The following is a 142,532-nucleotide window of genomic DNA, read 5'->3' as shown; positions in this document are numbered from 1 at the left end:
AAATCTATGTGTATTTAGGAGAGGTGGTCAAGAAACAGAATTTATCATATGAATGGTGATCAAATGAAGTGCAAAAAGAAGTGCAGTGGGTTTGGACTATTTTTAACATTGCATCTCTTATATTCTTGTTTTTATAAGCGGATGTGAAAGGGAAGGGTGCCTAGAGCTCTGGATGAATGTGGTTTTGTGGGGAGTTTGTATAAGACCAAAATCTCAAATAATAAAGTAAATAAAATATCTAGGGTCAGTCTGTAAAATCTTAGTTTTGAAAGCACTTATATGCAGAAATGTTGATTTTGGGGGAGGTCTTTTTACTGATTTTAGCAAGTTATTCACTCTGGATGTACTATAATGTTGCTTTAGATATTTGAGATGTCACAGTGTACTAAAGTGTTAGAGAAGTTACACATAACAGTACACATCTGCAATGTAGGGATGTTTGAAGGCCAAAATAGAGCGTGATGCACAAACAATTAGAAGGCTAAAATATCCTCAATAAAAACTTATTTGGTCTCCCGTACTGTATGACTGGAAAAGTACAGCAAGCCAGAAACTTTAAAGGGTTGAGTCCTATATTTTAACAGCACTTTTTTTCAAATAAAATGTATTTTTGTTACCATAAATGAATCACCGCAAATCCTGTAAGCTAGAGGCTTATTTTAACATAAGCTTGTTTTGGGAATTAAAACTCTCAGCAGTGTATCACCCCATCCTGCGTTCGCTCACTGTGTTGTCAGCGGACCGCTGTGTTGTTATGAAATTCTTCATAACTCAACATCACCCATGTTCAAGACTGATAATGAGGCCTTGGAAAAGGCAAGCTTTCAGAGTCAAATGGAAATTAACCATGATGATGGCAGCGGGTAGGAGAGAAATTGCATTTTCCCAAGATTAGGGAATAACAATACAGCACAATTTGGCTGAGTTGTATTTATTGTTGGCATTTCTCCTGTAAAACATACATTGACCTTGACAATCAATGCACTGACGTGGGGTAGTAATAGCTATCTGACTCTCCTGGCTGTGTGCGTTTATTCTGCAAGATGAGGATCACAGCCCACAATGTAAACTGCCAGTGATGAGAGAATGCACTGGGTTTTTGAGATGTTTAACGTGCCCTGTCAAGAAGGTGAGAAATAATGTGGCAATAATTATAGAGAACATAAGCTGCTGGGTATATACTCTGAACACTGGAGTAAGTTATTCTATACACTGTCTACAATCTTGTCTAAACTTGGATGATGAATGAAGGTGCTAAAGGAAAAGTTAAAAATAATGAACTGAGTTTGTTTTACATAAGTTAATATAAACACAGGCAAATCACATTCCATTCATTTGTATTCCTCACTAAATGGAATGATTGCCCATTACATTACATACTTTTCTGATCCAGGCCCTGCTTCAACAGAGCACTTAAGTACTAGCTTAGCTTTAAAATAAGCATTTGTTTAAATCCCTAGGAACTTAATCACATGGGTAAGTGCTTTGCTGAATTGGAGCTTCATTTCCCAAACCTCACCCTACTCCCAAACCTTCAACCCCTCCTCTTCTGCTTCCACTACATGCTGAAGCAGTACAGCAGTCTGCAGGGGGAATGAACCCTCTGCTATACCCGGTGCAGTTACTTTGCATTGCTGAGATCAAGTGAAAAAGTGAATCATCTTTTTCAGTCTGCAGATGAGGGAATTATCTTAACCACTAGCAAAGAGAATATGTCAAGTGTTGGATGCCTTTACAACTGATCATTTTGTTTCTTTCCGCAGTAGAAACATTCCAGGTGTTTTAAGGAAGGGAACCATCACTAGGGAGTTGACTTGTTCAGCAACAAAACAAAGACCAAAAAAAAATCTCTTATTTTTACCCTTTCCTGAATGTCTACTTCTAGAAGCATAAATGGTCTAAACTGTTTGATGATAGGGTTGTTTTTGTTTACAGGTCCAAATTCTGCTATCAATCCGCCCACTGAGCTTCTCCCCATCAGTGAGGTGGCAGCAATGTAAGTGAGCCCAGAATTTATGCTTACAAGAAGAAGGGAAGAATATTTTGTCCTCTGCGGTGTGTTAAATCTGGCAATTCAAAAGCTGACCCCTTTCCGAGAAGTTGCTTTCCCTCTTCTGAATTTGATTAAAATGCTCAGAGCCATAGAGATTATACCCCTTAAATCAAATACAGTGGCATCAAGTACTGCTCTGCCTCGCCAAGAAAAATACGCCTTTCTTCAGTGTTTTTTCAGCTAGACAGGTAGCAGAGTTGCAGGTATCAATTACTGACATTCCTTATTTCACTTTGTCGATCTGTTTTCAGGCCGCACTTCTCATTATTGTCTTAAATGTTGTCTATTTGCCATGTTAATTTCTGCATCAAACTTCTGTAAATTGTTTTCAAGCCTCTAAAATCAGCATTATTAACAACTACTACTACTACTAAAGTGGTCCCGTAGAGGTCTTTGACTGGAGAAAGTCTAGTTTGTGCCTCCTCCTAAAAGTGTAAGAGAAGTAATGATTTCTTCTCAGCTTTTGGCCAATTATGTTGGGCCTCTTCTGTTAGAGAAGCTAAATCTAAAATTAATTAATTAAATTAAAATGGCGTGTCCTTTCCAAGTTGAGGACTCAATAGTGGTAACAATATATGGTGTTAATTGCATTAAAAAGCACAATAGGTACAAAATGTACCCTGAAAATGGTCTTTTTCTATAGTTTTCACAAAATTAAGCTTCTTGGTACACTGTGGTAATAGAAACAGAACAGGTTATCTATCCTGCCGAGAGCTAAAATCTGGAGAACGTTGGTCTACATTAAAGTGAATTAGAGAGCATACAGGCACATAGAAACAGTAAAGGAGATTTTAAAGGTGATTTCAGTGTCATTCCCTTGGGGCAATAGAAAAGCGTGACCAGGCAATTTGTTTCTAGTGGCTGTATTGCACTAAGAAAAACTCTCACACCTGTAAACAAACAAGAAAGATTTGGATGCAAGAACTCCTTAACCTTATATAACACAAACTTCTACAGCAGTCTCTCTCAGCATTCTCACTGTGTGCTGTGGATATATGCTGAGATCAAGTGATATAGTAGCATAGTACATGATTTGAGGGTCATCTCCTGTATCATCTCCTCTTATTATTCAAGGCCCAATGCCATTCGGCCATAATTGTCACACTCTGCCTCCCTGATTTTCACATAATCTCACATACAAGTATGTGAACTTGTTACTTATCATGAAAGTCCACAGCCTATTCTCAGTTTGTATAAAGTTTACAGCCAACAAGAATGGTGGAAAGCTGCATGTAATTGGATTTAGTGATCGAGTTACAACTCTTATTTATGCAATCCTCAGTTTCTACTATAAACAAATCCTGATGGATACCTGATTTTTTGCCAGTGCCATTCTCTTTCTACCTTTGACAGCAATGGATGGTTTATACAGTTTGGACTGTGATCCTCAGTACAGTTTTGTAACAAGCACATTAGAATGAAATAGATAAACAATAGATCAACATCCACAACCAGAATCATGTAAAATCAAGCTGTTCCAGATCAATGATTTTAAGTTTGGGGTTCTTTTTATTTGCCTTCTGCTGTCTGAGCCTTTCAGGTTCATGTTTTCAAATTTTTCTCCATAACCAAGAAGGGTAGACACTTTCATTTAATAAAGATGGCATAGACGCTCAGGTAATCATTTGACTGGGGTTTAAGAAAAATGCCAAATATTACTACACCTGTAACAAAATCTCAAGAGTTGGCAACACTGCGATCAGCTTGATAATATTAACATAGTATTTAAAAAGCCCTAACATACTATTCTTCCCTTGCACGGAAGATACAAAAACGTTTTTACAACTGGCTGAAACCTGCATTGAAAAGATAAAAGTCTGAGACCTTTCCATCCACGTGAAAAATAACTGTCACCCAAATTTTTGCCACTGACATCAGAGGTATTGTTCTGGTGCTATCTTTTCAGAAAATCTATCATTTGCTAATCCTCGCTTTGTTGAATTACAGATGTTATAATCTGTATAGAAAACTAGCAGCCTTTCCTGACCTCTCAGCAAATAATTAGTAGCAGATGCTATACGTATAATTACTTAGATTTATACCAATCCCTGCCACAAACCCCATTGCCAACTCTGTCTGTATATCTATTCAAGGAACACCATCATAGGACCTAACCACATCAGCCACACCATCAGGGGCTCAATCACCAATGTGATATATGCCATCATGTGCCAGCAATGCCCCTCTGCCATGTACATTGGCCAAACTGGACCATCTCTACACAAAAGAATAAATGGACACAAATCAGACACCAAGAATTGTAACATTCAAAAACCAGTAGGAGAGCACTTCAATCTCCCTGGACACTCAATAACAGCCTTAAAAGTGGCCATTCTTCCACAAAAAAATCTTCAAAAACAGACTTCAGCGAGAAACTGCAGAACTGGAATTAATTTGCAAACTGGACACCATCAAATTAGGCCTGAATAAAGACTGGGAGTGGCTGGGTCACTACAAAAAGTAATTTTCCCTCTGTTGACACTCACACCTTCTTGTCAACTGTTGGGAATGGGCGACATCCACCCTGAGTGAATTGGCCTTGTGAGCCCTACAAAAAGTAATTTTCCCTCCGTTGATATTCACCCCTTCTTGCCAACTCTTGAGAATAGGCCACTTCCACTTTGATTGAATTGGCCTCGTTAGCACTGACCACCCCTCCCCCCACCCCTCAGTAAGGCAACTCCCATCTTTTCATGTGCTGTAATATATATACTGCCTACTGTATTTTTCACTCCATGCATCTGATGAAGTGGGTTTTAGCCCATGAAAGCTTATGCCCAAATAAATTTGTTAGTCTCTAAGGTGCCACAAGGACTCCTCATTGTTGTTTTTCAGATTTATAGATATATTACTTAGATTCTATTTTTATATAAAATATACAAAATATGTATTAACATACTGTATTATATAGTATCAATAATTCAAATTATGACTGGCAAAATAAATGAACAAAGTGCAATTTGTGATAAATTAATTGTATATAAGAGCTCGGTATTATTATTAGGTTTATAGTCATTCATTTACTTGCTAGTTCAGAAAATTCAGCCACCAAAAACAAAGCAAAATGTGTAGGCAATCATGGACAAATCTCACTAGGTGGAGGACAGGTCAAGGTGAGAAAAGGCAAACATTTTTTGTGCCAAATGAACCTATGCTATGACTTGGTTGATGAAATCAGGGCTGTGACAAACATACAGCTTTACTCATACTACAATGATATATTTAGCACGTGGTATAAAAGTTTGGAAATCTCCTTCCATGTTACATCTTTGTATATTTCATCTCCGCAGCCAGATGGAGTTATTTTGGGGGTGGTTTTGTTGTTGTTGTTGTTTTTAAAGGCCCCCAAATTGCTCTTGGAAGCCCTTCATGCAGAGAAATTACCCATCCCAGCTCTCACAACATGCTTGTTGGCTACCATAAACATTACTTCTGATCATATGGAAGCACTGTTGTCTAAGGGCTGGGGTGCACTACGTAGCAGTTTAGTTTATTTTTTAAATTTTTTTACCAACTGTCTGGTGGTGTAGACTACTTGCTGCTTTCATCTAGTGGGAACCTAGACTGGCCTGTGTGGGTAGATAGAAAATGTTTGTGTGCACACTCGTGCGTGTGTGCATATGCATATTTGTGGGAGATAAATCTTTCTCTCATCTATATTAGTGGTATTATCTTCATTTTACCGATGAGGCACAGAGAGACTGAGTGACTTGCCCAACGATGGTTGTGATGGAGCAAAGAATGGATCCATGTCTTCAAAGTCCCAGAGTAGGATCCTAACAACTGAGCCACCACGTTACACCATATAATAAGGACCAAGAGAATACTGGCCAGACAGTCACAACTCTTCCTTTACGGGACTTCGCACACTGCTATCAACTTATATTCAGCTCTTGACAAAACAAGTGAAAATTCCTTTCTTTTCTGCATTTTCTTCTTCCATTTGATAGAGATTGGCAACTTCTGTATTTCATTTTTTTATTTTTCATTTTCCTGCACTTTTCCATGCACTAGAACCAGAAGTGCTGAGATACTATAAGCAAGCCTCCACCCTGACGTCAATTACTAGGCAATAAGTAACTGCTCATCATCCCACAAGGTAAAAGGAGACACAGAGCAGTTTATCTCCTGTTGTTAATAAGATGCACAACAACAACAAAAACTAGTAACAGGCGACAAATAATGGAAAGGAATCCAAGGTGATGAATGAAGATATTATTGATAAAAATCTACATATCAGATGGGAATGCAAAAGCTAGAAGCATTGTAAGAGTTAGAAAGGCACAAGTCTGTCTAAGGGCCTGATTCAAAGCCCATTAAAGCCAATGGAAAGATTCTATTAACTTCAGTGGGGTTTAGCTCAGGCTCCGAGTCCTCCTGACAGGAGTATGCATTTAAAGTAGCCTCCTCTGAGCAGGATATAATTTACAACTGTCACGTTAGTTAAGGAGTTTAAGAATTCAGTGAATTTCTGCCATTATTACAAATGGAACACCAAGAACAACCAGACACACCAGCAGCTGATCAATGCATTATTGCAGTCGCTGTTTGATAGAGGCAGCAGGCCTCAATGTAGAACCCAATGCGGCAAGGTGTCTGCCATGACTGTGTGGAATTAATTTGTACCATATTCAATCACAGAAGGAGGGTTGTTAAGAACCTTTTAGTGAAGCTGCCACCTTTCTCCGAGGAGATGTAGTAATAGTCTTCCTCTTCCTATAAATGACAGCTAGCAAAGAGCAAACGCTCAGCCAAGCACATCTCTCCACAGGAAAACAAGTATTCCATAACTATAGCTAGACACAGCTTTTATTGAATCTATTTTTACTGGGCTGAATGTCATGCAAACACTTGTGTACTTATCCTAATCCTGATACCAATAAAAAGAGATGCACATATGGATTATAGAAATTAATCACAATGCTATGGAGAAGATGAACATGCAGTAAGTCATTACCCCTACAGAAACCACATTCAAGAAATGTTAACGTTGATGGTTAATGTTGATGCTGACCCTGCAGGAGGGGGATCTGTAACATACACTCATTGGGCACTGACACTTTCTCTTATGATCCTAGTGGCAAATGAAAAGATGTGCAAAACGGAATGGAACTTCCACCACACCTACATACCCACCATCCTTACCGTAACATTTTGGAACCTTAAAACAACAGATTCGGTTGAATTTGGATCTGTAAATGGACAAAGATTTGGGGATGTGTTTGCCTCATTTTTTTCTGAACCTGCTTGCCAATTTCCTAGCTTATCTCAGATATAATAACCGTATTGCTTACATGTTTTTCCAAAAACTCATCTTTGTGCTCTCAAATTGTGATGACATTAATTCTTTGGTTTGGCAACAGCAGAAAGTGTCCATTTATTTTGTTCTTATACTACTTGAAAAGCTAATGGAACACCGTATCTGAACATTACAAACTCACTTTCAGTTAAAGCTGATATGTGCATCGTCCTTCTGGCTGTAGGCATCTCTGGAATACATCAGATTACATTGTGCATTAGAATCCTGATGGACAGTACACTCAAGGATGGTGGCAAGGTTACAGTGACACAAGGCAGGGAACTGACCTTTCAGTCTCACAAAAAAAAAAAAAAGAGCATTATACTAAAGCAATCTCAGACAGCACTTGAAATCTGGATTAAACTTGGGTCCCACAACAGGAACAATATCATAGCAATAAATATGCATGAAAAAGAATGGCTAAAGGGGACAATCATCATATCTTCCATTTGCAGATTCAGAACAAATTGACACATTCTGGAGCTGCATAAAGTTGATATATACCACCACCAAAACACTAGTGATGAATTTGGGATGAATCTGCTCATCTGCTTTTAACTAAAATTGGAAGACACCAGCTGTGGGCAGATGTACAAACAGAATGTGATGAGATGTAGCAGAAATGTACATGGCTGATGCCACGACTAAATAAAAAGTATTACATTAAATATATATTTATTTTCAGACTCACAAAGAATGTGATTGTTTTCCCTTGGTGAGTATAATTTAACTCTTCTTTTTCTTAGCACATTTCATTTCTTTCTCGGTTAAACACTAGAAGTTTTACATGCTTTTCTTCTAACAATAAATATACCTGAATTGGTAATATTCATACATTGCCAGGCAACCTGTCTAAAGACTTGAAGCATATAATATTTAATAAAACTTAGCCTAAAAATAAGACATGTTCCATCTTTAGAGACTAATGTACACATTGATGACTTCAAAATTTCTCTCATTAAAAAACAAAATGACTACATTTCACACCACCTATCATAGAATATCAGGGTTGGAAGGGACCTCAGGAGGTCATTCAGTCTAACCCCCTGCTCAAAGCAGGACCAACCCCAACTAAATCATCCCAGCCAGGGCTTTGTCAAGCCTGACCTTAAAAATATCTATATTTCTCAGAAGAGATGAAGAAACATTTGGAAAACTTGAATATATGCAAATCAGTTCAGAGCTGGCTGAAATTTTTCATTTGAAACTTTTTTTTTAAATTGAAGAATGGACAGTTACAAAAATCAAAAGTCTCTCAGTTTTTTTAAAAGTTTTCCTATTTCTCAATTAATAAAAATCAAAAATGTTTCCTTTTTTGCCCTCCCCCCTTTTAATTTAAAAAAAAAATAGAAAAAGAAATACAAAGGAAGGGCAAAAGAAGTAAAGTAAGCGAGAATAAAAAATACCAAAAACGGAACCACCAAAATCCAAAACATTTATATTTTTGGTTCAAAACCTGAAAAGTGTTTTGTTTTTTCTCTTTATTTCATCAAAGAGAATCACATTTTTTAAAAATTGTAAATAAAATCGAGAAAAGTAATTTTTTTGCAAAAGATATTTACCATTTTCCAACCAGCGCTAAATCAATCAATTGAGATTATACACACGCTAAAGCACTAAGGGAATAATACTGTTACACAGTGAGCTTGTGATTTTATGGGTCTCAAGACCTACCTCTGATCGGTGCCAACTTTTTCCCCAAATCATGGGACTTGGGGAACAGAGAGGGCAGCCTGCTGGCAGACAAGCCGCACTCAGTTCCCAGTAACAGAGGAAGCTAGAAGCTTCTCTTGTAACCATCATCTGGAAATGGACCAGCAGTTCTTCCTGTGCTGATGGGGAAACAGGCACTTCCTGAAAACCTCGGCATGCAGAAGCCAGAGGGGAAGGCTTAATAAATCGGGAACTGACTGACATGATGGGAAGAAGTCTGCGATACAAGCTCAGGGGATTGGAGGATTCCTGTACAAGAATTGGACGATAATCCCCATATTAAGTAGTCAGACCCAGGAGGGTAAATTTTCTGTTGAACTCTAAAGTCTGGTGAGAGAGAGAGAGAATTTGGATGTTGGCACTGGATGTTGGAAAGACAAGCCACACACTATCACAGATACTGACAATTATTTGGAAGCCAGAGAAAGGAGTAGACGAACTGAAAAAATAAGAGTAGTTTTCAAATATGGAAATATGAGTCAACCGAAGAACGACAGTCGCATCATCTAATTCATATCCCCAGCAAAATATTGAAAGAAAAGAGGATAAAAGAAACAAAACAGAACAGAAGCAGGAGAAATAAGCCACATACAACAAATCTTTCCAGACACACTTGATTGATTTGTGATTAAATACAATTACAAAAGTAGGGATAGCAATACTGCCCTTCTTTGTAAAGCATTTTGAAATCTAGGTGTAAAAAGTGCTATAAGAAAAGGTAAGTATTATGATTATCACATAGATTTGGATGGAAATATGGACAAATAGATCCAAATTCCACTTAGGACATTTAAAACTAACCTGGACAATACACTGAACCTGCTGTAGGGAAAATTCTCACACAGGGTAGGAGAGGGACTTGATGACCCTACAAATTTCCCCTCTCCTCAAAATAAATCACTAATTTATAGAATTGGTGAAGAAGAGAAAACCATAGGTTTCGAAAGTTTAGCGGCTGTACTTGAAGTGCACCTTGCAGGGGTGGGCAGAGCCAGGGTTCCATTCAATATGGCTCTGGGTCAGATAATCTTCACAGATACACAAACACAGCTTCCATTGATCTGAGTCTTCTTCAGCTACCCCTTGATGCGAGGATGATGTCTGCCAAGGGATTCATTGGTAGATTTTTAAGTGGCTGAGGAGCCCAATTCGTGCCCTGCTAATTTCCCCACAGAAGTGGCAGGTGTAATCTTGGAGGAGACATAGTTGTTGGCTGGAGTGTTATGCCCTTTCTTTCCTCCTTTGTCGCTTCTCTGTCTCATGAGCACATCTGTTCTCCTCAAAGTAAGCTGTGGCTTGGTGTACAGTGTGGCACCACTGTGTTCTGTCCCGCACCGAGTCCTCCCAGTTTGTTGGATTGATGCCTCCCTTTTTAAGGTGTACTTTCAGTATGTCTTTGAAGCGCTTCCACTGCCCTCTGCGAGCCCCTCTTCCTTGCCTTAACAGAGAGAAGAGTACTTGTTTTGGAGGACAAGTGTCAGGCATACGTACACAGTGGCCAGCCCAATGGAGTTGGTATTTTATGACCTGCGCTTCCATACTGCTGATGTTGGCTGCAGAGAGAATGCTGATGTTAGTGTGTTGTCTTCCTAGCTGATCCTGAGAATCTTCCTGAGGCAGCGTTGCTGGAACCACTCCAGCCACTTGAGATGTCGTCTGTAGGTTACCCAGGTCTCACACCCATAGTCTTGTAAAGCAAGATCTTGGTACCTGTTTGTAGGTCCCTATCATTGAAGACTCATTTGAGTAGTCTTCAAAAGGATGTGCTTGCACAGTGGATCCTGAATTCAATTTCTGTGTTAGTGCTGGCTGTTTGGGAGAGGTAGCTGCCAAGGTATGGAAAATGGTCCACTTTTTCCAGGGGTTCTCCATTTGTGGAGCACAAAGAGTAATTTGGACAGGTGAGGGCTGGTAGAGTACACTGTTTTTTCTGATGTTGAGAGAGATACCCAGAATGGTATCTGCAAAAAGGTCGGCCTCTGTGTGTGCGAGAATGATGCAGTCATCTGCATACTGAAGGTCAGTGGTGCCAGTTCTTATCATCTTAGATTTTGTTTGGCGACATTGGAGATTGAGGAGTTGACCATCCATATGATACTCAATCCCGATTCCATCAGGAAGGCAGTCATGGATGAGAATCAGGATCACGGCAAGGTAAATGGAGAAGAGTGTTGGAGCAATGAGACAGCCCTGTTGACACTGGTGCGAATGGTTCGGTCTCTGAGCTGTTAAACAGAATGGTGGCAGTCATCCCATCATGGAGTAGTCTGATGATGGAAATGAATTTCTGTGGACAGCCAAACCTACACAGCACCTTCCATAGGACATCAAGATTGACAGAGTCAAAGACCTTGATTAGACTGATGAATGCCATGAACAGTTCCTGGTGTTGCTCTCTGCACTTCTCCTGCCACAAAGATCGTGTCAGTTGTGCCTCAGGATGGCCTGAAGCCAAACTGTGATTCAGGGAGGAGTTCCTCGGCAAGGTGGAGAAGATGGTTTAGTAGGATCTGGGCAAGATCATCCCTGCAATGGAGAGGAGGGCAATACCTCTGTAGTTCCCACACAAACATTTGTCCCCTTTCTTGAATATTGTAACAATGCTGATGTTCTTAAAGTTAGGTGAAATTTCTTTGCAGGTCCAGATTTTGTCAAGGAGTTGGCAAAGTTTGTGCTGGAGCATTGTTCCACCAACTTTAGAAACCTCAGCTGGGATGCCATCTGGGCCTGGTGCCTTGTGATTTTTTGTCTGGGTGATGGCATGCCAGACTTCCTCAGAAGATGGGGGATCAGCAAGGTGTTCAGTTGCTGAGCATTGTGGAATAGACTCAATGGTGTCTTCAGAGATCATGGATTCACGGTTTAGTATGCTCTCAAAGAGCTCCTTCCTGCATTGTTTAATGGCTGCATTGTCCTTAAGGATGGTGGAGCCATCCTGAGAATATAAGGGGGCTGGGCCTTTGGAGCTTGGCCCATATATAGCTTTTGTTTCTTGAAAGAAGCTTCTCATGTCATCCTGGTCTATGAAACCCTGGATCTCAGAGGCCTTCTCTTACCACCACTTATTTTTGATGTCATGTAACCTCCTTTGGACTTCAGCTTTGAGCAGTTGATAGACCTCATGTTTTTGTTGATTAGAGGAATCATTTTGCCAGTTGCAGAATGCAGTTCTTTTCTGTTGAATTAATGCTAGGATTTTCCTCATTATTTTCGTCAAATCAAATCAAATGGTGCCAATGAGTGGAATATCCTAGCGTTTCAGCACATGCACTGTGAATGGTATTTTTAAGTTGATCCCAGTGCTCTTGAATGTCAATGATGTTATCAGGCAAGTTAGAGAGTTTCTCAGACAGGTGTTGCTGGAACATCTCACACTGCCTTGGTCTTGAACTGCTTTGACGTTGTGCCCCTTTTGCTTAGTCTTTGGGTGTTTGCGGTGTGGTGGAGCAAGCTTCAGGTACAGGACTGATCCCACTAATCAGTGGTCTGTCCAACATTCATCTGTACCTCTCATGGCTCGTGTTATACGGACACTGGAGTAATCTTGGGCTCTGACTATAAAATAGTCAAGGAGGTGCCAGTGTTTGGACAGAGGATGTTTCCAGGTGATCTTAAATTTGTTACTCTGCCTAAAGATGGTATTTGTGATGAGCAGGTCATGCTCCACACATTTTCTGAGGAGGAGAATACCATTGGGTTTACATTTCCCACCCGTTCTTTGCCAATTGTGCCTCTCCAGAGTTGAGAGTCCAGTCCGACTCTGGCACTGAAATCTCCCAGGAGAATGAGTTTCTCTGCCTTAGGTGTGGCTGTGAGGACTGCACTGAGAGTTCTATAAAACTGCTCCTTATTGTCTTCCTCATCATCGAGTGTTGGGCTGTATGCGCTGATGACCGTGGCATATTGGTTGTTGCGGAGCTTGAGCCAAAGAGTCATGAGATGCTCGTTGATCCCCCCTGGGAAGCTCCAAAAGCTGACTGGTGATCTTATTTTTGATGGCAAAGCCAATTCCGTGACTGCGTCTCTCTTCAGTGGCTTTCCTTTCCAAAAGAAGGTGTAGGCACCTCCATTCTCTTTTAATTGGCCCTCATCAGGCCAGCGGGTCTCACTAATAGCTGCAATGTCAATGTTAGTCTTGCCAGTTATGTGGCAATTTTGGCAGTTCTCCTTTCTGGGCATTCACCGTGCTGAGAGTCCATAAGGGTCTGGACAGTCCGGTGCACAGGCAGTGACCACACGAGACTTCACAGGAGGAAAACTCTGACCCAGTGGCAAGAAGATCCAAGACAACCAGGGACCTCCCTACTGCTGCAGTCCTCACCCGCCTTTACAGCCACAGTGTACTGGGAAGGTCCTCTCTATGAGCCTACTCCACCACAGGGGTCTTGTGAAGTTTGGACCACGGCTAGTCAGGAGCCTTGCTTCAGGCCGGCTTACCAAGGGGGACCCTACCAGGAGCATAAAAGCTCCAGATGATGTAGCTCTGAGGGTCTTTAGCCCATGCAAGCCTCTCCACCATGACAAGGTTGCGGTCAATCAGAGTACAGAACTGCTTGATGCTCTGGCTTTTTATTATCTGGGCCCTGAAGACCAGAAAGGGAAATTTCCCACTTTCATGCTGTGAATTTATGATTTCCAAAGAAAGAGGTTTCAGGTCAGCTCCTCCCTTTAAGGACCCATCATTTACAGCTCTTTTCACTGACAGATCCATGACGGTAGTCAAACTCTGACCTGACAAGCTAAAACAGTGGAGAAGCTGAATTTGCATGAAACAGCAACCTCATCATGGCATCCTGTGGCCATACTATAGAAGCATTGCAGAATGACACATTCACACATTCATCATTGGGCTGCTTTTAACTTATTTTAGAAGAGCAAATCCATGAGGCACTGAATTTGTTTGTCATGCTGTGTAAGCATAACTATGTGTTCCCATCAGAGTGCTGTGAGCTTGGACTGTTTACTTGATCCATCCCAGGGTAAAGTTCTCCTTTATCCTGAGCCCATTTCACATTGTGATGAGATTAACTAGACTTAGAACCAATCTTAAATATTGTTTCCTCCCCTTCCCATGCAGGGGTGGATAAAGACAATGGGCTTGATCTTCAGCACCTACTCACAAAAGGAGTCAATTGAAGTCAATGGGACTTCTTGCATGAATAAATATTACCCATAAGAATAAGGAGTACAGGTTTGTGCTCTCTATTATGCCTGGACACACCACACCTTTGCTGCCCCTACCCCCAAACATACACCAAAAAATCCTTCTAGTAGCGTATGCTGGATGAATGAGTCACTTATTGCCATTCACTGCCTGCCCACCCTACCCCGATGTCACATAGTTACACGATGTGAGATGACTGAGGAACTTTTACACCAGAATCAATCAGGTATTTGCCACAGCACCTGCTGACTGACTCACAGCTGTATTGCAGCCCCTCCAACTTGCAGCATCCAAATCCCAAGGCTCTTACCTTTAATCACCTCTTTATTCATCTATTTTTCTTGCTACTGCAATTGACAATAAAGCCATAGTGGCAAGAGTAGGCAAAGCACAGCAACAGAAAATTTGCAACCCACTAACAATTCCTCTGAGGTCCTTCACCTGAAGTTGTCATGGAGATATCTGTGTCATACACAGAAATAATGACTTATAGTGAGAGAGAACCAAGAAGAGTAGATGAACTCCAGGGAGGAAAGATCTTATTTTCATGCAGAGGTGGACTAGTAGTAAAGAACTAAGGGGACACAAGAGAGAAAATATGCTGTTGAGAAGTCAACTAGAATGTTCTTCAAAGATTTCTATTTGATCTCAGGGTGTGTTTTACAGATTTTTATGTTCAGTTATTTCCTATAGAAGTAATAATTAAGAAAAGAGAATTTCACATAAACACTGGTGTCCTCTTGAGAGGAGTACTTAACAACATGTTGATGTTTAAATCTAACTGTGATATAGCACTGATAAGAGCTGATCTACTGTAGGTTTTCAAACTGGAGAGTTTATTATCACAGCAGGTAATGATATAGTATTGGACACTATAATTTAGTACATCTTAGACGTGCTTATTATCACAACATACACATGTTCCTGTTGCATGACTGCATAAAAGATTGAACTGTATTAAAGTGTATCTTTTAAGTAACAACAGACAGAGCTAAGATATCTTCAAAAACACATAGCAAAGTAGCACCTGGTTTTCCAGTGTGAATACGTCCAATAAGTGTAGATTGTGATTTTCCCAAATTTATTTTAAGCTATTTCACTGAATAATTTCTGCAGTTTATGGAGACTATTCAATATTTAAAATTTGCAGCTGCTTTGATTGGACACAAAAGTCATATGGTATAGTTCTGTTCTCTGATTAGATGAGCCAGAGGGTTCAACGGGAAATAGTGATGAATTCAAAATTTGCTTTCTGTGAATGTTCTCCATCATTCACTTTAGAGTTGCAGCTCCTGAAGACTATCCTGCCATTACAATCATTCCCCAGGACATGAATAGGAAGCAAGCACAAAAGGGCCTCAATCAAGTCAAAGCAAATTTGTTTTAATATTGTACCTTATGTTGGAAGTTTTTGTGACAGTATTTACCCATCACAAATCAGAGATCGGTACGCTAGAGAACCTTATAATGGGGGAAATGGCTAAGCAGACTGATCAAGTAATCACACAAAAAATGCACTGTATGGAAGAGATATACAGCTGCTTGTCTGCTAATGTCTGGCTTCTATGAAAGATTGACTAGCCCATGAGTAGGCCCAACTGATGTCTTCCAAACAGATGGGCGTAAGTATAAACACCCGAGAAGATATAGTTGGTGCAGTTTTTTCATTTGAACACACAATTGCCAGGCACCAGAGACAAACATGAAAAACTACAACACACAGTCTTTCAGGAGCTCATGGGGCGGGACAGTGATGGGGAGGAGACGGTGTGGGTGCAGTCAGAGGTTTTTTTTAACAAGAGGAGAAACTTCTAAAGCTTCAGATATCTATCCAAAATGTTTAGAACTAATTGTATTAAAGGCTGTCAACTATTTATGCCTATGCTCTGTATCTTCTAGGGTGTTTATACTTATGCCCATCTGTTTGGAAGACATCATGTGGGCCTACTCATGGGCTAGTCAATCTTTCATAGAAGCCAGACATTAGTAGACAAGCAGCTGCCTATCTCTTCCATACAATGCATCTCCTCTGTGACTACCATATTGGCATCATATTTTGCCAAGTCTTCCTATCACTAGGCACTTTAAACCTGATGACTTATTTGACTTTAAAAATGTGAGAGTCAATTAGATGAACATGAAAACCAGATTACAATATTATTGGCTCTAGAAATTAAGCTCATGAAAGAACTTTAGCCCTGACAACCAACACTACCCTTGCCATTCCAGGGCTGGGCTCCTCCTAATCTTACTTCCATTAATCACTCTGCATTGTACCAAGCTGGGTGACAACTTTATCTCGTGCCTGATCTGGAACTGGATGAGACCACCAAAACCAACCCAACCATATTTTTAATTATGACTTACTCCAATTTCACTCAAGTGTCTCCATCTGAAGGACTAGTGCTCCAACAATGGCCTCACATCCTCTGTTAAACCTATGCCACCAGGCCACACAATCTCCATGAAAAGTATATCTGACTGGAGAGGGTGGAAGACACGCAGCATGAGACTGCGAACAATAGACTCAGTCCAAAACACACACACCTGAAGTATAGAGGCTAGTGATGAATCTTTTGCACCCCATGTCCATCTCTACCCATGACTGATTTCAAGGAAAGCATATTTCTACCCATACAAATGCCGTCTCAGCTTTATATTTCCATTCGTTTAAGACTATGGTAAATGACAATTAAAGTCAAGCAAACTATTTAAGGTCAAAGACAAGCTAATCCCTGTCGATCATTTTGATATTAAAAATCAGATTCAGATTAATTACTGCATATATCATTTTTAATGCTAGAAGCTGTCATAGGTGTGCACTGATATTTTACATAAGGGTGAAACAGATTAGAGAGAGAAATTGACTCTTTGCTTTTTGAATGAATGCGCACAATATATGATAAAATGATTTGCATTGCTCAGGAATACAGTAGGTTAGCATAAAGGACCACCAAAGCCTGAAAGGAAAGAGAATTTGCAGCTGCCTCTGAGAATTTTGCCTTATGAGTTACTGTAAGACGGGTAGTTTAGTCATCTATAAATTCATATCTGTTTAATGTCTTGGCTTAGAAAGAGCTATAAAATCCATTGTTGCTTCAGGCCACATATATACCTTGAGAATTGATTTGTATTTAAATAAATACTTAGTTTCATAACTGAATGGAAAAAAATCAGTTCTAAACAAGATATTTGATGTTGTGTACATTTTCAGTGGGTGCCAGTATCTGACTTCACATTACGGACTGAGCCATGGAGAAAGGACAAGAAACCTAATTTAAAAGGTACAGTATCTAAACAAAAACATTTAAAAAACTTTTAATGTTATTAACATATTAAAACTGAAATAAATTTTTATAATCCACGTTTCTTTTAATCATTTTTGTCATTTCTTTCCCTAGAGCTGGACAAAGTCATTATTTTGTCAATTTTTTATTCAATTAATTTCTGTTCTTTTCATTCCTGTTCACAAATTGTCCACACACCGCTGGCAAGTCAATACTTGAAATTCTTGGTTAATTTTCGTTGCTTCTGTTGAGTGCATGAGAGCAACTCTCAGAATCAGGTTTACAATATGAATTTTAATCTCAAAATGTGAGCATTCACTTTCCTCAAATATTCACTTAAAACTCAGTGCTTCTGCAGATATTTCTGCTGGTGACTGTGTTTGCTATAATATTAACAAATGTGAACATGAAGGCTTGGAAATACAGCCAAGTGAATCTGACATTTGGGTTCAAGTGAATATTCATGAACAGTTTTTTGCAGTGTTTGCTCAGCTGTACTTTTTGTCGTTCATTCAGCTTAGAATGTAAAACTAGACCCATCAGTTTCATTGTCTGTTTTTATGGTTCATTTTTTGTTCCTCGTGTTCTAATGCAGTGCTAGTGAGTTTGGATTTCCAGCAATGCAGAAAAGTGTTCAATTAAAATGTTCAAGTGTTCCACGTTGATAAATTGGAGTGGGTTCAGAGAAGAGCCATGAGAATGATTAAAGGATTAGAAAACCTGCCTTGCAGTGATAGACTGAAGAAGCTCAGTCTATTTAGATTAATAAATAGAAGGTTAAGAGGTGCCCTACACAGCTGCGTGCTTTGCGTATGGGTAAGGATGGCCCTGCGTTGAACATAACAAATCATACTTTTACTACAAAAAGCATGTTACACCTAAGTACTCATTTTAGTGAGTGAATACACTGTTGTTGCTGCTGCTGCTGCTAAAAAAATCTCTGCTCTGACCATGTTTGTTGGCCGTTCCTAATTGCTCATGTTATAGATCCGAGGAATAAATGGCTTTTCATCGACCTATTCACTAGCAGTCTATTAAACAATTTTGAGATCACCGTTGCTAGAAACCATGTACCATGCACTTGTGGCTGCAACAAATTCTTTTTAAAGCTGTGCTGCAGCACGTGCATTAGAAAAATTCCAAATTCGATTATAAACTATTTTCCAAATGAAAAGACAATTTTTTAAATATTTTTTGTTCGACCCCTGAAGGAGCCTGGATTCTCAGCATACGTCCTATGGATCCTTTTCAGTTTGAATGGACAAACATGTCTACAAAATAGGATGAAACTGTATTCTAATCCTATAGCATCCACAGGAGTGAATGACCAGAAATGCTCAAACTTCAACCTGAAAGGGAACCAATGAACCAGGATATCCCCTTCTCCCTCTTTATGTTTTCTTTAGCACTGGACTAACTGGCAACCATAATTTAATTAAGGGGATTGCAGGAATTAAGGGGACCAAGATAATAAAATCAGTGTGTAATGTCTCCCTGAGTTCATCCACATAGACCTGACCCAGATGACATTTAAGTCCCTCCTCAAAGATCCACGTCTGCCATAATGCTTACAGTGAACTGAGCTGACTTGTATGTAAATTGATTGCTGTTGTTCTCTTTCTCATAACCTTTCCCTGTGTCTATTTGTTTCTCCACCCATAGTGTGTGAGCTCTTCGGAGCAAGGATTGTCCAGAAAGCACATCATGGACACTACTATAAATCAAATAAATCAATAATAGCATAGATGACATTGTCTGGTGGTCACTTATATCTCACTTCCCCAAACATTACATACTATAAAGGTGGTTGGGATGGGGCAACAGAGATTTGTTCCCCAAACACCCCACCCCATACTGAAGATTTGCTTTAATTAGCAAAGAATGTATATGTGCTAACCTAGTAAAAATAAACAATAAGCTATGGGGGGGGGCGTGGGGGTTATGGATGCTTGCGTCAAGATACATAGTGCCTTTAACCATCTGAAACATGTGCATGTAGCCTACTAGTGCACACGCTGTTGGGGCTCATTGCTATCCGACAATGGTTTAAGTTTACATTTTATTCTATTTTTTTAATGGGGGGGAGTTACACAATACTTCCTTCCCCTGTCTTAGTAAAATAGTAAGAGAAAATATTAGGAAGCAGGTTATAAATATCTTCAGCCTGCTATTCAGAATAAATTGATTGTTCATTTTTTTCTAAATCTCTCTCTATTTTTTGCAGGTTTTCCTGGACTCTTTAGACCACTTCCCTCTGAAAAGCCCAATTGCCCTTTCGGTCTCAGTTTCTGGTCCACCAGACATCTTCAGCTCCCTTTCTTTTAAAAAATAAATGACCCTAAATTTGAAGTATTGACTAGCTTCCAGTGTAGCCTTCACCCCAGAAAATGGGTTAAAAGTGGCTAAAAGGGCCACAAAAGTGTCTCTCTCTTCATCAGTCCTATCCCTTGATGTCTTTGTCTAGTACCATCAAAATTTCACATTCATTTAACTCAATGGCACAAGAATTTTGCACAGCTGATTTAGGGTGTCTCTTCACAGCACAGTTATTGCACGTTATAACTTGAGTGTGAACTCCTAACTCAACTCCTGTCCACACACAGAAATCTATACTGTAACTCGAATTAAATGGTGCTTTAATTGTGTGTTGGAAAAGTTGCAACTAACTCTCCTTCTGCCTTCTAACAATAGCTAAGGGGAGTGACTGGTTCTCGTGCTCTTCCAGGACAGGGTTCCCCTCCCTAAGGAGTGCTGTTCAGTCTGCATCCCTCCTGTACAGACACCATTAGCGTCTTGTTCAGCGTTTATCCAGGGTGAGAACGTTCCATTTATCTTGAGGGGGCCTAACTATATGGGACAAAATTCATGGTGCTGGATCTGCCCTGATCTTCTCAGGTTTTCTACTCACACATACAGCTTTGCACACACACCCCTTAAATCTCTTCTATCCTACATGCCTACTACTGACACTGGTCAGATTAAAGTTGTCAGCCTCATGAAAGATCACTTTCAAATGTGCTACTACCCCTCCAGCCCAACTTTTACTTCTAGGCAGAACATCCATTAGGATCCTATTTAATGGTATTCTAAACATACCAATATAACTATAATTCCACAGTCATTTATACTAGTACTGAGAATGGAATCTCATTCTACCAAGCCGCAACTTTTCATACTGACAAAAGTGTGCTAGATGCTTACTAACGAGTGAATTTAACATGTTGCTACTGCAAAAGGAAGCTTATTTTGCAATATAAAAAGACTCATAATACTATTTATCATGGATAAATATTTCATCTGCATATTTACTATGAATACTACTCTTAGGCTCAGTGCTGAGGATATACTAATGTGAAAAGTGATGCAAACGCACATTAGGCACTAGTCCAGAGAGATTAAAGCAACATGTACACCCTTCTGCTTTCCAGTGGTAGTGGTTGTTGTAATTATTAAAGATATTCAGCCCACTAGTGTTATAAAATAATACATAATAGCGTTATTGTACTAGATGCTAACACTTGTTTCTGAAAAGTCAGCTATTTCTCTTAGCTATTCCAACTAGCAGCCACCGTTTCCCCCCTAACTGTGCATCATGGGTGCAATGTAAATGTTGATTTTATTATGCAGCTTCTTTGCCTTCAAAGAAGGTGAATGTCAGGGAAGTTTTAATAATAAAAAAGGCAAAACGAAACACATGTTGGCATTACCTTTACATAGGCCTGCAGCAGCTTAGCACCACAGGCAAAACTCTCGGTGTACTGCTGACCATCCTCATAAGATAAATTACCCATTACTCACTGTTTACTGCTTATGAAACCTCTCTGCTTGAGCGACTGAAGCTTCTAATTTGCAGAGATTGATCTCAGTGCCCACAGCATTTTGTTTTATTGCCAAGTAGGTTTCTTTTCCCAGTGGCAGTTGCAGTTTCCTACAGTGGTCTCCTTAAACACTTGCTTCTTTTATCTTAGATGAATAGAAAAGAGTTCCTCCATTTTTACAACATTTCTTAAACTTATTGATACCATGGTAATCATTGTCTAGTTATCAACATCCTGCCTGCTAAATAGATTGCAAAGGATTGTCTTCCACTCTATGTACAGCATCAAGCATGATAAGGCCTTGATTCTGATGGGAAGTGTCTGAAGGCTACAATAATATGACTTTTTAAGTGTAACCACTGTACTTATTCTCTGTTTCCTAGTCTAGTTGCTTCACCCCTTTCAAAGTGGTGGGTTTTTTTTATTTGGAGGACAATGAAAGATACCTCTTGCAGAAGGCATTCTAAGACAATGGGATGAAAGATGAAGATCCTAACAATAAAATATAGCTGAAAAACATACCCTTCTTTGTTCTGTACACTTACAGGTTAAAAAAAATTCCAAACATGATTGCCAATAGATCAAAAGGCATCGGTATGGCCATTAAATATTCTCAGGAGTCAGCTGTTGGTTAAGGAAACTAACTATTAGAGATCTGTATGACACCTTGCCTCAAACTCAGGCTGACAAGAGTCAAGGAAATCAGATGCTTATGCCAACAAAGCTGGTCCCTCAAACCTTCTCAGTCAACTTACCCATAAAGAGAAGATTTGAAGCTGGATGTTAATTGGTTTAAACTGTCTATGGACTGGCATCCAGCAACCACAAGTTTAGGAGAATCTGGCCTACTCTTGCAGGAGGGATCTGAGAATCCACTCTTTAAAGGACCAAACCCTACTTCCCACTTCTGTCTCTACCAGCCATGAGGACATAGGCTGCTAGTCACAGATCTCCCAGCTCCCCCAAAATTTTCATAGATGGTGAATGCAGAAGAGAGAATATTTAGGACAGTTCTAGGAATTAGATGATTCCTCCATCCCATCCTATCCTTCCCTCCACCCCCAACACACACAATAAAACACTCAATCTGTGCAGCATTTCATATACCAAGAAGAGCCAGTTAATCAGTTGGGTATTTTCATGAAGGTCGATGAGTACTTCACCGGACTGGGTATTTTAAGTGCATCTGGCTTAATTATAAAGATTTATCTATTTCCTCCAAGTATTTTATGAGGATGAAATAGAGAACCTGTTGAGTAGCTAATTAGCTAAAGCTAATTCAGGAAAGTATCTAAGCACTTGCATAAATCCCTTAACATTAATGCATGCTGTCCTGAATAGAAATACCATCTTGAATCATAGCCCAAAGCAGGTGGGGTGACCTGCTAAAACCACTGCAAACTAAACGTATACCCATGTAAACTATTTCCTGAACACATATCATGAGAATCACAAGGTTAGAATGTTGAGCCTGTGGTGAGAAAGGAAAGGGATCATGTCACATTTTTAGTTCCTGATTGATTTTTGAGCTTTACTGTGTCCTAATTACAAATTTTGTCATGAGAGTTTGAGAACACTAATGGCTTTTGTGTTCTGCTAATGAGGCACTGACAAACCCTTAAGACTCCTGTTTTCAAACTTTGAGATTAACTAAACCTTATAGTGATCTAATTGATCTAATTTTAATGGTGAATTTTAATTCTGCTGCAGTCAGGCTTCCAATCTTTGAGAGAACTTCTAAAGGAGACCAAGTCAGACATACAGACAGGGGGTGCATGTTCTGAGCCTTGAAAGCAAGGACAAGAAGTATGAACTTGATACACTCTGCAAATGAAAGCCAGTGAAACGATTTAAGGTGCACATGATGCAACATGGACAAAGTAAAAGGCAAAAAAAGAAAAAAAAACAAGATGATTTTAGAAGCAGCGTTTTGGATAGACTGGAGCAGGGGTAAGATTGGTATCAAAAATACCTAAAAGACAATCAAAGGAAGAAGACCAGGCTATGTGTGAAGGATGTGTGGGGTTGGTTTATAAAACATTATGAATGATATAAATTACCTGGGTTATTAGGATAGTTATTGAATGGCTATAATGGGTTACTGGAATGTTTACTGTGTGCATATATTTGCTTAGTTTAATAGCCGGGCTAAACAAAAACAAAAAACTTTCAAAATGTCCTGTGAAACAAATTCATTTTGAGTCAATAGAAAAATTTTGTTTCAATGAAATCAAAAACTTTTGTTCTGATTATGAACAGCTAAAACTTGTAAAGATGGCTCTTTATATGCAATTAATTTTATTCTGAAAGTCATCTTGAAGTGAAAAATGAACTTTCTATTCCAAAAATGTCAAAACGTGACTTTTGACATTACCAAAACACTTTGTTTCACTGTTTAAAATGAAATTTTATGAGAATCAACATTTTTTGAAACATTGATTTCAACAAAAATGGCATTTTTCATCAAAAACATTTCTGACCAGCTCTAATGGTAAGACATAGGGAAGATGGATATACATATAGATTATTTTACTATTTTAAAATCCTATTTCCTTTTGCTGTGCTGTATTCCTACTGTTAAGATTAAACAAATACTTTTCTTTAGGAAAGTTGTCTAGTCACTATATTAACCACAGGTCACAGGGTTCGAAAGGGAAGACTTTGCAGGTGTCAAACCCTGTCAGGCCTGCTGAGTAATCACTACTGGTACAGAGGGGGCTGTAGCCCAGTCTAAGAGTGGAGGAATCATGGGGTTACACTCCTGAAAAGATAAGGTCAAGAAGTCTAACATCTGAGTGGGTGCACTCAGAAAGAAAAGAGAAAGGGTCAAGAAGTATAGCTAGTCTGTAACCATGAGAATGTGACCCAGTGACTCAGCCACCAGGATGGAGAAGGAGGACTGACTGGATTTTGGAGATCTTGCAAAGTAAAAAGTGACAGGATTCGGTCACAGCCTGGATGCAGAACAGAAAGGAGAAGGCGGAGTCAGAGACAACCCGAATGGTGTGTGTTTGGGTGACAGGGTGATGTTACTCACAGCAAATGAAAAGAGAATAGTGGAGAGGGGTTGAGGAGTTTAGTTTTAGCCATGCTGAGATTTCAGATGCAGTGAGATTATCCAATACAAAAGGTCAGAAAGACAGTGAGAGATGAGAGATTAACACACACATAGGCAGGTAGACCTGAGAGTCATCAGCATAGAGATGATAGGTGAACCCAAGTAAATGGGGAATGTCATTCAGCGAGAAGATACCGATGGAAAAAAGAAGACCAAGAACAGAGCCCTGAGGGACTGCCACAAAGAAGGAAATGTCAAAGGAGCGGTCAGGGAGGAGAAAGGGGAACTAGGTGTGGACAGTGTTGGGAAAAGACTATTAAGGAAGTGGGAGGGATCACCAGCATCAAAGACAGCAGAAAGGACAAGGAGTTGGAGCAGAAATCATGAGACTTCACTGGAGATTCTGAAGGCAGTTTCACTGGTGAATAAAAAACAAATAAAAATAATTCACTTGTGGTGTGAATATTAGTATGAACATGCATTCGTGATCAAATTCATGAAGTTTTCAGAAATTGTTAATATTTTCCCAAGGGGTTGCAATTGTTCAAATATGCAACAATTCATGAGTAACGTAGCAGTGTGAATCAAGTTCATCACTGCTAGTTGTAAAAAATATTGGTGACTTTTCATTATTAGTATTCTTTTAAAACTATTAATCTAACTCTCAAGTGGTGATAAGTAAATTTTCAGATCTCTTTCTTCATGGGCATGCATAAAAATACATGGTCTCACAGCTGGCAAGTGCAGGCATCTGCTCACACTCTTTATGCAGTTTATCACATGTACTTATACTCGCCAAACCCATTGTAACACTGGCAAAGCCTGTAAGCTCCCCAAGCCAGTTATTTCTGGGTTTCTCTTCCCACTCCTTTTTTCCCCCTCCCATATAATAGCCAAGGAACTATTTGATGGGATATACCTGCCCTTTGCTGATCCCCACAGAAGGCCCTGCAGTCCTGCTACACCCTGCCCCAGGAAGCAGTGATATGGGAGGAACAGGGCAGTTAAGGTAGGTCCTCCAGACCTGGCTAGAGAAGCCACCTTGAAGAAGCCATTTTAGAAACTACAGAAACCTGGTCCTCCGAGGGCTAGGGGGGCTAGCAACAGACAATCGGGTTCCTTTTGGGCCAGCTAAAAGGAGCTGCAGGGCCCTATTTGGTCAGTTCCTGGCTGGGACCAAAGAAGTGAAGAACGGCGCTCCTCTATGGCTGAAGGAGCCTGACGGTCAGAAAGAGCTTATGGCTACCTGAACTTACATAGCTGGGATTGTGGAGAGAGAAGAACATGAGATAGGGCTGGAGATAAAAGGGTCCAGCAGGATGAGGCCCAGGGAAAAGCAGCAAAGGATTGAAGTGAACAGTGTGTAGCTCCTGTGTAGAGGGTCCGTAGGCTGGAACCCGGAGTAGTGGGCAGACCCGGGTTCCCCAGGTAAAGTGGCATAAACCCCAAGAGAAGGACAGTTCTTATTTGGGAGCCCGAATTAAGGGCTGAATTTAAAGGGCCTAGAGCCAGGGTGAAGACCATAGAGAGGGCAGACAGACTGTTTATTTGTTGGACTCTTAAATACCCTGGAAGGGGTTCATTAGGACATTGTGATTTGGCTGGAGGGCCAAGCCACTGAAGACCTCTCCCATGATCAGCCAGCAGCCTGCAAGGGACAACAGGGTCGAGAAAAAAACTGCAATACTGCACCCTACCACCCAGAGGGTGCAAGAAATGAGTGCTCCTTTACAAACCAAAAAGCAAAAAAGATGGCATGAATGCAGTGTTAAGGTCAACATCTCTCACTGTAACCGGCTAAATCTTAAAATACTCCAAAATCTAGTAAAGCTCAGATATAGATCTGCACTACAAATCCCCATGTTTGGGAACTTTGGCTTCAGATCTAGGGTTTGGCCTCATGCTCATGCCTGATAGAGCGTTCCATGAGGTAAAGTTAAGGATATAAAATCATTCCCTACCTTCTGGATTTTCTTGCATGGGTTGTTAGTTTCTCCAATTAAAGCAACGGGCACCCAAAATATCCAAAAGCTATGAGGGGGGAAAAGAACTATACAGGTGCAGGAATCATTTGGCAAAGAAACTGATGTACTGGCTACCTCCCTTCTCCCCAGTGTGGGGAGAAAAATGGGTAGCCATAGACATCATAACACACTGGCTCTTCAATACATAAAAAGAGCAGCCTGGATTTGGGTTTCTAATGTCTCATCCAAAAGACCTACAAGGGACACTAAACTGATTAGAAGTCAATGCATCTACTTCAGAAGGTCGAAAGCTCAATCAACCTCGCTAAAGTTTGGAATTAAGTTTAAAGGAAGTCGAGGAATTTATGCTTAAACAACAAAGCCATCCTCTCAGGCAATTTTGTTCTTTTTTCCTTGTTAAAGATGTTATGGAACAAATAATTAAATGTACCTACTGAAGTGACCCTGAATTCCTTGAACTGTTTTGTTCTTTGCTTTTTAACCTATTTATTTAAAAATCAAATCTGAAATATGAATGTTCCTGCCAGGCATGTATAGTGCAGTATTCTTTGTTATCTAGGAACAGAATAAGCTGTTTTCTATTCACTGATGTGATGGCTTTTGTCCTCACAATATGTCAGTTCAGTAGTTCACATATTCCACTGGCTCTTCAATGCTTCCTGAAGCCCAGAATGACATTATCTTTTAAGTACATGAGTCTACTGTCATTAAGAAAGAGGTAGCACAGAAAAGTCACCGTACACTAAGCTAAGCTATTTATTAGTTACCTATTTGTAACTGTGATCAACAAATTCTGCTCCCATTCTCTCTGTTTATTGAGACATATTGGAGAAACATATGGTCTGACATTCATAAGAATAAGAATAGGGTAGCAGGACAAGTCAGGTCAAAAAGAGTTCATTTCAGCCTGTATTCTGTTCTCTTCCAAAGACATTTGAAAAAGTCCCTTGGTAACACTTACACACAAAAAAGCAAAACAAAACAAAAACACCTCTTGCAGCTGTGTTATTTGTAAGAAGTAGGGTTTAAAACTTCTTTTTAGCAATTCATCTAGGACCGAAGCCAGGTACTTCAGTTTATCCATTTACTTCAATGGTCTTTGGATCACATACTTATTTCATTTTTTTGTTTCTGAGGCAGAGCCCACAACTGATCAAATCTAGATGATTTCTAACAGTGACCGAAAGATACCTAGTGCTTTGTTCCTCTTCCTCTCGTCTGTCATTAAAATCAGTGTAATTTCCAGGAATATTGCAGACCCACAGGCAGATTCTATAGCTACACCAACAATAAGGCCATATGTTATTTTCTTATTTGAAAATTAACTTTTGTTTTTATTGGTGTCAATTATAGAGCTGGTCAAAAAAATTTCATCATAATTTCTTTTTTGTCAAAAAATGGCTTTTTCTAAAAAAAAAAAAATCCATTTTCATTTTAAAAAATCCATTTTCAATAAAAAAGTTCAGATTTTTCTTTAAAAAGACAAAGCTAGCCAAATATTTCACTTTTTGTTTGCCGGACAATGAGGGGGGTTTGGCCTCGGGCTTTTCAATAAATATTTTTTATAACAATGAAGGATTTTCATTGTCATCAAAACTTTTTTGCTGGGAGAATAAAGTAAGGTTCCTGAACAGGTCCAAATTCAACTTCTCAACATTCTTGAGAGAAGAAAAAATCCCTTGAAATGGAGCGAAGGTATATTAAAAAGAGCTTATCTTGTTAGTTTGAGAGATGAAAAATGTAATTTTGTTGTGGCTCGTAGTTGTCACTGCAATCACATGGTGTTATTTCATGATTTTTGCACGATTGGGAGAGAAGGTTTTTACTTCACTTGTTTTTGTAAATTATTTAAATTACTTTTTATTAATACATGTTTCTCTAAACCATTTTCAACAACAAAAATAGCTTTTTACAGTAGACAAAAGGAAAACAGGTTAATAGTTGTACTAAAGGGCAGTTTTTATCTTTTATCTGCAAAAAACAAAGATCTTTGAGACAAATACTAACCATTCCTTACCAATTGTAATGAAACATGTTTTTTAACAGTTTTTACAGCCACAAGAAGTTTTTTCACACATTTCTATTGAGAGGTACAGTAACAGTTATTTCACTATTCACAGACAGAAACTGAGAGATGATATACTGCAGCTCAATCCTTCAGGGCCACAAGACTGCAAATCTTGTGCCATGAATAGCACACACTGAACCACAGAATCTAGCCTGTTGTTCTATGGTACCTAAGGTGCTGGTCCTCTGATATAAGTTCTGCATTGCTTCACTCCCTTCATGGGGTGTTTATATCAATGGAGTTCCAGAGACATGTTTTTGACAGCTGCCAAGGGATCGTATAAATAAAACAAAAATTGTCTCAGTTTTTTACCTGAAACCCAAACTGATCCCAAACTGATTCTTTCAGGTAGTCTGAAAACCACCCGGGCAACTCCCTCCCTCCCTCCCTTCACACTCACATATCCATATACAGTCTTTTAACTTTTCCTGAGCTTCCAGTTGCTTCTAGTCCCTGTAGCACTCAGGATTCATAAAGTATCTACCTACTATCTAGAACAGGGTCACTCTTCCTCCCATTCCTACCCTAACCTGAAGTATCAAGTAGAAGAACTGTCCAAAGAAAGCCCAGGCTTTGCAAAATTTCCAGCCCAATTTTGCAAACCCAAGAGGTCTGGAGAGCAGTGAGATGAGCATCCGAACTTGGAGGTGTTTCTCCAGAATAAACCTAATCACAAAACCTTTTGAAGATTCCCCATTCTCCAACACATTCTCTGTCCCCAGAGATTCCATTCCCACCCTGCACAAATGAAGTAATGTTTGATGTGCTCTGTCCGCAAATCTGATTCTGCACATTTGACTCATTCTGGGAGCTCCTTTATTTTGTAATCTATTCAATGATCCAAAAATATCTATGGAAAGCTTTAATAGAATGAAGAATTTGGGGGGCAAACATCAAATCCATAGTGTAATAGAAGAGTTGCAATGAGCTGCATAGCTCTTATAATCTTTGTAACTAACCTGGCCTAATGCATGTAACAAGAGGGAAAAGTATCACACCATGGAAATACACAAGTAGTACCGTACACGGTGATGAGGGAAAGAGGGGATTGTACCAGAACAAAAGAGATTGTTATACAGATATCTGGAGCAACATCAAAAGTGATTCAAGATCATTGGAAAGGAGCATGGACATTAATAGCAGCATGTCCAGGCATTCCACACATGCATAGTATGAAAACAATAACAGTGAGCAAGAAGGTCCTAAGAAAAACCACAGAAACACTCACCCTACAGGATCCTTCTGGGCCTAAATGAAATTCTGACATAAAATGGATTTCTATTGCACTGGATGTGCATATTATGCTGGTGCAGATATGGACATAGGGTCATATAGCTATGAATGTCTACCACTGAAGCCAATGAGAATAGGCATGGGGCCTTAGGGACCTTGCTACTACTGAAGTCAATTAGGGTTTTGTCTTTGACTCATTTGGGACCAGGTCTAGACCCATTCTCAATAGTTAGGTGTCCATGATAATAATTTAAATCTCTCTGTATATGATGTAATTGATGAGTTTCCATCGTAAGTCATGGTATGGCTAATATCTGTAATAGTGCCAAATGTAGTCATACATTTATTTGCCATAAACCATTTGTATATTCCTTCTATAAGGCTATTTTTGGAGTACTCTGTTTAGGAATTAACTCTGTTTGTACAAAACCAGATGTTACCTTGTTAGAAAAGAGTCTGGTGGAGTAAAACATGTAGACTAATAAATACCAATAATCCCAGTGAACAAAACTGATTTTAAGTAAATACTTATTAGAAAAATAAGGAAATAGCCCTACAATAATGACAAATGCATCAAATATTTTAAAAATCTTCTGCAGTTTGAATATAATCCGTTTTTATAGTCGATGATAATATGCATGGGAGAGTCTGACATTTCCATATTTCTTTATCTTGCTGGTTTTCTTCCAACCTCCTGTTGCTATATAATGATACAAAAGGTCAAACTCACAAAATTCCTCAAAATTTGTTTAAATAATAAAAGCAGCAAACTGGTTACAAACCCCAGCATAATTGCTGTGACTATAACAGTTTTAATCCAATTCAGGAGAAGAAAGGATTTTTTGGTTTGCCGTCTGGTAGCAAAAACTCATTCAGACCATTTCAACTCTAATCTAATTGGGAAAACATTAATCTGTCTGATTCGTGATCTAAAAACTACCATTCTCAAAAACTTGCATCTAATCTAATTTGAATATTTTCAGACTGTATAACAACAATCCCAAAACACAACTTCTGCTGAGAATAACTACAATTATCCACAGTGGGCATGTCCAAATATACTCCTACATACTAAAAGTTCCTATCCTGTACAGTTTCCATAGTACATTCTGTTTCTGATTTATAATTATTAGAAGCTTCAGGGTACAATACAAAATCTTAAGAGGAATCTCACGAATAGAATATTTACTCAAACTAGGTTTTTTAAAGTACATTATAAATATGAAATACAACAGAAGGCTTTGATGTAGAACATTACAATAAGTTACATTCAAGAAGAGTACTATACTCCGCTTCTTGCCAGAAAATCTGCACAAAGCAAGGGGAACTTGCAGTGAAAGTTTTCCACTGGCTTTCTCCAAAACCCACAGAGAATAGCATATTCCATCTTTTTAGTTGTTATGAGCTGAATATGTTGAGTTCATGATTTTCTATTATTTGTTGTGGTTTGGATGATTTCAACCAGGGTGAAATATGTTTATTGCAAGAGAAATATGTTTATTGCTTGTGTTAGGCATGGCTGGTAGACTGTAAATTCAAAACCAGAGAAAATATTTAGTGAAATCCCTATGGATGGGTTTCATTATTTTCTAAAACTTCCACAGCTGTAAGACTCACAAAGCTTTTTTGTGGTGAAAACAAAAAAATCAGTTTTTCAACTCAGAAGTGTACTCAAACACAGCTGTGTGAGCATACCCAAATCTGCCTAGTGGAAGCTGTCCAGAAGATCTTCAGGATCAGCTTGGTCAATCACTATATTGATAATCTGCTTTGAAATATCTACATGCACAAAATATAAAGCTGATTGAATAGTGAAAAATATCATCCATTTTACTGCCAACATGAGTGCTCAAGCTGCCAATCTGTATGCTTCGAAGTCCTCCTTAAGACTGCCCTCTCTTGTGATGCATAAGAAACCCTGCAACAGGCTGGCTGATGAGTAGGTTGAGTATAAGTCATCAATAGCTGATATTATTTATTTGTAAAAGGGGATAAGGATAGAGAAAAGTTTCATACAATTCAGAACCCCAAAGCTGTGCAGACACCTAATCCATATAACTTTGCATGAAACTTTATGACTATTATGTGTACCTCTGTTTGTTTGATTATGGTATAGTCTTGCCATATGGTGACACAGAGATTAATTCCTGCAAAAGTCAAACAGATCATGTTCCCAGGAAATGCGTACAATAGCCAACCATCTACCAACACTTACAAGACAATAACTGTACTGTTCTCTTTGATGGTCTACCTCTACCTCCTGGTGTGTTCACCAGATGAGTTTGGTAAGGAGTGGGAGGCCCCAACTTGTGGACACAGAACAAAGGCACCTGCCTGGTTTTAAAAAGACACACTCCCAGAAGCTCAGGGAAGACAGGAGACACAGAGGCAGTGCCTACAGGGAAGCAGACTGAAATGCAATTCCCAGAAGGGAAGGTACCTGAGGTAAGGTGGGCCTGCCTAAGTTTTGAGAGAATGTTAAGCTTTAGGTACCACACTATGCAGGCAGACTCTTTGTTACCTTAACCTTTTTCTCTCTGAATGTGATGTTCCTATGGCTGAATAAATAACACTTTATTCTAAAACTGTTCTGAGTCACTGTATTTACCCTGCTGATCATAGCTTCCAAAAGAAAGTCCCTTGCTGAGGAATCACAGGTGGTAACAAGGAGTGCTATTGCCCAGGGATCTGGTCTGTGAGTGGGAGAATTGTGGGATTCTACCCTAAGAGGAGTGGAGGCACAGCATTTGTCCCTTGAAAGGGTGCAATCCATGAGTAGAGCTGGGCAGGAAACTGTTTTCCCATCCCAGGAAAGTGTTCAGGATTTCAGAATTTTTCCCATTCCACACTGGGACAAAACTGAGACTTGTTAAAGCATTCTGCAAAAAAAGAGAGAAAGACCCTACCGCAACAACCAGGTGGCTAAGGCACACTCCTCTGGGGTGTGCGACACCCAGATTCAAAGCCTGGACTGGAACCCGAGTCTCCCACATACCAAGTGAGTGCCCTAACCACTAGGCTATTGGCTCTGCTGGGGTGGGGGGGGTCTCTTGTTCTCTCTCTCCCTCCCGAGCTAAGAGGCCTTTCCTGATGAACATCAAGTCAAAACTGGTACCTTCCCACAAAAACTTTCAGCTTCAAATCAACATTTTCCAGTAAAAATCCATTTAATCACACCAACTTCTACTTGTGAGATACTCAGGAAGGGCCAATGGGTGGGTTACCCTGTAACTGCGACAATTTACAATATTATTGTTACCCTCAGCCTCTCTTGCTCCCTCCCATTTTGTTACCTTCACTTCCTGAGCCGTATTTTGAGTTAAACTGTAATCTCTCCTAGTGTGTTTGTACAGCACTGAGGATAATGTTTAGTACTTTAGTACCTGATGCTGTTTAGTACTTTGGGTGCTACTGCAGTATGATTAATAAATAATAGCAGGTTTACTTTCAACACGATTGTTTTTAGCTTGGATTCTTGCAGGACACAAGTAACCCCCTCTGCTAGTCTGAGTGGATGGAATGGCACCCCCTACTGATTCACTAATACCACGTCCTAATGTGCACAGTTGACATCATGGTGGTAATGCCTGTGAGCAGAAAAACTAAAGCTGGATGGATGGGGCAGGCATTGTATCCTGACTATTACTTACAGTCATGCAACTAGAGAATATAAGCACAATATAGTGACTAATAAACTGCACATTCTGAATATTTGCAATGAGGCATTTACAAAGGGATCTAGAGACAAAGAATTATTTGATGAATGCATTTGTGAACAATTTCAAAACCAAAAATACACTCAAGGACAATTTCTGAAAAGGAAAAGAGGCAAAATTCAACAAACAAATTTTATTTTGTGAATCATTCTATCAGCTCTACAAGAAACCCTGATTTGACGCTTTTGGGGACTGATTTGAAGCCTGGGAAGCGTGGTATTTGTTAAAGCAAATAAGCTCCAATAGCCCATACCTCCATCTAAAGGTTAATATAATTTTAAGGCAGTGGTCTTCTGCCAGACTAAATTAAAAAAATCTAAATTAAACAAAATTATTTTAAGTCTTCTTGGTATTAAATTACATATATATTCCCAACAACTTCACTAGGAATACAACTTCACAATGCAAATGTTTAAATAAGTTCATTCTTGTACTGTTAGTTTTCATTTTCTATCACTTTAGACTACGTGTATGTATACTTCCTACTTCGTGGTGGTTTCAAATATGCATTGCAAACTTACATTGGTAGCTTGCCAGTTGAGGTCCTAATACAATAATTTGCTTCATGATGCAGTCATCTATAACACAGGTCCCTCTAGAACTAGCATGTGAACAATCTTTAAAGAACTGTGCAACTTTTCTTACCTTTTCTGAAGGAAATCTAACTTTGCTCCTAATTTAGCTTGAGAGGAAGGGTATACTACTTCCATGACGACTTCTCAGATGAAGTGAAGAAAAATTGCATGTGGGCCCTTAAAGGGAGTAATTAAATATTCAGCAACAAAATGAGCACTAAGTTATTGGGGTTTAATATGGAACCTGAAGAAAAAATTATGAGACTAATGTTGTAGCAACCAGGCAAGGTACTAACAAACTTCAACAGGACTTTATTTTTAAAGTGGAAACCTCTTTACCAAGCTGCTGCTGCACCCTCGGTAGCTCTCACTCTGCCTCCTCAACTTCCCTCCCCCTCCTTCCCGTTTCCTGTCCTTTCAGACTCCCAAAAGTCAGTGCTCCCAGTTCTAATAATTACAAGCAGCATCTATCCACCACATTCCCTCCTCTCTTAAGAAACTCCCAATTAAAATAAACATTGTTGTTCTAACCACAGGAACAAATATGAAACAAGACACTATATTACTGGCAGAAATATTACACTGAAAACACTGTAGATACTACATAACATAGTCTCTAGTCCAGACAGGTGGTCGTCTGGGTCTGACGGGCCGTCTCTCAAGCCCCGGTCCCAGTGCAATGTCTTGTTGTGTTGGTACTACGGTGAAGTCATCCAATGCAGACTGGGTGTTGGCATAATCTCCTCTTGGTGCATAGGTAGGTGCAAGGTAAGAAGCATTCTGTACCCGTCCATCAGAAAGTCGATAGGTGTAAGGTCCCTTCTTCTCTATGATTTTAAGAAGAGCTGTGAATTTATGGTCCCCTTTGCGTAAAATTCCAGATTTTCGTATTCTAACGAAGGAACCACACTCAAACTTTGGTTCCTTAGCACCCCGCCGCTTGTCTGTGAAAGACTTAGACTTTGCTTGGTTCTGTTCAACTGTTTTTCTCACATCATCCTCGTTTGGGGCATCAGGTCGTGCCTTTAACAATCCAGCAATGTTCAGTTTAGTATTCATCTGTTTCCCATGCAGTAACTCTGTGGGTCATCTCTGTGTTGTGGCATGTCGTGTAGCCCAGTATGCTTGCAAAAAATCAGTAATGAAGGTTTTCCACAATCACCCTTCCAGTTTAGCCGTTTGCAAACTCTCTTTCAAACTTCTGTTAAACCGTTCAATTTCCCCATTGGCTTGAGGGTAATATAGGGATGACCTTCTGTGTAAAATGTTCCTCTCTGCTAGAAAAGTTTCAAACTCCAGGGAAGTAAATTGACTACCATTATCTGAAACCAGTTCTTTGGTGTTACCTTCCCTGCTAAAAAATGAAGAGAGGAACTTAATTACTGTAGCAGAAGAGATTTGCGATGTAAACGCTACCTCAGGCCATTTACTGAAATAGTCTATTAAAGTGATGGCATAATGGCAGTCACTTGGAGCAGTATCAAAGGGTCCTACAATGTCAATCGCCACTTCTTCCCCATGAAGATTCAGGAAGAGGAACAGGCTGTAATGGAGGGGTACATGTCACTGCTGTCTTATCATGCATTTGGCAAGTGACATGGGATTTTATTAGTGCTTCAGTTTGAGAGTCCATCCCTGGCCACCCATACAGACCCCGTAGTCATTGTTTAGTTCTGACAATTCCTTGATGAGTATCATGTGCCAGGTGTATGAGTTTTGACTGTAATTCTTCTGGCACAAATAACCGGTGTGTACCTCGTAGCACACAGCCATCAAGCAAAGAAAGTTCATCCCTAGTTCTAAAATAAGGCAGCAAAACTGGAGCAAGGTTTTAGGGTTACTGGGCCATCTCTTTGTCTGAAATTCCCATAGCTTTTGTTGAATTGGACTCGCTGAACAAGCAGCTTGAAATTGTTCTTTTGTAACTGCAGTAATAAGTGCAACCACTATATCCTCATCCTCCGGTGGACCATCTGGTGAAGGCAAAGGCAGGCGAGAAAGGCAATCAGCGACCACATTTTGGTTTCCAGGCTTATATTCCAGCTCATAATTGAAAGAGAGTAGTCTTGCAGACCATCTAGCAATACGATATCCTGCTCTTCCCAGTCCTTTCATAGTGAGCAACGTCATCAAAGGACTGTGGTCTGTGCGCAACTTGTACGTGTGGCTGCACAGTTAAGTTCTCCATTTTTCAGTAGCCCAGACACAAGCAAGTGCTTCTTTTTCGACTGTAGAATATTTCCTCTCAGCATTACTTTGTGTCCTTGAAGCAAATGCAACAGTCCTCTCTGTTTTGTCCTCATGAAGTTGTGTGAGGACAGCCCAAGTCCATAATCAGAAGCATCAGTAATTACAACTGTGGGCAATGCAGGAGTCAATAGTGCAAGTACTGGACTATGTACGATCAAGTCTTTCACAGTTTCAAAACTAGCTTGTGCATCCGTTGTCCACACTAAGGTTGAACTTCTCCATAGTAATTCTCATAATGGCTCAATGACAGAAGCATAACTGAGAATGAATTTTGCATGCCAGGAGGTAAGACCCAAGAAGGAACGTAAGGTTTGCGAATCTGTTGGAGGAGGAGCATTTGAAATTGCCAGGATATGATCTGGATCAGGTTTTAGTCCAGCCTGTGAAATTGTATGCCCCAGAAAGGAGAGTTCAGTTTGTCTAAATTTGCATTTGGACCTATTGAGCTTAAGGCCTGCTTTGCTAATGCAGTTTAGTACAGACTGCAGGTTATTGTCATGCTCCTCAGAAGTATTTCCAAATACGATAATATCATCCAGATATCACTGAACTCCATGTTGATTCTTCAGAATCAATGACATCATTTTTTGGAAGGCACTTGGGGCAGATGCGAGACCATATGGAACATGTTTAAAAAGAAATAGTCCCTCATGTGTAATAAATGCTGTGAGGTCTCTTCTATCTTCATGCAACATAACCTGGTAGTATGCGGTCTGCAAATCAAGAGTAGAAAACATCTATGCTACACTGAGTTCTGCAAATACTTCTTCTATGTGAGGAAGAGGATGGCTGTCAATCAAAATAGCTTTATTTGGCTCCCTTAAGTCCACACACACAAGAATGCCTCCGCCCTTCTTCTGCATCACTACTATAGGTGAAACCCATTCCAAGGAGTCACTCTCTTCCATAATGTCCTTTTGAACAAGTTTTCTACGTTCCTCTGAAATAGCTTCCCTGACTGAAAATGGTAAGCACCGTAACTTCTGTCGTACAGGCATCACATTATTCCGCATTTTAACTTTATGTAAAAACCCATAAGCACAGCCGAGTTTCTCCTTAACCTGGTGTTGGGTCCCAGCTGAAACTGGTGTGTGTACCGCAAGAGTGCTTTGCTGAGGAAGATCAATTCACCAATTAACTACTCTGAGATTTAAAGCAGCCAATAAATCTCTGCCAAGGATCAGAGTGCCTTTGTGGACAATGTAGAACTCTGCAGTTACACAGCAATCACCAGAAGTAACTATTGCTGGCAGGCAGCCATGTACTGGAATATGGTTTTTCAAACAGCACACCAAGTGAAGTTTGAGTTCAGTAAGAGGCACATCTTTAAAGTAAGGCAAATAGATGGAATCAGGTAGTATAGATATTGCTGAGCCAGTGTCCAACATTAGCTGAATAGAGAGTGGTTTGCCTGAGGATATGGCGGAAACGTTTACAGTGCACTTTATCTGTTCTGGAATATGTGCAGTAGTCTTTTTGCCCACGCTCAGCACAATAACATCTGGTATTGTAACTGCATGCACCTGTTGATTGAACTGGCTGCTGCAACATACTTTAGCAAAATGCCCAATCTTTTTGCAATGATTGCACTGAGCTACTTTTGCCGGACATCCTGTGTAGCTTGCAAGGTGTTGTGGGGATCCACAGCGAAAGCATACTTTTACTGTTTTTTTGAATTTACTGATTCAGTGGTTTTCCATTAGTTTTCCTCTTGTAATCGTTTGTCTGCAGCGATAGTGAACTTTTCTGCAAAGGAGTCACAGCCTGGACTGTGCCTCCTGTATTCATGTTCATTATTTTGGCTTTAGCTACAGCTGACTCAATCTGAGTAGCAATGGTTATTGCTTTTTCTAGTGTAAGTTGTGGTTCTAGAAGTAAGCGTTCTTTTACATGAAGCATGGTTGTTTTCTCAATGAGCTGGTCTCTAATCATCTCATCTGCCATATTCCCAAAGTCACAAGTTACAATCAGACTCCTCAGGGAAGCAATATACTGCATTATAGTCTCCCTTGTTTTCTGCTCACGCTGGCGAAATCTGTAGCGATTAGCTACTACATTCACTTTTGGCACAAAGAAGTTCTTTAATGCAGTCAGTGCAGTCTCATATTTATCATCTGCAAGGAGAAAAGTGTAAAATATACGCTGCCCTTCTGCTCCAAGGCAGTGGATTATCATAGCACGCTTTCTTACTTCAGAAATCTCTGTAGCAGTGATTGCAAGCAGATAAGTCTCAAACATATGGATCCAGGCAGTAAAAGCAATTGGAGGCTCACCTGGGCTTTGCAGAAAGGGTGCAGGTGGGTTCAGAGGCAGAAGATCCATCCTCGTCGCCAAAATGTTGTAGCAACCAGGTAAGGTACTAACAAACTTCAACAGGACTTTATTTTTAAAGTGGAAACCTCTTTACCAAGCTGCTGCTGCACCCTCGGTAGCTCCCCCTCCTTCCTGTTTCCCGTCCTTTCAGACTCCCAACAGCCAGTGCTCCCAGTTCTAATAATTACAAGCAGCATCTAAACACCACAACTAAGTAGGAGGGGACAGGATATTCTCATCTACCAGTGGAACAAGAGAACGAAGTTATCTCGAACAGCATCATTAATGTTATTTAAAAAAATCTTTCCCTTCCCCATCCTAAGATTAGATTAGATTAAGGTTTCCTGTGCTAGAAAAACCTCATCTATTTATAAATTATGTTTACAGTGGACTGTGCAATACATTCCCTACATAGAGCACTTTGCTTGTGAAATACCTACCGAATAGTATTATCTAAACATTATTAATTGTCCCTAAATCAGCAAATAAAAATGTAGATGTTTAAAAGGTTTAGAAATGCAGATAGAAACTGTACCCCTACTATACATGGGCAAGGAATTTCAGAACTCCACCACACGGCCGGCAAATGCACCAGCACAGAAAAAAACCGCAATCTGTTAAACAGAATGACCACTCTTCTTTGAATGAACAAAGAGAATCAGAATACTAAGGGACAGATTGTACCCTTTATACAGAGCCCAAAGGAGGGGGGAGTGGGGACATTGGCAGGCATTCTGCCTCAGAGGAAACATAACCAAATCTGCTGCCCCTTCTGGGGCGGTGTATATATTAATTCCTTCCCTGCTGTGCAGGTCTTACTCCATGAACTATTGCAAAGGTGGCAGGCAAGAGACTAGCAAAGGATTAGAATTTCTCTTCCTGAGTGCAGGGACTGCAATTTTGCCTGACTCTTATATAAACTACTTTGAGGTGTAAGTGGGGAAAACATGGCATGTTGTGGCTGAATAACACATTCCAGCCCTATATATATGCATAAGTGCAACTGCAAGGCAATTATACATGCTCTGTACCTTTTGATTCTCAGCCTCTAGCCATGCAATCTTCTTTCCATGGCAGGTAGATATAAGTGTGCTGTGGAGTCATATGTTGTTTTCTAGGCAATACAATTTTTGAAAGTGCAAATTCCTTTGACACCATCCCGGAGGAGTCAGGTTCCCAACAAACATAAAGAAAGCATCTTTGCTGGAGAAATTTGGGAGTAAACTCTGATAAGACAAACATTTGGTATGCAAAATAAAACTTCATCTCCATGTATTCTGGCTGACAAAAACCACCCAGTAAAAAGAAAAAAAAAAGCACCCTCATTAATTTACTTAGCAACCACTAATAATTTCCCCATATTTATAAAAACAGAGTCATTGCTCCCAGTTACAAATAATTTAAGTCTGACTCATTTTCAGGATTCCACAGCACAAGTATTTTTTTCATGACACTATCTGGCTTCAATAAAAACAACAGCAAAGAAAGTTTAAAAGTAATGATCAGAAGCAAGTCTTAACTGTGGTGGGGGGAGGGTTCAGCTAGAAACCAGCGGGATGTTAATATCTAAAAGCAGAAGAGACCCGGCTAACCTCAAAGGATTATTTTATAGACCTCAGATGCCTGCAGGTAGCACGTCTGTCTCAGCTACCCTCATTCTTTGGTGTCACTTAAGACATTTTGAGCTGCTTAGCACTATGAACTTTCTTTTTTCAGTCTGAAATAAATGCTACAGTACAGTAGGTACAAGGTGATACTGAGGGTTGGTCTACACTTAAACCATAACTGTGCTTGTCAGGGGTGTAAAACTATTCATGTGAGCAACAGAGCTATGCCAACAAACCCCCAGCAGAGACACAGCTATGCCAACAGAAGAGCATTCAGGTAATGGTGTTCCCACACTGCCAGAAAAACTCCTGCCAGGGTAGGTTGCACCTACCCTATGGGGCTTTGCCACCACGGGCTCTGCAGCATAGACCTAGCCTGAGCCTCTTGGTCACTGAGTTACATACACAGTGCTGTGTGCAGCTACCATCTTGCTCATTGTGTGACCTTCAGTAACTATGCGATATTTCAGTCTACCCCTCCACAAAATGGATATAATCATGTTTACCTGCTTCACAGGACCAGGCTTATTAATGAACTTTTATAAAACTCTCTGAGATCCCCAAATGAAAGGTAGCATTCCTGCAATGAATCACAGTAATTATGCAACCATTCATATTTTCCCCCCTTCATAATGCATGTTTAAATCTCTGAGTCTGTTGCAAACAGCTGCCTTTTTGTATTCATTTCAATTCCAGCCCATTACAAAGACGACACAGGTCATCCTTTCTCCTAGAGACTTTACTTTTGTTTTTTCTTGGTTTATTGTTTTCCTGTAAAGGCAATAATAAGGCCAAAATAAAAGGCATTCAAACTAATGACATTACCTAAATCACAGGACAAAAACGTGAACATATTCTGTAAAATCTCAAGCATTATAAATCATAATGAACTTGGTCAGTAAGATTTATCCTTGATGTAACTCCACTGAAATCAATGGGCTTAATTCTACTCTCCAACCCACTAGTGAAAATCCTGGGTCATTCCAATGATTTCAGTTGTGTTAACTCTGGATTATACCAGCAAAGCTGAGAGTAGAATTTGGCCTATTGGATTTATAAATGAGATTAATTTGGTCCATAATTTCTAAGTGGTCACATGTAGTGAGGTTTAATGTAACTTTGATAATTACATGACCCATACATATATTCTATGAGAGAAACATACAATTCTGTATGTAGCTAAAACTTATAAAGATGTTCTTAATAATTCCATTCAAAAATTCATTCTATCAAAATGGTTTATAAGTTATGCATAGGAACTTAAGAGACAAATCAGTTTATTTTTTCCTTAAGGGTTTTTTAACTATCAAAAACTTTATGTTTTAATAACTGTGGAAAGTCTATGGGGCTGTATTTAAGAAATTCCATGTGTGAATGGTTCAAGCTATACTTCATAATATCACCCCAAGTTCTGCACACTGAAAAGCTTCAAAAAATATTCAGAGTTTACAATTCATTATACCCATAAGTGCTCAGCAGAGGATGAGTGTAAATCACCCCAGGGCAGCTTTAACAAGTCTATGGCACAACATTGCTTCTTCTCCTATCCACAGCACTGAACTACTTAATAAGTCAGTATTTATGCTTGGGTTCCTGGTGGGCCAGAGGACTGCATGGAATTTGATTTATTGAAAAGACTGCAGTAAATATTATGTTTGCACACATTTGGACATATCCCTTAAGTTATAAATGAGGTTCAAGATATGTGTGTGTACAAATAAATCATTCTTATATTGAAAGTTGCCATAGAGACACACTACTTACTATTGACCAGAATGGCAGTTCCTAGAGAAGTAAACAGGGCTGAGAAGACAAGAAGATAATAGAGCTTGAGATTTAAAAACTAAGTCCCATTAATCTATCTCTTCAATAAGCCTTGTTAGTTACACTGGGAATGAATTTGGCTCTGCGTGTTCTTAGGGGCTATTGTTACCCCATTTACTTCAATGGAGTTACATCAGGGTTGAATTTGCCTTTTAGAGTTTTACTGATGCTCTCCATTCCTGATAAAGCTTATCTGCAGTGCTGAGCTGAACAGCAGGCCTGGGTCAATAACAAGCTATCTTCTAACTTATACTGTAGTAGTAACTTCCATGGCCCAAATATGACTCCGCATTACAACATGCCCAGTGGGACTTATTATCAGAGGTGTTGAAAAATACTATTGTCAGAACTCAATGAATATTATACTGAACTGATTTTAAAAACCCCTTGCAGTTCACCAGATAAATTTTAAAATATATATTATTTCACCAGTCCCAGCCCCATCCACCTTTCAAGCCCTTGTTGTGTCTCTTCTCAGCCAACTCTGCAGATTACAAAGGTATCTCTGTACACAACACAGTGTTCTCCTATCTTATCAGCCCGTTCCTCCTGTTGGATTAATTCAGAGAGCTTTGACCGCTCACGATTTGTGACAGGACTACACACCACTGGGGACATGAGGCATCTCTGTGAAAGTCAGATTGGCCCATGAACATCTTAGCTAAAGAAAAACCTGCCCTCCACTATGATACAAGAACACAAAGCACCATGAATTCCTTTTTACCGAGCTGCCCTAAGAGTTGCAGTAAAGGACCTGACCCAGAGCAGTTAAGAACCCTTAGCCTAGGAAAGGCAAACACAGAATGCTCCACCATCTAAGCTGTCATAGCAGGGGATGGTAGGGGTGTAAGCATCAGAGAGGACATACTGAGTAACTCTTGGAGCCACAAGTCTGAAAGCTGGTCAGATGGTTTCATTCTTTCTTTCATGGTATATACACTGAGTACCAGATCTTCAGCTGGTATAAGTCGATATAATTCTGTCTGGCCAGTGTTCCATTCAGTTTATACTGGGTGGGATTTGGACAGAACCTTAAAAGGTGAGATTCTGTCTGTCTGCTCCCTGTGGAGATAATATCTCATGGGACTTTTCTTCTGAGCAGGGGTTTGTCCTCCCATGTTTCTCAGTCAAACTTCACTTCTGTATGCTTGTTGAACTCTAGCTGGTTTTCAGCTGTGCTGTATGTATAGGGTTTGGAAAGTGCTTTGAGGAGGAGAATGCTAAATATGTGATTTTAGTACATATTCATCATTGGACAGGTCAAGACCTTTGCTGCATGCTCACACAGGTGAGTAAAGGGGGCATACAGTGCCATGTTCTTTTCCTTTTCTTGCTACCCATATCATGGTGGTGCATCAGTAGCCCCCTTCATGCAGGTAGGCAGGCAATAGACAAACAAGATATGAGAATGGGCAGAGCCGACACCACCTCCCATCCTTTTAAAACTGTATCTAGAGCCAAAGCTCTGCCCTCCTCAATGCATGAGCCAGCTGAGCCAGTGCAGAGGGGAAAGTAGGCTGGTACCAAGAAAAGGGTTGGGAGCAAGAGAGAATCTGAGTCCTAGTGAGGTTTCTGCTCTGCTTCTGGTGCAACACTGCCTGTTACTCAGGAAAATGTATCAGAATATTGTCTAGCCCTACAGCGGTGGGAGGGTGGTTTTTATTTTTATGATAACATGACAACATTCAGTGAGTCTTACTAGGAGCAGCTGAGATAGGGAGTTTTTAATAAATGAGAAAACAGATCAGTCAAGAAGAAACTTTTTGACATCCCAAAGACCCTACCTCTTGAAATATCTCCTGAAGATTTCTCTATTGACTTGAAGCTCTTCTTACGATAACAAGTTTGGAAAGCATGAAAAAAAAAACCAACAAACCACACTACAAGCTTTCCCACCTCCCTGTCACACAGTGAAGAGTTCCAAAGCCTCTATTACATAAATCTGTTTTTAGTTTAAGACAAGAAAGAGAGGCAGATTTAAACCTAATGGTGCCCTAATTTAAAAAGTCAAGTCCATAAAACAGTGACACAAAATGCAATAGTGATGTTACAAGGTTTACGAGAGCCAATAAAGTTTCATAATGTCAGATCACTGGAAAAGTGAATGTTCACATTATGTTCTAGATCTTTTATTTCAATCTTTGATCAAAGAAACACCTATTTAAGTTATGTCACCCTGCTTTTAATTTGTGGGTGGTTGCAAGGTTATTATCAAAACTATACAAAATGCTGGATATAAAACCCATGTTTTTAAGTACTTGAGACAAAATCAGGTGAAACTTGACAGTTTGAACACAAAACTTGCCAGGCATAAGAGATCTGAGATATTGGTTGAAACAGAAATTTCCTACATAGGTACTGGAACTAGGGGTGCTTCCACATCTCCTGGCTTGAAGTGGTTTCCATCATATCCAGGGTTTATGGTTTGGTTCAATGGCTCTCAGCATCCCCACTAAACAAATTGTTCCAGCATCCCAACCTGTGAGGCAGCCTCAGTGTTTCCCATTATTTAGTCTTGCACCCCAAAATTATGAACCCACATGAGCTGAAACTGCTACATTCCACACAGTTTGAATTATTTCAGTAACTAGTGTCTTCGCCTTTGAGAAACACTCAAAGTACCTGGCAGGAACATTGGTTAAGTTATGAAACACATGATCCTCCTGGGAAAAAATCCTCACAGGAAGGGGGAAAGGACAGCAGAGAGTTCTGCAAGTTTAAATTCATTACAGTTCTTCCCAATTCCTTACTCAGAGGATAGAGGCTGCTGAGGGAGAAAACAATTTAGGCATTCCCACCACCCTCTCCAAAGTGGTAACTTCCAAATGAATTTCTGACAGGAATGTCATTAGTTAGCCAGGGGAGCATGCCACAAAGAAGAGCTTCTCCCTTGGTCATCGCTCCCTGCCCCCAAAATTCAACTTCCAAACCTGCAGAGCCCTGATCCTCTGAAGTTGGATAGGTGTGATCTCCATGGTCTCTGAAGGTGTGTATATAGGGAGAATCCGATGGAACTACTCTTTTCCTTTGTCTTTCTGTTTAAGAGCCATGATGCCACGTTCTTCTCCCCACCACAGCAAGCAATAGTGGCAGAGCTGATGTTGGTCAATAACTCTGCAACCTAGTCTGTTTCAAACTCTCCACTCTTCTCCCTGATCAGCTGACCCAAATAAAGAGCATTGGTTGAGCCTGTGTGATCCAATCCAGAAATATTACTAAGCAATTACTCTCAGCCTTAATTCCATACCCCAAAAAATGAGATGTTCCCACAGAAGAAACATCCCTCCTTAGCTCTTATATACTGCTGAGAAATCTTTGCACTAACTATTGTCTGATCCCACAGGAAGATAATTAAATGGAAAAAAGCTGAAGAACAAATCTTATCTACCAATTCCAGTCATCTCATGACATACCAGGTCAGGTCAATTTTACATTACGTGTCTCATAACATTAATCTTAGTTCCCATGGAAGAAAAAGTGAAGCTGCTAGGAAGACCTGGTGAATCACAGTGTCCGCAGCAGTTCTTTAAATGATATTGCTGCAATACAATTACGCAGATTGTGTAGAAATGTGGTTTTTGGAAGTTATTTTTCTCCTTATTTACAACTTTATTCTCTCTGTAACTTTGTAGCAACAACCATGCTGTGATGGGCTCCAAACAAAGGGGGCACGAGGAGAAAAGTATTAACTGAGATTGCCAGGCACAGTTCCTGCTTTGAGAAATGGGTCTGAAGGATATTATTATACCCCAGATCATCCCCTCAAGCTCCAGGGACAGCGGATTACCCTCTATCCCACTGGGGTCAGCTCTTTGCTAGCACCAGTAACCCCTCCAGACTCTATAGAGGGTGTTCTGCAAGTCAAGGCTGTATGATGGAGAAGGGGACAGGTTATTGGGCTTGCCAGGAAGATAGACATCATTGCCTCTACAGCATTCTGGCTGCAGTCACAGCCAGAGTGGCGCCCCTGGTACTGCAGCTCCAGTAGAATTATGTCAGCAAGCCAAGGGCAGATAACAGGTACCAGGCTCCCTTCAGATTGCTTAGAATCTGCCAGATTTGGAAATAGGTGCCAGCATCCTTACTGCTTGGGGAGAGAGGAAGGCAAACTGTGTCCCTTTTCTTTCCCAACAGGGTGATACGGCAGGAGATCCTCATGGAGATTTCCTCCCCAGCTGTCCCCTCCTGCTGGTTTTACAATGGGTGGGAGAAGATCTTGCCTTTAGCATTTATTAATGGCAATCTTTCCTACCGAAATCCCTTCATTGTCTTTCCCTTGCATTCTGTACCCACTTTACAAAATGCAGCACATGATCCTGAGCCCATTGAAGTCAATGGCACAGCTCCCATCAGCGGACGCATGTTCAGGGCCACAAGCCATGCAAAGATGACTGACATAGGTGTGAATCTTCTAGAGGGATCTCAAACTTTTTCAGTGTGGACTAACCTGAGGACGATTTAAAATTGTGCAAACCAATCCTCTCCCATTTGCAATTTCATGACATCCTGTCATAACTACAGCAACAGTTTCTCTTGAAAAGTAACATCAAGCCAAGTATTTATTTTTAAGCTGTCTATTAATGCAATTTAGCAGCTGGAAATATGGAATCAAGCAACACATGGCCAGCAACATGGTCAAAGTTGGGAACCACTGCTCTAATATATCACAGGCTACTACGTGAAAGAGTTAAAGGTATCAGCTTTTGCAGGTGGTGTCTCTTAATGCTCTATAAAATGAGATTTGAGGCTTCTTTTGTCCCTTAGATGCGCATATATCCCCATTAATGTCAGTGGGAATTATACATGGGTGTGGAGTGTAGACAGACTTTTGAATGTCTCCTTAACCTTGAACTAAAAACATAAATATATATATATATATTTATTTAATAAAACAGATTGAAAATCTTAATGTGATTATTTAAACAGAATAGGAGAGCTGGGAATGAGATAATTCCAGAATATCATCTGATACACCCTCTCTTTGGGGACTGCAACCTGCTTTGTCAGCAGAAAAAACTCAGTGATCTAATACGGACTTTTTTTTTTCCCCAGCTCTATCTTGTATACGCAGAACAAGTTCAAAATCATTTTGTTTCTTTCTTTCCTGAGTCGTGTTGTGGTTACAACCAGACCTGAGTTAACACGTGAAAGTCTGAGTTCTGTTGAACAAAAGATACAGGGGGAAAAAAAAAAACCTCTCAGCTCCCCCCAAATCAACAAAGTGAGTTCCTTGCCTTATTTCACTGTTCCCTAACCCTTCTCCCCCATTCTATATCCCTACTTTAGTATTATTTAGGAAACTTTGATTCCAGAATTGAGAATGCCAAGGTGGATTTGGGAGTGAGCAGGACAGAATACTCACCTTCATTGCAGAAACAATATGTTCTGAAAAGAGTTATGCATCAGCTCAGAGAAGTTTATATCCTGCTCACCTTATGCAAGTAGTAATATATCTGACTAATAGAGCTGGTCAAAACATTTTTGATGAAACAGTTTTCCATGAAAAAATTCAGTTTTATCAAAACTGAAATATTTCACAGGAACATGTCAATTTCAATAACATTTTCAATTCAGCTTGACTCACTCATTTTGTTGAAGTCAAAACATTTCGATACAGCCACATTTCATTTCCGCTTTATCACTTCAATTCATTGTCTTAAGACTTTAAGATGATATTAAAATAAAAGTTGAAATGACATGTTTTCACCCTGCCAAAAGGAAACATTTAATCGTTATCCGAACAAAACGATTTGGTGACCCTGAACTGAATTTTTTTGGAATTTGTGGTTCTTAGGAAATTTCAAAATGTCAGCTTTTTGTTACGATTTGGAAGAGTTTTTTTCAAAATGTCAGAATTTCCTGCAGAATGGAATTCCGGTTTCCAAACTGTTCTCTCAGCTCAGTTAGGCTAGCAGGATTTGGCTCCTAGTGAGTTAATCATGACATGTTATGCTGTCTCACTCCGAATAATTTAATTTTTTATTGATTTTTTTTTTAATGAAGTGACTAAGTTAAGATGAATTTCACTTTCATTGCAGCAGTTAAATTAACATCCTCGATCACTACAGTCTTCTCGTTTTAGTGCACAGAGCAGGTACAGCACAAGCAGAGGTAGTGAAAGCTGCTACCCTACCAATGATCCTGAAGTGGGAGATAACTACCTCTAAGTGGAATCATAGAATCATAGATTTTAAGGTCAGAAGGGATCATTATGATCATCTTGTCTGACCTCTTGCACAATGCAGGCCACAGAATCTCACCCACCAACTCCTGTAACAAACCCCTAACTTATGCCTGAGCTATTGAAGTCCTCAAATCGTGGTTTAAAGACTTCAAGGTGCAGAGAATCTTCCAGCAAGTGACCCATGCCCCACGCTGCAGAGGAAAGCGAAAAGCCCCCATGGCCTCTGCCAATCTGCCCTGGAGGAAAATTCCTTCCCAACCCCAAATATGGCGATCAGCTAAACTCTGAGCATGTGGGAAGACTCACCAGCCAGACACCCGGGAAAGAATTCTTTGTAGTAACTCAGATCCCACCCCATCTAACATCCCATCACAGGCCATTGGGCATATCTACCGCTAATAGTCGAAGATCAATTAATTGCCAAAATTAAGCAATCGCACCATATCATCTCGTCCATAAACTTATCAAGCTTAGTCTTGAAGCCAGATATGTCTTTTGCCCCCACTGCTTCCCTTAGAACTTCCCTGTTCCATAGAACTTCACTCCTCTGATGGTTAGAAACCTTCATCTAATTTCAAGTCTAAGCTTCCTGACGGAAGAGGGTATTTCAATCTTTATGCCTATTGAAATCCTTGGCTTCTCTTTGGAGATCTGCCATCTAACCTAGAGAGAGGCTGCTATGGTAGGTTTTACACACTATTTTCAAGATTTAGTTAAAGAAATCTTGTTCAGATTTGTTTTCTCTACATATTTGCTAATAATATGATAGTCCAATGCACTTTCAATAAATGACATTTTCTCAGATAGATTGTTTCAAGTTCTCAATCAACGTTGCAAAATGTTTGCATCCCCTTAAGATCTGAATATGCATGCCACTCTCATACCAAAATCTGACTCACATTCAAGGACAACCTTGTCCCCTCACTCTTTAAAACACTTCCAGTTTTGAAGCTGCCCATTGTTATAGCTTGGACCAGGACCATTCTACATGGTCACCAGTATGTTGCAAAAACACAGGTTCTACTTCTTTCCAAGTCAACTGGGTCTGGTCAGAATCTAGTTTCTAGCTCTGGGACTCTAGGGCACAATCCCAGAATCAGACGCCTTCTCTAAAACCATTCTTTGGGATGCAGGACTCCATAGCCCAGCTGTCCGAGGCCTCCCAAGTTGCTTAATCATACTCTCCCAGAGCTCCACCTAGGCTGTGGACTTTCTGGGCTTTAGTTTAACTCTTTCAGGGACAGTAGCAGGACAGCAAGGAACACAGGCTTAGCAAAGGAATTCCTTCACTAATGTGCCTTTATCTTAAAGCACTCCAGAGTTACAGATCTCTGCAAACAACAAAAGTCTTGAGATGCATCCTCCCCTAGTCTGATCTCAACCCTTCTGTGAGTCCATAGGTCATCAGTGTTACTAGCTAGGCAGAGTCCCACTACCCTCTCTGTCCTGCTATCTTTACATACGGTAATAGTTGTCACCTCCCCCCACTCACACACACTCATAGCATCACCCCACTCTTAACTGGTGTCTCTGTAATGTGTTCCACTGGAACATTCCCAACTCTTCCCAGCCTCATGCCTGTGGGACCTTGTGTAGAAAAATTATTGTTCCATGGGAGTGGATCAGTACCTGAGAGTTATTCAAAGTCCATAGCTCCAGATGGCTATCAATGAGGGGTCAAGCACCTTTCCTGGGTAGGAATGCTGCATCCCTACCCAGGAAAGGTGCTTGACCCCTCATTGATAGCCATCTGTAGTACAATAGCCATCTGTTGTACAACAGACATGTCTTGGACAAGCTCAAGCATGTCTACAGCAAATATAAAATGAAGTTTACAATTTGATACAGACATATCCCACTCTGCCACACCCATTTCCTACACTTAAAACACTTTCCCACCCAGTACTGAAGTCAAGGGGACTACTACTGTGTCTAAGAGATCGTCAACTGTTTAAGTACCTTGCTGAATCAGGTCCCCACAGCACAGGATTTAAATTCTGTTTTTATATTCCTCTCATGCTGGAAAATAAAGTTATTTTAAGCAATGACCATGCCTTTGGTAACACAAATGCATAAACATCTTCTAACAATGTAATGACTTAACAAATGTACTTAATTTTTTTTCTTATTTTTTCTCCCTGAGGATATTGTGGGAAATTGCTTTTATTCCCTAATGAGAATTTTAAGCCTATTTCTTCAACTCCAGAAGTAAATATCTAAGCAGTAAAGCGTAAATCCACTGGTCCTTTGCTGCCTGGACTGGCACAAAGAGTAGGCTAAGAAATTATTTATTATAGAGCCACCATGAGGACTATCGACAAAAACTTGTGATGACTGCCATCAAGGGTTAAAGCAGGGATTGAACCTAAGCCTTCACCACCTAAAGCAGAGATTTCTACTACTTCGCAAATAGAGTGACTCCATTAGCTGCTAACTTTAGTAGACTCTTATCCTGTATGTGGATTAGCCAGTAGAAGGGAGACAACACATCCAGCCAGTACGCTACACATACCACCTGCCAGCGGGTGCTACTCCTGAGTATCTGAAGTCCACTAGAGTCAAGCATGAAATGAAGTCAATGGGAGTTTTGCCATTGATGTAAATGGAGCAAGGCTTTTACCCCAAACCCTTGTACAAGTCACCACTTGTAAATTATCATGCAGATATGAGCCAAGGAACTTCCATATTGAAAGCACATGGATAAATCACTTGCCAAGCTCACACAACAAATATCAGAGCATTCATGTCTTGAAGCTTAATCCTATTCTTCAACCGCTGTACTTGATGCTCCTTGCATTAAGGCCATTTGTGTTTCCAGAGAGAAATCTTCCAGTTCGACTTCTTGTCTGTCTAGGTTTTGTTACAGTTGCTCATCACCATGGTATCGGAGAGCCTGCTCCACAGCTTGTGTGTGTAGAAATTAGATTGGTGAGGCATGGTTTTGTGAGCAGCTGGTGCCACTGAATGCTGCTACTGCCCTACTGATGAAAAGTCCTTCATAAGTTATCTTTACTGCTGTGTTAGTTAAACTGGCACTTTGATGTGATGTCCCAAAGCGTGTGGCCAGCTGCAGCCTGTTATAGAGGAGTCACACATTGCAGAACAAAATTTTTCCTTTGATTTTATTGGGCTTTGGGTCAGGCCACAGTGTTTGATGGTGCTGTCCAGTGTCATTTTGGGCTCCTGAATCAAACTGCAGTCCAAAAAAGTGACTGTAAAGGGTGGACACACAGAACAAATATATGAAATAAAACAAAAAAGTAAAAGGTGTTCAAGCAAACATGAAAAACAGAATTCTAGCTATGATCATCATGTGGAAGAGAATTCAACCAACTCAACTTGTTAGGGGTGCCAGTATCTAGATTTTGACCAAAACCCAGAGAGCTTATCTAAAACGAATTTACCATTTGTTTCATACTATTAAGGGTAAAGTACATCACTGTGCAGAAGATCAACAGAAAAGGCCCATCTTGACAAAGCCCTGGCGGGGATGACTTAGTTGGGGTTGGTCCTGCCTTGAGCAGGGGGTTGGACTAGATGACCTCCTGAGGTCTCTTCCAACTCTACTCTTCTATGATTCTATGAAAAGGCCAATGTACTGTGTAAGTCCTATTGTTGAGGGCTTAAATGATAGTTAAGTGATGTATATGTCTTATGCTATACCTTTGCCCAGATGAAATCTGACATAAATCGGATATATATTGCACAGCTGGAGGGACATAGAACACGTATGTAAAGCAATTGGTCTGGTCCTGTATCATTGTCATTCTAGACAAAATCCTAGTTTCTAGTAATTAATTTTAATATAGGCAACTATTTCGTTAGAAAAACGTAACCCTGAAGTGAAACAAACATCCACAATGAACCATAATAAGAAGTGAATGCCCAAAAGCGATGCGGTACAGCTTTGCTGTAAGAGATAAGGAAAGGACATATGTAATAATACCAATATTATTTCTTGTCCATGAAAAAAAGCAAGCACCATGGGGAAAACAGTATTAGCTACAATTACTTTCCCTATTTAAAAACAATCACCACCTATATTTAGGTTAAAAATATTTATTGCTTCCAAAAGACACACTATCGCAGATTTTCCTGGACTAGGTAAGAGGTTAATTTCTATTTGCGATTTTCAAAATGAGGCACAAGATAATTAATAATAAAACAATAATACCTTTCTATAGTATCTGGTATCCAAGTATCTGAATGTGCTTTATAAATATTTATCCTCCAAACCATCATGGCTGGTTACCCTGTATTACAAATACAAAACAGACTCCCTGAGTTTAAGTAACTTGTCCAAAGTCACAAATTAAATTAGTGGCAGTATGGGGAATCAGAACCGTGATTGTTTGCCTGTCCTGTGTTTTAGCCACTAGAATATCCATCCATCCATCCATAAAATGCTGCAGTCCAGAATCAGTTATGTAGATTGGATAGTGCAGTATACTTTACTCTAGCTCCTAGCCTACCTATATTATTTTGAATAAATAGACTGAGGAAAGATCGTTTGGAAAAATTTAAGAGAGGAACTATAGAAGAAAGGAAAAATGTCCTACACCACAGGAATACATCCTGCCTCTCTGGTCTATTGGGAGCAAGATTCTGCCACACTTACTCCCACGGAATAGTACTTTACTCTGCAAAAATTCCCTCCAGTTTCAGTGGAGTTGCACATGGACTCAAAGCGCTGCTTCTCATCATGAGGGTGGCTGAATTTGGATCTTAGATTTTAAACGTTCACTATTCAAAAATTAGAACCATAGGCTAAATCCATTGTACAGTAGGTGCTGGGATTGTGCTGAAGGGCAAACAGATGATAATATAGGTTCTGTAAACACAAACTATTTCATGAATTCCATTATAAGAGTCTGAATCCCCTCTCTGCTCTGACCGGCTGCCATCTGGAACTATGCCCTTTAATTTGATTGTTGTGTCTAATTCTAGAAACGAATATGAAAAAGGAGCCATATACAAATCACATTCTATTAAGTGGTTTATTAATGCTGAAAAGCCATGATTGGAAATTGAAATGAACATAAACACTTCACACTGAAAACCCATCTAGAAGTCTTTCTGGAGACATTAAGTTTAGACTCAGGAATGGCAGTAACAGCCCTGTGGACTATGCGTGCCGATATGCACCAGATTTGGGATTCAATTAGCTCTGACTTTTATCTCCAAGCCAAGCGTCCCCAAAGTAATAAACTCAAAATAATAGTTTACAGCTTCATCAGTACAAAGGCAATTTTAAAACTGCCCGGATCAATTATGCTCCAAAACTTGGTTAACTCAAGGTAAGGCTGTTCAAGCCTATTCCCTTGTAACACAATCATTAAAAAATGAAGGAAAGCATTAGTTAATGCAACATAAGCATTAAGACCAACTGGAATGCTGCCCAAACTGAGGGTTCATAAACATAAGTCTGGGGAACACAAGGGAGCGTTCTCTTACCACCAACACCAAGAATATGATGCACATGGCTTCCCAGTTTTCAAAAGCAATCCAAACAAGGACACAATAGATAATATGCTTTTAAAAACACATTAACTTCACGATCTCCATACAACAAAGGCATTTTCTGGGGAATAATGATTGGTTGCATCTCAAGCCACTACCTCTTCCTAGCACAATGCACAGGAAATGCCTTGTACCATGGTAGTTATGCTGTACATGACAAGTAGAACTGGCCAAAAAAAGAATTTAGCAAATAATACATTTTGCAAATTTGTTTTGACTCAATTTGCAGAATGTTTTGTTTGATCCAAACTAAGTGTTCGTGTGTTTTATTGTTGTTGGTTTGGGGAGGGGGGAAAAATCAGTTTCAGTTCAAACCATCACATTTTCCACCCCCCCCCCCCCCCCGGATTTTTCAGTTCAGCCACTGAACTGAAAAATCAATTATTCACCCTATTCTAATGATGAGTCCTTGTCTTTCCAGCTTAGATGGCCCATAAATGAAAGATTGTTGCAAACTGGACCAGTACCCCACTGTATAGCCATCAGTCTGTTGCCAGTGGACCCAATTGCTGGGTCCCATGTGCTTCTAAATGAACTGGGTCTTGGTAGAGCATAATCACTGCTTCTAGCTCTGAGACTCAAGGGCATACTTTCAGGCTCAGATCTTTTGTCTGATGTCCTTCCTTGAGACATAGGGCACTGCCATGCATCCACCCACCCACCCTAGCCCCTGAACCAGTGTCTGAGATCTTTGATTCCCCAGTCACTTACTTCACCTCAACTGTGGGCACTCTGGACTTCTAGTTCAATCCCTTTGGGGACAATGAGGCAGGAAAGCAAGGGATACAGGTTTAGCAAAGAAATATCTTAACCACAGCAGCTTGACTCTTAAAGCACTTGAGAACCACCAATCTTTGAAATAATAAAAGACCTGACATGTGCCTTCCCCTAGTTTGACCTAAGCCCTTCTTTTGAGTCTGTGGTTTGGCTGTATTTCAGGCTAAGCAGAATCCCTCCTGCATGTCCTTACATAAGAATGTAAGATCATAAGAATGGCCATACAGGGACAGGCCAAAGGTCCATCTAGCCCAGTACCCTGTCTTCGACAGTGGCCAATGCCAGGTGCCCCAGGGGAAATTAACAGAACAGGTAATCATCAAGTGATCCATCCCCTGTCGCCCATTCCCAGCTTCTGGCAAACAGAGGCTAGGGACACCCTCCCTGCCCATCCTGGCTAATAGCCATTGATGGACCTATCCTTCATGACTATATCTAGTTCTTTTTTGAATCCTTGTGTAGTCTTGGCCTTCACAACATCCTCTGGCAAAGAGTTCCACAGGTTGACTATGCATTGTGTGAAGAAATACTTCCTTTTGTTTAAAACCTACTGCTATTAATTTCATTTGGTGACCCCTAGTTTTTGTGTTATGAGAAAGAGTAAACAACACTTCCTTATTGACTTTCTCCACACCAGTCATGATTTTATAGACTTCTATCGTCTCCCCCTTAGTCATCTCTTTTCCAAGCTGAAAAGTCCCCATGTTATTAATCTCTCCTCATGCAGAAGCTATTCCATTCCCCTAGTCATTTTTATTGCCCTTTTCTGAACCTTTTCCAATTCCAATATATCTTTTTTGAGATGGGGCAATCACATCTGCAAGCAGTATTCAAAATGTGGATGTACCATAGATTTATATAGAGGCAATATGATATTTTCTGTCTTATTCTCTAGCCCTTTCTTAATGATTCCCAACATTCTGTATGCTTTTTTGATTGCTGCTGCACATTGAGTGGATGTTTTCAGAGAACTATCCACAGTGACTCCAAGATCGCTTTCTTGAGTGATAACAGCTAATTTAGACCCCATCATTTTATATGTATAGTTGGGAATATGTTTTCCAATGTGCATTACTTGCATTTCTCAACATTGAATTTCATCTGCCATTTTGTTGCCCCATCACCCAGTTTTGAGAGATCCTTTTGTAGCTCTTCGCAGTCTGCCTGGGACTTAACTATCTTAAGTAGTTTTTTATCATCTGCAAATTTTGCCACCTCACTGTTTACCCCTTTTTCCAGATCATTTATGAGTATGTTGAATAGGACTGGACCCAGTACAGACCCCTGAGGGACACCACCACTTACCACTCTCCACTTTGAAAACTGACCATTTTTTCCTACCCTTTGTTTCCTATCTTTTAGCCAGTTACCAATCCATAAGAGGACCTTCCCCCTTATCCCATGACAGCTTACTTGACTGAAGAGCCTTTGGTGAGGGACCTTGTCAAAGGCTTTCTGAAAATCTAAGTACACTATATTCACTGGATCTCCCTTGTGCACATGCTTGTTGACCCTCTCAAAGAATTCTATGCGGCAATGGCTGGCTTCCTACACAGAATAAAACTTTGCTCTTAATTAGGGCCTCCATCTCTGTGACACATGATCAAACAGAGACGCTCCAGATCCACAAGTCATGATTGCACCCCCACCACCCACTGCAGGCCCCTGTGTAGAAAAACAATTGGTCCATAGGCCAGTAGCTAAGAGTCAATGACAATAGCCACAAACTGCAATCTTGAAGGCTCCCATGGTAGTCCTTAAATGAGGTGTCAAACACCTTCTCAGCCACGGTAGCTGTCTGGAGTGCAGTACAATAGGCTTCCCTGGGGCAAGGCCAGACATATTACAGCAGTACAGTGCTTATATTTCCCCACATAGTACAACTGGGAGCTGGTCTACACCAGGAACTTACATCAGCTTAGCTATCTCTCTTGGGGTGGGGGAAAAGCCACACCCCTGAGAGACGTAGCTATGCCAACTTAACTGCTGGTGTAGACAGCACTAGGGCCATGTCTACACTACCCGCCCGATCGGCGGGTAGTGATTGATCTATCAGGGATCGATTTATTGTGTCTAGTGTAGATGCGATAAATTGATCCCCGATCGCTCTGCCGTCGACTCCGGAACTCCACCACGGCCAGAGGTGGCAGCAGAGTCGACGGGGGAGTGGCAGCCGTCGATCCTGCACTGCGAGGATGCGAAGTAAGTGATTCTAAGTCGATCTAAGATATGTCGACTTCAGCTACGCTATTCTCGTAGCTGAAGTTGCGTATCTTAGATCGATCCCACCCCCCACAGTGTAGACCAGGCCTAGGTCAACTCAAGAATTCCTCCATCGACCTAGCTAGCACCTCTCAGGGAGGTGGATTACCTATGCTAACAGGTGAACCCCTCCCATTAGCATAGGAAGAGTGCACTGAAGCATTACATCGTCAGAGCTGCAGCACTGCATCTGTGCCACTGTAGCAGTTTAAGTGTTGACATACCCACAGAGTTCATAGTTTGATGCAGACATACCCCACCCTGTCACAAAGATGTCTTAATGAAACATCTGGATAAGGCAGGTGACAAAGCATGAAAACAAAGAGGCACTCTTCAAAGAGACTTTTTTTAAAAGCTTTTTTGGTGTACAGTGCAAGCCCGTGTATCAAACCAAACTCTCAACAGTGGCAGAATTTCAGTCCCTTTCCTCAGAGTTTTCTTTATTTAACAGAATAGTTCAATGTCAACCCAATGCAAAAATCTTTCATAGACTCCACAGTTACCTTCCTGAAACCAGGACCTGGTGCCTGGCCTTTCTTAAAGCTTCTCGCCATTAAAGCTTCTATCACTTCAAGTATTCCCACTAGACCTTCTACATGGCTTGTGCAGAAAGTCCCTCCTGGAGCCTTCCTCGGTGCTGCATCTCCCTCTCTGACAGAGCAGGTTGCCTCTTGTCATCTGATTCCCTATGCAGAACAGAACTTCTTTCTTTGTCTTCAAGCTATGTCATCTGGTTTACCCAGATGTTTTATTAAGACACCTTTGTGACAGTGTGGGGAATGTCTGTGTCAAATTATGTCTACACTTAAACCACTACAGTGGTGCGGATGCAGTGCCGGACGCCAATGGGAGGCCACAGCCTTAAATTGCAACAGGTCATGTGCACACAGGACCAGCGAGTTACAAACTGTAGTTTTCAAAAGGTAAAATTTTGGAGTCGCTACACACAGCACATTCCCTCACAGCACAGGATCGATCACCTCTCTGTTGTCAGGAGTTTTAAACTTCTCCTTTAGGATTCGAAAAAGGAAGCTGAGATCTCTGCTATTTCAGTGGTTTCTTTCAGGGTATTGACAGCACTGATGCAGTGAAATGGGAATGTTATGCTGGCAACGGTGCAGTAAAGACTCTGTCACACATCTTTATTTCAGGTTTCTGGTCCAATATATATCGTAGGCACAAACAAACCTCATGGAGTGTGCACTTTTGTAAGCCCCTTCAGCTGACTGAGCTGGAGGTGGCTCAGACTGGCTTTTTATGAACAGAGCTGCCCTTAAAGCCACCTGCAGGATAATTACAACTTTCACTTTATAGGAGTTTCTAGCCCTTTTCCTGAGAAGACTGAAAAACAATGAAAACCAATACCAACTGATCACTTGGCTGGAGGAACAAGCAGTTCCTTTACTTCCGGGGGTAGCTAAAGATCCCCATCACACAGAGTTTTCATGTGAAAACGTCAGTTCAGTTTGTGGTGTGATGAAGGGAAAGACTCCCATTGGCTTCAGTGGGCTCTAAATCAAACGCCAGATTCAAACAGAACAGATAACATCTGTTTGTGCCATGTCAAAATTGATACACGTCAGAAACCAAAGAAGCAGGTGGAAAGGAATAAAGAATGTCGGGAAATGGGTCAAACTAAAGATTTAGAGTTAGAACATTCCACAGGAAATCAATATTGTTGCATACTCAAAGAACTTTCAAGTGACATTGTGTTAGCTTTACCATAGTAGTTAGCTGCCATGCTAATTTTTTGGATTAAAAGACCAACAGGCGGTCTGTTTTTACTCAAGTGACACCATGGTGCTGACCCACAACAAATGATTGCAAATAGTTATTATAGTTAAAGTGTTTCATTTATGGTGAAAGCCAAGAAGAAAGACAACCAAAATCCAAAAAAACTGAATGTTCATTAAAGCTCCTAAGTACATCATTCTAAAGATAGAGATGCAACCCCAATTTTGAGATATTTCTTGTAACATATTTGTATTTCAGGAAACTACAGTACATATCAGTAACAGAAGTGAATATTTTTCCATTCCATCTTTATTGGGTCAGAGGGCAAGTCACCTAATCTTTGCTTCAGTTCCCTATCTGTAAAATGGGGTTGATACTTCCTTTCTCCTCATCCTGCAACTAGTCAGATGTGAATTTTTTGGGCAAGGACTCTTTTCCTATTTATTTATATAGTGCCTGGCTAAAATAGAGACTACCTTTATAGAAATATACAGCAATAACTAGATTAGAAGTAAATGTGGAACACTAGCAGAGCTAATAGAATAAGCCAGTGGAGTACAGATTTCCCAGAATGCACTCAATTTGTTTGGCCATGTTGTTTCTGCCAATACTTTCCTGACAGAAGTACTGATTTAGGACTGATGTCATTTCTGCACGTTTTTTCATTTGTTTTAAGTCACTCAGTTTTGGTTCCAAATTGTACTGAGCCCCAGAGCCTGCAATGAGCTCTGTGCAGGGAAACCCGTGCACCAGGATTGGAATCTCCGTTAAGATAATTTCAATAAACTCTGTACAACTCTCATAACAAATAATCATACATAGCTCTTAAATTGCACTTTTCTTCAGCAGATTTCGAAGCACTTTAACAAAGAAGTTCTGGATCACTATCCCCCCATCTTACAGCTGTGGAAACAGACACAGAAAGGATGTCTACACTGCAAAAAAAAATAAAAATCCAAAAAGTGGCAGCGAGTCTCAGAGCCTGGGTCAACTGACTTGGGTTCACAGGGCTCATGCTATGGGCCTAAAAATAGCAATGTAGACATTCTCACTCAGGCTGGAGCCCAAGCTCTGAGACCCTCCCCGCGCGCTGGGTTTCAGAGCTCAGGCTCCAGCCCAAGCCCACACATCTACACTGCTATTTTTAGTCCCGTAGCATGAACCCTACAAGCCTGAGTCAGTTGGCTGAGCTCTGAGGTTCAGTGACATGATTTTTTTTTCACTGTAGGCATACCCAGAGAGGGGAAGAGACTTGCCCAAAGTCCATCCAGCAGGCTAATAAGCAGAGCAAGGAATAGAACCCAGGTCTTTCAAGTTACAGTCCACTAGGCCACACGGCCTCCCAAAGAAAGGGTTTTCCAAAACAGCACATTTCCAGAAAGCAAATGTTTGTTTGTCGTCTCCTTGCTGTGCTTTTCCTCCTGCCATGAGCTAAATGCAAATGCCACTAGTTGGAAATAAGTGCCCAACTTTATGTGACTGACCTTATTTCAGTGACTGTAACCATCAAATTAAGAGCTCTCGCTAACTCTCTAAGACTGAAGTCCCAGAGGAGGCCACCACTTTAAAAGAAGAAAAAACTGACAATAATTTGCAAGAAGAATTTGTAAGTGGAGCACTTAAAGCAAATGAAATGTCAAAACTCTGTGGTAAATGCTGACAATTATTGACTTTTTAAATGTCGACCATTGTATGTCTTATATCGGAACATTATAGCAGAAAGTTCTTTGTAATTTAAAAGGCATTGGCCATTACTTTAAAATCTTCTTATGGTGCGTGGTGGGGGGGGGGGAGGGGAGGAGAGCATTCATTAGCTAGCACAAGCAGGTAGCCCGTGCAACTCTCATCCCCCAACACATCCAACACCAAGGTTATTTCTCCTGCCCTTCTGTGGCAGCCATATGGAAGCAACATAAAGCCCATCTGGTGACTCCGGTGTCCTTACCTATACTTCTCTAAATAAAAGCATTTACCATGCACAGGACAATTGTGTGTGTCATTGTTGAGAGCATAATGGTTTCTGCCTTAAGTCACTGCACTCTTGAGCTTTTCACAGGCACTCTTTCTAAACGCCACTCCCATTCTAGTCCCGTTGATGTAAGTGGAGCACAGGTAAACCATTATTGCTCACTTTTGAAAATCCCACCCTGAGCCTTTAATGCATTGCTTTGTAACACAGAGATTCACAGCTGGGAAGATGCTACAAGCAAGCCAACCTCTAACTTTATTTGAGATCCATTCCTGAAAGCTGCTCTCTTGGAGTGGACTGCTGGTCTTGCATGTACCCCACTAAAGACCATGGGTCTCCATGTCAGGAGAAAAGTCCACCCACCTGGAACAATTTGCAGAATTGGAGCCTTTATACCTCCAAAAAAGAAAAAAAAAGTTAACGTCTGAAAATAAAACTTACTGGGAATAAGAATTGGAATATGCAGTCAGATAAAGACGGGAGATTTGCCTCTAGAGCAAGTAGCCCTGAAGAGAAACATTTGAGAATTTTGCCTATCTGACATTAACCCTCTGGATCAGAGAATGTCTTTTCTTAGTTGTCCCCATTTCTACATTGTAATTAACCTCTTGGTATACGGTTCTTCCATGAATGACTGGTGCTGTTAGACTATGCTGAGCAATTAATGGTTTATGATCATTCTCAGAAGTAATATGCTGGTTTTGAGGTCTCAAGACAAGGAAAAGTGGTAAGTAAGCATTATAGACTGTATTTCCCTCCCATCCACTAAAGCTTAACAGATCTTTCCCCCTGCAAACAGAAACCTATGTTTTTATAAGCTTTCCCCAGAAATTAATATATTAAAAAATTATCTGAACTTCTGTACGGCCTTTATGCAAGGATCTCAAAGCAGTAATTAAGCATGACAACACTCCAGTAAAGGACACCGGTAGCTACAAAAATTATGTACAACAATAGCTTCCAAATTTCTTTGCTTTTTCTGGTTCTGTCTCAGACCATTCATCATATCTTACACTTTGGGAGAAGGGGGAAGGAGTGGCTGGGAGCATCAAGTCTGCATTCATATCCCTTTTTTTTTTTTTTTTTTTTCATTTTTGCCTTTTGGCTTGTTTGGCTTTGTATAAACCTTGTGAGAGTTGATCAAAATGTACCATACCATTTTTCATAAAAAAGAGAATGTTTTGGCTATTGATAAAACCCAATACATAAAATTTTGTTACCATTTTTCAATCAACTCTAAACCATATATTTCCTTTTGCTGCATCCATTTGTATCAAGGTCGATAAAGTTTGTGTGTCTGATTTAGTGAAGAATATTTCAACAACAGCTCAGCTTATAAAGAAGAAAGTACATTTTTAGGAATGTTTTGCAGTAGACATGGTTAATATTACCTTGCTACTTTTATGAGACACATAATAACCCATTTTTTAAACAGTAGTCAGACTAGATTTAAACCAAAGTCAAAATAATATTTTTGTGTGTATATATATATATATATATATACACACACACACACACATATACACAGACACACTTAAACCATTCCAAAGAACCTGTATAGTGCCCTTAGATGAACACTTTTTTTAAACACTTAGATTATTATATAGTACAATAAAAATGGCTGATGTCATTTGCAAAACTATGCTGGAGACAAATAGGGAAATGTATGCTGTTTTAAAACCAATGAAGGAGTCAACTGAGATGAATTACATTTTAGGTACAGAATACACAACTTTCTAAAAGCAGCTGAATGGATGTCAAATAATGTCAGAATGGATAGTTTAAAAATATTTATGTCATTTGCTGCCTGGATTGTTTGATTATTAACGAGATGCAGGTTTGGGGATCATGGATCAGATGAACTTGCAAAATGCATGCATAGTTTTTTTTCTTTCTTCCCTTGATATGGAAGAAAATTGACAGGTTCAAAATAGAGCCATAGGGGTTAATCAGACAGGATTTTCCCCCTAATATATGCCTGTAACATAATCACTGAGTGATTGGTTATAGGGTGAATGAAGTACAAATTCAAAAGCACACTAGCCTCACTGTACTAGTACCAACAATGGCTGTCTACCGTTATGCCTCTCACTTCCAAGTACCTCACTATTCTACATCATTCATTTGAATCCAAGTATCCCTCATCATCTCCATGTTAACTCACTGCTTATTACAATACAACCCAACCATCAGAAAACCTCAGTTTTAAAACGGAGTTCAAAAAGAAGCAGTACACATGATAATGAACAGAGTCCACATTCTTCATTTGTGTCCTCCAACTCCTCCGCTATTTTTAGCCCATTTCCTCTTTCTATGTTTTTCTCAAGTGTGCACACAGCTGGACTACAGGGAACTGTACTCATATCACCTTGTCCTCACTTCCCCCCGCCCCGCCCCACCTCCTAGCCATGCATTTGTTTCATCCCCCTGCTGTGTATTATCAATGAGACAGATTGAGGACAGGGATTGACTCTTACCACATTTTTGTACAATGCCCACCACAAGGAATCCGAGGTGTTACTGTAATATAAATAGTTAAAAAAGTAAATGCACCCACTGCCCTGAGCTTACCTCTACGAGCAGTACAGTATTTTCACATCCGACACATCTAATGACAAAGGGTCCCCCAATAGGACAACACATGAACTCTAAATGTTACAAAAGAAAACCAGCAATCTTTTTAACCTCTTAGACTAAACAACAGAGCCCAGTGCCTCTCCCACCTCCTTGATAAAGTCATTTGGCACTTTGTTTCTGGTCCTAGCTGGAAGCTAGAAATTAATAAACTTTCACCTGAACATTTCAGAACCCCAGAAAATGCTGGAATCCAGTTTGGAGAACCACATGAAGGTTCTGGAGCTGAAGGGGTCTGTAGGGCAGCGTCTTCCCTCTGAATCAGTTTGTCCAGCCTTTTGTCGGAACAAGTTTGTTTTGTTTTAACAAAATGTCCAGTGCAGAAGACTGTACGGTGTCTATCTAAGGGACCAACCCCCTCCGCTAAGAGGAGCAATCTGAACTTTGAGGAAAGTTTGGATCCAAACTTTGCAGCTCCAGCCTATTTCTAGTTTTCTTTCCCTCCCCCCCCCCCATTTTAAGCATGGTAATGGTCTTCTTTGCTCTCACTCACAAATCACGTGGCATAGCTTAAGAAGTAACAATACGACGTGGTAGTAATTACACTCATCCGTGCCCTCAAAAAAGGGGCTACATAGTAATTCCTGTCAACCAGCCTTCCTCCATCCTCAGTTGTGCCTGCTGCGCTGAGTAATCCTCAAAGTGTGCATTCCACAATTCTTTCAGCCGCTTAAAGGTTGGCATTTTCTAAGAATTCTGTTATTGTGAGAGCAAAGCAGTTTGGACTGGCTTAGTTACTGTTGGGCCAATATTTCCATCATCAGCCCTGTTTTCCAGGGATTTTATAACATGATTATAAAAACTGTCCCATGGCTAAACATGGGCATTTAGGATGAAATCTTGACTGCACTGAAATTAATGGCAAAACTCCCATTGACTTCAGTGGGGCTCAGTTTCATCCCTACAACTGGATGTTTTATCATTAATATTTCGCCTGTTTAAGTTTTAGTGGCACACTCAGTTGCTAGAGTCTGCTGGTTTTGCAGGTTTGAAAAATTCCTAGATTACTTGCTCTTCAGGGTCTTCCCAAAAATAGAAATGCAAACCACGCCCTGATTTGTAAAAGATATAGTGCACAAATCCATGTACATTCACGTGTATGATTACGTGACCACATGTAGAAATCATGGATTTGCATTGACCAGTGGCCACATATAAGCAGCTAGCCAATTATACAGTCCTGCATATGCTGTGTACATGCTTTCAAGGTAATCATACACAGAGACTTGGACTGTTAATGCAGAATCTTTTATTTAATTTATTTATTTATTTCAGTGCACATGGCACATGCCTGGTCTTTTGAAAATCAGGCCCATGCTTTTCAAATCACGCTAGAAAGTGCAGACGTGGTATCAGGGCTTGGCTACCCCTTGGCTACCATATGTCCCCCTTTGTGTTGCGCAACAGCAAAGGACAGCTGCTTTTACCAGCCGCCTGTGGATTTCTCTGGCCCTATGACACCCTCCCTTCATAAAGCCAGAACACAGGAGTGTATCAGGGTCATGACTACTGCAATGCTGTACTCTGGTGAAATCTGGCTCCTTGAAATCGTTCAAGGCTGTTATAGCTGAACTCATTAACTGAAACCCTGAGGTAGCTCTATGCCCTGGTCGACACTAGGAGTTGAGGTCAAATTTAGCAGCATTAAATCAATTTAACCCTGCACCTGTCCACATGACAAAGCCCTTTTTTTCGACTTAACGGGCTCTTAAAATCGATTTCCTTACTCCACTCCCGACAAGGGGATTAGCGCTGAAATCGGCCTTGCTGGGTCGAATTTGGGGTACTGTGGACACAATTAGGTGGTATTGGCCTCCGGGAGCTATCCCAGAGTGCACCATTGTGACCACTCTGGACAGCACTCTCAACTCAGATGCAGTGGCCAGGTAGACAGGAAAAGGCCAGCGAACTTTTGAATTTCAGTTTCCTCTTTGGCCAGCATGGCAAGCTGCAGGTGACCATGCAGAGCTCATCAGCAGAGGTGACCATGATGGAGTCCCAGAATCGCAAAAGAGCTCCAGCATGGACCGAACAGGAGGTACGGGATCTGATCACTGTATGGGGAGAGGAATCCATGCTATCAGAACTCCGTTCCAGTTTTCGAAATGCTAAAACATTTGTCAAAATCTCCCAGGGCAGAAGGAGAGAGGCCATAACAGGGACCTGAAGCAGTGCCACGTGAAACTTAAGGAGCTGAGGCAAGCCTACCAGAAAACCAGAGAGGCGAACGGCCGCTCCGGGTCAGAGCCCAAAACATGCAGCTTCTATGATGAGCTGCATGCCATTTTAGGGGGTTCAGCCACCACTACCCCAGCTGTGTTGTTTAACTCCTTCAATGGAGATGGAGGCAACACGGAAGCAGGTTTTGGGGACGAGGAAGATGATGATGATGAGGTTGTAGATAGCTCACAGCAAGCAAGCGGAGAAACCGGTTTTCATGACAGCCAGGAACTGTTTCTCACCCTGGACCTGGAGCCAGTACCCCCCGAACCCACCCAAGGCTGCCTCCCGGACCCGCCAGGTGGAGAAGGGACTTCTGGTGAGTGTACCTTTTAAAATACTATACATGGTTTAAAAGCAAGCATGTTTAATGATTAATTTGCCCTGGCATTCGTGGCTCTCCTAGATGTACTCCCAAAGCCTTTGCAAAAGGTTTCTGGAGAGGGCAGCCTTATTCTATCCACCATGGTAGGACACTTTACCACTCCAGGCCAGTAGCACGTACTTGGGAATCATTGTAGAACAAAGCATTGCAGTGTATGTTTGCTGGCATTCAAACAACATCCGCTCTTTAGCTCTCTGTGTTATCCTCAGGAGAGTGATATCATTCATGGTCACCTGGTTGAAATAGGGTGCTTTTCTTAAGGGGACATTCAGAGGTGCCCGTTTCTGCTGGGCTGTTTGCCTGTGGCTGAACAGAAATGTTCCCCGCTGTTAGCCACGGGGAGCGGGGAGGGGCTAGCCACGCGCTGGGGGGAGACAAAATGTGACCTTGGAACAAAAGCACATGTGCTATGTATGTAATGTTAACAGCAAGGTTTACCATGAAAGAGTGTACCCATTGTTCTATAAAATGTGTCTTTTTAAATACCACTGTCCCTTTTTTTCTCCACCAGCTGCATGTGCTTCAAGGATCACAGGATCTTCTCCTTCCCAGAGGCTAGTGAAGATTAGAAGGTGAAAAAAACACGACGAAATGTTCTCATGCTGTCCTCCCACACTGACAGAGCACAGACGAATGCATGGAGGCAGACAATGACAGAGTGCAGGAAAGCACAAAATGACCGGGAGGAGAGGTGGCGGGCTGAAGAGAATAAGTGGCGGGCTGAAGAGAGGGCTGAAGCTGAAAGGTGGCGGCAGCGTGATGAGAGGAGGCAGGATTCAACGCTGAGGCTGCTGGAGTATCAAACTAATATGCTCCAGCGTATGGTTGAGCTGCAGGAAAGGCAGCAGGAGCACAGACCGCCGCTAGAGCCCCTGTGTAACCAACCACCCTCCTCCCCGAGTTCCATAGCCTCCTCATCCAGACGCCCAAGAACGCAGTGGGGGGGCCTCCGGCCACCCAGCCACTACACCCCAGAGGATTGCCCAAGCAACAGAAGGCTGGCATTCAATAAGTTTTAAAGTTTTAAACTTTTAAAGTGCTGTGTGGCCTTGTCCTTCCCTCCTCCACCACCCCTCCTGGGCTACCTTGGTAGTTATCCCACTATTTGTGTGATGAATTAATAAAGAATGCATGAATGTGAAGCAACAATGACTTTATTGCCTCTGCAAGCGGTGATCGAAGGGAGGAGGGGAGGGTGGTTAGCTTACAGGGAAGTAGAGTGAAGCAAGGGGCGGGGGTTTTCATCAAGGAGAAACAAACAGAACTTTCACACCATAGCCTGGCCAGTCATGAAACTGGTTTTCAAAGCTTCTCCGACATGCACCGCGCCCTCCTGTGCTCTTCCAAGCGACCTGGTGTCTGGCTGTGCGTAACCAGCAGCCAGGCGATTTGCCTCAACCTCCCACCCCACCATAAATGTCTCCCCCTTACTCTCACAGATATTGTGGAGCGCACAGCAAGCAGTAATAACAGTGGGAATATTGGTTTCGCTGAGGTCTAACCAAGTCAGTAAACTGCACCAGCGCACTTTTAAACGTCCAAATGCACATTCTACCACCATTCTGCACTTGCTCAGCCTGTAGTTGAACAGCTCCTGACTACTTTCCAGGCTGCCTGTGTATGGCTTCATGAGCCATGGCATTAAGGGGTAGGCTGGGTTCCCAAGGATAACTATAGGCATTTCAACATCCACAATGGTTATTTTCTGGTCTGGGAATAAAGTCCCTTCCTGCAGCTTTTGAAACAGACCAGAGTTCCTGAAGATGTGAGTGTGGTGCACCTTTCCTGGCCATCCCACATTGATGTTGGTGAAACGTCCCTTGTGATCCACCAGTGCTTGCAGTACTATTGAAAAGTACCCCTTGCAGTTTATGTAGTCGCTGGCTTGGTGCTCCGGTGCCAAGATAGGGATATGGGTTCCATCTATGGCCCCACCACAGTTAGGGAATCCCATTGCCGCAAAGCCATCCACTATGACCTGCACATTTCCCAGGGTCACTACCCTTGATATCAGCAGATCTTTGATTGCGTTGGCTACTTGCATCACAGCAGCCCCCACCATAGATTTGCCCACTCCAAATTGATTCCCGACTGACCGGTAGTTGTCTGGCGTTGCAAGCTTCCTCAGGGCTATTGCCACTCACTTCTCAACTGTGAGGGCTGCTCTCAACTTGGTATTCATGCACTTCAGGGCAGGGGAAAGCAAGTCACAAAGTTCCATGAAAGTGCCCTTACGCATGCGAAAGTTTTGAAGCCCCTGGGAATCGTCCCAGACCTGCAACACTATGTGGTCCCACCAGTCTGTGCTTGTTTCCCGAGCCCAGAATCGGCGTTCCACCGCATGAGCCTGCCCCATTAGCACCATGATGCCCACATTGCCAGGGTCTGTGCTTTGAGAGAAGTCTGTGTCCGTGTCCTCATCACTCTCGTCACCGCGCTGACGTCGCCTACTCCCCGGTTTCGCTTTGCCAGGTTCTGGTGCTGCATATACTGCTGGATAATGCGTGTGGTGTTTAATGTGCTCCTAATTGCCAAAGTGATCTGAGTGGGCTCCATGCTTGCTGTGGTATGGCGTCTGCACAGAAAAAAGGCGCGGAATGATTGTCTGCTGTTGCTCTGACGGAGGGAGGGGCAACTGACGATATGGCTTACAGGGTTGGCTTACAGGGAATTAACAAAGGGGGTGGCTTTGCAAGAAACTGAATGGCCCCCTCAAGGATAGAACTCAAAACCTCAAGGATAGAACTCAAAACTGGGTTTAGCAGGCCATTGATTTCACAGAGGGAGGGAGGGAGGAGAAAATGAATACAAAACAAATCTGGTCTATTTCTTGTTTTGAGCCACTTCACCTATCTTTATACATCTTTCTGGCAGCAGACTGTGCAGTACGACCACTAGCCATCTTCATCTCCTGGGTGCTCGGCAGAAGACGGTGCAGTATGACTGCTGGCCATCATCTTCTGCTGGCTGCTGATTAAAAGACAGTGCACTGCTGGTAGGACTCAATCACCACGAGACAAAACTTAAAAGGGAAATGACCTGGCTGAGTCACTCCCATGTTTGCCAGGCGCCCCTGACCTCATCGAGGTCGGTCAAAAGAGCACCCAGGACTACCTCGATGACGGCTACCGGTCATACTGCACTGTCTGCTGCCAAAGGGCAATAAACTGCTGCTGTGTAGCAATGCAGTACCACGTCTGCCAGCACCCAGGAGACATACGGTGATGGTTAGCTGAGCGGGCTCCATGCTTGCCATGGTATGGCGTCTGCACAGGTAACTCAAGAAAAAAGGCGCAAAACGATTGTCTGCCCTTGCTTTCATGGAAGGAGGGAGGGAAGGGGGGGGCTGATGATATGTACCCAGAACACCCGCGACAATGTTTTAGCCCCATCAGGCACTGGGATTTCTACCCAGAATTCAAATGGGCGGCGGAGACTGCGGGAACTGTGGGATAGCTACCCACGGTGCAACGCTCCGGAAGTCAACGGTTGCCTCGGTACTGTGGACACAGTCTGCCGACTACATGCACTTACAGCATTTGTGTGGGGACACACACAATCGACTGTATAAAAACGCTTTCTACAAAACCGATTTCTATAAATTTGACCTAATTTCGTAGTGTAGACATACCCTAAGTTGCACTGCTGACCAGATTGGTCTCTTGCAAGCCCAGAAGGTGGAGTAAAGCCACCTTTGTTGCACAGAGCAGAGCTCAGCCACAGCTGAGCATTAAAGCTCAATATTTCTGTCAAAACAAAGGCCTTTCCCAAAAGAGGAGGCAAGTGGTCAAAACAACTTGTCTATTTGCCTTCATTCCAGAAAGCTAAATGAGTTTGAGCAGTCACCTACCCCCTGCTTCATGGCTGAGGGGGACCTACAGCTAGAGCAGATTAAAAAAGAAAAAACAATAATTTTGGCTCCCATGTTTTTAGCAAATTCAAACCATCAGGTCTGCTTACACAGCTCCGCATGCTGAGGGTCACGTGGCACTTAACAATTCCCACCTGTTGGCAATCAGGAACTCATATAAGGCATTGCCTGAGTCAGTAATGGCAGTAGAGTCTAGTCATCTTTTGCCATTTGATGACTAATTGCTAGGAAAGGCCCTAGGACTCAATTGTTCCTGATTAATTAAAAAACAAAAACAAAAATACTACATGTTCCAGCTGGCATCAGATCAGAGCCAACATTTAAGTTTATGTATAAGAACATACAGCATGTAACTGCAATTCCAGCCTTTTGGCTTAAATCAAGGGTGGAAAAACTTAAATCTCCCACATGTCTTCAGATGGGAGGCTGTATCCTACATTTGCAGGACGATTAACTCTGTGATCTAATATGTCTTTGTCATCTTTATCGTCTAATGACTGGGCTTTAAGGCTTCAGCTTAGCTAAATCGGCAAAAAGTCTCAAACAGAGACTAGATGTGTTTATTATGATCTCCTCTTGTATGAAACAGTAATGTCTTCAGATGTGTTCCCTCCAAGCTGCGGGTTGGTCGGCCACCCAGGAGAGATTCAGGTGCCGCCCAGTTGATTAGCAGCCATGTTGCTCCATCCTGCAGCTGCTCCCGGGACCCTCCTGCTGGCTGGGCAGAGCGGGAGTGGAGGAGGGTGCTGATGTCAGGGTGTCCCCCTCCCCCTGTACCCCATCTCCACAGAGCAGGGAAGAGAGGACAGCCTGGCTCAGGACCCAGAGCACTTAAAGAGACAGTGTACTGTTTCTGAGCCTTCCCCAGTAGCCAGCTCACAGAGTCTCTTTGGTGTCTCTTTCTCTCACCCAAACACACTCACTCTCTCCCTCCCCCCTGCCCAGGGAAGAGGCTTAGGACAGAGTAGGAGAGCTTTCAGTGTGTGTCTTAAAGAGACAGCACATAGCATCGCTCAGAAACTTCCCCAAGTGTGTGTGTCTCACACACACACACACACACACACACACACCCAACACATTATTATTGTTGTTGTTATTTCTTGGTACTTCCTGCAATGTACATATATTCTCTGTAATTTTATTCTTTCAAAGTGTGTTATTTTAGTGTTTGGACTGCTCTATGCATTTCATAATTTTTATTTCTCTTACTCCTAAATTTTAATTCTTTGAGGAGTGAGTTCTAAAATGCCAAACCCTATGCAATTAGCCCTATGGTAACTTTTTAAAAATATATAGTATATCTAGGTTTTTTCTTTCTCCTGGTGACGCACATCCGCACATACCTCGGTGCACATCAAATTTATTCCACACATGGATGGAAAAAATTAGGGAACATTGGTCCTCTGTGATGGAATTGTGCAGGTAAGGAAGGATAATTCTGTAGGGATAGCACTGAACTGGGGACTGGATTCATTTCCAAGCTCTACCACACATTCTCTCTGAGATCTTATTCAGATCATGAAGAGCCAGATTTTCAGAGAAGCCCAGCTCCCATTTAAACACCAAAACACGTGGCCAGAGCTTCAAAAGAGCTTAATCCTTTAGGTGCTGAATGTCTTTGAAAATCTGGCCCTACATCTGTGTTTCAGTTCTGTCTCTGTAAAATGGGAATACTACTACATCTCTCCCACCCCTTCTCTATCTCATCTATTTCTGTTGTAAGCTCTTTGGTACAGTGTCTGTCCCTTAGTACGCATTTATAGCTTTGCCTATTGGCTGGAAGAGCTGTGAAAAACTGCAGAACCCTCCCATACTGACCCTTGCCAAAGGAAGAAGACTTACAAGGCACCATTCAAAATGGAAGCCCACTGTACACATACCCACAGCTACATCATAGCTACATAGAGTCTCTTTTTACTTTCAAATGGCTCCTTGACCTCTCTGACTGACAACATGATCCCAAGAGTCTCCAGAAAAAAGCAGACATGCCAACTCTCGCAAACTGATCGCGAGAGTCACCATTTCTAAGCAAAATTAAGCCTTACTCCTGATCTTGCAAGAGAACTCTCAAGTGTCAGGATTTCTGCCCCCAGCCCCAACTGTGGCACAAATGCGTTTACAGTCAAACAGAAGTTACTCCCACCCTAAACAATGGAATATGGTTTCTCCACTGGATAGTTATTTCCAAAGTACTGTGAAAGACAATGAGAATTCATTTGCTATCAGAGAAGCAAAGCTATGAAGCTAACAAGAGACAGCATGGATACACCCCAACAGGGAAGAAAAACTTCATCTGAGAGAGAAAGGGGTGCGGGCCAACCTTCAAAGAAGCAATTGAATCAACTGGGGGGTGGGGGGGAATCACCAGTCAGACTCCCTGGGGATGGTGAAGAAACCTAAGGAGCAGAGGTGAGGCTGGGGGCTGCAGAATGGCTGAAGTGAGGAGGGTGGGGCTGATTTGGGTTGCGGGGCTGTAGTGATACTGGGTTCTGAGCAGATGGAGAGAGTGTGGGGAGGGTAAACTCAGGGTGGGGGGCAATGGGGAAGGGGGGCTGAACTGACGGGGTGGTGATAATGAGGGCTGGGAGACTAAACTGAGGGAGGGCAGAGTTGGGGAGGGTTGGGTGGAGAGAGAACTGATGGGGGACTGAGGAACAGGCTGTGCAGGAGGTGGGCAGATGTGGGGGTGAGAGCTTCTGTAGCAGGGGCCAAAAATCACCATATCCAGTACACACAGAAGAGGGGGCAACGTTAATTGTCACATGCACACACCCTGGGGATGGTCGGGGGGTGGGGTGATTCAAAAAAATCAAGAGATTGACTTAAAAACACAATATAATCTTTTTTTAAAATGTCATGATTTTGGGGTCAAGCTCACGATTTTTGGGAGTCCAATTCCTGATTTTTTCCTCTCTCGAAGTTGGCAGTACTGAAAAAGTTAACAGAGAAATGAGTGTAAATGCAGGGGGAAAAAAATATTTACCAAACTCTTTCAAGTCAGTAACAAGTGTCCCTCTGCTTTCATAATCCTTGCTGTGTCAAAGGCCATTCATGTTTAATTAATTCAAAGTTATGCCAAGAAAGAACAAACCGGCACAGGAAAAGAGGAAAGCTAAGGGGGCGGAAGGAAGGAGAGAAGGAACAAAATGAAGAGGTGGGAGGTATAAGCAAAATGGAGTAAATGAGAAAAAAAATAAAAGACTAACATGACTCAGCGGCACAGCTCCCAGATGGACTGAAGACCCATTTCTGGAGAGGAAGAAATATGAATGAAATCACATTAAACAAACGTTCCCCATGACATTTTTCACTCGTCCTTTCACACCTTTCTTTGAAATTTTCCATACCAGCTGTAGTTCATTCTGAAGCCAAAATCCATCAGCAACTTGAAAGATGTAAATGTTTGGGCCTATTCTGTTTTTCTAAATAGATAAAATACAGCCCTGCTGGGAGGAAGTAACTGCCTCATTTGTTAGGGAATGTTCTTCATTTGAAGTGAGTAGCAGGTCCAAATGCTGTATCTGAAATCATACAATAAGAAAACGAGCCTATAAAAAAAAGAAAAGCCTTCTGTTTCATAAAGCTGCATTTTTCAATAAGAGGTTTAGAAGGAATTTGAATTACTTCTTCAACTGAAGCATGATCGAGATTAGATAATCCATTAACTTGCCAATAGACCACATTGATATCACCCAAAGAGAGAGTGCAGGGAAAGGAGAATGCTAAAGCTGGAACACTGATTGACTCCTACAGAAAGGAATAGCGCCGCCAAGTGAAATGCTGAAAGAATGGCCAGGACAGTTTATAGCAAAGTAGGAGAATACAGAGTCACACAAAAGCCCGAGAAGTTTCTAATAGAGAGATATTCTTATAACAAATTCCACAGCAGATTTCCATAGCAGATCAGGTGAGCATTCCATCTAGTTTAATATACTCCAACAGTCTGACCATGAGCGGAATCAAAGAAAAGCCCACAATGGGTAATTATGGATCATCATTTTTCTCACTAACCATCACAATTTAGCAGCTGGCTTGTGCCTGGAAATAAAAGGCTTCATGTCATGTTTTTCTCCTGTCTAATCTGACTGAGACTTTCTCATTATCCAGATAGATATCCAGCCTTTATTTAAAACTACTAAGCTTTTGGCCTGTAAGATATCTTCTGATAGTGAGTTCCATAGGATGATTATATTCTAAATAAAAATGTTTCCTTTTGTGTGAAAAGAAAAGGAGTACTAGTGGCACCTTAGGCTCACTTCTGTAGCTCACGAAAGCTTATGCTCAAATAAATTGGTTAGTCTCTAAGGTGCCATAAGTACTCCTTTTCTTTTTGTGAATACAGACTAACACGGCTGCTACTCTGAAACCTTTCCTTTTGTGTGGAATACGTTAAGCAGAATTCAAGTCATTTCTGGGGTATAAATGTTACTTTCTTTACTGTAACTGAAGTCACAGTGAGAACAACCTTGCACACTCCCCTAACTGTACATGTAAAAAAATAATCCATCTTTAGTGCAAGCACCACTTTTTCAGTATGTTATGGCGAATTCAGGCCATAGGCACATTCACAAAATGCTTTGCTTCTATAGCGAGCAGGAGGGGGCATGGTTAGCTCAAAACAGTGCCTAGCACTGATCCGAGTTACCATGACAATGGAATGCAACTGTAAATGGCCTCCACTTATGGTCCGTATCGCTGAGTCCTAGTGGGCACGTGCCACCAATATACATGTAGCTTATTGTTTTTATTACAGTACTGTGTAGAGGGCCCAGTGACATCAGGACCCCCCCATGCTAGGCACTTTGGGGCACATAGAAAAAATGCCTGCCCCGAGGAGCTTACAATTTAAGTAAGCAAGACAAATAAGAAGCCAGGGAAAGGATACACAGAGAGAGGAAGTGACTTGCTCATGATCACAGCTGTTCGGTGGCAAAGCCAGGAATAAAAACCTGTAAGGACTGTGTTATGGCAAGTTATATTTTGCCCAGGCAATGGCAACAAAGCTTTTAAATGTTGCATTAATGCTTTCCCATTAATAAAATGCAATTGCATTCCACTAGTATAAGCTACCGCTTTGCAGTTTCTCTTTCTCCAGTTGTCTGTCATTTTGAGCAGTATGACTAGAGAAAGAGAGAGGAGGAGGGGCCTGGGGGTATAAGTGTAATGGTGCTGCAGCCCCCTTCAATTGAAGCGGAAGCTGGGATTATAGGCTAAAACTCACCAAAATATTTCATAATAGCCTTCATAACAACAACAAAGATGGCTGAGCACATCTTACCCAGCTGAGATGCTCCATCCTCCCCTCATTCTCCTGGTCAACCCACTCTGCACTTCCTAACCTAGCTCAAGGAAAAGATCTTGAGATTCAGGGCCAAGGTCCTCTCCCTCATTGGGGGTTGGGGGATGCCGTCTGTCCAGGGGGCTAGGAGGTTGTTTCCTGTTCAAGTTCCAAAACTACAGCCACTCCCGCTCCCCCAGATAAATCCATGTCGAAATGGGGTTCCATGCTTGGGGGCACAGCTCAGAACATGGTCCTGCTCATTGCAAAATGGGAACTTGTCAGAGCAGCATTAGACCTGGACTTGTTATCCTTGGCTTTCCAGTAGCTCACCTTGAGCATCTTTACCTTCTCCATGCACTGCTGTCCAGTCTCCTGGATCCCACGGTCAGCCAGCGGCTGCCAAGGTATGTCATTGTACAGAGAAGGTTCCTTTTAGAGGAGCCAAAGTTGCAGTTCTGATACGCTTCAGCCCAAGATGCACCAAGATTTTGGTGTCAGTCTCTGGCCAGATGGCTACAGGCTTATTCTTACCAGGCATTCTGCTGTATCAAACACTGGAAATGTCCAAAGCTGGAGAAACTGCAAGCACTGTGACACCAAGGACACTGAGCAAAAGCATATGAAGGTAGGTCACTTCTGGTCCAGGGTCAGACTACAGGTAGATGGCAAGACAGTACATAGGACTGGGTGTCTCAGGGGGCTTGTGGGAATGTTTCTATTGTCATTTCCTTAGGTTAGCAATATGTGCAATAAGCTAACTTGGTGTCTGCCCAATAGCTCAGGGCATGGTGTCTGATTCGCATGAGGTATGACTAGAGGCACGTTGACAATGTGAAGGTAGAACATGTTCAGGGGAAAGCTCGCAGCTGAACCCGAGTTAAATCTGCAGTGAAGACAAAGCTTTGGTCTCATGACTCTGCGTCCAGTGCCGGGCGCACTGCACCACGCTACCTTTCTAAGCTTATGTGACAACAACAACAGTGTATTTCATGGCATAGACAGGTGCTCTGCCCGGGGGACCCGCTGTGGCGTCCGGGCACCCTGCCTCGCTTACCTTCTGAATTCCCAAAATAATCCACTTACACCCAGAGTCTTTAAAACAACATTTCCCCCCTCCTGGGGATCAGACTAATCAGCTTCCAAAAAGAGCTCCCCTTTTTAGATCCAGGGTTTCACAGTCCTCCCTCTTGTGCTTCTAGCTCTGCACACCTGTAGACTCTCCCCTTGGGTTCAAGGGTTGCACAGCCCTTCTTTCTGGGGCTGTGAGCTTGCTGAGTTCTTCCCCTTAGCCGCCCTCCTGGACTGGGCTTGGTGACTCCTTTTGAGTCACCTGCCCCATCAACTAATCAGTCCCTTGATCCTCCCCAGGTGGGTCTAGTAACCCGTCTGTGCAGGCTGGGTGAGAGAAGATCCTTGTCTCACCTGCTCTACAGGGTCTTAAAGGAATAATGATGTAGGATGGCCCTATACCTTCTCTCTCCCAGATGCTAACTGTTCCCCAGGACCATCTTCCCCTTTCCCAATGACTGCTTCAATTATTTTTCCAGACTTCATCTTCTTTCCCTGGATCCCCTAAATGGGGTAATTGGCCTCCCACTTATCTCTCCTGGCCTTAAAGCACCCCCTTGCAGATGGCATAAAAACATGACATGATATATTCAAATGAAATGCAAATCATTGCAAAAGGCTTCTGTGAAATTCAAGATGCATTTGGCCACTTTGTCAATAACTGCAGAGTATCAGAGGCTGCCACCCAACCCCCAGAACTTGCTGCTTAATGTAGAGAATTGTGATAATTATGCCCTGTATATTTCCTGCAATCTCTAGTTCTTTGGTTTGCACTTTTTAAGACACACCTTGAAAACTTTTTCACTGCCTTGCTTTTACAGAGCTGGGGAACTACGCACTGGATACTTCTGGAGAGATTGCACAGCTCTAGGGTGCCACCAACAGACAAAAAAGGGACAGGATTTGATTATTACAGGCACAGGCCTTGTATGTCTCCACATGCTACAGAGTGGGTGTGTATGAGATACATATTTTCTGTTTTAATAGTGTCAGTGATCTGTTTATCATTGTCCTCACAACAATATCTCCTCGCAGCAGAGCCTGGGACTGCACTTGCTATTGAGATGCCTTGTACAGAGTTCAAAAGGAAACAAGTTCTCTTATTCTTCCTTTGGGATGTAGGGTTGGACTAAGAGGCCTTAAGTGATACCACATTCAATATGCACCTTTGGGAGGGAAGGATGACTCCCCCATTCCTCACCCAGTTTTCCTGCCTATCTGTGTATATCCCTTGACACCCTAAAAATGACATGTAATCTGGTACTAAATACAAGTGTGTTTGTGTTGGGCAAAACTTCTTTACATTGTGGACAGCAATCTTCAAAGATTTCATTAAAACAGAAATTATTTATTTTAAGGCAATGGCAAGAGTATTTCATTGTCTTATTTTGATATTTACTGATTATTTTTAACCAGTAACACTTACAGTAGAACCTCAGAGCTACAAACACCAGAGTTACAAACTGACCAGTAAGGCACACGTCTCATTTGGAACTGGACAATCAGGCAGCAGCAGAGCCAAAAAGAAAAAAAGGCAAATACGGTACAGGGCGGTGTTAAATGTGAACTACTAAAAAATAAAGGGAAAGTTTAAAAAAGAAAAAAAAAAGATTTGACAAGGTAAGGAAACTGTTTGTGCTTGTTTCATTTAAATTAAGATGGTTAAAAGCAGCGTTTTTCTTCTGCATAGTGGAGTTTCAAAGCTATATCAAGTCTATGTTCAGTTGTAAACTTTTGAAAGAACGACCATAAGGGTTTTGTTCAGAGTTACGAACAACCTCCATTCCCAAGGTGTTTGAAATTCTGAGGTTTTACTGTAAATGGCAAAGGATTAGGGCTAACAATGAGCAAACACATCCACAGAATGGCAGCTAGAGCTTTTACTTTTTGGGGGTTGTGCTATTGAAGGTGAGGCAAGAATCAGACCACTGGGCAGAATGTTCTCATTGCTCCTATTTCCCACGCTGCTCAGGATCCATTATGTCTCTCTTTTTCCTGCAGCACTAGAAGTTTGACCCTCATTCCTCTTCTTGCTTGCAGGCCTAATTCAGTGCAGCATCTTACCTCCGCCCAGAAAGGCAAGAGAGTTCTTTCTCCAAACTATCAAATCTTTCTGACATTATGTATCAGTCATCTCCTAGAGCAGTGTTTCTCAAACTGGGGGCTGGGGGTCTGCGAGGGTGCTCCTGGGGGTCTGCAAGTCATGTCCAGGGCCACTGGCCCCGCTGATTGAATCCTCCCCCTCCCTCCCAGTGCCTCCTGCACACCGTGGAACAGCTGTTCAGTGGCGTATAGGAGGCACTGGGAGGGAAGGGGAGGAGCAAGGATGGGACATGCTCAGGGGAGGGGATAGGAAGAGGAGAGGTAGGGGTGGAGTGGGGGGGATGGAATTTTTTTCTTCAAATGTAAACATACATCAGTAGGCTTGGGGGTCCGTGAAAAATTTTAAATCAAAACGTGGGTACTCAGGTTGCTAAAGTTTGAGAACTGCTGTACCTAGAGCAAAGCAGCTGTCACCCTCTCCTGCTTGAAAAGTCCACATGTATCAGAGAGAGATAGGTGATGAGTTGCATAGTAAATCTTGATGTTTCACTGCTTGGAATCAGAAAGCTAACTCTTCATGGGGCTAAAACACTGCTGCAGGTCCCCTGCTCCAACCTGATGCTCTGATATAAATCAGAGTTTTATTTCACTTAGAAAAACAGCTTGTTTCAAACTGTCTCAAATCCATATATTTTTACTTTAAAAAATTAACAGAAATAGACAGCAACTAATAGCCTTAACCAGTAACATGCCTCCAAGGAAGTATCAAATTTTACAGGATTTTCTCTCTCTGAGACACCTCCATTAGTACCATTCAGAGTTCAGGAACATTTCCAATGACTATCAATCTATTGTTACCTTAGCAAATCAGGTGTTACTGTGACTGTGAATTGGAAGAAGAGAATAGGAAAGACTCAAGATATTCAACCACGTTATTATATATGTTTTCCTCTAATAGAAACAGATTTAAACGATACATTGGGAGCATGGTAAATAGTGTGTAATGCAGCATAGAATAGGATTTGGCAACTTCAAACATCCACTACTACTGTAAAAAAGTGGAATTTTTGATGGTAAAGTCAGAGACAGCTTTCAATTTGCAATAGGTGAACTTCAAAAGGCCTGGAGGAGCAGTTAGTGTAAGTGTTTAAACTTTGACTGCTTATCTGAGCTGGGACTTCAAATCTCAGGAGAGCAGATGTTTTCATGAGATTTCTGATACTTCCAGGTGACTGGAAACTGAAACAGTCTCTCTTACAGTGTGTTAGTCCTTTGGGCTTCCAGGCAAAAGCAGAACCCAGAAAAGGAGATGAACATTGACATGAAAAATAATGGAAAAGGAAAAGTTATAAGAAGTGTCAAACTTCATTAAAGTTTGGAGGGAACGTGGAGATCAATTATACCAAAGCCAATTGCATCAGTGAGGCCTGCCAAAACATTATAAAGTTTCTCATTAAAACACTTTTCCTTTTCACCCTCTACACTCTACAGGATGGGACCTGTTTTTTCATGTCTGTAGCTCACTTGGTCCATTATATAAGAAAGAAATAATGTGTGTGTTCCTCTGGGAACTTAACAGCCCCTACGATTTCAGCCACCAACTTTTTGTTCATGACTCTGCATTCTAAAGCTCCCCCTTCATCCAGGTTGGCGTCACTGCCTGCCCTCCCAGTATCTCCTCCTAGATGTCCTGCCACTTCCTCACACTACATGTGGCAAAGGCTAAACGTCTCAGGTGTCCTCCCAACCTGTCTCACCTCCTCTTTCTCTCTTCTCCATTGACAAGTCTGCTATCCTCACAAGCTCACCACCTAGGGGGCATCTTTGTCTCCATATCAACATACTCCACACGGAGATAATCTTCGTTAAATACTATTATCATTCAAATCTACTTAAAAAAAAATTAAAGGCAACTATGTCTCTTTTAGGGCTGGTCAAAAACTTGGTCAAAACTTTGATGGAAAATGGGGCTTTCAATTAAATGAACATTAGGGATAATGCAGAGCGTCTGGTTAACTCAAAATTTTTAGTTTATTAAAAAAATCATGTTTTAATTAAAAGTCAATTTTTTCCTACTGTTGTAGTTTCCTAGTTAAACATCAATTTGCTCTGCAACATTCTGCCTACCTACAATTCTACTTAGAGTTACAATTGGACGTGGTATTCTTCTCCCCCTCCCCCCGTGTCCAGTTGTAGTGCAGCCTAGCTGTTCCCTGTTCAACTATTGCCACATTTCACCCCAAAGGCAGTTGCCCTTTGGTGTTGGGTGAAGTGATTGTATAGCTGCAGTGGAAGCTGGGACAGAAAATAAAGGTTAGGCATTTATATGGAAAAAGAAAATATCTAATTACATTAGAGGAACGAAAAAATAGAAGGGACAGAAGTCCTCATGCTTCACAACTGAAGCCAACTTCCAACAGAGTGGGGTTAGAGTAGAACTCTTCCGATGGTCTAGCTATTCCAAAAATGTCCAAAATGGGGGTTCTCTCACTGGACTGGATGACTCACACACCTGATTCATGTAGCAATTCCTGTGCTCTATATTTTCAAGCAAGTTCTAACAAAACAGAGCAGATTTCAAACCACAAAATCTGTTATGTCTTTCTCTTTTAATCACTTACATCTGTTCCTTTTCACAGATTGCATTCTGATGCAGTTTAACTACTGTGGTTGGAAACAATTTGCTTTCAAATTTCCTTGCTAAAGGAAAAATACTGTTGGCCAATTGACACATATTCCCCACGTATCCATCAGAATACACCCCTAAATATCTTTAGATAGATACTATAGAGGATTTGGTTGCTTAGGGGATAGATAATGGAACAGAGTGACAAATCCCAATCCAGGTCAACAGTAATCAATAGTTGTTACCTTCTGATGGCCTACCTGGAGTGAGTCAGAGGTGTTAATACAGTCTACGGTAGAAGAGTGTCTGTATCATACTGAGTGCCACAATTGGCAACCTTGTTGCCAGTCTCAAAAGAAATGCCCCGGACGGCGTAGACACAGATTGAACTACCTTCTCCCCGGCTGACGTAGCTGTATCAGGTCAGGTGTGAACCACGCTGCCAGCACCACATAGGGGAACTTGCAATCCAACTGCACGTGCAATACCGAACAAAAGACCAGTTCACAGGACAGTGAACCAAGCACCTTCTTGCAAAACTACCTTAAAAAATTGTAAAAACTATAATGTTGCAAAGCCAAAAATATATCTAACAAATAACAGGAAGCCAAGTGCTGCTTGTATTCATATCCACAATACTTGGTGGGAGTAGCTATTCCTTAGCAGGCAGGTAGTATGCCAGCTACTCCTATTTAGAGACAGAGGCTGCATTTGAACAGAAAACAATTATCTGTTGTGTTTGGCACAGCTCTATGGTTCTCTTTTCTTCATTTCAATAAATATTTACATTTTCTGGAAGAAAGAAAAATGTACACTGCTTTGTTCCCTCTTGTATTTTCTCCCCCTGAGAAGATTGTGTAGTTAAGCAACTTCATTGCACCTGGCTTTTTAATAAGCCACAAAGCTGTCATGGTCTCAATGTCACAACTGGCTTTTTAAGCATGGATCTCAAAGACCATTCAAACAATCAAGAAAGTGACGGTGTTAAAATTGTCAACACGACTGGAGTTAGAATCTATATTACAGCTAGTTCTTAGGTCAGGACCTTAAATAGCCATTTGTTTAAATTTATCTTCTTTTATTTAGTGAGAGAGAGAAAAAAATGTATATGAACAAAGCTAGATAGAGAAAATAGTTAAATAATTCTGAGCCGGTCAATGGCCTCTGTTCAATGGTCAGCTTGAGAAGACCTCTAACTATATCCATCTGCTAACTAAAGTCAATATACCATCTTCTTTATAGTAAACATCCCAAAGGAAATATATAGGCATTTGATTTTTCTGCCCCTTTCTAACCATTTTTATTGTTGTTTACCACAGCTTCTATTCCATGTGAGCTCTGAAATGGTTTTGTACATTAAGGCCTGGTACAAGTAACCCAAAGACTATGTAGTTTTATTTTTAAATTATAGGGAATGGCCATGCAGGAACAAACAGAAAAGGGCTAAAATCAGGCCTACAATCGGAACTATTGGATCTGTTTCTCCTCCTGCCCCCCCACCCCACCCCACCTCAGAACCACAATCAAGAACACCTATTTTCATGAGACTTTAGCAAGATGATGAAAGTCTTATTAGAAGAGTGGAGATACCAATATCTCTGCCTTTCAAGATAGTGAAAATCTCAGAGATAATAGATTTAGAAAGAGCCACCCTTTTGGGTAGAACTGTCATGAGAACAGTTACTACCAAATTAATAAGAGGAACAAAAAGTTATTCATATGCTTGCGAGACTTTCTGCTACAATCATCACCCCTTATACTCCAGCACTGGGAAAGCAAAACCCATTGCCTCAAGTCTTTGCTCCAGCAGCCTCAACCATTTGATTAGATTTATTGCTCACCTTGATGTCTTACAGAACAATGCACCATCCTCCTCCTTTGTTCTGGTACCTCAGGAACATCTCTGTATGCTCCATCTCCTCACACAGAGGCTCCTTCACGAGCTTGGCCATGTACCTCAGGCCACATCACCACAGTCAAAGTAGCAGAACTAGAAAAAAAGTACAGGAGACTAATGAAGAAGTCTTACTTTTAGGAGATTATATCCCATATAGAAGATAAGGATCTAGGTAGCAGCTATACCAAGGGTTCTCAAACTGGGGGTCAGGACCGCACAGGGGGTTGCAAGGTTATTATTACATGGGGGGTCACAAACTGTCAGCCTCCACCCCCAAACCCGCTTCGCCTCCAGCATTTATAGTGGTGTTAAATATATTTTTTAAAAGTGTTTTTAATGTATTGGGGGGGGGAGGGTGTCACACTCAGAGGCTTGCTATGTGAAAGGGGTCACCAGTATAAAAGTCTGAGAACCCCTGAGCTATACCTATAACAGAGGAACAAAAACACTTAAGGATGCATATTCATTTATACCATAAATAATATAAGTCTCCAGCCTTCCTAACCAATTTCCTGTCATTGATATTCTCCAGCAAGATTTGTTCCATAACTCCAGGATTGTTGACATTCAAGGCTGTGGGAATGGTTCTTCCTAAGAGCCCACGAGTAGTTGCCCACAAGTTTAACGTTCACAATATGCTATCAAGTGTTACACAAGTGACATTTTGTTACGTTTGATTAAAGGTTTGCAATTCTGACCCCAGCAGATATAACCGGGGGTGAGGAAGAGAACTGTTGGGGAGCTTTCATTGCAAAGCCTGAAGAGTAGGAAAAAGAACCACCCACTGTGGAACAGACAAAATCCCGTCTGCCATTGTCAGTAGCTTCATAGTCAGAGAAAACCCTTGAACCTGGGTTCTGTAGCGGCAGCTATGGCCTGACGAGCTATTACTGTCCAGCCTATGGAAATCCCTTTGTTTGGATTAGTTAGTGCTGCATATTTGGGTAGTGGATGGGAATGGATTGTGCATAGAGAAAAGGGCCAACAAAATAAAAGTGAGACAGCCAGAACAAGTCTTTACTCTCACTGCAAGTTAATAAACTCCATTTGCTAGCTACTTACACAGTGTACAGTTTCACCACCTATGAAAGTGCCCACACTATGCTGCTTATCAACCGTTCCCCACCAGCAGCTGGAACGGTTATATTATTTCACCAGGAAGCATTTGGGTTTTGTAGGAAGGCACCTGAACGGAAGCATCACTATGGCAAACACTAATCAGCCTATACAAACATGGTCATAAGACCAGCATGGACTAAAGCAAGAGATGGGGGCTGGAGAAGTGAGGATTAAGTGGCCCACACTTAGGACATTGAGCTGAGAGATTATAGTTATTAGGCATCTCAGTTTCTCTGCAGCCTGGATTGGGACACCACCATTTGTGCGTTTCCCCTCTGGCTGTGCATGCAGCTATATCGGAGAGATGGAAGGCCTGTTGCCATAGTGACACTCCACAGAGAGCAGGGTTCAGGCCAAGGCTACTATGGAGATATGCTCCTGCAGTCAGAGTAGAGCTGGTCAAGAATGTTGTTATTTTGGCAACAGTGTCCAATCTCTGTCCATATGTGGACAGGACAAGTTTGACGTACCCAGTGTTTTCTGATCATTATAGTCAAGTCACCAGGAGACAGGATGAGGAAGTGTTCCATTGTCAACTTCAGAACAGACAGCAAGAAAGCCAGGGGAATGCTGCTCTTTGGCCGGAGTTAGAGGGATTAGCACTCAAACTACCATGAAGTTTTAGACAGTACTGCATTATGCAGTCATGACATGCACTGTATCAGATGTCAGTCTTTTTGGACTTCTTAGAGCTTATAAGTAACTCCTAGGAAACTTGATTCCCCATCACCCTTCTAAAAAGGGGGAACCATTTTACAGGGTGTTGTGCAAGTGTATTTGTTTCATTTCAAGGTGGGTTTTTTTGTATGGGGAGGAGAAAGCCTGGGGAGAAAGCCCCAGGCATGAAAGTGGCTCTAAAGTAAACTGGTTCTCCCCCTCCAACCCATCCCCATCACAGTTTCAAGCAGTCAGAAAATGAAACCTGGATTAAATGTGAAAAGGTAATTTCCATCTAAAAACCATCCTGGAAGACTGACTGGCACATCTAGTTAATCTAATTAAACGTTGCACTTTGATTCCTCTTTCCCCATAAAAGAATCCCATTATTCATTAACTTCCCTCCTTCCACTCAAAATAGGGCCTAAATTTGGGAAATTTGATCAAGCCTTATATTTTACTTCAGGCTTCGTTGCCCACCATGAATCAATATGCAGAGTCCTGCTGTTTATGTACACCCACAGAAGATTTTCATTCTATTAGTGTCAAACCTTTTCTGGAGTATCCCTTGCTACCGAAGCTAAGCCATTCAGCATGGCCATCTAGTCAGTCTTAGCGCACTAGCAGCTGAGAGAAGAGACTTAGATTGGCTGGGCCTCCAGCATATCTAACTGGGCATTCCCTAAAGCATCCCCCCATGCCTCCTACTATTTGAGGAACATAACACGTTCTACGCATTTTCCCTACTGCCTAGGGGACACCACACCAAGCCTCTTTGCTTTTGTACTAGGCAACTCCTGCTGTGGCGAACAGGACCGAAAATGGTGTTGTAGCAGAGCAGACCCAAAATGTCTTTGCTCATTATATTGCCTCTTACAGTGGCCATGGCCATATGCTTTAGAGTGTATTTGTCACAACTGGACTTTTGCATGTGGGAAGTGCAGGAGGAAGAGTCAATGACACTGTTTTAGGTCCTGTAACAGCCAATTAGACTTTTCATTGTATATTAAATTTAACAATGAGGAAACCAAGTAATAGCTTGAAGCCAAATTTTATTCACCATACTGAGGGGTTAGGCAATGGATCTTTTGCTGTCTTCTAGAGGAGAGGTCCAGGGTTCTTACTGAAGGATAAAAGTAGTGAAGAGTTCAGCTGCTCTCCCCCAGGGTGTGCTTGTCAAACAGGTACTCTCCCATGCCATTCTGGGGCACTCCCAGGTGCTTCAGGTTGGTGACATGGTCTCCCAGTTGCTTGATGGCCTTCACCTGCTTCTCCAGGTACTCAGAGTCCAGGAAGTCACAGAGCTGCAGGAAAAAAGAGATGGACTCACTTCTGCTTCACATTACTGTTGGTTTAGCACATTTAACTGCCTGCTATGGTAAAGCATGACACCTACCCACGGTGTCCCTAGACCTCCAATTACCATAAGCTGGGACTGGACAACAAGGGACAGATGACACAAAGTTGCCCTGTTTTGTTCATTCCCTCTCAATCATCTGGCACACTCTGCTGTCAGAGACAGAATACTGGGGTAGATGGACCATTGGCCTAATCCACTTAGGTCATTCTTATGGTCAAATCTGATAATAGCGATGTTTCCAAGTGTTCACGGCACAAAGTTTAGAGCCTTCCTTATTTGCCACACAGACAGTGCAAGCAAGCAAGGGGACATATTACTAGGGCCCTACCAAATTCGTGGCCATGAACCCCCCCCCCCCCCACATCCTGGGCTGTGAAATCTAGTCTTGTGTGCTTTAACCAATACTATCCAGATTTCACGGGGGAAGAACAGCATTTCTCAGATTGGGGTTCCTGAACCAAAGAGCGAGTTCGGGGGGGTGGGTCACAAAAGGTTATTTTAAGGGGAAATTGCAGTATTGCCACCCTTGCTTCTGTGCTGCCTTCAAAACTGGGCAGCTGGAGACCAGCAGCTGTTGGTCAGGTGCCCAGCTCTGAAGACAGTGCTCCACCAGCAGCGGCGGCGAAGTGAGGAGGAGATTACCATGGCACCCTTACTTCTGCGCTGCTGCTGGCAGCGGCTCTGCCTTCAGAGCTGGGCTCCTGGCCAGCAGCCACCGCTCTCCAACGGCCCAGCTATGAAGGCAGAAGTAAGGGTAGCAGTACTGCAAACCCTGTGCCCCAAACACACACACCCCTACCTTTTTTGTGTTAGGACCCCTACAATTACAACACCATGAAATTTCGGCTTTAAAAAGCTGAAATCATGAAATTTATGATTTTTAAAATCCTATGACCATGAAATTGACCAAAATGGAGCGCAAATTTGGTAGGGCCCTAATCATTTTGTAAGAGTTAAAGTAGTTTTTGTATGGATTTAGGGGAAGTTTGCAGAAGACTAATATTTTCTGTTTCTTATTGGCAATTAACTAGATGCTGACTTTTGTTTTTTAGAAAGCAGCATTTTCCATTGCTGTGTAAACATGGCCAACATTTTAGGTGGGGTAACGTTGGTTCCCAGGTTTATATAGTGGTCCCGAATGGCCCCTAGTTAGCTTATTTTTTAGCTAAGTTACACCAGGGATAAGTTCAGTTCAACTACACTCTCCAGAAGCTTGTTTATTAGCTTCAGTGATTGGCTTATACACAACGGTCCCTGAATCAAAAAGGAAGTTACTGCCCTTTTACCATATCAAACCAGCGAGGTAACTAGACTATCCTCTGCAATCTACTTAAGACCCAGCAATAGCTTACTGTAGGTGCCAATTAATCCACGATAAGTAGCTTGGGGATCTAGCAAAGCTCATGCTCTCAGTTCAGTTTCTAGCAATCATGAGGGCTATTAAGGACAGGATAAGTTACAGGCACCATATGCCTAGCTTAGAAGGCACTAAGCCACTGCTATGGCTCAACATTGATTAATGTTTTTTTCCTTGTGTCCACTCAGCCAGAGAGTTAGGCCAACATGGGTTCACAAATGCCTTAACATTTCCACAAGCAGGATTTGAGGGCAGCGGCATGATTACTCACACAGCGATCACTCTTCTCCATAGCCAGCTTCTGCAGGTCCAACAGGGCCTGGTTCACAGTCTTCTCCAGCTGCAGGTCACATTGGAGGGCCTCCAGGCTGTTCCCCCACTCATCCCGCTCTGGCTTCTGCATGAGGAAAAAACAAACCAAAAATGCATTATATATATATATATATGCGCACTAGTAGACCTCACCTTCATGAGGATCATAGGGACTCTGCAGGGGGAACTCATATACTTTGCAGGAGAAATAGGTAGGCTCCAAGGAAAGTAACAAGGGGCACTTAGATTAGTCCTCTGTTCTCAGGAGGAGGGAACAGCGCTGAGAGCTCCCTTGAAGCATTCCACTCACCCACTCTCCCTTCCCCTGCCACACAAGGCAGACTGCAGAAGTAATACAAAGGAGCAGGCTGCCACCTCCTCCAGGAAAGGGGGAGTAGTGGTATGGCACAAACATAAGTGAAAAAACATAGCAGTGAGGAATGATTTAAGATGCATCAGGCAGACTGAATTTGTATTTTGAGGCTTATCTGAACAGCTATGCCTGCTGAGTCTGCCATAAGGTCCCTCAGCCCACTAGTATTGGGTGAAGTTGATCACTTTACTGCTAGCAGCCTTTCTTCAGGCAGCCCTGAGTATACAGGAGCCTTTAGAACAGAATTAACTCTATTTGTGTTTATCAATACTATTGTAGAGGAAGCAGCAAGATCACGGACTACAGCTAAGCATACTGCAGGAAAAAGATGTACAGGCTTCCCCACACAATTTTTAAATGCAGATCCACAGCACCCCTTAGTGTTCCAGTTCCAAGTTACAGAATATGTATTAACAGATGGGTCATTACATGACCCTCTAAATAGAGGTTTCTCTCCACTCACAGAAAAGGAGAAACACTAAAGTTATTGAAACTGCTCATAAATAAATCAATAATAACCTCACATTATAGATTCAGTGCTTTCAGATAAGCTCTTAATATGGTTTCAATAATCCCTTTCCTGGATACATGAATGGATTTGTTTTGTACCTTGATGTCCTTCCTGCAGGACAATGCGCCCCCCTCGCTTGTTCTAGGGTGACAAAAACCTCTCTGCATACTCCTTTGCCTCATAGGACTTCTCCTTCAGGAACTGGGTCACATACCTCAGAACCACAACAGCACTGTCAAAGTAGTAGGACTGAGGAAATACAAGAAGTGAGAGTAGTGAGATTATACATCACACCTGGGGGTGGTTAAGGAGCCACCAATAGTTGAAAGCCTCTTATATACATATATATCTCCTACAAAGTAACTAGCTCTTAACTCCTATGAGAGCACCTTCCTTCCTGCTGCTTCTGCAGCAGTGCTTCAAAATCCTCAAGTTTCTGTCCCCCACACATGGGCCTTTAGCCCAAGCCAGTCTATAGCCACAGCATCCTGAATAACTCCCCATTATTTTCATAGTAGGATTTGTACCTCCAACTTAATGCATTACTATAGTCTCTGGATAAGATATCAGCCAGTAGTTCTTCTCCCCTCCACCAAACAAACAAAAAAAACCCACAAAACAAAAACACCACGACCAAAAAATAAAAGTCCAGAAGCATTTCTAAATTAAGCCTTAGACCGCTAAGAAAAGGCTAAGAAACACACTCACCATGGACTTATGTACACAGCTGATATACAGCTCCTTGTTTACCACGCAGTTCACAGCAGCCTCACATTCAGCAAGGAAGTTCTGGCACACCTGGGACTCCATTTGGGAGACACAGCACTACAGTATCTTTAATAGTTCAGCACCCTAATGAGGTTCTGAGCAAACTTTACTAAAGCACAAACACAACTCAGAACAAAGGTAAAAATCTTGCCTCACACAGTTACTATTAATACTGCTCAGACAAGGGTGTGGCAGCTACTTCTAGCTAATAGAATTCTTCTTCCACCCCAGTTAGCCTCCTGGACAGTGTCTGACAGATATTCCACAGGTGACAGCATTATTCAGCAATGAGCGAGCCCAGTAGTTTCCATGGATAATGTATACACTTTCTTGGAACAGCCCAGGTAGGTGCCTTTTGGCTCCTTCCCTTTGTTTGACTATGAAGAGTATGATACAGTAAGTGTAAAATGAGGAGAAAATTGAGTAAAGATATACAGATTATATCAATCAACTTCTAATGTGCCTCTATATCACCAGTCACTGTAATATTTAGCTGTTGGTACCTCACAGTCACTTCTAGTAGCTCCAGTAGTGGTGTGCCTAGAGTGTACACAGTTTACCAGTGCATATTGAATGGCACCAGGAACCATCTCTAGGATCTATTAGAAGCCCAAACCTTGCCTGAGGCATACGCCTATTACAACATACAGCACTCTCTGCTCTGTAGTCTAGTACTCTGAGTGTGACATTAGAAACCAACCATTCCTGTGTTCTAATCCCACATTACACTGACTCTCTCTGCAGCTATAGGCAAATCATTTCACCTTTCTGCCTTATTTTTCCCATCTGCAAAAGATGAATAATCATGCTATTTGCCTGATTCAAAAGGGAGCTGACTGATTTAATTAGCTTTGAAGTTGGAAAATGCCATGTAAATAGTCAATATTATTTCAGCACTCTGAGATGACTCATAGCCAAGACATGGTAAGGGGTGACCTTCCCCCTTCACTATATGGGAAACTGGAAAGAACAAGCTATGCCACACTTATAATCATTGCAATTTAAATAATTAGGAAACAATATCTTCCTTTATTGGCTTTTGCTCTGCATTAGCTAAGCTGTGTGTACATGTAGTGCTAAAATGTCACAGGGCTAGTGTGGCCTACCAGAATGAACCTTGCAAGGGGAGTCATGAACTCCTGGGTTCCAACCCTGACTCATTCTAAAACAGATAATCCCTTAGACCGTGAGCGCCTCAACATAGGGACTGTGCAAATGTCCTAGCACATTGTGGGCACCGATGCAATTAAATAAAAATAATAATAGGAAGTTCATTATAGGATCAGGGCCTGATTCACTACACCCTCAATCTTGCAAACACTCAGGCTCATGCTTAACTCGCAGCACTTAAATATTTCTATTGACTTTGGCTGGACAGCTCATGTGCATAAGGTCAAACTCAGGAGTGTCTGTAGAAGTTTGGCCTTGTGCAAGGCACTCCACAGCTTGTCATCTATAAAATGGGGATAAAATGGACTGAACTCCACCAGGGGTACATCAAGGATAGTTAGGTAAAATGCTTTGAACATGCTATGCTTTGAGCATGTGAAGTTATAAGTATTACATCAATTGTGCTACAACTTTGTCATCTGTTATGAAGTAAAAGCAAATCACAGTTCCAGCTCTGGAGCAGTCCCCTTAGTGGGCTGCCCTAGAACCATAGACCCCAGAAACCCTGAGGTCCCTGACTTTGAGCCAGCCTCGCAGGCCACTGAGCTGCCAAGAAAGTGGCCTGGGTTATTTTGTACCACTGCCTGGGTTACATCAGAGCTTCACTGAAACTGAATGATCTCCACAAAACATTTCCACTTAGACAAATCAGCAAATTCAGACAAAAATATTTTGTCTGAATTTTTCTAATGAGAGCTAATATTTATATTGTCCCCCTTTATGCTGTGGGGGGAGCGGGATGGATTTTGGTATAGGACATTCACCATTTGTTACTGTAACTTACACTTGGGCTAATACCAGAAAATTGTAACCTCACATTGGGGCCCCGATAAAATGTGTCCCAATTCCAAACCCGGACTGACAAAGTTTTGCAAAAGGTAAAACACTATGGCTTTTCCCAGTGTTTGGGAATAGTGAAAGGCCAAAACTGGAAGCAGAAAGATGGGTAAATGCAGGGTAAACGCATTACTTTAGTAGACATTACCTTCAGATTATGTGATGGATATCACGGTCAGGAGTGGCTCACAACTGTGAGTGCCTAAATCCAGGCAGACACCCCAAGCTCGTGGCTTGTTCTATAATTAGATTTCACCAAGCCAGTAACAAATGTGATCACTAGAACAGTCTTTCCATAGAATCCCAGGCAGTCCCTTTAGATTCTCCAGTCTATCATAACGTCCAGTTTGTTTGGGGGGCAAGATAAAATGATTAGTTACACCAAAAATCACATCAGTTAGGTTGCTTCTAGTCCCAAGAGACCAGTCACTTACCCCAGATAAATTGGCATTCTAGATCTTACACCAAAGACAATGCTGGCAGCCAATTCTATAGTAAACTACCTAAACGTTTATTACTTAAGAAAAGGAAATGAGAGTTATTGAGAGGTTAAAGCAGGTAACCTATATGTACAGGTGAATCACAGCCTAAAATTCTAAATGGTGGCAGTGATGTAATAAACTTTCCCAAAAGTCTTTTCAGGGTACCCAGATTGTCTCTGGGGATCTGCGCTTTGCATCTAGTTCACTTCCCTGTAAGAGTCCAAACAATCCAGAGATGCAGGATCCTTCCTTGAATCCATACTTATAGCTCACAGAAAACAAGCTGACAGTGTCACTACCCTCATGGGATTTTCCTTTAATGATGGAGAGTGAGGAATGCAGTTTGAGTTTTTAACCTTCACTCCACACACACAATGACCACTTGCTTTGGAGTTCACATTTTTCTATTAAAGTTCTTCATTTGCATACCACAAGGCTTCTTTCTCACTGGATGGGTGATTAATTTACAGGGATACACAAAATGTAAATGTTTGCTACTACATGGCAACAGGATAGAGATAAATGAAAACAATACAAGTAACATCCCATTAGTTTTCATGACATTAAAACACCAAATACACTCTTGTACATTTAACAATCATCACTTTGCTCTATACTAATACACAAATGAATTGGCCTGGGGTTTCAACCTGAGTTGTCACTTACTCTGCCAGCGTCACAGTGGGCATATCATGCAGTTGTCCTTTAATTGCAATGTATTTGCTGGTCTGCTAAAAATCATCCCTTTATCCATTTTTTTCTTTGTTATTTCACCACACACAAATCATACAAAACAAAATCATCATGTTGACACTCTGCTCTCTTGGTACATGGTATTGGCTCAGATGACATCACAAAATTGATTTTCAGGAAGTTCAGGCACAGTCTGCCTTACATTTTGCTCAGGTCCTGCTCTGTTTCTTTGGGTTAATCTAAATCTCTTTTTCCAAGATCCCATGATGTCTTCACAGAAATGTCTTAGCCCACCTGCATTAAGAACAAGTATATTATACCTCTTGATTCTCTACCTACCTCATTCATACAAATGAAGACTAGGGAGACAGAAGAAAGGGTCTTGCTCAGTAGTAGTTTTCAAGAGTGGACATGTGTGGGAAAGGGAAATTCATGCAAGCAGCTGGAACAATTGGGGGACGACTGTGAAATTCATGAGGTCTTCTTACCCCCTCACTTTTTTTTTTTTAAATTTATACACACACACTCCTCTGGAGGAAAACCAGGAAGAATCCCTATATTATCCTACCGTACTTCTCAAAGCCAAGGTCACTGTTCACCTATTAGCTCTCTGTCATGAATATTCAAGTGACCCCCATGTTATAGGGCCACCTCAAGCAGGCATTTGGGAAGAGCAATTGAAGTTTTGCCTACAGTGGTTGTCACCATGCAAAGCTGAAATGATTACATTAACAATTTTCAGACACTAAGCAGTCTTAATTCCTGTTCACCACTCTCCCCACTATGATTCCCAAGCTGCCAGACAGAACTGTAGCCTGATTTCAGGGTCCCAAGCTGTACCTGTGTTCAGGAGCAAACAAATCTATATACTCCACTTGATGTACGGAGGTGGAAGGAAAAGAGGTCCACATTTACTGCCATTATGGGGGGGGGGGTGTTTTGAGAGAGACATGCTAGCCTCTCTGTTGGAAAAAGTCATTTTGTTGGAGCAACAGCCTGGTCATAGGTCATAACTTAGGCGGTAGAGGAGTTTCTACTTCTAAAATATGCTCTTGGAAATCATTAAGTAATGTGGAAAAATGACTTGGAATTAATATGATGATTCTTACCCCATCCACATGGGTTCCCCCACCCCTGTGTTATTCAAGTACTTATTACTCCAGAGTAAGTATAGGACACCAAACCACAGAGGTTGAATCAAGGGTTTTAAAGGATTGTCTCTAATCTAAAAGCAGGTTAGGCTAGGAGAGGGAGGAAATTCAAGGGCATGTGTAGTATTACTGGGCCAGCTCTTCTTGTTGCTTAGAGATACTGGAATTGGGCCTAGGGCTCTGTAGGAAGTATGTTGGAAGAGTGCCTAACATGGTTTGAATGCTGTTGCAATTTTAACTAAATGCATGAGATGGCTTTTAGAGGACCTGGTTTTGCCAATATCCGTACCAGGGCAAGTCTAGGGAGGGTTAGTTTTCTAAACCACTTCTTACATCAAGACCCAGTCTTTTCTCCTTTATACCTGCTTTACCCACTGTAGAGCATACACTACTCAAAGCACCACCCAAGTTTAGATCTACACTGCATGATTGCTAGCAAAGGGAAACAATTCCTCATCCTGCCTTTTCCATCTGAATTCCTGCATCCTCTGCTAAGGGCCAAGCCTCCCCTCCCCCCCCCATACAAATGGAGCAGATACCAGATTGCAACTGAAAGTCAAGTTTTATTCAGATTCATAACAGCCAGCATGACAAGAAGCCGTAGAAGTAGGTAGTTCAGTTGCTCTCCCCCAGGGTGAGCTTGTCAAACAGGTACTCTCCCATGCCGTTCTGGGGCACTCCCAGGCACTTCAGGTTGGTGAGGTGGTCTCCCAGCTGCTTGATGGCCTTCACTTGCTCCTCCAGGTAGTCAGACTCCAGGAAGTCACAAAGCTGCAAGGTAAATGGACATTTAGTTTCAATCTCTCAGATCAGGAACAGATCTTAGATGGTCATACATCATGATGTGTGCAGGTAACAAAGGACTGAATGCAAATATTTGAAATCCACTACCTTTAACTGGAAGAGTCCTGGGACTGGAAAGAATGGGTGTTCTTCTTTCAAGTTTCAGCCAGGAGAATGACTGCTCCACCACAATCTTTCAAGTGTAACATTTACCTACAGTCCAAATTCCCACCCACCCCTTAAATCTATAGTTACCCCCATGCATTTTGGGCTTTAGCCTAGAGAATGTTAGCTGGGAAAGAGCTTCATACTGGTGATGGTTTTTTACTTCATCCAGCAACATTCTATACTGTATGGCTAGAAATAGCCAATAGCTGATGCCATTCACCACAGGTTAAGGTCTTGTTAGCAGGCACAAGGAATAGAGACATCTAGACATCTCAGTTCTGACAGCATGTGTTTTGCTGACTCTCATTTCAATTCAATACTGCCCTTTCTGCTGGTTTTATACTGCACTAAAGTTTAACTGTTCACACCTTAGTTTAAGTTGCTTCATTTAGTTAGCAGTATCACTCTTCCAGGAAGGCTCCTTCCTCCCCCCCAAATCATTCCCTTTCTCACCCTCTTAGGTCCAGAGATTCCTATGGCCCCAGTTAATCCACTGGGGAACAAGTATGGCCCTATCAGAACATTTGGCTATAGCAGGACCTTGACCCATGATAGCTTATGGTCATTAGGATTTCCCTGCCCAGTTCAGAAGTGCCTCCTTTCAAGGCTCATCTTAGCTGAGCCAAGTACAGAGAGCGTGTGCTGCTATATAAAGCAGTGGCATGAACTAGGCCAGGGGTGGCCAACCTGAGCCTGAGAAGGAGACAGAATTTATCAGTGTACATTGCCAGAGAGCCACAGTAATAGGTCAGCAGCCCCCCCATCAGATCCCCCATCCTGCTCCCAGCACCTCCCACCCACTAACAGCCCCACACCTCCCCCTCAGCTGTTTTGTGGCATTCAGAAGGCTCTGGGGAGGAGCAAGGGCATGGCAGGCTCAAGGGAGGGGGCAGAAAGGGGTAGAGTAGTGGCAGGACCTGGGGCAGAGCCAGGGGTTGAGCAGTGAGCACCCGCGGGGACATTGGAAAGTTGTAGCTCCAGCCCTGGTGTCGATGCCTATATAAGGAGCTGCATATTAACTTCTGAAGAGCCGCATGCAGCTCTAGAGCCACAGGTTAGCCACCCCTGAACTAGGCCCTCCCTTAGAAGGGGTTGCTTTAGCTGATCAGTTCATACCTCAGTTAATTGCTCCCCAGCAACCTCTCACCTAAAGCACACCTCCAACTCCCAAACACTTCTTTTGTCACTCCTTTTTCAGAGTCAAAGAGCTTTGAAGGAGTTAGAGTATAAAAGGGGAATGCTGTCTAGGTTCCCATGCTATTGCTTCTCCCCCTCCCCTGTTTGAAGCAAGTGGGGAAAGCCAAGACAAATACAGTTAAGTTTTCACTTCAGTTGCTGATGTTTTTTCTGAAGGTTTGACAACTTAAAAAATGTTAACAAAAAAACCTAACCACCCTGTTTTTCCATCGGGAAGATTTGTTGGTCAGAATTCCCAGCTGAGAGAGGCAGCTTCCTTAAAAGACATGAGTTGACAAGGCACAAAAGTGGGAAGTAGTATACAGCAGTGGCTTCCAGACTTCTGATTCATGTACAATCTCAAAATATTGTAGTGAAGTGAATGGATGCATCATCAAGCTCATGTGACCCCAGTGGTCTACCAACCACAGTTTGCAAACATTTGCACTACAGCTCCGGTGCCTCAGAACATTTCTTCCTTTTTACAAGAAGATTGGCCTACTGGCCATTCACCAAGTTCTTTCCATGCAGTTGCCAACTTATCCCCTTTCTTCCTACTACCTTATACTCACATGGGGGTCATTCTTCTCTGTGGCCAGCTTATGCAGGTCAAGCAGGGCCTGGTTCACGGTCTTCTCCAGCTGCAAGGCACATTGCAGGGCCTCCAGGCTGTTCCCCCACTCATCCCGCTCTGGCTTCTGTTCAGCGTTGACCAAGAAACCAAGCAACATTCAGTCCAAACCAACTTCACCACTCACTGAAGGTACATGGTGACCCACTGCCTACTCACCCTGACACTTCTCCTTCCCCATGCCCTGGTATGCAAGGAAGTAGTACCCATTGAGTAGACCAAAAAGATGCTGCCTACAGAAATAGGAACTAGAGCTCTAAGTAAGGGATGTTAATATACAAAAAAGGTAAAGGACCAAGCAGGATACCAAGATCGTATAACTACATGCATCTGTATTAAGTAGATTTATGAGCGCTGTCTGTGTTATACCTTTGGGGAAAGGATTAGCATATAGATAATTAATTAGTGTTGTCTAAGAAATGACAGACCCAACCTCTGATGCCTCTAGCTGTTTTCTCCTCCCATCCCCAACCCAAATCCATAGGGCTCAGTAGTATTTGTGAATTTTTTGGAAGGAAGCCTATATTATATAGTTTCTCACCTTGATATCCTGTAGGACAATGCGTCCCCCTCGCTTGTTCTGGTATTTCAGGAACTTCTCTGCATGCTCCCTCTCCTCATGGGACTGCTCCTTCAGGAACTGGGCCATGTGCCTCAGGGCCACATCATCACGGTCAAAGTAGAAAGACTAGGGAGAAAAAACAAACCATTAGTGACAACAGTATTTTTTAAATATGGCTACACTAGACCCAACAGCAGGCAATTTAGGGATCTTGGATAGTGCCCAGACTGACACACACTCAGAGCCATGGAATTACACCAGTGCAATACACACACCCACTCTGAGATTAGAGCAACTCTGGAGAAGCCCTGTTCTTACTACTGCCAGCCTGTAGGAAGAGCAACTTCCCACTACTATGTGTTTGGTGTGGAGATCCTTGCCACTGAATCAGTTACCATCATATCTGGCCTTCAGTTTGCAGCTCAGTACACTGCAAAGGAGAGACTGCCTGGAAGAGATGCATGTAGAACCTTCATAAATACAAACGTATGTGTTTTTTTTCTGAATAGGGGAGAATTTCTGTAGCAGTAGCCATTATCCAGAGACTGGAAGTCTCTAGAGGAAAAGAAACACAATCCCTTTTGAAATATAGCTGCAGCTTACATCAGCATTTCATTGCTTTGAAAGAAGAGTAGGTCATTCAGCAGAAGCACTCAGTGTTTTCCAGACTAGGAAAACAAGTTCTACAGACATTACACCTGAGCAAGAAAGCTCTCCAGCAATGCCTGTTTGCAACCATAGGCCACGGTTACCTTCAAACAGAGAACAGCAGGAAAAATAGAAGCACTTACTATGGAGAGGTAAACATAGCTGGCATACAACTCCAAGTTCACCATGCGATTAACAGCAGCCTCACAGTCCAGGTGGAAGTTCTGGCACACCTGAGACTCCATCTTTGCCAGTCCAACAAAAGCTTAGATAAGAATGACACACAGTTCTACACAAGCTCTGTGAAAACAGAACCTCCCCCCACAAAAGAGAGAGGAACTATTCCCCTGCCCAGCACAGCTGCTCTTAATAATGGTCAGAAAGGCTGTAGGCATGATTGGCAGCTGCTGTTGGCCAGTGGAAATTCCCTTCTCCAGCAAGGAGCTAGTTAACATTGTGGGCGTGGCTATAGCAGCATTTTCACCAGGGAGAGGTTCATTTAGCAACATTTCTTTTCTTGCTCTGAGCCCAGCTAAAGGAGCTGGGGTTTGTAGATATTCTCCAAGAGCACTACAGTGAGGTCGCTCCCTGGTTCCTTTGTGTCAGATAACTGAGGCATTAGCTCTGATGTGGAGAAAACAGCCAATAAGTCAGATTTCCCCACCAAGAGCTGCTCTGAAGAGATGAAAGTTTCATCAGGAGTGTGGGGCAATGATGCCTATTGTGCACGAGTCAATGTTTTTTTGAATTCTGCCCTTGGGTGTCAGAGGCTTGGCATGATACATGTGACTTTTATGCATCTGGCAGTCCCTTCTCTGTGTAGTCAGACTTCTCTTTTGGATCCCAAGTGTAGCCCAGCACTGTAGTATGGACATGTGGGAGTCACAGGGAGAGTGGGAAACACAGGACACAGAGAGGTTGCTGGGACAGGAGCACCCGATTGATGGCAGGAGATATTTCACACTATTGCCTTTGCAGACACCAGAATTAGGGAAGCGACCGATGATCGAGGTTCCACCAGGAATTGTCATGGCATACACATTTGCAGGGGGGTGAGATGGGCAGCTCATGTGGCTCAATAGAAGCAGCAGGTGAGGTCACTTCTGTGATTTAGTATCTGAAAGAAAAAAAAATTGGCTTCTGTGACAAACACCCCTGCTGTCATGAAAAGAAGATGTAGGGGTCCAAGAAAAGGCGGCATGGCATTCTTTTTCTGCCTTTTATTGAGGACTTATTTAAATTAATACCCACTGAAAATATTAACCAAACTCTGTCCCCTAGGCACCTCACTTCTGTCTAAAAGAGCTGGGCTCAGCTGGAACATCCTGGCTTTTGGCCTCTGTCTGCTGCAGAATACAAATAATAGTTGATAAAGAAACTCTTTCAAGCAATTGTCTTGAAGTGAGAAAAAAAGATGGGCTAGTTTGCCCCTTATTTCTCCTGGGGCAGTTTGCTTCTTCTGCACCCCACCCTCCCTTTGGTTTAGTCCCTTTTAGTGTCATTGGATTACAAGATGTGCCTCCCCACTCCCCTGCTACAGCTAGTGAAACCATTCAAGTGTTGTCCATGAGGTGCCAGTGAGGAGAGACATTAGCCTTGGTACTAGGGGCACTTCTCTGCAGAAGTCATGACAGAGGAAAAAGTCCTTTTTAAAAGAGCAGGGCTGTGTCCAGCTTGGGTCATATTACATTCCATGCCTCTTAAGTTCTCCCTACTTTGTCCATTGTCACAATTATACAGCCTCTAGCCTGTCTTCAAAACTGACAGCTAGTGCTGCTGATGGGTGCCTGTTGGCTTTCACCTGCTGGAGAGCAGCATGTTAGTAGATTCATAGATATTAAGGTCAGAAAGGACCATCATGATCATCTAGTCTGACCTCCTGCACAACGCAAGCCACAGAATCTCACCCCGACCCACTCCTGCGATAAACCTCTCACCTATGTCTGAGCTACTGAAGTCCTCAAATCATGGTTTAAAGACTTCAAGGTGCAGAGAATCCTCCAGCAAGTGACTCATGCTACAGAAGAAGTCAAAAAACCCCCAGGGCATCTTCCAATCTGCCCTGGAGGAAAATTCCTTCCTGCCCCCAAATATGGTGATCAGCTTGGCACTTCTCCATAGCATGGGGAAGACCTTTAGACTTTTGCTGGCTGAATGGGGCTATCTAACCATTAATGCTCTTGCCCTACTAAATAGGACAAATCAAACAATTGGCAATGGCCAAAGAGTCTCTCCTCCCAGAATAAAATTAAAAGTGCAAACTTAACTATCTTGGGACAGAACTTCAGGAGAACTGCATTGAATTACATCTGCTGCATACCTGCCCTTTTTTGTTTGTTTACTGTTTAGGGGTAAGACTTTCCACTGCCTGTGACCTGTAGTACCACAGTCCCCATGGCATCCTGTAGCTGCTTCTTGTTTCTCCCACCCCTCTTACTACTAGAGCCGGTAAGAGATAACTAGGCGCAAAGTTGTGGGACATTGGGCACATCCAAACATGAGCAAATAAGTGAACCCAACTCCCCATGTTTAGCAATATGAAAGTAAGTCACATTAACTTGACTCAGCCCATAGCAGGCTCCCTCAGTCATTTAATTAATAATATGAGCTATTGGTTACACTAACTCTACATTTGTTTACCCCTACTCCCCCCACAGGGCAGGTTTCCACAACATTGTCTAACACTGGGCTGGGCTGAATGGCAGGAAAGTTTCCTGCCTTCTTGACTCCTGGGGAGAGTGAAGGTTGTCATGGGGTGGATTTTCCCATTCCCCTGAGAAAGAACAAACAGCCATGCAGTGTCCTTCTCCTGGCCTTTCTGGACAGCCTCTTAGCTCTAGAGGGTAGTACTAGAGTTGAAAGCTGCTACTCCAGTTGGCACATATCAATAGGGAAGGAGAGCTCTTTAGCAAAAAGTTCAGGCTGGAAGAAGGACTTACTCCCCCCCATGAAGGGTCCTCTAGGTGGGGCAAAGTCATTGACCAGCTCCCTTCATGCAATCTGAGGTTATTTAAGAGACCTAGTAAAGGAGGGAGGGGAAGTAGTGGGAGAAGAGTCCAGTGGTGCTACAAACTAGCAGGAGGCCCTCTCAGTGTGGTTTTAGACTAAAGTCAATGTTAGTACCAGCTTCAAAAGGAGACATTTCTCCTATTTGATAAAAGCCAGCAAGGGAGACTAGATTAACCTAGGGTGTGAGAAGTCACAGTTTGAGGCCCAGCTCTCACTCAGGCAAAACTGAGATTTTAACTGGGTTCCTCCCCCCGTCATTCCAGCTAAGAGCAGTAGCTACTGGGCTAGTGACATCTGTGGTAGGAGATTGTCAGAGACACCATTGTACAGCAACATGGAATATAGAACCTTTGGTAATCTCAAAATTGAGGCAGGAGAGCACATCACACCCTGCTCTTACTATCAGGAGCAGTGGTAACTAGGATTCTACTGCCATTGCCCCAAAATAGCAGTCATTCCTTCTGCACAGAGTGTGCTGAAGAGGAATGGTCATCTTGACCACATAAACGACACAGGATATTGAATGCATAGAATGTTTTATTGTCAGCACTTGACTCAAGGTTGCTAGACCTTGTCTATTTGGCTGTGAAGTGTAGAGGTCTACATGGCACTCTCAGCTGGCAGTGTGCCGTTCAGCTGCTCTCCCCCAGGGTGAGCTTGTCAAACAGGTACTCTCCCATGCCATTCTGGGGCACTCCCAGGCGCTTCAGGTTGGTGACATGGTCTCCCAGCTGCTTGATGGCCTTCACCTGCTCCTCCAGGTAGTCAGACTCCAGGAAGTCACAAAGCTGCAGCCAAGCAAGGGAAGGAAGAGGACTATTCATTCCAGTTCAACTATGTACTGTTACATTTCAGTGCAGAGTTTTAGCTGCAAGTAAGAGTCGCAATGAGCTAGGGATCAACCATCTCTCCCTGGCACACATCAGTAGGGTGTGAAACCACCACTTGTCAGGTTTATGTGAACTCCAAAATTGTTAATATTGCTTCACACCCTTGAGCAAGGAAGCTCTTTAGTCAGAGAATGGGAAGCATCATTGCCAGCATTACCAACAATCTAAGGCATAGATGCAGTAAGACAGACTTGACAACTGTAACCATAAATCCCTCTCCCTACCCAGATCTTCCAACTACTCCCCCAACCCCCAGCTCCAAGGAGAGGGGGACACAGAAGTCTGGAGGCAAAAAGAGTAGAGGGCTCTCCTGCTAGAGAAGGCCACCTCTCGGCAGATATGATGACTGAGCACAGCATCAGCCCATTTACATTTTCATCTCCCCCACATCCCAGAAAAGGGAGAGGAAGCCAAATTTCCCTAGAGGAAGGAGTGCTCCCAAACATCTACTTCAACTGTTTGGTATTTGTCTGCCATTATACTCACATGAGGGTCATTCTTCTCAGTAGCCAGCTTGTGCAGGTCCAGCAGGGCCTGGTTCAGAGTCTTCTCCAGCTGCAGGGCACACTGCAGGGCCTCCAGGCTGTTCCCCCACTCATCCCGCTCCGGCCTCTGTACAAACCCAAACAAAGCAATGCTAAGCTCACTTGTTGACTCCCACTGCAGCTAGGAGATAGTGTCTACTGCATGGAGAGTTGGCTTCCTTCATTTAAGAGGTGAAGTGGGGGCTGGAAAACACTCACCTGCCCTTGTCTAATAGACAGTAGTAGTAAGCATCAGAGATGTGATGCCGGTAAGCCAAGTGCCAACTCTAACCAAAGCCTAGTTGTCAGTGAGACCTCAAACTCACTGCTGGAAATCAGGCCAGTTCATTTGGGTATTAGTATAGATCAAAGTCATTGATCAAAGTCATTGTAAACTTCATGAAAACTAGCAGTATATTACCTGCCTTGTTCTCACTTATCTGTATCACGTTAGATGAATAGCAAACATTTACATGTTATATACCCCTGTAACTAAATAAAGAATCCTTGTGGAATGCAAATGAAGAGTTTTCACAGGCAAATACTAACTCTTGTGCATTTGAAGGCAAGTGATCATTGTGTGGTATGATCAGATATCAAAGACTCAAAATGCATGCCTCTCCCAGCAAGAGCCCATGTAGTGGTAATGATGCTATCAGCTTGTTTTCTGCTAGCAGCTACAGGTATGGACACATGGGAAAAAGCCTTTATCTCCTGGTTATCTGGAGTCTAACAGAGCAGAATAATTGAATGAGAGGACTGAGATTCCCAGAATTATTTCTAAGTAGCCCTGAGAGACTTTTGGAAAACTGGAGAATGGTAACAGATGTTACCATTAGGAATTCTAGACTGGGACTCACCTGTACATGTTGAAAGGTTAAAGCAGATCAGAGAAATTTAAAAGTGTTACTATAGACTTGGCTACTAGTATTGTTTGGCATGAGATCTAGGGTACAAGTCAACCCAGGTGAGCGATAGGTTTCTTGGGACTGGATGCTGAGATAGTGGGTGTAGGTGACCATTCACCAGTCCAGCTTGCCTAGATAGCAAGAGATAGTCCACTTGGATGCTCCAGTCTGTGACTCCATTATAGACTACTGTAGTAGTCTGGGAGGTCACATTAAGTACTGGGCTGGTAAAATCTACTTCTAGACCACACCACCAGTTGGGGGGTGGGGGGAGGGTCTGCCCTGAGGCAGGCACTCATGGTTATTTGCCATTCCAGACAAGGTGACAAGATGCAGGGACTATAAAGCAAGACAGAACAGCAAGTGCCCTTAGTGGTCACCTTGATATCCTGCAGGACAACGCTTCCACCTCGCTTGTTTTGATAGGTCAGGAACTTCTCTGCATGTTCCTTCTGCTCATGAGACTGTACCTTCAAGAACTGGGCCATGTGCCTCAAGGCCACATCATCCCGTTCAAAGTAGTAGGACTAGAGACAGAAGAGAACAGCAAAAGCAATGCATCAGATGTTTACTACAGGTAAATATCAAAAAGGTACTTAAACCCCCATATGTGGGCACAAGCCTGCTTGTCTCCTTCATCCTTTAGCCAGGTACAATGCAATTATCTCTGCCTAACTAACTGCAATACAAGGGAAGTCTAAGCTTCTAGATTTACTCTTTGTGCAATCTGAAGTAGTGCTCACAATCAGTCTCCCCCTTCCCCACAGGGCCGCATTCCAAGACACTCCCCCCTCAGTACAACACCTGCCCATTACAACTACAACTGTGTTTGTCCCAACACACCACCAAAATACTACTCATTTCCTCACTAGCACACAGATTTCACCGCCAAGATCACACGCAGTATTTGTTCCATATTTTCACTCTCATTAGCTAGGAGAGGAGAGGAAAGGAACACCCAGAACTAGCATACTCACCATAGACAGATAGACATAGCTAGCATAGAGCTCCAGGTTCACCAGGCGGTTCACAGCAGCCTCACACTCAGCATGGAAGTTCTGACGCACCTGGGATTCCATCTCAAGACCTAGAGAATACAGTTGTAACAGCTAAGGAAAAAAATCTGAAAGCACCTAAGCTCTATCACAAGAGGAACACACCCCCCCCAAAGGCAAGCAGAACTTGCACTTGAAGACAGGTGGCATTAATACTGTTCAGAGTAGGGAATGCTTGTGATGGGCAGCTGATGTTGACCAATGGAAATTCCCTTCCTCAGCAAGGCACCAGTCAGCATTGTAGGTGGGACTGTCACAATGTTCACAGCTGAGAGGCTGGCTCATCAAGATGACATTCTTTGTTGTAATTACAGCCACAGTCGGAGGAGGGTGGGGGTTATGGACTCTCCTTGAACAAGGTACTTAGCTGATTGTTTTATTTGCTCTCTTCCTTGGCATTTCCTAGCCTTGGGTAACTAGCTGTATATTTAGAACCATGTAGGAAACTGATAGTTTTACTGTCATGCTGTTTACTTAGACACTATGGAATCAGTTTTCAAAAGCACCCAAGTCCCACCTCCAAGAGTGACTGAGGCACTCAAAAGTGTGAGTATCACTGAAAAGCACTGGGACATGAGCTCCTAAGTCACTTTCCAAAATGGCACTTAAGTGCTTTTGAATATCTTATTCTGACGAGACATGCATTAGTGACTTAGGCACTGGTGTTTTGGCAACACAAATATCCCCCTCACAGCCATCTTGCCAAGCTCCCCAGACTTTTGCAAAAACACAGCTATTTTTGCCTGGTGCTAAAAAAGCTGCAATTCATCCTCTCTATCGCCCCGGGAAAGGGAACAGTTTCTGACTGAACTATGGAGCCCCTCCAACAGGAAACCTCTCTCTCTGCAAAGAGACAGGCCTGCTTGCCAGTGCAAACTGGTGCCCAAGTTATCACCAACAGGGCTGCCAGAGTTGCTTTGCCCCTGCAGTCACGACACAGAGGACTGAAAACTCTATGGGGTCAGCTCAGAAGTGTCCCAAAGCAACTTCAGCAAGGAACCTTAAGAGCAGAGGCAACAAGACTGACAGAAAATTTGGTTAATTTTTCCTCAGGAGCATTCATTTTAGCTGCTGGAAGCATGAGTTGACAGGGCAGGACTGTTGCCACATCCCTCATGTCAGACATAGGAGGTAGGGATGCAGCAAGAGATGCTTCTCCCTCGGTGGTCAGCTCCCCTCCACTCCTGAATGCTTAGAAACCAAGGACGATATGGTCCTGATGCCTACACACAAGTAGACAGAAGCACTATTAGTCCTTCCCCAGCAATCTAGCTTTAGACCTAGAGAAGGTCCCACCTCTTGTAACTTAATTTTTCAGTTACAAAATCCTGATTGGACAAAAGCAAGAGGTAGATATTGGGAAGATATCAATTTCCTTCATATTTGAATGGGACATTATTGAAACAATTCATTCTGAAGGTTCAAAACACATTGTTTCAGCTTTATCCTTTTCACTTTTCTAGGAAGCTTTAGTGTGAATGTAAACAAAAGAAAAGTTGCATAAAACAGTTTGATGAGTGCTTATTCTTTGACCCTTGTTTCACACAAATTGCAAGTTTTCATTCCCCTCCACACACCCCCACCCCCCCGGTTCAGTGCCTGAGTGTATTGAACATTTTTCCAGAAGCTGTATTTAGTCACTTGTTTTTATTTTCACACAGCATCACAAAAATCAGCAACCTCCGTGCTCGTGGCTATATTGCTAGGGAGGATCATGCTAGTTCCAGAAAAAGACAGAGTGGTGAGGTTGGTTAGCACCATCCGATGTCCTAGAAGGCACTGGTGTTGAGGGTACAGCATTGAGCAGAAAGTGGCTTCACAACAGTTCTGAAATCAGGGCATTAATAGATTTCCCTTCATTGATCTGTGACTCGTTCTAGTTACGTCACCAGATTTTCCCTTCCCAGTGGAAGCTGAGCAATAAGAATTGTAAGCCAAGGTCCACCTGCCAGGGGGCTCACTATCTCCAGTCACTTCTCTAAGCCAGCTCTTTAGTTTTCCCCCCACCTCTTCCATGTGTCAGATAGCGATACTACTCATTAGCGCACTCCTCTTACCCCCAGCTTCTACACAACTGAATGTGGGACTGGATGGAAGTTCTGTCCTTCAACCCACAAAGAACCTTTAGCCCTAGACCTGGCATAAAGGATATCACACTAGGCGTGAGTTAGTGTAGTTGGTCGATTTCCTACAATACCCAGAAAGAAATTACGTTAGACATAATACAACCACCGAGCCCTCCCCCAGGAGAGCACACATGGGATGTATATCTAGGCTAAGCCTTTCCAGTAGCAGCCCTCCTCAACCTCCACCATGTTCCCTGTGATTCCCATCCCGCACCCCCCAGAAAGAAAGACACCTTAGAGATATCAACAGGTTAATACATTTTATTCTCAGCACTTGGATGACCATTAACCCAGCTTTACTATGCTAGTAAAGGAGAGCCTCCCATGTGCATTGTTCAGCTACTCTCCCTCAGTAGGATCCTACTGCCATGGCCCAGAATAACATTCATCTCATCTGCACAGAGTGTGCAGAAGAGGAATTGTCATCTTGACCAAATCAAAGATACAGGATACCGGATGCATAGAATGTTTTATTGTTAGCACTTGGCCCTAGGTTGCTACACCTTGTCTGTGAAGGCCTAGAGGTGAGCTTGTCAAACAGGTACTCTCCCATGCCATTCTGGGGCACTCCCAGGTGCCTCAGGTTGGTGAGGTGGTCTCCCAGCTGCTTGATAGCCTTTACGTGCTCCTCCAGATAGTCAAACTCCAGGAAGTCACAGAGCTGCAACCAGAAAAGGAAAGAAAGGTTAGAAGATGGATTTGTTCCATCTAGGATAGGCACCATTGCATTTCAGTACACATAACCTACAGTGGTGAGCTATGGTGTCATGCTAAGTTTGGGATCTTTGTCCCTCTGTCGTCGCAGAAAACCCTCAGACTTTTGCATGTTGGCACTTGTATGTTTGAGCTAACTAGTATCGTTAGTGAACATCCGTTAGTGAACAACCACAGTTGAGAACAAAGTTCTCTAGTTTGAAGGTTGTTCACCGAGGCAAGGAGATAGTAAGCAACTTGTCCACATTCCCAAAGAAGTCAGACACAGCTGCCGTAGAAGGGGCTTATTCTTAAGCATGTCACCATCTTAGTTCCTCATCTCCCATTCCATGGACTCCAGACACCATAGAGAATTCTGCTGCAGCAAAGCAACTGGAAGGAAGATGTTTAGCCAAAATAGTATAAGGCAAGACAGAACTGATTCTCAGCTACAGAAGAGGAAGAGGACTGGAAAGCCCCCGATGGACTGTAGAAGACAAGAAAACACATCCTAAGTTGGTTTACATTCAGCACAGAAGAACTTTTCAAAGACCCAAAATTCCACACAGGATGGAAATGCCCTTTCCTGGCCAGCTCCAATTATTGCTTTTACAAGATAAGCTTAACCAATTCTTGGCAAAGATGAAATTTCTACTACCAAGTGTAAAGAAGTTGCAGGAGGCCAGAACCTCAGCTGGTGTGAACTAGCATAGCTTCAGAGTTATACCAGTTGCGTACATATCCCATTGACTGCTCTGCGGTACCACAACCCCAGTGAAGTTCCTCCAGGCATATGTATTTCCCCTCCACCTCTTTTCTCTTGTAGAATCTGCCAATTGCTGAGGATACATACAACAGCTCAGGAGGAGGAATTAAGATGTTTTCAGGGACAAATGGGTGAAGTTATATACACATTAGTCATTGTCATCATCAGGTGATTATTTGCCTGCCACAGTAGCTTTGCTAGCATTGTAACCCTCTAATGTCAAGCAACCACAACTGGAAGCCCTGCATGATCTCAGTTTCACTCCTTCCTGCAAGTCACACATGGTCCCCACAATTTTCTTCTCTAATATAATAAGAGACACTGGGTCACCTTTTCCATTATCCCTATGCAGAAACAGCCACTCACCCCCCCACCCCCCACTTTCCTCCCTGTGGAGGTGAAAATGCTTCAGTGCAAGAAACACATATTGAGGTCACCCGCTACCGATTTTGTTCAAATGCCTCCACATATATTCCAGCCCTAGCTGCAGGAAGGGAAGGAGAGTTGAAGTAGTTCAGCAACAGGAGAATCCCCTGTAGTTAGTTCTGGGTAGAGGCCGAAGGGTTTGTCAGTGAGAAACCCTCCCTTTGGAGGATAACTAATTTGTCAGCCCCTCTCTCAACATACTTAGAAAATTATTTGGAAGAGAAGTGGTCACATGAGCTGGGGGGGGAGGAGAGGAGGGAGGAAGGAATAGAAGGAAGGATAGAGCCTTAGAACATGAGGTCCAGATCACTCTTATGTTTACCCAGATGTCTAGGTTTGGGCCCTCTGAAGTTGAGTTTCAGGTAGAAGATTTGAAATGTGTTGAGGAATGTGTTGCTAGCAGAGGAAAGGCTTCCCTCCCTGGTGCACAGACCATGGGAATTACTGTATGTTGCCTCTACCCACTTCAAATGCCTTTTCTTAGCACCCAAAATAGCCAGTTCAGTCTACTAGATGAATCCTATCATTCTTTCCTATTTGTTCCAGGACAGGTGGTCACCATGTGTCCAAAATCCCATTGCATACACTAAAAATCACACCACACAGATCCTAGATTAAGTTTTATTGTCAGCACTTAACCAATCAAAAGATGTATTGGTTAATGGGAAGGGCAATATATTCAATTGGACATTGCAGCTCTCAGTGCAGACTTCAGCTGCTGTGCCCCAAGGTGAGCTTGTCGAACAGGTACTCTCCCATGCCGTTCTGGGGTGCTCCCAGGCGCTTCAGGTTGGTGAGGTGGTCTCCCAGCTGCTTGATGGCCTTCACCTGCTCCTCCAGGTAGTCAGACTCCAGGAAGTCACAGAGCTGCAGAAAGTGACAACAGGAAGACTCATTCTAGCTCCTATGTGCTTAGTAGAGAGATGGCTGACTACTTGACATTTAGTCTCACAGATCTTAACTTACTAACTGTACATGCTATGTGTGAGCTGGCAGAATGAGTGACCTGGAGGATCCTGGGACTAGGAAGAAAGGTTGCTCTTCCTTAAAGTTTGAAACATAAAGGTTTAACACCTCAATGGCGGTTTACATGGAATCAGATCCCCTACATCCACCCCAAGTCATCATTAAACAATACATACAATGGAGAAGTATTAGAGGATTTCATACTGGTAATAGTCTTTGAATTCAACCAGGAACATTCTGTACAATGTAGGCAGGAAATATCCTAGAGTGTGTCACTCATTTATTGCATGGCAGGAGGTTAAGATCACTGTAAAGGACATGGGTACAGACATTACACTATTTCTAAATATATGTTTTGCTACCTCCCATTTTACTTCTCCATGCTCACCTTTCTGCTGGTTTTATACTGCATTGACTTTTACATGTTTGCCCCCTCAGTTTAGGGCTCTCCATTTAGCTAGCCATTGCCTTTAACAGGAGGGCTCCCCTCCTGTTATTCCTGTCCAGCTAGGTCCAGGAACTCCTTGGGCCACTTTCACTCTAATGAGGAACAACTGTGACTATGAGAGAATGTTTTGCAGTAGCTAGAGCCTATCCATGAGAATTGCTGGCCATTGATATTTTGCTGCTTAATTCAGAAAGGATTTATTTCAGGGCTCAGACTAACTGAGTGAAGTAAAGAGGCGGAAAACACTGCTACATATAGTGGCATGAACTAGGCCCTCACTTAGGGGCTAAAGCCACCCTTTCAATCTGCTACAGATATAACCCCATATTAATTCCCACCCCAATTAATGCCCCTCTATAGTCTCAAAGGAGGGAGGGAAAATAGCTTCTGTAGAGCTGGAAGCTATTTTAGAAGTTGGAGTGGAAAGTGAAGGAAGAAAACTGGGGAACTTAAACACTTCATTCTGTGTGGCCAGAAAGGGAGAGAAGACAAAAAAGTGTTTGAAATAAAGTGGTTCAGAAGCTAAAAAGATAGTTTTGAAGTTGTCAAATCTTAACAGTTGTAACTTTCCTGGAAAAAAGTGTCCCTTTACCAAAGCCCTGTTTTTCCCCCAAACCAGGAAGATATTTTTGATCTGAGTTTCCATTAACTTCCATTCTGAACTTTGCTGACTGCAGCCCCAGTTTCTCCTGCCAACTTATACTCACATGAGGATCATTCTGCTCTGTAGCCACCTTGTGCAGGTCCAGCAGGGCGTGGTTCAAGGTCTTCTCCAGCTGCAGAGCATGCTGCAGGACCTCCAGGCTGTTCCCCCACTTGTCCCGCTCTGGCTTCTGTTAAATAGCCACCAAGAAGGTTAGTCACAACCCATACCTGCTCTAGCTCTGCGAACTTTTAGGCCCTAGTGAGGAAGTCTACCCTGCTGCTCTTCTTTTCTCTAGTATTGTTATGGCCAGTATGCCAATAGTCCCTTTGCAATGTCGGTCATTATTCCCTTTGCTACTAGAAGTCAACACCAATACTGCAACTCTGAAAGAGGCACATTTTATGTGATTTCAAGACATTTACAGCTAATTGAGCTCACCCACTAGGACAGGTTAGTACTAAGCAGCAGCTCTCCAAGCTTATTCCCTCACTATGCCTCTCATGCCTGTGGCTAGATAGAAGAGGGATCACAAGCATTCTAGTCCCCAGTCCATAGGTTACACCCTGCATAGTAAGCAGGTAGAGCCCATCACCTACCTGACTTGATAGAGTGTGTCCATCTATGGGAAGTTGTTACACAAAGCAGAAGTGTATGATGCTAAGCAGAATTTGAACCTTTTCCCTACAATACAGCAACTTTGAGTTCAGTAGTCCCTCCCCAGAGCATCTTATAGATCAGAGACTACACTGAAGAGACTGTGTTCCCCACCCCCTCACCTCTACGTCCTGCAGGACAATGCGTCCCCCTCGCTTGTTCTGGTATCGCAGGAACTTCTCTGCATGCTCCTTGTGCTCATAGGACTGCTCCATCAGGAACTGAGCAATGTGCCTCAGGGCCACATCATCACGGTCAAAGTAGTAAGACTGGGAAGAAGTACAAGATTGATACACCCAGCCAGGCAATAAGATATTAAAGATCTTTGCTAGTGTAGAACTCAGTCCATAAATGCCACATACATGTGTAATCCAATAGCAGTAGTATAGGGTTAGCAGAGTTTTAGTCCCACCTCTGAAGCATTCTCTATTGTACTCTCAGATTTCCCTAGGGCTCTTGTTCAACTCCATCTCTGCCAAAGCAGCCAGGTGAGTTACTACAATCTCTGAGTAAGCATTTATAATTCTATTATCAAGAAGCCTCAGCTACCTCAAAAAAGTTTCACAGGACTTTGTTGTAGTATTTGGAGTAACAGTTGAAGCAGAAAACAAAAAAAAGTTCTTAAGAAAGCCTCTGACTCACCATGGACATGAAGACATAGCTAGCATGCAGCTCCAAATTCACAATACAGTTGATAGCAGCCTCACCCTCCCGGTGGAAGTTCTGGCGTACCTGAGACTCCATTACAGCACTTCACAGAAGAAAGGATAACAAGAGCTGAACACTCACCAAGCCCTACCTACACCCTACTGAAATAACCCACCCCAGAGAAGACATAGAAAGTGTTTACCTCACAGCTGGTTTTAATACTGTCAGGAGCATGGTGTGGGTGCGAAGGGTAGCTTCTACCACCCAGTGGAAATCCCTTCCCCATCAAGGAACCAATCAGCACAGCATGACTCGGCAATTGGGCATCTGCTGCTCTGAAACAATGTAGAGTTGCTGAGCTTTGTGGATGTTTTCCTCCACTAGCATGGTCAGATCCCTCCCTCCCTGGTGTTTTTGTTTCTACTGACCAGTAGATTTGAGCTACTGTGGAGAAAGCAGCAAACAAGTGTGATTCCCCTCAAGCCCCTGCTCTGAAGAGAAGCAGCTGGAATGGGGACTCTGGGGCGATAATGCCTACAGTGCACATGGCTTAATGAGTTCTATGAATTCTGCTTTTGATTGTCAGAGCTTCTTGGATGCCAGAAGCTTTGCATGACACCTGTGATTGTTAGGCTGCCTTGGAGACCCATCTCTTTAGAGCTGTAGCTGAAATCCACTATTATCTCTGAGCACCACAACTAACACAGCAAGTTCCCGTCATTCAGCAGAAGGCTTGTTTCTAATTCTTGATGTTCAGATGGATACTACTATTTAGATGTGCAGTCTGTGACTTGTCTTCATCTAACCCCCAGCAGCACTCACACTAGGATTTAATGCTGCAAGGCAGACAGTCTGTTCACAAGCAAGGAAAGCATGTGCCACTGTCTAAAGCGCCCAGCAGTGCATATTATGGGGGAGTAAGGTGAATTATAGAGCACACCCACATGCTAACTGCCCCCACGTGGACAGTACGGGACTGAAAAAAAGGTATTTAGTTCACATTAACAATCCTCTTTCAAACAGGACTGTATTCACATCAATTAGGTACCTTTTAGGTCACACTGGCAGCATCCAAACAGGGCAGTTAGCACTCAACACTTTGGGGTGTTCTGAAATTCACACACCCCAGCCTGCACACTGCTGTGCACTTTACAGAAGTCCTGATGCTCTTTTACGTAGAACCACAACAGCCCGAGCTGGGACAGATTTTCCTTATTACCCCACCCCTAATCAGCCAGAACCAGGTAGCCAAAGTTGTTCTTCCAGCTTTTTTTAGCCCCCTGCTCTAACACCCTGCCCAGAGGATGTTTGGGTAGCAGGCTTACTTCTGAAACTCATTATGCCATGAAACATTTCCAGGGCTAATCGTTATCTCACCTTAATACAGGTAAGTAAACCTTGCTGTCAAGATAGGGACACGAAAGCATAGATCACGTTGTCTCATCCATCACTTTGTGCAAATCAAAAGTATGATATACCTGTGGATGTTTCCTTCAGCACTAGTCCCTCTACCACATTGCCGCTACAGTGAGCTTTGAGACACCCGATATAACTGCTTAAAGAACACACATCTTCCCAGTTTTTGATGTGGAACAGGATCAGATTAGTTGAGTCATTCTGCTTTCATTCCTGAAGAGCTAAGTAGACTCACCGATTACAGTACGGGAAAAAACGCTTATTTGATTATCTGTTAAAGAGTCCAAAGGGCCTAGCCAGAAGAGGTACTGGTCATTCAACTTATGAGGTCACACATTCTGTTCAGGCCAATCCTCTCCTGTTAGAGAGGGGGTAGTGGGTCATATCCTGCCGTATGAGCCTGCAGCACAACCGAATGCTTTGAAAGCTTATTATGAGCCAAGAAGTTGAAGCATCATCAGGTAAGCTTCTATTGTCTCAAGGTGTAGTCATGGATGCACCATCCTCTGCTTGGAAACTTCAAGGCCCTTACAACCACTCTGCTTCCTACAACATTTATTTCATCCTTGCCACATGCCAGGCACTGCTCTTATTATTCTCCATTGCTCAGCATTATGCTGATATATTCCCAACAAGCGCCCCTTGTGTCCCTCTCATGCTGAGGCACTAGACTCGTGCATTATTTTAACAATGGAAGCTAGTTTACATTTGAGTAGCAAGATTTATTTTTTGATGATAAATGTAGGGGAGACTTGTCATCTCTCTATCTCATTATGAATGCTCTAGCAACAGATAAATACTGTCAAAGATAATGGGCTCCTAACCTAAGTTTGGGCTTCTCTTGTTCTTCTAATGTAATTAACACATAAGAATCTGTCTCTGCATCCCAAGCTAACGAACACTGTTTCCACAGAGCTCCTGTCCTTTCCCCATGTCTTATTACTTTGATTGTGAGTACATGGTCCTGAGGCACAGGGCCCAGTTTCCCTCATAAGGGCAGGGAGCCAGCTGAGAGGGTCCAGAAATATCAGAACAAACAAGGGATGGTCAAGGTTATGTTGCCTTCAATCCCTAGCTTCCTTTTTTGATTCTGTAAGGATATACAGGAGCATTCAGAATAAAAGTTAAGATGGTGAAGTGCACTGTTACAGGGTAAATCAAGCCACTTAGAGAACTAAGACTTCAGGCTGGTTTTTAGTGAAGCATTCAGAGTAAAGAAAAAAATGCATACACTACACATGGAATTTTTACAATTAGATAGGTCTATAAGATGCTGGGTTATTGGCACCAACCTGGAGGTACTGGCAGCTCAGTTCTCACCCCCTGGCTACATTAGTAAGTCTATCACCTCTTTAAACCCACTGTAGTACAGCCAGATTGTGTGGTGGTTTCTCTATTGCAGGGAGTTTCATGATTGCCACTAGGGTGATGTAATCAAGCCCTAATTTCTCCCCTGGCATAATAAGACTTCACAAGTCATGAAATATAGCCTCCAACACAGATTGTTTCTTATGGGGAAAAGCCCACACTAAGTGGCTTACGTTATTCAAAGACAAGTCCAGGCTCAGGGATTAGAGAATTTTATTCTCAGCATTTAAGGATTTGTCAAACTATTCTTTGCCCTGGATACAAGGTTCCAGGAAAGCATAATGCATTCTAAGCCTCTGCTGTGCCATTCAGCTGCTCTCCCCCAGGGTGTGTTTGTCAAACAGGTACTCTCCCATGCCATTCTGAGGCACTTCCAGGCGCTTCAGGTTGGTGAGGTGGTCTCCCAGCTGCTTGATGGCCTTCACCTGCTCCTCCAGGTAGTCAGACTCCAGGAAATCACACAGCTGTAGGAGGAGAGAGGATGGTTAGGGTATATGGACTCACTCTTGCTCTCTCGTATGCAGTAGGGCATTTAGTGACCCCCATTTTGGGCATTGTGCCGAGAAATGGTGTTGAAGCAATGAACTATAGGACAGTTCAGAGTCTCTAGTACTGTACATGGTGTAGAAGCCACTGTACAGGTAGAAATAGCTAGAGAACAGGGCTGTTGGCAATGAGATTAAGATTATCTCAAATTTCATGTGCAGTAAATGGTCCATGTCACTTGAGAATGGGGGTATTCACTACTGACCAGTGTATGAAAACCCTATAGTTGCAGAAATTCAGAAGCTAGCGCAGCTTCTCATCAACCTGGCATTTTCCCCTGGGGTTGGGAAGGGCTAGAGAGGCCCTTTAAGGAGTAGTTTTCAAGGGACACAAAGGGCAGGTAAGCACCTTACCCTCTCCATGTTTAAGAAGTCTCCCCTTTATACACAGGACTAGCAAGAACAAATCTCTTTCTATGCTGCAATATTTGACATGCCGCTCATTGTCTTTTACACATTGAGTGGTGAGGGCAGGAGCACATGCTGTATTCCAAGCCAGAGGGTAGGTGCGCATGATTCTCCAGACCATACTCAGGTGAAGGTCATTTCTCCACTGGGCAGCTTTTACAGGTTCAAAGCCTGGCTACTTTGTGCCCAAGGTAGGAAATTAAACATACTGAGAATGTATGATGTTGGATCTATGCATTGTTACCTACCACAAACATCCCCAGTTTCAGGGCTGCTTCAGATGAAGAAGCAACCCCCCCTCACACTTCCACCCCAACCTCTGTCAAAGCAGCACTGCGTGTAGTTACTGCCTTCACTCTCTCCACTACCACACTCACATGGGGGTCATTTTTCTCAGTAGCCAGCTTGTGCAGGTCCAGCAGGGCCTGGTTCAGAGTCTTCTCCAGCTGCAGGGCGCACTGCAGGGCCTCCAGGCTGTTCCCCCACTCATCCCACTCTGGCTTCTGTTGGAGAACAAAACACCTCAGGGTGCTCACTGTAGAGCTGTAGTTTCACAGCCAAGGCAGCTTTCCACCCCACCGCTAACAGCACTAGGCATCCCTGGATTTTCATGTTCTATAAATACAACACAAAGTTGTTGCTTGTGAAGTGAGGGAGTAGATGGTCAGGTCACAGGTAAGCAAGCCTGTTCTGTGCTTTTAGCCAACACAGGCTCGCGTATATCAGCCCATGTCCATACTCACCCTTTACCATAAGATAGCCAAGGTCTAGTGCTCCTGAACCATGCAACTCTCCCTAATTTGCTACAGCGTTCACTCTTAGAAATGCCTGAGCAAGGCCTATCGCTTATTCCTAGAGAAGAGAATTAGTACTACACCCCAAGCACAGCTACTAACCCCATTCTCTGAAGTCCAGTTTATGGGAGCCCTTCTAGGGACACAATGTTACTTTGTTGCTTACCTTGATGTCCTGCAGGACAATGAGCCCCCCTCGCTTATTCTGATATTTCAGGAGTTTCTCAGCATGCTCCCTCTCCTCATGGGACTGCTCTTTCAAGAACTCAGCCATATGCCTCAGGGCCACAGCATCACAGTCAAAGTAGTAGGACTGAAGAATAGCAAATGCAACATTTACTGACTTGGGCTAGAGAGACAGAAGATTCTGACATTTTATTTGGACTAGAATAGCAACCTAGAGACCCCAACCTCGGTTTTCAGCCCACTGTGTTGGAAGGCACTGTACTTGGCAAGAAACACTCTTTGAGCTCCAGGCTGTGCAGTCAAGGAGCATTCATCCCCTTTGATGAACAGGGAATGGAAACAGAGTGAAACTAGGTGGCAGGCCAGAGATCACAGGGGAGCTTAGGGTAGAGCTAGGAATCAAAGCCAGACTTTCTGAGTCCCACTCAGATAGCTGTATTAAGTTCCCTGCATTCAATCCTGTAAGAATAAACTCTCTAAATATCATTCTGCAGACAACACATTAGTCTTTCCATAGTCAACTCAGATTTATACAGATAGGGCTCTGTAGCCCCACAAACTACATACTATCCTCAACTGGAATTCATTAGAAATTAGGACTTGGAAAGTAGACTTAGAAAAGAAAAAGGAAAAGCCTTTTAGAAAAAGACGCCCATCTCTCTTAGAACATAATGAGAGAAGAATGCGTGTTTATTAAAAAAAAAAAAAAAAATCACCACACAATTACCATGGACAGGTAGACATAGCTAGCGTACAGCTCCATATTCACCATGCGGTTCACAGCAGCCTCACACTCAGCATGGAAGTTCTGACGCACTTGGGACTCCATTTCTAAATCTATCAGATCTAGCCCTAATTAACAATAACAAATATCAATAGATCCCACTCTGTTCAAACACTGCTAGCACAAGCACACAGCCTAGAAACAGAATTTTTCTCTTAGCACAGCTGATATAAATACTGCTCAGAGGAGGCTTTACTGTGATTTACAGGTACTACTGCCCAATGGAAGTTCCCTTCCTCCCCAAGACACTAATCAGCATGGTAGGTGTGACCCTCACAGAATTTGCACTGGTGAGTGGCTGGCTCACCAACATGAACTCTCCTGTTGCCATTATACCCCCTGGAGGAAAAAGGAGGAAATATGAGAATTTGGAGGGGAGGGATAGCTCAATGGTTTGAGCATTGGCCTACTAAACCCAGGGTTGTGAGTTCAATCCTTGAGGGGACCATTTGGGATCTGGGGCAAAAATTGGGGATTAGTCCTGCTTTGAGCAGGGGATTGGACTAGATGACCTCCTGAGGTCCCTTCCAGCCCTGATATTCTATGATTCTATATAGAGGCTCCCAGAACAGCACATTCAGCCCATTTGCTGGTTCTTGATCAATCCTCTCCAGTGGAAAGAAGGTGCAGAAAGAGGAAGTGACGCAATGATACCTGGTGGGTTCAAGCTCCCATGTTGACCTTGTGAGAGATATCAGAGCTGTTTAATCACTAGAAGCATGGCCTGGCATATCTGTAGCTGGAGTTACTTCTTGATGCATTCCAGAATCCCAGGGTCTGTTAGGACAGAAAGTGCAGCATGGACATTTCATGATAAACGGGGACTGTGACATAGAAACAATAGGAAGAATCGGCACAGATACGGTTCCCACCTCTGTCTGTCTTTCAGGTTCCATAGCCAATCTCACATACCCCAAACCCATGTGATTCATGCCAGTCAATGACATCTTCTGCTTTCCATTCTTCTACTGCTTGAAACAAACATTTGTGTATAAGAAAACAGATTTGATCCAAAATTCATAGCAATCACAGGCAAAAGCACAGAAAGAGAAAATACTAAACCATCCACGTCCATATACAAGCAGCCCCATTACTGTAAGGTGGTTCATAGTTCATTTTCTAATCTTGCATATGGGGCTGCATATTTAATAGCTGGCATGAGGGTAATACTTTTATTCAGACTCTCTTCAGTAAAGGACCAATGTTTACTTTTCTTCAGACAAGCTATGCCTATCTAGTCTCAGCTATGAGTGAGTTATTTAAAGGTCATTTAGGCAGTGTTGTCCTGTTACATTCCAGGAAGTGGGTTAGGTCGTGTTGCGTTAAGCTGACAGGAATCTTCATCTCATCCCAGGCTTTTTGATCAGCTTTTCAAACTTCTGTGATTGTGCAACTATCCTGTCTAGCGCTGGAGAATATGGAGTTCATATTCTTTATTCCCCTCTGAAAGGGAACAGCTTCTCATTGCCCCAGGGAGCAAGTCCAGCAGAAGCATCTGCCACGATACAGGCTGGATGGGCAGTGGGAGCAAATGTCCAAGCACAGGCTGATAGGAAAGCTCCCTGGAGTTCCCATCCACTTTATTTATACATAGAATCATAGAATATCAGGGTTGGAAGGGACCTCAGGAGGTCATCTAGTCCAACCCCCTGCTCAAATCAGGACCAATCCCACAATTTTTGCCCCAAATCCCTAAATAGCCCCCTCAAGGATTGAACTCACAACCATGGGTTTAGCAGGCCAATGTTCAAACCGCTGAGCTATCCCTCCATGATACATGGACATGATATAAAGCCATCATGGCAGAAACACAGATGTGATATACAAAAGCAAGTTACTGCCAGTAGTGCTTGGAAGAGTTGCTTTGCCCCAGGAGTCAGGACACAGTGGGGGGTAACATCTTTTCTGCAGTGCAGTGCCAGAAAGTACAATCATCTAAGGAGGCTCCATGGCAGATTTTTTTAAAGCTGAGTTTTCTTTGTGTAACTTAATGTACACATTGAAATTGCTGGATGCATTTGGGCTGCATGGCCAGAACTGTTATGAAGTACCTTGTGTCCCCTCTAGCACCTCAGGGATGCCATGAGCAGTACTTTTCCCACCAGCCCCAGCAAGGTCGGAGAGTTGGACCTTAGCTGGGGAAGAGCGGGAGGGCCCACAGAAGAGAGAGATAGGGCTCCAGCAACAAGTGGAAAAAGAAACTGAGAAGGCAGGGTGCCGCAGTTCAGGGCAATGGCACCGGTGTTCCCCCTTTGTGGTCCAGCAAGGGCACCTGCTCTCAGGCTTCCAGCTCCCTAGACTTTGCCTTTCTTGGGTGGAGAGTTGCATCCCTCTCCCTGTTCACTGGAGTATTTCCAGGCTGAACAGTTCCCCATCTTCACTGTGTAGTCCCAGCAAGACAAGTCTTCCTCAGCAGACCCATTTGCTTTTTCTTTCAGAAACTAACAAGGTAACTGCCCACAATTAAGCTACCACACAGCTCTTTCTACACAAGCTTATTTATTCTTATAGAAAAAACATTAGCGAAAACAGTAAATTAAAAGAAACCACACTCATGTTACTAACCTTATTTGATTACCCACACACACAATGCAGAAGGACCCTGGTCAGTGTCAGCTCTTCCAACCCTTCCCTGAGGATTGCGTCCCTCCATGGACCGGGCTCTGTGTATTTACTGCGTTAGAATGAAGCAGTTTAAATGCAGGGTATTTATCTCACTGTCTTTTCTTGGTCTGCTGGGCTCTAGAGAATCTAGCGTGAAGCTTTGCAGAAAGGATGAAGAGATAATCCTCTGGAGAATGGATCCCTCCCCAGGCCAAAGCTGCAAATGGCTGACAACTGGAGAAATTATATTAGCACTTCCCCCTCCCCCCTTCCTTTTAGAGATGGTACATAAAATCAAACCCTAATATGTGAACATTTGCTTTTTAATACAATGAACTCCAGTGCTGTCCAGCTGAATTCAATAAGGTTCGTCCAAGATTCAGCCATGTGTCATAGGGGTCTCTTCTACTACATAAAATTAGCATCAGTCCACCATTACCCTCATACACTGCTATAGCTGCAGTTATTCTGGAGAGTATGATAGGCAAGAGAATATGAAGAAGAATCTAGATATTAGAATAGAGTGTCACAGGGCTATTCATGCCATCTAGCAGAATTAGGTGTTGTTCTTGGTTAGATGTGCCCTGCCCCTTCAAGTTAGTTGTTTGGGATGCTAGAGTAGGGCTAAAGCAGCTTCAGAGCCCTTTTGGAGGCAGACAGAAAGATGCTGTAGAATAGAGACAACTTCATTGTTTTTCATGGAGTTACAGTTTGACTGAATTTGAACCACTGGACAGAATTTGAATCACCTGCCACCCCTTTGATATTTTATTTCTTCACTGATTGATACCAGCTAAAATAGAGCTGTGGGAGGTGTTTCATTCATCTCTATATTTGTTTCCCTGCTGTGTATGACAAGTCACAGATGGGCTAATCTCACTCCTCCAACCCTCCCCACCTCATAATCTGACCCAGCCTCTGCCCCCTTGCACTGAGTAGGACCACCTAGGGCTTCCTTTGTCCCCCTCCCAAAAAGAAGAGGTAGATCCTTCAGGTACAAGCTTGGGACAGTTTAATACCAATTGCCAGTTCAAAGGAACAGCTTAACCCAGGAGTATGGAATGTGGGCTGTATACATCACACCTTCCAATAATATCCTCTCCCCCATGCTCAGTTTAGTATTTTCCCATATAGTAAATCATTTTTCAGAGATTCCATACTAGTAAATCATTTGTCAGAGACTCCATTGAAACAGCACCACAGAGATGATATATTGTAGCTTATTCTCAGCATTGGATAGTCATTCATACAGAGTTTATATTCTGGATAACAATTTCCAATCTGCAGTTCAGCTGCTCTCAGGTGCCAAACTGGTACTCTCCCATGTTGTTCTGGGACACTTCCAGGTGCTTCAGGTTGGTGACGTGGTCTCTCAGCTGCTTGATGGCCTTCACCTACTCCTGCAGGTAGTCAGACTCCAGGAAGTCACAGAGCTGCAGAAGCCAACAGGATGATTAGGGTGCATTGATTCCAACCTGTTCTCAATATGTAGCTCTGTGAAGCTAGTGTTAGACATATCAAGATTGACTTCAGTTGCTCTTTTATCACTGCATGGTGTGAAATCTCTACAGGGGCTCCAAAAACTATAGCACTGGAGTATTTAGATGGAAAAAAAAACAGGGGAATTGGCTTCATAGATTCCTGGACAATAAGTGTCCCATTACCTCTATGCACCTTATTTGAAAGGGAATCAGTCACTCACTGGAGTAGAAGATAAATGACTTCTGCCCACTGAGCTTCCAAGCCAAGAAGCTGGTAGAGTCCCCACTATCAATATGACTATGTCTCAGATCAAGGAGATACTAGTCACTTATTTGTGCACAAGTTGGGAGACAAGCAATGTATCACAGAATCCGGTTTGACATTCCATTTATAACATGCGTAAATGCAAGGACAGGAAATCATGTCAGAAAATAACATGGCTTTCAAGCCAGGAAACAGAATTCTGGAGAAGACAAGGACTCATCCCTCCCATACAGGGCAGGGCATTCAATGAAGGAATTGCTCACATTAGTCCTGGCCATACTCACATGAGGGTCATTCTTCTCAGTAGCCAGCTTGAGGAGGTCCACTAGGACCTGGTTCACCGCTTCCTCCAGCTGCAGGGCGCATTGCAGAGCCTCTGGGCTGTTCCCCCATTCATCCTGCTCTGGCTTCTGTAATACCAGCCAGGAAAGTGAATAAGGCCCTCAGTCATCTTAGATACTGCATATACTTGCATGGAGTGGAGAAAGGGTTAAGACTGAGTAAAACTCAAGGATGGGGGAAATCCCAAGTCAATCCTCATCCACTCATTTCTGCCAGCACTAGCCTCCCAATATTTAGGAGTTTCCTAGGCTTCTGTTGTTGCTAGTCAGGACGGACTGATAGCCGTATTACTACTTGACCACTAACCCAAAGCCAACCATTCAGAACCTCTGGACTTATTTAAGTGGACCTATTTATATCTTAAGTTCTCTGCTCCACAAACACTTATTACTCTAAGGTAAGCAAGTTAGGTGCCAAGAAAATTATATATGAGCAATTAGACCAATCATAAGAGAAGGGAAATTCTGAGATAGCTAGCCCACACGTTCCCTCCATGCATTGTCTTTTCCTGGTACACAAAGACAAGCCTTCCCTAGAAGCTGCAGTTGTTCACTGGCTTTTTGTTTCTCACGCTGATATCCTGCAGGACAATGCATCCAGCTTTCTTGTTCTGGTATGTCAGAAACATCTCTGCATGCTCCTTCTGCTCATGTGACTGCTCCTTAAGGCACTTGGCCATGTGCCTCAGGGCCACATCATCACGGTCAAAGTAGTAGGACTAGGGGAAAACAGTGTAAACAATGTTTACTATCATGGGCTGCAGAGAGAAAGCTTCTGCATGTTAATTACATAGGCCCCTTCCTAAATTAATAGCCCTTTGTATTAGACACTATTTAGTAAGACAGGTTTCAGAGTAACAGCCATGTTACTCTGTATTCGCAAAAAGAAAAGGAGGACTTGTGGCACTTTAGTAAGAGACAGTGTCTATGCTAAATGGACAGATATCCATTTTACAAGTGGGGTGAATGTTAACAGAAGCAGAGTGAAATTAAATGAGTTGCCCCAACTCACATATCAGCCTATAGAAATGCTAGGCACTTGTGTTGGAAGAAGCTGGCAGTTTTATTCAGTATCTCTTTTTTAAAGGACTATGTTTAGTTTTCTGCAAACAAGCCATGCCCATCTAGAGTCAGGTATGAGTGAGTTATTTAAAGATCACATAGACACTGGTGCTTTAGGAAGATAGAAATCTTCATCTTATCCCAGCTTTCTAGCCCAACCATCCTGGCTTCTGGAACTGCACAGATATTTTCTTTACTGCTAGAGAGTATGAACTCCATATTGTGTATCTCCCTGAGAAGGAACAGCTTCTTATTGAACCATGGAGCAACTCCATCAGGAAACATTATTAGTCCACAGATATACAGGCTGGGTGGGCAGCACAAAGCAATGGCCAAGCCAGGCAGATGGGAATCCCCCTGGGCTTTTCCATTCATTTTGTTTCTATATAAAGTAGCATCATCACAGAAGAAACATAGACATGAAATACAACACAACACAGCATGCTTAGTGGAGTTGCCTTGCCCCGAAAGGATTTAAATCTCTGGGTACGTATACACTTTAAGTAGGGTGACCATGTTTCCCAAAGGGAAAACAGGACACCGCATGGGGCTGACCAAGTTGCCGAGAGCAAATGGGACAAATGCCCACTTTTGCCAAAAGAAGTCAGGACATCCAGGACAGGGCTTAAAAAAGGGACTGTCCCAGCCAAAGTGGGACATATGGTCACCCCAAGTCAGTGGTGTGATTCCTAGCTCAAAAAGACACCCTCGCACTAGTTCTCATTGCATAAGCATACTAAATAGAAAGTAGCCATAGCAGGTCAAGCAGCCAGAGTGGCTAGCCACCCCAAGTACATACCTTGTGTCCTGGACATGTACACATTTATAGCAGCTAGTCCTCCCCCTGCACCATTTGCTCTGCTGCAGCTACATTCTATTTTTAACAGGCTAGCTCCAAGAGGTATGTCACCTCAAGCTGTAAATCACACCACCAGCTCCAAGTGGTGGCATACTCGTAGAGGGCACTAGCTCTGCAGGGCGAGTGCCACAAAGTTAGCTTCTCTCAGATCCCATAACAAGAGAAGCCATGGAAGGGCAGTTTTTTTTTTTAAAAGTTAAGTTTCCCTTGTGTAATATAGTGTGTATATTACAGTTACTAGAAGCATGTGGGTGGCAAGATGAGTTGTGATATGAAGTACATCATGTCTAATACAGCACCTAGAGGATGCTGTAAGCAGAACTTCACTTTTGTTCTTCTCCCACCTAACCCTAAGTAGGGTGACCAGACAGCAAATGTGAAAAATCAGGATGGGGGTGGGGGGGAAAATAGGAGCCTATGTAAGAAAAAGGCCCAAAAAAGTCAGGGCTGTCCCTATAAAGGTCAGAACTTCTGTCACCCTAACCCTAAGAGCTAGGAGATTAAGGCTCAAGAATGTGGTACTCTCAGTTGAGGAGGGAGGGCTGCAAGACAAAGATTGGTTGACAAGTAGACTGGGACCTTGTCTACTCCGAGACAAAATTAGTGTGAAGGATGCAGATGCAGGAGTTTAAAGCGTACTAGCTGTTCTGCACTGACTCTCTGCCTGGACTCACGTCACATTAAGTTTATTTAAGTGCTCATACAGATATACCCCATCTTGCTACAAAAATGGGCTTAAGTCTACCTCACACTAGTATGCCCCACCTCAAGTGTGGGTTGTCCTTATGGCTAGAAACTAGACATGCCCTAGTGCATTTTAATCTACACCCATATTACACAGACCTTACCCCAAACTAAGTGTTCATTTAGACAAGCAGGGTTTGCTTAATACACTTTGTACTAATATAATAGTGTCCACATGGAGAGCAAGTGCAAAGTTTCTCATGTACGTTAACTAGTTCAAGCTTCCCTCCACCCCCACATAGTGCAGTCCTTTGATTTATTGCCCCTTTTTCACTCTAGGTTTAGGTTTTTAAGTTAAGTGTTGCTCTTGGTTAGGCCTCCACTATCCCCCTAGAGTCACTTGTTCCTGTAGGCCCATACATCTCAGCAATAATCTAGGTTTTCAAAACTGCTAAATAGATCACACTTCATTGACTAGTTGAATTACATCATGATGGGATTCAAACTCTGATAGAGACTAAGTCAGCTCCCACCCCACCTCCCCTTAGAGATTTCACTGCCTCTCCAGTTTTAGAGACACTAGCTACGGCACAGCCCTGGTTAGGATATTACATGAAGCACAAAACCCATTTCTGTATGATGCAACCTACCACTCACTCCCATCCAGCCTCAGCATATACTGACCTAACATCTGAGCCTTGTCGTAGGTGGACAGGGCTTTCTGCTAGAAGAGCAAAGGGAAAGTTAGATCCTTCAGGCATAAACTTGGGTTAGAGGATGGCACAGTTTGCCATGAAAGAGGTCAGCATCTTTATGCAATTCCTCAGGGGACACTTCACCCATGAGCATAGGATGTCTGAGGAATATCCTTAGACCATGCACTCCTGTACCATCCCCTCCCCACCTGACGATCTGCTCTCAGTTTACTATGTTCATTCCATACTCACCAATTATTTGTCAGCAAGATGCCTGTGGCCTCCTTCATCCCCACCCCAATTCAACAGCACAATACAGACTTTAATGGGTTAGTCAATTTTATTCTCAGAATTTAGATGGTCATTGATACAGCTTCTCTCCTCTGGAAGAGAGAGCCTGGAGTGGATAGTTCAGCTGCTCTCCCCCAGGGTGTGCTTATCAAATAGGTACTCTCCCATGCCATTCTGAGGCACTTCCAGGCGCTTCAGGTTGGTGAGGTGGTCTCCCAGCTGCTTGATGGCCTTCACCTGCTCCTCCAGGTACTCAGACTCCAGGAAGTCACATAACTGCAGAAGCAGATAGGAGGTTTAGGGTATTAGATACACTTTTGCTCTCCAATATTTAATACTGTGGATTTAGTGAGCCAGTGGTGGACATACATAGCTACACCAAGAGACGCTTTCACTGCTGGTTAGCGTGAAGCCTCCAGTGCTATGCAGTTTTGAACAGGCCTCCCTGAAGACTGTTTAGATTCTGGGAGTATGGATTTGCTTCACAGGTTTCGGGGCCATGAATCTACTTCACTTGAGCAGATGTGATCACTCATCAGGCACATGGAAGCGAAACTGATTGAACAGAGCTACTGTTACCAGCATGACAATATCGCTAGTAAAAGAGGCTACTCAGTCATTTGTGCACAGATTAGGAGACAGGACATTAGACAGATATTTGTAGCACATTCCACTTATAACATCAACAAACTAACAAGAGCAGATATGTATGCAGTTTTCAGATGTGCTTCAATAGAGTACTGCTACCTGGATTGAAAGCCAAGGACTCTCCCTCCCACACTGGGCAGCACATCCAAAGCAGAGGATAGTACATATGCTAGTCCTGACCATACTCACATGAGGGTCATTCTTCTCCATAGCCAGCTTGTGCAGGTCCAGCAGGGCTTGGTTCACAGTCTTCTCCAGCTGCAGGGCGCACTGCAGGGCCTCCAGGCTGTTCCCCCACTCATCCTGCTCTGGCTTCTGTAATATTAGCAAGGATAGCATAATAGATCCTCAACATTCTCAGAAGAATGACTTACATACAGGCGTGGGGCAGATGATTATGAGAGCTGGGCAGGAAACAGTTTTCCCATCTCTTCAAACTTTCCAGTTCTGCACTTGTATGAAACTGACCATCTGAAATTTCATAAAACCCAAAGGGAGAGACCCAACCCAGAATAGCCTGTAGCCTGCTGGCTAGGGCACTTATCTGGAATGGGGAGGACTCAGCTCTGCCGAATTTCTAGGGCCCTAAGACATTAGGCATCAGGATAATAGCTATTCTAAGTTGGGCTTGGTCTTTTGCTAGAAAGACCATTCTCACAAGTGTTTTGTCAAAAGCCATACCTTAAGAGTTCCCATTTCAATCACTTTTCAATGAAAGCCCACTTTGAGCAAACAACCTAATGTAGCAAAGTATTTAAAATAAAAACAACACACATTTCCTTTGGTCATGCCTACCAATACTAATCTCCCAAGGCTTAAGTGTTTTCTAGTCAGCATGCATCATCCATTACCACTGATCAATAGCATGGCTATATTACTTCACCGCTAACCCCAAGCCTACCATTCACAGCTCAGACATTTAAGTAGAGCGGTTAGGAATTTAAATCCTGTGCTCTGGAAACAGTTTTACTCCTATGGCACTAAATAATAAGGTCAAGTTAGGTCCTTAGACTTCAAATTTTACTTGCTTATGTAGCAAAGCTCTATGGAAAATGCCTCTTAAGAGTCCCATCTCTACAGCCACCTCATTTTCTCTTCACATAGCTGGAGATCTCCATTCCTACTGGGGACTCCACTCCACTGACCTCCCACCATGCATGGTTAGTGACTTAGATGCTCACCTTGATGTCCTGCAGGACAACGCGCCCCCCTCGCTTGTTTTGGTAGGTCAGAAACCTCTCTGCATGCTTCCTTTCCTCATGGGACTGCTCCTTCAGGAACTGGGCCATGTGCCTCAGGGCAACATCATCACGGCCAAAGTAGTAGGACTAGGGAGACAGGGAAAGCAGTGGTGATGATTTAGGCTGTTTGGATTGTGGTGGCACCAGGAGGCCCCAGCTGAGATCAGGGCTTCATTATGGGATGTACAGTATATCAAAACACCTTTGTGCCTCAGAGAGTTTGATATGCAGCTGCATAAGACCTTACATGTAAAATGTTATTCCATGTAGGAAGTAAGGAACTGAGGCACAAGGAGCTTAAGGACAAAGTTTTCTGAAGTACTTGTGTCTCTGGCAGTTGAGTCCCAGAAAGGGAATATCAGTGGGATTTACAGGTTTCAGAAGATTTGCCTTAAAAATGTCCCTCTTAAGTATCACCAGCTTTCTGTGTTGGAGAACCAGAAACTGAACTCACCTTAACACATTGCATTGGTACTTGAGCATAGTGATATCTTTAATCTAGGTCACTCTTCAAGTAGAGAGTGCTAAACATCTCTTTCCCCATTTCAGGCCTCTCATGATTTCCCCCAAGCTTCCTATTAGCTCCACACTAGTAGTTGCATAATCACAAAAACTCATCTTTACAAGTGTATGTAACACTGTAGTTTCTAAGGACATTCTACACAACTGGGATTTCTCATGGATGGCTTTAAAAATTCAACAGCCTTAGATTTCTACTAACACCTGAGAGCTAACATACAATGAAATAGCACAGTGTTTTTGTAAGACAGGCACTCACCATGGACAAATAGACATAGCTAGCATAAAGCTCCATATTTGCCATGCAGTTAATTGCAGCCTCACACTCTGAATAGAAGTTCTGACGCACCTGGGACTCCATCACTATACCTGTGGGGTTGAACAAGAAAGGGGCTATAGCAAAAATCTGTAACAAGCACAATCTGAGCAGAAGCACAAGGCAGATATAGACCTTTCCTAGGCACAGCTGGCATTAATACTGTTCAGAATAGGGTGTGGCTGTGACTGGCAGCTGCTGCCCATTAGAAAGTCCCTTCTTCACCAAGCCATTGCAGATGGGTGTGTTAATGAATTTCACCAGTGAATGGGTGTCAGCCATATGACATCTCCAGTTAAAACCACACCTCTGACAAGAGCTGGGGAGAGGGTTAGTGATATAGAATGCTCCGGCAACTGGACATTCAGCCCAGGGTGGGGATTGTTTTGTTTCCTGGTACAAGTTATTTTATTTGTGTCCCACTGTGTACAAACAAATCTGGTTTCTCACACTGCCCTGTAGGGATCAGAAGACACAGAAAATGGGGTGGGGGGTGATAGATAGGTATCAAATGTATCATGTCCAAATGTCACTTACTCTAATCCAGGGGTTCTCAGACTGGGGGTTGTGACCCCTCAGGGGGTAGTGAGGTTATTACATGGGAAAGGGAGGGTCTCCTGAGCTGTCAGCCTCCATCCCAATCCCCACTTCACCTCCAGCATTTATAATAGTGTTAAATATAAAAAAGTGTTTTTAATTTATAAGGGGGATCACACTCAGAGGCTTGCTGTGCGAAAGGGGTCACCAGTACAAAAGTTTGAGAACCATTGCTCTAATCCCTACTGAGGTATTTCAGAGGTCTTTACATACTAGAAGGTTGGCCTACTGTAGGAGTTCTCCCCCAAAGCATTCATCTCTCTCTATTGAATCCCACCATCTGCCATAGCAGAGGCTGGAGCATGGATATATCAGATTAACAGTGACAGAGACAAAGACATTAAACCAGACAGCTGATTCATTGCACTTATAGTCAGTGAAAACAGGGTGTCAATAGGTACATGTCCATTTCTGCTTGTGGTTCTCCCCATTGACCTGGGAGATCCCACACACCCAGCTCTCTTATTTATTCACCAATGGGGCAAAATATACTCTGTTCCAAATAGGAAGAAATGTTAGAGTCTATGCCTCCCTCCCTCCAGCTGATCTTGTAACACACACAGATACATTTTAATAAGGGTTGTGTATTTATTGCTTTGGGGAAAGGACCCAGCTCTGTCAATAATCAGTAATTGGTGTACACAGCTCATTTAAAGCCACACTCTCCACTCAGGTATTTGTCTCTTGTTAGCAGAGCAGGGCTGTCTCATAGGAAACAGCTGAAAATATTGACTGGCCAGAAATCCAAAGGGTCCACTTTCCCTCAAACCTTTCTCAGTTTTGCAGAACGTGGCTTGTTCCAGCAACGGAGATGTATTATCACTGTAATCCATGCAGGCACCTTGTCCAGAGTGCACATGCACGTAAACCACAAGCGTAAACCAAGTCATTGTTATACCTGGTCTTCTTATCAAATCTTTCCAATTCTAGGAGACAAGCTCTGGCAGGTAGGAAACTGGCCTTGTGTACACACTCTACAGAGAAGCAGCTCATTGAAAGAATGTTTAGGTACCAGTACAACCTGAGCCTGTACAGAAGGAGGAAAGTATATGAAATTGCTCAGGTGGGAACGTTATGCATTATAGCAAAGACATTAACTGGCTTGTCCCTACTGCTTGTTCCCAAAGAGTTGTCTGTTTATAATTGCACGCAATTTTCAACCTTGTGTAACTAGCACCATATTTAATACCATACAAAAAGCTAAAAGGAACCTCCTGTGTTGTCATTCATTTATTCAAATTTATTGCCTAAAGTGCATATTAAAACTGAATCTCCCTCACCCTACTACTGTAGCAATATGTCATACAAAAAGTTGGCCTCCTATGCCATCTTCCCACCTAAAAATATAGCTGCAGATCCAACAAAATGACAGGGAGAAGAAAAATAAGATCAATATGATATTTTCTACCACAGCAAGCAGATGTGCCATACTTCCATTCTTAGAGTCATGCTTAGGTTGAGTCTCAGCCAGGTAGCCTTCGTCCTCCATGCCCCATTCATTTACACGCTGTCATAGCTTCTCCATTGCTGTTTCAGAGGCAGAAGAGCTCAATGTCACCTAGGTTAATTGACTATTAGCCACTTTATATCTCTGTCTAACAGACCCACATGCACGCTGAACATGAGCTAGGAGCCCTCTGAGCAGATGAAAGGTACCCCTCTAAGCTAGGGAATTACTATACCCATTTCACCAAAGGGGAGCTAAGGCACATGGCAGGTTAAGTAACTTGACCAAAGGTCATAAGGGAATTCTACAGCTGAACCAAGTCCCAGTCCTGTGTCTTCTCAACTAGATCATCCCTCCTACCCAAGGTGCTCACTAACAGCTGATGTTGAGCTATGTCAATGATAACAATAGCTTTCTCAGAATTAGCACAGGCTTCTGTTAGAAGCCAAATCATCCACCTGCTTGATGGTTATTGTCTGTTAAGTTGCCCACATGCAGACTGCTGGAAGCATTTGAATGGCCTATAGAGAACAGGTTGAGTTTCAGCTGTGTGACATAGCACACAGAGTAGATTAAGAGATGGAGTCAATACGGGGTGGATGGGAGAAGCCCATGACACATGCACTAGGCCCAAGGTGGGTGTGTGTGCGCGCGTGCACGCACACATTACCTGTTCCCCAGTCTCTGGCTAGGTTATGCCTTGTCCTAGCAATCTTACTGTAGGATTGTAGTGTTTATTCTTTGTTTCCAGAATGTACGCAGTGAGTAATTCAAAGAGAATGGCTTCCTTAGAAAGCTTAGGCTACCCACATGTCTGAGCCTACAAGCTTCCAGAAGAGTGAGGTTTAACTTGCTCATATCCACACTAAAGAACAAAAGGATATTTTAATGACACTTCCCCACCCCCAATTCTGTTGCTGAATGAGCCAGGCTCAATTCCAGCTCCTTGTTACATGGCTTTGGTCATCTTCAGTGCTGCAGAAGCCAACTAACTGGGATGTAGGCAAAAAAACCATCAAGTAGTTAGCAACTCTGTTTTCTAGCTTGTCCTAAATTGGTACCATATTTGTGTGTTTGCTTTTCCACTCTAGACTTGCAGTGAAAAGTGCAAGCATCATTGAAGATGCTACCAAAAGCACCCTGGGGGGGGGGGGGGGGGCGGCGCAGCAGGGCAAAACAAGACAAATAGGAGGCTATCCCAATATGGTTTAATGATTTAGTTCTGTAATTGATTCAGTGCAGTATGCTGGCCTATGTGTGCTTTAGACAGCAAAATGTAAGCCTGGTCTTATGGCTATTTCCATAAGAAACTGTACCTGAAGTCTTAGTGATGCATCATCTCAGTTTGTTTTGATGCCTGCCTCCTGTGTGGCAAGGATGAGACAATGTTTCCTTCTTCTCCAAGCTTTTTAGCAAGTCTACCCAGCAACCATGACACTATCTTGTAAGGGGTCATACTCCATGACTCCCCAAATGCTCCCTGTTCATGAGAACCATCTTCCTACAGGATGGAGACTAGAACAAATAAAAGTAGAAACCAAGTTGCTGGACAAATAGCACATTTTATTTTGAGGCCATGCAGATATTGTAACTCACAAGCAGCTGTAATAGACAAGAGATCAGGGCTGCACTCTTGAAGAGCTTCAGAGTTTGGAGCTCAGCTGCTCTCCCCCAGGGTGAGCTTGTCAAACAGGTACTCTCCCATGCTGTTCTGGGGCACTTCCAGGCGCTTCAGGTTGGTGATGTGGTCTCCCAGCTGCTTGATGGTCTTCACCTGCTCCTCCAGGTACTCAGACTCCAGGAAGTCACAGAGCTGCAGGAAACAGGGAGGGCTAGAATGGACTTCCTCCTGCTCAGATACAGCACAGCATGGTTTTATGGAGTTGCCAGCTATGCACCAAGCTGCAATGCAGGCCAGGGAGTGACAGCTAGTCGTAGTCAAACTTTCTCAGTCCCCCAGATGCTCTTCTCAGGCTAGTCCCTGAAAGTCTGGGGAGGGAGGCTCAAGAGGGCATTCTGCAGACATTTAGTGCCTACTTACTGAGGCAAACAAGTAGGCACTCATGCTACAGTGGCGGCTCACTCAAGTACCTGGATAGATTATAGTAGCTTGGACCCTAGAAGAGGAGAAACCTTGATCTATGGCTTCCCCCACCCCATCCTAGGTCTTTTGTATGGCAAATAGCTATACAAGACAGCTTTGTCACCCCTCCCTTAATTTGTAGCTATAGGGACCAGTCATTTCCTGACTTAATCTTGTGACCCTGCCCTCCCAAAACATTGTCTGGCTTATTCTTTTACAGTAGGTTGGGATAGTTGCTATTTGCTTATTTGTATCCATAAGAACCAGAGGGTGTAGAGGGAGACCTTCTATCCATGGGTATGTTAGACCAATTCACTTTTGATGCCCTGACCACAGAAGTCAGACACTCCCTAGTTTTAGGGAGGTCTGGGAGCTGCAGAGGCCAGCTAATAAGGATTCTAGACCATGTAGTGTAGTATTGAAACTACAACCACTCATGAAGAGCTATTCACTTCTCTTTACTCACATGAGGGTCATTCTGCTCTGTAGCCAGCTTGTGCAGGTCCAGCAGGGCCTGGTTCACAGTCTTCTCCAGCTGCAGGGCGCACTGCAGGGCCTCCAGGCTGTTCCCCCACTCATCCCGCTCTGGCTTCTGTGCAAGAGAGTAATATTCAGTCTGGTCCTGCCTCTCCAATTGCATTCTCATTTATCCAAAATGCTATTATCTGCACCTCTACATTATCCAGATCCCTTCCTTGTTCCCCCATCTGTCTTATGCTGGTGAATAGAAAGGAATTTGGATAATGCACAGGTTCAGACAAGAGAGCAGAGACCCTTAACCAGGACTGCGAGGACCACAACTAATCCCCAGCTGCATGCAAGGCCACCCTGCTGCTGAATGGCTCATGCCCCCCTTGATTATCTGATCTCCCAATGATCCAAGCATCCAAATGCTATTGGATAATCAGTATATAGCTAAAGTCTTAATTCACTGGCATATGTTGTATTAAAAAAAAAAAAATGTTTCCCCTCCCTACCCTCAAGTATAGAGAAAGCAAACTGTAGCTAAAACACAGGGGAAGGGGAAGAGATTGTGTGGAAGCAGGAAAGGGAAGAGGATGGACAAAGTTCTGTGAATTATTATAATACCAGCTAGAGTGCTCACAAAAATCTCTAGTACAAGGGGTGGTGTAGACCACAGTAGAATGAAGGCTAGGGCTAGAATTACAAAGAGTTTTACAGATACGTAGACAAAAGATACACATCTTGTGCTCCTGATCCATAGGCCTCAGAGAGAGCACCCTCAATAGATATGAGAATACCTAACTTATGCAGTACTTAACAGATCTCAAAGCACATTACAAGGAAGTTATCCCCATTTCACAGATGGGGAAATTGAGGCACAAAAAGAAGTGACTTGCTCAAGGTCACCCACCCTGGGAATAACAAAACCAGGAATAGAACCCAGGTTGCCCGAGTCCCATTCCAGAGCTCTATTCATTAAGCCCTACTACTCTACATTTTATTCTTGCAGGGCCAGTGAGTCATGTTTATGCTATGGAAAAAAGTTACTTGGCAACAGAATTTGGGGCAGCCGTGTGATCCCTCAGAACCTCCCCTTGGATTTGTTTCTCACCTTGATGTCCTGCAGGACAATGCGCCCCCCTCGCTTGTTCTGGTATATCAGGAACTTCTCTGCATGCTCCATCTCCTCCTGGGACTGCTCTGTCAGGAACTGGACCACATGCCTCAGGGCCACATCATCACGGTCAAAGTAATAAGACTAAGGAAAGTATAAAATATTAACAAAAGACATCTGTCATGTGATAAGGATAAAAATTTAACAGAAAAACAGTTTCTTCTAATGTGCAATAGAGAACCTCACTCTAAGGAAAGAGAGCCCATCTCACTCTTCCTCTGTGAAGAAGGCTATACACAGAAACTCAAGTGTCTCTTACCTATTGACAGTGGAGTACATACATATGCAAATGAAGGCCTCCCCACTTACCCTACCAAGAAGCATTACTATCATACTCCTGATAGTGTTGACATAGGGACCTCAGATTGTGAGTGAGTGTTTGTAGCTCTTCCTTTGTCTGTAATAGATTTGCTGCATGGGCAATGGCCTGTTCTTGCCACCTTATACCCATGACTGTTAACACTAATGGGTGCCTCTCAGTTCTCAGGAGAGGCCATAGGGAAAAAGTGACTAAGTCTTTTTTTTTTTTAATTCACCATGGTTCATTTACTCAGTTACAGTTACCTTAAGAGGTCTATAAAGGACATTTCTGTCTGCTTCAAAAAACAGCCTTAGCCTCTGAAGAACAGAGGAAACACTCACCATGGACAGATAGACATAGCTGGCATACAGCTCCAGGTTCACCAGGTGGTTCACAGCAGCCTCACAGTCAGCATGGAAGTTTTGGCGCACCTGGGACTCCATTCCTTTGCTTGAAAAGTTTTTACAGTATAGTGTGATCAATAAGCTAAAGCTTAGGACAACTTCTCTTCAAGCACTACTGCACAAAACCCACAACTCCTCACCCACACAAAACCTGTTCCCCTCTAGCTGCTATTAATAGTGTTCAAAGCCAGGTATGGGTGTAAATGACAGCTGTGGCTGCCCAATGGAAACACCCTTCCTCACCAAGGAACCAGGTGGGGCTGTGGGTGAGGCTGTTTCTCAGTTTCCACAGGTAACGTGACCTGACCAATTAGCAGAATGATCCTGAAGCCTAGGCTGGCCAGATAGGGAAGACAAATGAGGAAAGTTCAACAGACACATCCAGTTTCCCAATAGCTCTGTAAGGAAGGGAAAAGATGAGTAGTGGGGGTGTTTGGAGGACAGACACTGATGATGATAGTGGCAAGATAAGTACCTAGATACTTAGCTTAGGGATATACCTTAAATTAGACAAAATGCTCTGTGGAGTGCACATCTTTCCTATGACATCTCCAAAGGGGGGCATGAGCCCTTCTGCTATCTGAAATGTTACCTAGCACAGCTGGTGTTATATGGAGAACATGGAAAGGACCTTGAGGTTTATCATAAGATAGGGCATGGGAGGAAAAGTCAAGATCAGGAAGGTCACAGCAGCAGGGACTGTGCTTGTCTTTATGTTTTTACAGAACCTAGCACATTGAGGGTATTACCAGAAATGAATAAACAACAACAAAAAATATAACCTGGACAAAGGGGAAAACCTGGAGCTCCAGAGACTCCAGGAGAGAGTGAGGCGCCTGGGGGAAGCCAGCAGCCATGTGGTGCATAGCAGCTGGGGCATCTGAGAGTTGGCAGCAATGGTCACAGAAACAGAAAGCCAAAGGTAAAGCTGAACACAATTCATAATACGGTATTACACTGGAAGGTGTCAATGACAATCGAGGGTTTGTAGTGGCCAACCGCAGCATGTTGTTTCGTGATTACATTTCCGGTTGACGGGGTGAGCAGCATAAATATGCAAGCGTTTTGAAGAAACGGGCACACCTGGGCTAAAGGACTCCTGTGACCCACCTGCAATGATTTGACAGCCAATATTTTTCTTCAGTAAAAGATTACAGTATTTCCAACCTTCCTTTGCTGCCTTTTATTCCAAATGGTTTCTGGCTGCATATTCACTACATAATACAGCCTCCTCCCCCCCAACACGCACCCCTTATGCCAGCATCTGGCTATATAGCAGGTCTGTCCGCAAATGGCTAAATTTAAAGAGAGCCAGTGGCAGGAGCTACTGTCTCTCTAAGTTGTTCCACAGATTTTGATTCTCTGCCTTTCGCTTCTAATAAATGGATCTTAGCAAGCAGGGGGAAGAATCTGATCCTGGCTCCGTTCACCACCTCAGAGGGTAAAATGAGAGGAGACCCCTTTGCATTGTTATGCACAGTAGAAGTAAGAAAATCAAATCATGAATTTTCTGATTAGCTTGTAATATCAAACAGTCACCCTGTTGACATTCAGCCAGCTTGACAAGCTGCTTATTATGGACAGTGCCTATTTACAGAGCTAACACACGCAGGATAGCAGTCACAGTGTTGCACAAAGACAGCCTAATACACTGCAGATGCAGAACTTGAGGCAGGTGCAGCTCAGGTGCTGAAACAGATTTCCAGGCAGACCAAGTTATCTCAACAGGTCTCTCCTGTAAAGGGCAGCAATAGAAACAGAACAAAACTGGCAACAACTCATCCCTGCCATTTTTTCCTGTTTATTACCTATCTGAAGCCAACATCTGAATAGAGCCCAACCTTCAGTACCTAAGTATTAGGCCTCCCTAAGTAACCAAGGTGGCACTAAACTCTTGTGAGGTGGCATAAGAGAGGGGAGAAAGAATGGCTTCCTATTAATAAGTCGAGAAAAGCGTTGAACTCTGTTCCTTACTAAAGAGGAGGGGAGCCCATGGCATTTGACAGGTTTCAGAGTAGCAGCCGTGTTAGTCTGTATTCGCAAAAAGAACAGGAGGACTTGTGACACCTTAGAGACTAGCCAATTTATTTGAGCTTAAGCTTTCGTGAGCTACTGCATTTTCCACTTTTATGCATCCAATGAAGTGAGCTGTAGCTCACAAAAGCTTATGCTCAAATAAATTGGTTAGTCTCTAAGGTGCCACAAGTCCTCCTTTTCTCATGGCATTTGGTTTACTGCTATAGTGTCTAGCATGCACTCTCTCTCACACCTACAAATAGCAATGAAAGCTAAGCAGCTAATGGGCTGTCTCCCCCACCTACCTAGACTCGCCTTTGCCCAGCAATATGGTGCCTGGTTCTAGGTTGCAGGGAAGAGGTGACATCTGAAAAATATTAAGCCTTGCTGTGTACTTGAGCGCCTCTGGCAGGAAGCTCTCTCACTGCAGTTCTCATAAAGCTAGCACCAGATCCCAGTACACGTGCAGATTATGTCTGTTTTAGACCAAAGAAGGGTTGTTTGGGTTTTTTTTTTTTTAAAAAAAACAAACTGTTGTATATAGCCATGTCAGAAGACCTCTTGTGAGACAGTACTAGCTGAATGCTTTTTAGCTGCTTGCCCGGGCATGTTATGTTACATGGCATTATTTTGCCTAAGCAGAATCCTGGAATAGAACTTTTCACTCAGTACCTGCAGCAATGCTTTGAGTATACCTCACAGATGTAGGGATACTAGCTGGAGAGTCAACACTATAACAGCCTTGAGTGGTAGGCATAAATCCAGCTTCTCTCTTAAGTGACTTTAAGAAGATGCAGAAACTACTGCACCAGAAAATAAGCTGTATCTGTTTAGCTGACCACTCATGAGTTAGACAGCAAAGGATGGGAATGAACCTCAGCTGGGATGGAGAGTGTTACCTTCCAGATGTATACTATAGTGGGCACAACCAAGAAGCATGTTATTTTATCCACAGTAATTGCTACGGCACTCACTGGATGTGCAGCTCCTGTTAGTGTGTGTAGTGTAATTAGTGACACTCATTGAAGCCAATTTAACACACTAAGAAAGGGCAAAGTCAGGTTACAACTGACAGCTATTTTTATTCACAGTAAATGCTCAATTCTTATTTCCTCTGCATACAGATGAGTCACCAAATAAGCAATATCCCTGGAGTCCAGTTCAACTGCTGTCCTCCAGGGTGAGCTTGTCAAACAGGTACTCTCCCAAGCCATTCTGGGGCACTCCCAGGCGCTTCAGGTTGGTGAGGTGGTCTCCCAGCTGCTTGATGGCCTTCACCTGCTCCTCCAGGTACTCAGACTCCAGGAAGTCACAGAGCTGCAAGAGAAAAGCAGAGGGTTAGGAGGACTATGCTGGGTTACAGATTTTTTGTAGCCCAGTAGTGTCAGTCACACTTCAGACTTTTCATGTCATAATCTCAAGCTGAGACCTCCCATTTTCAGGGATGATTCTACAAAAAAAGCAGTATTCTGCATTTGTCCAGAGCAATAGCACCACCGACCTCAAGCCTGGATGAGGTTTCCAATAAGGAATCCTAGGAGGTGGTAGCAAGGAACATGCAGAGTCATTGTATAAACCTCATGCAGAGCAAAAAAATATTCCCAATCCCATCTAAGATTAGAGATCAAGGAAGAGCAGGCCATAATCCAAGGCATAATACAGCAGATTAGAGCCTTAAGTGTAGGGAGAGGCAAAACATAAGCAGTGGTGAAGGGCAAAGAATAATGAGAGGCAGTCCAGGAAGGGGTCTCTCCAGCTCTTGATTTATGGCATGTTTCCTCTTTAGCCCTTCCCACCACAGACCCTGTAGTTTCTCCTCAAGTGAATCACAATGTTCAAATTCTGAACCTCTCCTACTCTTCTCTCTGTGCCAAAGGCAATAGTAATTGCTATTTCCTTTACTATCCAGTCACTCACATGGGGGTCATTCCTCTCAGTAGCCAGCTTGTGCAGGTCCAGCAGGGCCTGGTTCACAGTTTTCTCCAGCTGCAGGGCGCATTGCAAGGCCTCCAGGCTGTTTCCCCACTCATCGCGCTCCAGCCTCTGTAGGAGGCCAGCAACAGAATGGAAACATTTGCACTATTAGAAGTGGATCCCTGCTTCCTTCATCTAGGAGTTACCACATTTGCTTAGCTCCTTGCTATACTCTTGTCATTCAGCAATTTTATTCTCATGCTTTTGCTTAGAATAAAAGCATTTTTTCCTGACACAAACACTTTAGAATTAACAAAGGGCCACTAGCTGTGCAGTCTTCTCACACACATAAAGGACACTTCAGTCATTGGAAAACAGTAAGTTAGAACAAAAATAGCGTCCATTTGAAAACAGAGCCCAATACATGCTAGGTAAGAAGCAGGAAGTAAAAGTTTCTTATTCTTCAAATGAGCACCAGGACAATGGGCTGATCAGGTAGTAGATTAGGTCTCTTTTACAGAGGAGAAATGCCACTACCAGCCTATGCATCAGGTTCATGCAGCAAGAAATGCTGAGTTACTGTCCTAGAATCTTCATTCTACTCCCCCATTTGGGGATTACTGACTGTCTCACCTTGATGTCCTGCAGGACAATGCGTCCTCCTCGTTTGTTCTGGTATTTCAGGAACTTCTCTGCATGCTCCCGCTCCTCATGGGACTGCTCCTTCAGGAACTGGGCCATGTGCTTCAGGGCCACATCATCACGGTCAAAGTAGTAGGACTGGGGAGGAGGACAGGAAATGAATGACATTTGACAGTAATAAAGCATCATGCCACAGGAAGTTCCTTGCTGTGAAGGGACTATTCATGTGGCTTTCATTATTCTAGGCAGCAGCTCTTCAGCTGTAGCAACAGATCCTTCCCCATACCTTCACTGTGCTTACCTACTACAGGAAGAACCAAGCTATACACCTTCAGATGAAGCCAGACAGAGAATTATGACCATAGTTCTTTGATACCCACATCAGCCTCACAGAGAGAAGGGCTTCGGAAAGCCCTCCCTATACTCCAGAACATACAGGGAACCTAAATCCTTTCTACTTCATCCACATAGCTCACTGCCTCACATGCCTGCTGGACATTCTCAAGGCAAAACACGACATATAGTGTTTCAGGGCTATACAGGTGAAGTATTGATTACTGGGTTTACAAGTAGGAAAGCTACATAGAAAAAGAGGACTAGAAGAGCGTGCCCCTTTTTCTGCTAGATCCCAGCTGCATAAAGTTTGCCAGCCAGCTAACTCTAAGGTGTAACTCTACTCACAGATGTTTTAATTTAGAGCTTTTGTGGGAGGCAAAGAGTCTTTAAGGAACACCTTTAGACAAAAGAATCTAGTTGCTAGTTTTCCCTCATTCACTTAACAGGTCTGAGAGTTGTTTGTGTTGTTATAGATAAGGATCTCTCCCCACCTCTCACATGGAATCATTTTCCAGTCATCTTTGATGGTTATAAAGAAGAGGCAAACCATTATCAACTATGGCTCAGGAGCAAGCAGTTGTCCAGCCTGAAGATATTTCACTAGCCACAAAGTTAATAAAGGGACAGGATTAGTGGTTCAAGAATCAAAGATGAACATAATGAACCTTCTAGATCTTGAAGATGAAGACTCCATCTCCAAGGTTACTAGTTTAATAGCTGATCTATAGACCCCTATAAGGGAAATGTTTACTTTGGCCTAAAATTGCTTCAGGAACAGCTACTTGGAAAAGGTACTCAACCCAGATAATAAGAGAAACCTCTAAAACTTATTTTAGCATGAGAATGTGAATCCCCCAATGCAAAAAAAAAAAGTCACACCAAGTCCTGGATTTGCAGGAACACCAGAGAAACACTCACCAGGGACAGATAGACATAGCTAGCATACAGCTCCAGGTTCACCATGCTGTTCACAGCAGCCTCACACTCAGCATGGAAGTTCTGGCACACTTGAGACTCCATTCCTCTCTTTGGAAGTTTAGCTATCCACAAACTCTAGAACCAAGCTCTAGACAACCTCTGCCAAGACAAGACCACAGCCTAGGCCTTCACAGTTGCTATTAATTCCCTTCAGAGTCACATGTGGGTGTGATTGCTAGCTGCTGCTGCCCAATGGAAATCTCATTTGCATCAAGGAACCAATGAGCAGCAGGGTGGGGTTGTTCCTGACTTCCCACATATGAAGGGATGATTCAGTAATATGACTTGACCTGTTACCATGACAACCCATTTGGTGTATGGCAGCCTGACCCAGAGCGACAAGTTCAGCAAATAAATCCAATAACACCCTGTGAGGAAGGAAAGGACAGAGGTATTCGGGGGTGTCTGGAGCAATGTTTATATAGCTGCTGAGTCACTATGATAATAGAGGCTATATAAATGCCCACACAGAATAGATACACATGAGATTAGATACATGTTCCTTGGCCTGCACATGGCTTCCCATTTCTTGTGACATTTCCCAAGGAAGACCAAAGCCTCTCAGATGTCTGAAATGCTGCTTAATGCAACTCCCTGTTCTGTTCTATGGAGAACTCTGAAATCCCCTCTCTTGTTCAGATCTGTCTTTAATAGGCTGGGGTTTCTCCCAGGAGAGACTGTGGTAGGAAAGTGCAAAGGCTGGAGCATCACAATAGAGTGTAAACGGGGATTATGCCTTCCCTCATATTTGTGTAGCACCCAGCTCGTTATGGGCACTACAAAGGAAAAAATAATAACAGCAAAAGTACAACCGGAAGAGGACAGCTCAAGCAGAGCAGTGGAGACCTAAGGGAACTGGAGGGACACAAGAGGAGCCCCGGGGACATGGACAGGAGCAGCCAACATATGTGAAAATGACAATGATTCCAACAAGAACAGCCATCTAACTACTTTTGTGGCAATGCAAAAACAGAATATCCTGCATCCCACTTGTTTTACAGAGGTCTGTTCCTCCCAGCTAATGTCAATGCAGCAAGTCTGTCTGACAGAGCATTGCAAGGAGTGACTGAATTCTCAGAAACCCAGCTGCAGGCAAAGGTCCTGGAACTAAGGGTGCTCCCGCACCCTCTGGCTTGATGTGGATTCCATTATACACCAGGTTTACAGTTTGGTTCAATGGCTCTCAGCACCCCCACTGTGAAAATTGTTCCAGTACCCCTGGCTGCAGGATCCAGTTTTTCCTCAAAGGGTCACAAGTTCAGGGACACTGGGAAATCCCTCTCTCTGCCATCCATATTTCTTAACCACAAAATTTAAAAACAAAATTTGAAAACAAAATTTGATAGGTCTTCTCTTCCATTCATTCCTAGGAAGCAGCTCTTAGCATCTGGAATGGATCCTGCTGCATACCAGAGCCGCATCAGAGAAGAAAGCGACAGATGACCCTTTGGATAATGCATGCAGCGGTGGGATGCAGGAGTCAAAGAATGGAGTTCCTGAATAGGCTGTAAGGGCAATACTCCATTTACATAGAATATCTCACATATTAAGCCATCTTGGAAATCTGTTCCTCCCAAATTAAACATAGACTTAAAGCAGGATTCCCTTTGTAAAGCAACTTCAAAGAGACTGGGAGTCACAAAATATACTTTGACACTGAGCAATGAGTTGTAGAAAATCAGTGACCTTGAACGCAGCTGCTGGTACCAGATCTCATGGGGCGGGGGCAGTAGAAAAGGCAAAGAGCAACACTGACAGCCACTTGGCCCTGCTACTCTTCCAGTTATCACTATGCTAGAATACAAGACTACACAGAGCCCAGCTTTCAATAACCATGTGTTTATTAACAGCCTCTGCGTAGATGTAGCTCTCTGGTGCTGTATTACTCCATGCAGGATATTTGAGGACAAACAGGTTTCAAGCTGTCACTTTCTTTAAATCTTGAGTTGCACCTTCTATAAACCAATTGGCATCAGCCCCATCTCTAACTTCTCAACAAAGATAATTTAATGTCATATTCAAAATTCAGCTCTTTTTGGGTAGAAAGAGGCTATTCCAAAGGCACCTATCACCATAGTATCTACTAAGCCAAGAAAAAAACCCTAAAAAATGGAAACTAGGTTTTCTTTTTCTCTCTCTCTCTTGCTCCTCCCCCTATTTTGGAGGACAGGTGCCCTGAGTGTTTGTCCGTCCGTCCCCCCCCCGTTTTTTTTTTCAAAGTACTATTTTATCTCATTTACCCCGGCAAGGAGTTCTGTAGCTGTGATCCTGCCACAGAACAAAGGAGCAAGATTGCACCTCTGCCTCCTGACATGTATATACAATACTAGCCTGATGCAGGTGAGTAGGTTCCAGCCATAGCCAATATATGTATCTAGTATCCAATGAGAGGATGGTCTATGCAGGAGAGATCTCAGAGACCCACCCACATGCACAGAGATTTCCTGATTCAGGCTGAGTAGCAAGTATATGCAACAGCAAGTGGTCTAGCCTCAAGTAAGTGGGGGGAGGGATAGCTCAGTGGTTTGAGCAGTGGCCTGCTAAACCCAGGGTTGTGAGCTCAATCCTTGAGGGGTCCATTTAGGGATATGGGGCAAAAATCTGTTGGATGATTTAATTGGGGATTGGTCTGACTTTGAGCAGGAGGTTGGACTAGATGATCTCCTGAGGTCCCTTCCAACCCTGATATTCTATGATTCTATCGTGGTCACATGTGC

At 42.7% G+C, this 142,532-nt stretch overlaps 8 protein-coding genes across 8 annotated transcripts; all 8 read right to left on the bottom strand.

Annotated features, from left to right (window-relative positions):
* Window positions 1-85,358: 85,358 nt before the first annotated feature.
* LOC141996811 (ferritin heavy chain A-like) lies at window positions 85,359-88,389 on the bottom strand. The gene is made up of 3 exons (XM_074969107.1): window positions 88,222-88,389; window positions 87,199-87,324; window positions 85,359-85,514 (listed from the first exon to the last, which is right to left on the bottom strand). The coding sequence occupies exons 1-3, from the start codon at window positions 88,303-88,305 to the stop codon at window positions 85,359-85,361; spliced, it is 366 nt and encodes a 121-aa protein (XP_074825208.1). The 5' UTR covers window positions 88,306-88,389.
* A 5,450-nt stretch (window positions 88,390-93,839) lies between these two features.
* LOC141996832 (ferritin heavy chain A-like) lies at window positions 93,840-97,440 on the bottom strand. The gene is made up of 4 exons (XM_074969130.1): window positions 97,336-97,440; window positions 96,524-96,670; window positions 95,924-96,049; window positions 93,840-93,995 (listed from the first exon to the last, which is right to left on the bottom strand). Exons 1-4 carry the CDS (start codon window positions 97,435-97,437, stop codon window positions 93,840-93,842), a joined length of 531 nt encoding a protein of 176 aa, XP_074825231.1. The 5' UTR covers window positions 97,438-97,440.
* Window positions 97,441-100,833: 3,393 nt separating this feature from the next.
* On the bottom strand, window positions 100,834-103,668 carry LOC141996831 (ferritin heavy chain A-like). Its single transcript, XM_074969129.1, has 4 exons — window positions 103,501-103,668; window positions 102,904-103,050; window positions 101,578-101,703; window positions 100,834-100,989 (listed from the first exon to the last, which is right to left on the bottom strand). Exons 1-4 carry the CDS (start codon window positions 103,600-103,602, stop codon window positions 100,834-100,836), a joined length of 531 nt encoding a protein of 176 aa, XP_074825230.1. The 5' UTR covers window positions 103,603-103,668.
* A 4,632-nt stretch (window positions 103,669-108,300) lies between these two features.
* On the bottom strand, window positions 108,301-111,047 carry LOC141996830 (ferritin heavy chain A-like). The gene is made up of 4 exons (XM_074969128.1): window positions 110,946-111,047; window positions 110,426-110,572; window positions 109,711-109,836; window positions 108,301-108,456 (listed from the first exon to the last, which is right to left on the bottom strand). Exons 1-4 carry the CDS (start codon window positions 111,045-111,047, stop codon window positions 108,301-108,303), a joined length of 531 nt encoding a protein of 176 aa, XP_074825229.1.
* Window positions 111,048-114,043: 2,996 nt separating this feature from the next.
* LOC141996829 (ferritin heavy chain A-like) lies at window positions 114,044-116,497 on the bottom strand. The gene is made up of 4 exons (XM_074969127.1): window positions 116,396-116,497; window positions 115,649-115,795; window positions 115,066-115,191; window positions 114,044-114,199 (listed from the first exon to the last, which is right to left on the bottom strand). Exons 1-4 carry the CDS (start codon window positions 116,495-116,497, stop codon window positions 114,044-114,046), a joined length of 531 nt encoding a protein of 176 aa, XP_074825228.1.
* An 8,357-nt stretch (window positions 116,498-124,854) lies between these two features.
* LOC141996828 (ferritin heavy chain A-like) lies at window positions 124,855-127,503 on the bottom strand. The gene is made up of 4 exons (XM_074969126.1): window positions 127,402-127,503; window positions 126,564-126,710; window positions 125,572-125,697; window positions 124,855-125,010 (listed from the first exon to the last, which is right to left on the bottom strand). The coding sequence occupies exons 1-4, from the start codon at window positions 127,501-127,503 to the stop codon at window positions 124,855-124,857; spliced, it is 531 nt and encodes a 176-aa protein (XP_074825227.1).
* Window positions 127,504-131,159: 3,656 nt separating this feature from the next.
* LOC141996827 (ferritin heavy chain A-like) lies at window positions 131,160-133,968 on the bottom strand. Its single transcript, XM_074969124.1, has 4 exons — window positions 133,867-133,968; window positions 133,162-133,308; window positions 132,052-132,177; window positions 131,160-131,315 (listed from the first exon to the last, which is right to left on the bottom strand). Exons 1-4 carry the CDS (start codon window positions 133,966-133,968, stop codon window positions 131,160-131,162), a joined length of 531 nt encoding a protein of 176 aa, XP_074825225.1.
* A 3,138-nt stretch (window positions 133,969-137,106) lies between these two features.
* LOC141996826 (ferritin heavy chain A-like) lies at window positions 137,107-139,967 on the bottom strand. The gene is made up of 4 exons (XM_074969123.1): window positions 139,756-139,967; window positions 138,493-138,639; window positions 137,863-137,988; window positions 137,107-137,262 (listed from the first exon to the last, which is right to left on the bottom strand). Exons 1-4 carry the CDS (start codon window positions 139,855-139,857, stop codon window positions 137,107-137,109), a joined length of 531 nt encoding a protein of 176 aa, XP_074825224.1. The 5' UTR covers window positions 139,858-139,967.
* Between the last annotated feature and the right edge of the window lie 2,565 nt (window positions 139,968-142,532).

The sequence above is a fragment of the Natator depressus genome, chromosome 12 (genome assembly GCF_965152275.1).
Source record: "Natator depressus isolate rNatDep1 chromosome 12, rNatDep2.hap1, whole genome shotgun sequence".
Classification (NCBI taxonomy): domain Eukaryota; kingdom Metazoa; phylum Chordata; order Testudines; family Cheloniidae; genus Natator; species Natator depressus.
This window is presented reverse-complemented; position numbering and strand designations above follow the sequence as displayed.

Bases quoted from the DNA above. Each gene is read 5' to 3' on its own strand.
- LOC141996811 (XM_074969107.1), bottom strand. From the start codon at position 88,305: ATGAGGCAAAGGAGTATGCAGAGAGGTTTTTGTCACCCTAGAACAAGC. The intron at 87,325-88,221 runs GTACAAAACAAA...TTCCTCATGCAG, and splicing joins CCTGCAGGAAGGACATCAAG to AAGCCAGAGCGGGATGAGTG. The intron at 85,515-87,198 runs GTGAGTAATCAT...TTTTTCCTGCAG, and splicing joins TGGAGAAGAGTGATCGCTGT to CTCTGTGACTTCCTGGACTC.
- LOC141996832 (XM_074969130.1), bottom strand. From the start codon at position 97,437: ATGGAGTCTCAGGTGTGCCAGAACTTCCACCTGGACTGTGAGGCTGCT. The intron at 96,671-97,335 runs GTAAGTGCTTCT...TTTTCTCCCTAG, and splicing joins GCTATGTTTACCTCTCCATA to TCTTTCTACTTTGACCGTGA. The intron at 93,996-95,923 runs GTGAGTATAAGG...TTTACCTTGCAG, and splicing joins CAGAGAAGAATGACCCCCAT to CTTTGTGACTTCCTGGAGTC.
- LOC141996831 (XM_074969129.1), bottom strand. From the start codon at position 103,602: ATGGAATCCCAGGTGCGTCAGAACTTCCATGCTGAGTGTGAGGCTGCT. The intron at 103,051-103,500 runs GTGAGTATGCTA...TTCTGTCTCTAG, and splicing joins GCTATGTCTATCTGTCTATG to TCCTACTACTTTGAACGGGA. The intron at 100,990-101,577 runs GTGAGTATAATG...GCTTGGCTGCAG, and splicing joins CTGAGAAGAATGACCCTCAT to CTTTGTGACTTCCTGGAGTC.
- LOC141996830 (XM_074969128.1), bottom strand. From the start codon at position 111,047: ATGGAGTCTCAGGTACGCCAGAACTTCCACCGGGAGGGTGAGGCTGCT. The intron at 110,573-110,945 runs GTGAGTCAGAGG...ACTTCTTCCCAG, and splicing joins GCTATGTCTTCATGTCCATG to TCTTACTACTTTGACCGTGA. The intron at 108,457-109,710 runs GTGAGTATAAGT...CACTTTCTGCAG, and splicing joins CAGAGCAGAATGATCCTCAT to CTCTGTGACTTCCTGGAGTC.
- LOC141996829 (XM_074969127.1), bottom strand. From the start codon at position 116,497: ATGGAGTCCCAAGTGCGTCAGAACTTCCATGCTGAGTGTGAGGCTGCT. The intron at 115,192-115,648 runs GTAAGCAACAAA...GTTCTCCAACAG, and splicing joins TTGTCCTGCAGGACATCAAG to AAGCCAGAGTGGGATGAGTG. The intron at 114,200-115,065 runs GTGAGTGTGGTA...CTCCTCCTACAG, and splicing joins CTGAGAAAAATGACCCCCAT to CTGTGTGATTTCCTGGAGTC.
- LOC141996828 (XM_074969126.1), bottom strand. From the start codon at position 127,503: ATGGAGTCCCAGGTGCGTCAGAACTTCTATTCAGAGTGTGAGGCTGCA. The intron at 126,711-127,401 runs GTGAGTGCCTGT...CTGTCTCCCTAG, and splicing joins GCTATGTCTATTTGTCCATG to TCCTACTACTTTGGCCGTGA. The intron at 125,698-126,563 runs GTGAGCATCTAA...CTAATATTACAG, and splicing joins TTGTCCTGCAGGACATCAAG to AAGCCAGAGCAGGATGAGTG.
- LOC141996827 (XM_074969124.1), bottom strand. From the start codon at position 133,968: ATGGAGTCCCAGGTGCGCCAAAACTTCCATGCTGACTGTGAGGCTGCT. The intron at 133,309-133,866 runs GTGAGTGTTTCC...TACTTTCCTTAG, and splicing joins GCTATGTCTATCTGTCCATG to TCTTATTACTTTGACCGTGA. The intron at 131,316-132,051 runs GTGAGTAAAGAG...TGTTTCCTGCAG, and splicing joins CAGAGCAGAATGACCCTCAT to CTCTGTGACTTCCTGGAGTC.
- LOC141996826 (XM_074969123.1), bottom strand. From the start codon at position 139,857: ATGGAGTCTCAAGTGTGCCAGAACTTCCATGCTGAGTGTGAGGCTGCT. The intron at 137,989-138,492 runs GTGAGACAGTCA...GGCCTCCTACAG, and splicing joins TTGTCCTGCAGGACATCAAG to AGGCTGGAGCGCGATGAGTG. The intron at 137,263-137,862 runs GTGAGTGACTGG...TTTCTCTTGCAG, and splicing joins CTGAGAGGAATGACCCCCAT to CTCTGTGACTTCCTGGAGTC.